This window comes from Panthera tigris, chromosome A3 (assembly GCF_018350195.1).
Source record: "Panthera tigris isolate Pti1 chromosome A3, P.tigris_Pti1_mat1.1, whole genome shotgun sequence".
NCBI classification, from domain to species: domain Eukaryota; kingdom Metazoa; phylum Chordata; class Mammalia; order Carnivora; family Felidae; genus Panthera; species Panthera tigris.
The window spans coordinates 117,992,803-118,122,793 of NC_056662.1; the positions used below are offsets into that span (position 1 = coordinate 117,992,803).

Here is a 129,991-nt window from a genome sequence, read left to right on the forward strand (position 1 = left end):
CGTGTGTATAAATGTCTAAATTTTGACACAGGAGTCAGAAGTTCAGATGAAACCTCAAGAGCCTGTGTTTAATGTGCATATTTCTTGTTGATCAGGTGCTGTTCTAAGATACCAGAATCTTCTTGTTCTCCCATGGTCAAAGTAAAGACTTTACAATTGATACTGAATAAAAAAAGAGTCATAGCTAGGAGAACCATTTAGCAAACGCCTGTAAAATTTAGCGCAGCACATAGTATGATATATTTAGTGGCTTAAGAAGGTTACATTTTGTAAAAAGAGGAGCTGGTGGGGTCTTAAAAGGGAATAATGTAAATTTAAAAAGTGATGCCAGGGGTGCCTGGATGGCTCAGTACGTGAAATGTCTGACTTCGGCACAGAACATGATCTCACGGCTGGTGGGTTCAAGCCCCACATTGGGCTTTCTGCTGACAGCTCAGAGCCTGGAGCCTGCTTCGGATTCTGTGCCTCCCTCTCTCTCTGCCCCTCCCCTGCTCACGCTCTGTCTCTTTCTCTCAAAAATAATAAACATTAAAAAAAATTTTTAAAAACAGTGATGCCAGACTTTATCTGGGTGATCAAGGTCAATATCAATAGTGATAAATCATGTACTCAGTATTATCCTTAATATGATGTGATTAAAAGCACACTTCATTTCTGTGGCCTTCCTCCTAAAAATTCATAACCCCAGTCTAACCATTCATTTGAGAAAAACAGTGGACCAATTCTAATAGAGAAGCCTTCTGTAAAACACCTGATCAGTACTCCTCAAAACTATCGAGGTTATCGAAAACAAGGAAAAGTCTGACAACGGTCACAGCCAAATGAAGCCCAAGGGGACATGACAAACAAATGTACTGTGGCGTTCTCGATGGGATTCTGAAAGAGAATAAGGACGGTAGGTAAAAACTAAGGACATATGAATAAAGTATGGGTTTTAGTTAATGAGAATGCCTCAATATTGGTGCTTTAATTGTAACAAAAGTGCCATATTAATGTGAGATGTTGATAATAGGGGAAGCTGGGTGTGGGGTATGTAGCATCTCTCTGTACTATCTTTTCAGTTTTTCTGTAAATCAAAACTGTTCTAAAAAAAAATAAAGCCTATTTTTAAAAGAAAGCTATACAGGAACAGAATTTGTTCAGTTAAAATTTAAGGAAACCTTAAAATACAAAGCATCTAATGTATTCAGGAAAAATTTTAAAGGAGGCAGAATTCATCTGGCTAGAACTTAACGTAGGAGTCTTGCACTAATAATTATGCGGTTGGTGTAGAGGGACCGAATAGTGGTAAAGTGAGAATCTGGTACCTAACTTTGGAAATTTGAGCCACTGGAGTGGAGCTAGGAAGCAGGCCTTCCTCACATCCTCTTAGATGCCCAGGCTCCCAGCCAAAGATTTAGGACTTCGAGGTGAAATCTAAGTTTATGTGTGGCAGTGAAACATCTCATGAACCTCTAAGCTCACTATAGTTGTGGGTTTAATTGATTAGATTGGCGATAATTATTTAGCTTTTAGGAAAGGTGCTTAAGAAGGAGATGGAATTTCGAATGTAGTTAGAAATGTTGTAAAGTGTTCAATGAAGCTGTTAAATGGGATCATAGTCCCCTTAACAGTAAATGATGAAAAGTGGTAGACTTATAATTTTTAATGGAATAATAAGTCTATACACTAAACTGAAAAGCTTAGGGAAGCGCCCCCAGACCTTCCCCATTCTGCTGTACCCATGGCAGAGCTGTGAAGACTCAGGGCTTGTCACAGGACACCCTTGTCCCCACTCACAGCAGAAGGACCCATTTTCCCCACCTCCCACGATGCCCTGCCCTTCACCTTTCAGTGATGGAATGAATTTTAACTCCCGATCAGGCATCTTCATAGCCTAATGAATATATAGGGATGCATGAGGTGGCCAAATAAGTTAGTGCCCAAAGCATGACATATATGAAAGGTGGCACCACTAATTACCCTGGAGCGGCAGACTTAACCCGGAACTGTCCCGGGAAAAACAGGACAAGATTCCCCATAGGTATAAATGTGTACTTTGTAAATATACCAGGGGAAGAAAGTGAAGAAATCAGCTTTCATTGTAAGACAGCATCAAGTACCAACCAAATGTTAGATCCTTTACAGTTTTAGTGAGAAAGCACTAAAACCCTTATCTTACTAGATGGCTTTAAAGTCTGTGGTCTTTTATTTTCCCGCAACTACATACACACAAAGGCATGCCGTGTCTTCCCGGGTAGCTTTTATTTTTTTCTCCATAAACCATCCAATACCATGCACATGGCCTGCTGAACATGTGGCATGCTTTTCATCCAAACACAAAAGATTTTTGGCCGCTAGTCAAATTCTGGTATGCTCCCACGTGATGGGAAATCAGGGTAACAGACACTTTGGCCCAGTACCATCCCAGGAACTCGGCATCCTTTGCAAGCCAGGTAACAGTGTTTCCATCTGGCTCAGAAACCCCACCAGAGTTTGGGCATACAGCTCACTTCATTACAGCCGAGTGCTTGGTCCCAACGCAGCACCCCGGGGATTTCTTTCGGTTCTGGCCTTGTTGGCAGGGTTGTTTATTTGGCGAGAAGTGGGAAAGTTCCTTTGCCACTAGGGTTTTGTCTTTGGGGGCTAAGAAAAAACTACAAGTGACCCCGTAGTACTGGAAACAATTCCACCCTGTAGTGTGGACGAGTTTGATCTGGTAATCCCTTCCAACATCTGGCTGAGATCTAGAGAGACGGTGGAGGTGATGCAGGTGGCAGGGGTTAGAGGGTATAGTAGACCAACCCAAAAGGTGGGGTTCTGGAGAACCAGGGAGCAGCCTGAAGTTCCTTCCAAGACACACTGGCCGGGGCGCCTGAGTCAGTTAAGCATCTGACTTTCGCTCAGGTCACGATCTCACGGTCTGTGAGTTTGAGCCCTGCATCGGGCTCTGTGCTGACAGCTCAGAGCCTGGAGCCTGCTTCAGATTCTGTGTCTCCCTCTCTCTCTGCCTCTCCCCTGCTCACGCTCCGTCTCTCTCTTCCTCAAAAATAAATAAACATTAAAAAAAAAAAGAAAGACACACTGGCCTTCGGACAGCTCTGTCATGTGATTTTATGAGGTCACAGCTCCATTAGCCAAGAGTTCCATTGTGTAAAGGGGGGGGGTCTATGGGTCTATGGGTTTCCAAAATGGTAGCCAAGGCAACAAGGGATAAGCGGGGGAAGCCTAGTTTCCCCCACCTCCTTTTGTATGTAATGCTTTCTCCCAATTACGGCTGTTTCAGTTAACTCAGCAACCTTGTCCTGGGAATCTGGCATCCAAAGCCTTGCTTTTGTCCCCACCAGGAAGGGGACAGAGCCCCGAGTGCCGGGCACTGAGGCTCCCACCTCTCAGCGAGCTGCTACCTGCCACCCGACACTAGTGAAAAACCAGAGCTGAATTTTCTTAGCAACCGAAGCCTCGCCCCTGCCACTGTGGAAGAGGTCCCCTGTCAAAGTCCCTCTTCTTTGAAGAAACACAACTGAGACCAAGTGAGAAGTAGCTACAGTTTAATACAAACCTGCACCAGAACACAATGTGTCGGGCTGTTTTGTTTTTGCCTCAAACAGGTGGCCAAAGCACAGGACCATGTGTCATCTTGGGGTTGACACGATCTTAGCACCATGACGTTTACAGAGGAGTGAGAAGTCACTTGGGTGCTGGAGGCTCCATCCTGACCCCAGGCTGTGCCTGCCGCCCGGGCAGCTGGAGAGGGTGGTTTGGGTTTTCGCGTGGTTCTGTGGTTTCTGGGTCAGTATCGGAAAAGCCCTCATCGCGGCATCGGCTTGACAGAGACCTACTGTGGACTCCTAGCACTACACACACGCACACGCACACGCACACACAGTAGCACAATTTTCTGGTAACTTATTCCCACAAACCTAGAGAGCAGCTAAGGCAAGAACAACAGTATTTATTCAGCAAGTACAAGACCAGTTTGAGAGCTGCATTCAGTGCAACCAGAGACCCTTTTCATTCCAACCAGGGGCAGTGGGGCTGCCGATGGAGCCGGCTGGAGCTCTGCACAGGGGCAAGGAGCGGGTGGCGGAAGCGGACCGTTCATGTGGTCCCCTGAGCCTCCTTCTGATCTTCATCTAGAAGCTCCCGGGCGAGGGTGGGGTCTATGAAAGATCGGGGGTGCGAGGGTGGGGTCTATGAAAGATCGGGGGTGGGGGTGGGGAGGGTAGATGAAGCGGAAGGCCTGCGGTGGACCACTCCAAGACGTGGTCTCCTAGAGCCACAGACCATGCATCTCTCAGGCAGAGGCACTCAGAGAAGGTAAAGCTTTCCTGGCCCAAGCAGGGACACTCTGCCCGCCGGCCACCACCACTGCTCGGCTCTTTGGCATCTTCCCAAGGCCCGCGACCCAGCAAAGGGCTGGAAGGGATAAAGATGGTGATGTGCACCGTACCGAGGGATCAGGGTCACAGTTTCCCAGGCCCAGATCCCTACTTCCTGTCCCCGTGGGTGCCTTTGCTCCCTCTGCTCCCTGGGGTACCGTCTCTGTCCTCTCAGCCCCTGAGTGAGTGAGGAAGATGAGCTTGAAGGGAGAAGTGAGGGTGTGGGGGCAGCGCAAACCACACGGCAAGCCGCCAACACGGATCTAGTTCTGGCTCGAGCAGTGACCACGCGTTAGTTTGTCTACAAGGAAAATCTAGCTATCTGTGCAAAACAAAGCAGAACGCCTACCAAGGGAGTCAGTCTTCCGGGTGGTGGAATTCTCGGGTGGCATCTACAAGAGACGTCACCCCTCCTCCTTTCCACAGCGGGGGGAGGCAGCCACGCCCTTAGGGGTGGTCCTGGACACTTCTGAGGTCAGAAGGCCTAAACCTTCTGGGTCTCATCTGCGAAATGGGGACCACAATACACGCTCTGCCGTTGCAAGGAGCAAGCGAGCGCTCGTAGATGCAAGCGCTTTGACGACACGTAAAGCACGAAAGAAACGTGCAGGGTACGACCGCTGGCCCGAGTCCTGGAACAAGCCTGGGGTGCGCAAAGCGATGTGCGACATGAAATCACTTCCCCGAGGGGAAGGCAGAGCTTAAGAAGGGCAGGTGGCTGGGCTGCTTCCCAGCTCGCTCAGGGTGGATGGAGATCACCCGGCCTCTAGCGTCTCCATGGAGACCTCCCGGTGCTTCCGAGGCAGGGAGGGCTGGGCTGGAGATGGGAGGAGAGGGAGGCCACGGGCAGGTGAAGGTGAGGTGCTGACCACGGGGCTCCACGGCACCTGTGCAGCAATGTGGGTTCTCCAGCCCCGTCCCGCTGGCCTGGCCTCCAGCCCACTCCCTCCCTGGTCCCGCTCCCCCTCTCTTAGCAGGCACGAGGCCTCTCGCCAATCACACAGGAAGAGCGGCCGGGCCTCCGTCCAGCAGGGGGAGGTTACAGGAAGCTGGCTGGGGGTGTGGGGGTGTCAGGGCTGGGAGTGACCAGAGCCAGAGATGGGAAAGGTGACTCCGCTCCCCGACGGTCCCCGGGGCACCCTCTCAGGCTGTAGGGAACTATACCAAGAGGGGAGGGGACAGGAGGAGGGCCTGGGACAAGGCCTCGGCAGCCTGGAAGGCCCCAGGTTGGGAGAAGAAGGGCCTGTGAGTCCAACCCCTCACCGCCCCCTCCTCGTCTGTGCCCTAGGCTGTCTGGTTGGTGTCGAGTGCAGCATCTCTTAAGGTCCACATCTACTCCTGTTTCTATGCTATGCTAGTGACACGAAGCACCGTTATTTTTCACAGGATGCACAAACAAGTCAAACCAAACCACTGCGCAAACCAAACGTGCAAAACAAAATCATGTACACGCGCCTGGCACCAGCCCCGTGCCCCACCCAGCTAGCCCCTCTGGGCCTGTGACTCCCAGAGGGTGGGGTGGGGGGGGGAGGAAGAAGCTGGCGGAGGGTGCGGAGCGCCCCAACCACACCCACACAGGGGCCAGCGTGGAGTCAGGAAAAACGGGACCCCCTGGGCACGGCCGGGAAGCCAACACCTGTCTGACTTGGGAAAAGCGACCGCGGGGCCTCCTTAGGGGGAGGGGGTCCTTTTCCTCTAACACACATCTGCTAAAGTGCTCCGGACAGCTGGCGGGTCAGCCAGGGGGCAGGGCACTAAAGTCTGGGCTTTCCCAAAGCCAGCGCATGGAGGCGGGTGTGAGAGGAGGGGCTGGGCCGGGCTCTATGCATTGGGCTCTGTGCATAGTGTGGGTTTCCCGGGCCCCCCAAAGCCTGCCGAGGCCAAGGCAGGAAAGGACTGCAGCGGGAGGGACACATCTCAAAGTGCCTGTTAGGGTTGGCTCGAAGCACAGTGAATCGCGTGTCAGACATGGGGAGGGCTCCCCAGGTCCCGTGGCCCCCTCAGGTGGTGTGTACTGCCCAGCCCAGCCTCTCCCGCCCCCTGCAGCTGCGGCCGGAGGGTGTGCGGGCTGGTGGCAGTGGTGCGTCCTCACGCGGGGGGCTGGTCAGTGCCTTTACCAAATGCCGCTTGACCTGCCTCCGGGGGGAGCGAGGATCCGAGCCGAAGCTCGCTTTGGAACATGGTCATCGATTTGAGAACCTGCAGAGAAGGAAGCAGGGGGTGAGCTCGGCTGCACAGCCACCATTCCCCGGCGGAGGCGTTCAGCCCTCTGTGGGGACGATCTGTCTGAACCCTCACAACCCCATCCGGTTTTACAGGTGAGGAAAACGAGGCTCAGGGAAGTTAAGTGACTTGCCCAGTGTTACACAGCGTGTAGGTAGGTGGCAGAGCCTGGATTTGAACCCAGGTCTTTCTGATTGAGGGCCTCTCCGATGAACTGCTACTCTGCTACCTTCGCTGCTCCCAAACCTGGACATGTGGTCTCTAGTCAGGCACACGGACCGTCAGTCAGCCCGTTAGCACGCGGGCCTTTGTATACACGCCTCAGTGAGTAAGACAGGGAGACGGCTGGGCCCTCCGTTGTTCCGGAAAAATCAAAGAACCACACCCCAAAGGCCCAGCATCTTGAAATCCCAAGACTCAGAAAGTGGCTTGGTGCCCCAGGGAGTGAGCGGGACATTCTTCCGCCCAGCCTGCCCAGGAGAGAGGAGACTGGGGTGGAGGGATATTTGCCGAGTTGGAGAGAGGCCTGCCCGGAGACCTGGGAGCCGAAGCCACTGGCCGCTCCGAGGGCCTTGTGGCTTCTCGTGGGCCTGGCTGCTGCAGGAAGGGCCGTGCCCAGGCAGCCGTGGGAGCCTACACCTCCTGGGATGGCAAGGCCTGATCACGACACTCGGCACCACGGACTCCCTCCCGACTCCCAGCACACGTGTCTTGTCCCTGGTGGGACTGGAAGTGGCCTTCAGGGCGGGGGCAGGGGGATAGTTATCTTGGCACTGAGATCACCTCTGAGGATGGAGAGTGGTGGAGAGGACCCCTCCCCACAGACCACAAAGTCCTCAAAACCTCTAAACAGGAACCACGTGTCTTCTGCCCCCAGCACATAGGGGGACACACAGGAAGCTCGGCGGGGAGCCCCCTCCCTCGGCCTTTCCTATCATAAGAGTAAATGCCACACCCTGTGTGGAAGGATCTGGATCTTGCTCCTCTCACTGTTTGGGTCCCGGTGTGGCCCTTGCAGAGTGATGCCAGGTCTCTACCCGGTCCGACTCTGAAGGCCGCTCAGCGTGTTCAAGGAGACCCCGTCCTGCCCCTTTCAAGCTGGGGTCGGGGGTGGGGTCCCAGTGTCCATCAAAGCGGCCTGGAGGACCAGGCCACCTTACTGTGCTCATTCTCCACGGAGGGCTACCATTTTTGTGGCAACGACCCCCACCTTTCGCTACTGCAGAGCACCTGGCATGTGAGTTATTGACAGGAAAGTCCCAGAACAACCCCGCCCCCCATATATTATATGTGGTATTACATATACTACAATTGCTGACAAAAAAGAAGGTGCCAGAGGGACAAACACGGGGCTGAGGCGGGGGAGGAAAGGGAATAGGGAAATACCTCTTGTAGAGGCTGGCAAGGAGCAGGGATGGGGACAGGGAGACTGCATTGGGATACAGTCCCATGTAGCAGAGAGGGTTAACCCTTCAGAGCTCTGATCACCCCTGGGGCACCCACTGTGTGCAGGGCCCCGAAGATGTTTCAAGGGAAAAATTTTCTGAACTTAGAAACTGCGGGGCGAGCAGCAGACAAGCCATGGCCTCTTGGAATGACTGGTGCCCAGGGACCCGAAGAGCCCTCCCGCCCCTCCTGATATTTGTGTCTCTATGTGGGACCCAACACCCATCTGCAGACGTGGGATGGGGTGGTGGGGGGAGGGAGAAGACAAAGAGAAAAAGCCACAGAAAAAGCTGCCAGGGTGGGCCTGTCCTCCGGCCACCCTGTTGTGGTAGAGCCACGCATCCCAGCCGGAGCGGCCCTTGCTCTTACCAGAGAGGCTGAAGCTGGACTCGTGAAGGTCTCTCATGCCCCCGTGTCGGGTAACGGGCCGAGTAGGAGTGTCTGCGAGTGGCGTTCCCATCTCTTTTTTCCCGGGATGCACAACGATAGCTACGTCCCCCAGGTAGGGAGTACGGTCCACTCCTCTAACCTTTAAGGTCTAGCGAAGGATGGAGAAGGAGGAAATGGGAAAAGAGCACACCATCAGAGCCCAGACACCATCAGAGCCCAGACGCCATCAGAGCCCAGACACCATCTCCACCAGAGCCTCCCCGATGGCCGGCAGGAGGTTGGATGCTGCCACTCTTCTCAGGACCCAAATGACTGCCCGCGACAAAAGTTTCTTATGTCTTGAGCTCAGGAGTGGAGTCTTTTACCTCCCAGTGTGTGCACGTGTGTACGTGTGTGCGGGCGTCCTTGCATAGAGGGGCCCCCGCTGGCTCCCCCTCAACATTGGTGGAATCCCTTCCAAGGCGGCAGGTGGATTTCTGGGGTATTCCCCTCCCACGGAGCAATGTTATCCCCTCACACGCCAGGCTTCCAAGAGGCCATGCCTTTTACTGTGATCTGACAACTTTGTGGGGAGAGACACCAAATACAGCCGATTTGGAGAGGAGAACCCCCAGTGGCAATGTTAGTCACTTTTGTACTCACAAAGGCAGCAAAGTTAAGAGCCTATGTTCGGTATCTAGACAGCCTGGGTTCCAATCGCAGCTCTGCGACCTTATGCAAGTTACCTAACCTCTCTGTGCCTGTTTCCTTATTTGTAAAAATAGGCTGACCGTAGTGCCTATTGGTACTGCATATAGAATTGTTAGGGGATCAAATGAATTAATACACATACAGCTCTTCGAACTGCTCTGGCACATGGCAAGTGATGTGAAAGCACCGGGAGCTGTAATTAGGGCAGAGGTCATTTACGTGTGCTTATTCATGCTGCTGTGAGGACAAAGTGAGTTGGGGTGTGCTCAGAAAGTCTGAAGGAGCAGCGTGGATGATCTACATGCCAGGCACTCGTCCGGGGCATAACCTCCACCTCCTTGCTGCTTCCTGAAAATCTTGTTGCAACAATAGACAATGGGGGATTTCTTGAAGGATCTTCAGCCTCCGTATTCCTTTATATTCTCCAACAACAGACCTAGGGTTTAGCTCAGCCCTCAGAATGTCAAGCCTGGTCTGAACTGTTTTGGCCTCTACCAGGCTGGCTGCACGTTAGCATCCTAGCTTGGGAAGCTGGGGCCCCAGTGGTGAAAGGTGGAAACACCAGCTGAGTGAAAACGGAGTTTGTGACCTTGGCAGGTGACAGCCGCTGCCAGCCCCTTCGTTACTGGCTGTATACCACACCCTCCCAGAGAGGATTTCTTCCCTGAGCCCCATGCTCTTTAGGGACTGATCACTGACAATTTTTGGAAAATGAGACTTTTTGATAGTTTTCTTTTTCTGCATGCAAGTGCTCCTTTACTTTAATAGAACTGGCTTTTTCTTGGGACCCTTACGTTGTCGTTGTAATAAATGCTTTAGATAAAGAGACTCTGGGTTGAATTGATACCAATCCTGGAAACTGGGGCTCCTCCATGGTGGCTGACCCGAGGGGAGCGGTGTGTTGTGAATTGGGATCTATCTCACTTTTTTATGAGGCTGCCTTTTAGAAGGGCTTGAAATACTCTCTCCGCTCTCTTTTGACCCAATTTCCTGAATACCAAATGCCTTTTTTTTTTTTTGGAAAGACCGCAGAACCGTCATTCTTTTTGTTTCATACTGAAATATAATTCACATGCCATAAAACTTGCCATTCGAAAGTGCACAATTCAGTGGCGTTGAGCGCATTCCCAACTTTGGGCCACCGCTGTCTAATTCCCAAACATCTTCATCGCCCCCAAAAAGCAATCCCACACCCGTCTGCAGTCACTCCTGTTCCCCACCCCCCGGCCTTAACTAACCACTAATGGATCTTCTGTCTATGGACATTACGGACACTTCACATAAATGGAATCTTAAGCTATGTGGTATTTTGTGACGAGATTCTTTCACTTGGCATAATGCTCTTAAGGTTCACGTGTGTTGAATGCAGCATATATGAGGACTCCATTTCCTTCTCGGGCCAAATAATATTTTACTGAATGGCTATACTTCATTATGTTTATCCATTCAACAGTTGATGGACATTGGAGGTGTTTCCACTTCTCGGCCTCTATGAGTGACGCTGTTATGGACGTGTACGAGCTTTTGTGTAGACACCTATTTTTACTTCGTTGAGGATTTTCGCAAGAGGAGAAATGCTGGCTCCTCTGGTAACTCTAATATCTAACTTTTGGGGACGTGCCAAACTGTTTTCCAGAGCGGCTGCACCATTTGACATTCCTTCCAGCAACGAACAAGGGTTCCCCTTTCTCCACATCCCAACCGACACTTGTTTTCCAGTTTCCTTCTTAAAATGACAGCCACCCTCGGTCAGACATTGTGCTGTATGAACAAATCACTCTCACTGCTCTTGCCAGCGCTCCCTCCAGAGGCTGGCTGAGGCCTTGTGCTGCGGGTTCACATCTGAGGAGCTTTCTGGAGATAGATGGCACCATTCGCCTCCCGAGAGACCCTGAGTTTGCTTTTGGATTGAACGCGGTGATAAGTGAAATCATGGTGTTTTCTTTTTTTTTCAGGGAACCCAAGTCTGTTCCCTCTCAGCAGATCTGGCTTTGGATTTCTTCCTTTGTTATCCTTTGGGAGAGAAGGATGTTTAGTCATTCTGAGAACTCTGGGCCCTCACGTGTGGAAAGCCGGCAGAATTGATCTTCTGGTGTTAACATGGCCTGCTTACTTTTAGGCTTTAGATGACTGCTTTTCTTTTCTTTTTTTTTTTTTTTTTTAATTTTTTTTTTTAATGTTTATTTATTTTTGAGACAGAGAGAGACAGAGCATGAACAGGGGAGGGGCAGGGAGAGAGAGAGACACAGAATCTGAAACAGGCTCCAGGCTCTGAGCTGTCAGCACAGAGCCCAAAGCGGGGCTCAAACTCACGGACTGTGAGATCATGACCTGAGCCGAAGTTGGACGCTTAACCGACCAAGCCACCCAGGCGCCCCAGATGACTGCTTTTCAAGTATCAGTTTTACATGCCGTTACTTCAAGACTGGGAAGCAACTGAGCAACGGCAGTACCTCAAAGGCCCCTGAGCCTGCGAATCGAGAGGAACTCAGGGGTCATAGACATGCTCATGTTTCGCTCTTGTGCCTTCGGGAGCCCAGAACTCCCCGTTTGCCTGATCACTTAAAATGCTATGTGATAGTCAAAGATGGGGAATGGAAAGCAGCACTATCCGACTCTGGCGTTCCCTCTGTCCCGTCACACCACACCCCTCTCAGCCCAGGAGAGCTGGACCACAGTTTGGGAAAGAATACTGTAGTTTTTGTGAATGAACTTGTACAGAGGGGCTCTACTAAGGACCACACTCAGGGTGAAGCGAAGTCTTGGTTAGAGGCCCGGAGAGTGAAGGAAAGCCTACCTGCCCCCCGCTTCTCCTCCCACCCCACCCCCCGTCCTGGTAGAGCCTTCCTTCTAGGGCTGGGGCCTCATAGGCCACCTGAGCAGTGGACAGAGAACAGCTGGAAGGACACAGGCAGAAGCGGCTGCTCCCGAAAGCCTTTGGGCGGTTCAAGGAAGGAACAAGAATGGGAACAAGGAGGGGAGGTCCGAGGCACTGGGCAAAGAAGCTTGGCTTTTGCATAAAGGACTTGAGAATCGCGATGCTAAGAAAGTTTGGCTGAAGAGGAGAGGTCATGCGACCGTCTCGTGGCAAAGTGCACTAAGCCACAGGCAGCTCTTAAAAGGCCTATTCCGAAGATATTATTGAGCAGATTTCTAGAGCTCAGTAATAATGGCAGCTGAGTCTGTTTTCAGTCAAGGTGCTTTATAGCTCTGGTCCCTGCTACAGGCCAGAGCTGATGATGAGAGGAGAGCATGGGGCCTGGGAGTGGGAAGAAGTTGATGCTGGTCTGGGACAGGAACCACAATATGGGTGGGGGGTGGAGAGGTCACCTGGAAGGGGCCAGAAAAGGCCTCCCCACCAGCTGCTACTTAGGGCCTCCAGCTAAAAAACACACAGACCGTTTTCCTGGGTCTCACCTCTGGCACAGACAAGCAGCTGACCGACAAGGCCAGACTGGGCAGTTTACAAGAAAATTTCTCTGCTACTACCTTCAGAACATACAGCAGGCACCTGCTGTGTACAGAGGACTAGAATGGCAAAAGGAATAGAACAAGAGAACAAGAGAAGCTGGGTAAGGAAATTAAAAAAAAAAAAAAAAAAAAAAAAAAAGGATCAACGTTTCTTAAGTGTGCCATGATTATAACCATGAGCCTAGGCAGGAGTGCAGCTGGACCAGTGAGGCTGGGGCTCCTGGGCCCTCAGGCGTGACAGAAGAACACCCACCCTTTCTGCACAGGAGCCTTCTGAAGTCACAATAATATTGCTTTATGCCCGAGGAAGGGGAGGAGAAACCACGATGAGAACCATGTGCTTTCAGCTGTCAATGTGTTAGATCTGTTCTTTTCCGATGCTCTGGGACCCCCTCCTGCCCTGGCAGAGGCCACGGCTGCAGTCCCCAGCACCCGGAGTTGTCAGCAAGAACTCAGGTCAGGTTCTCCAGGGCAGCTCTCGAAGATAAGTCTGGGCAGTCAATCCCTAAGCAACGAGGCAACAGCCAGTCTTTTTTTGGGTGAATGTGTCTACTTAGAGGACAGGAACCCCTGGGGATGAGGTGAAGCCCAAAGATTTAGGGAACATCCAGTGTGCTTGTGGAACCCAAGGACTGGGTAGGACCCCTGGGATATGAAGTATTCTAGACTCGGCCTGATCACATCAGGGTTGGGGGGCGTCCAGACCCAGAAAATCCTACCAACCTCACTCCGGTCACAAGGGAGGGGGAGGCTTCAGGAAAAGAACAACTCCAGGGCAAATATGGTAACCCAGGCCGAGCCGGGAGTCCCATCTGAGGGTTGGTGACAATCCTCCCAGAGACTAGATGTTGGGGACATCTGCGAGCATCCTGTAGTATTTCCTTAGCTCTAGGGGGATTTAGGGACTGTTCCCAATACATTTTTACTCTGTTATAGGTACTCCCTTTCTGCTATTTTGGTTGTCCCCAAAGTGACCATTCTAGGCAATAAGGTTCAGTGGGAAAATGGAATGAGAACATCTTTGAGGTTTAAAACAGTCATTATAGAATTTCCCCAACGGGGGGCTGTAACCTCTTCGTATACACCTTCTTCTCCTTCCCTCCTCTTACCTTTTCTCTCTGGACCAGCTTCTTGTAGACAGTGTCTGGGAAGGACCTCAGGGGATAGAACTTGCCAGTGCCCTCAGCGCACATGAAGACACCGTTCTCATACACGACTCGTCCCCGGCTGATGGTGACCAGCGGTACGCCGTGGCAGCGCATGTTCTCGTACAGGTTGAAGTCTCCTCCCTGCACCTGGGTGCTGGCTGAGATGGTCCTGGTGGAGAGGCAGGGGTGGGAGAGAAACCTCTGAGAAGAGGTGACGATGTCACAGCTCAGCAGGACGAATCGATGGTCAGTGGGAGGGGGTGACGCTCAGTGACAAGGAATAAGAGTAGTCCCCAAAAGCTGTCTGCTGCAGACCGAATCCCATCACCTCCCCAAATGTATATACTGAAGTCCTCACCCCCAGCCTCTGAATTTAGAGACAGGGCTTTTAGAGAGCTAATTAAAGTAAAATGAGATCATACGAGTGGATGATCCACTAATCCAATCTGACTGGTGTCTTTATAAGAGGAGGAAATTCGGACCCCAGACATGCACACTCATAGAGGAGAGACCAGGTGAGGACGGAGGCGTAAGACAGCCATTTACAACCCACGGAGAGAGGCCTCAGATGACACCAAACCCGCTGACACCTTGATCTTGGACTCCCAGCCTCCAGAACTGTGGGAACATACGTTTCTGGTGCGTCTAAGCCACCAGTCTGTGGTAGGGCCGGAGCAGCCCTAGGAAATGGATCAACTGAGCCAAACTCTAGCGGGTTTTCTGCCAACAGTGATCATGAACACCCACACCTCTGCAGCAACAGGGACCAGCCCCAGGCTTCAGGAGGCAGAACATGGCTTCTCGAATGCTCTAATGGAGAAGACAGCGTGGGTATCCCGGCCTTGGGGTGGGTGGCGGTGCACCAAAGAAGGCGAACCTTCTTTCCGATTCAACTTTTTATTTTCAAAATTCCATTAAATTTTTGCTTATCTTCTTTACTTCTAGCCTGTACACCGAGAAAAGTACCTGGCCACCAGTTAGCACTTAACAAAAATCTGCTGAGCGATTAATGAAATTTAATCGGAAAGAGTGGTTTCCATCTCCCCTGCCCAAATCTCTTAGTAAAAACCAGGCTCTGTAGCCCGTGGCCTGGTAACCCCCTTCATTCATTCACTCAACTCGCGTGCGCTAATGCTGTGGCTGTCAAGCTCTGTGCACTCCAGAGTACCCAACACCCTCAGTGAGGGGAGCAGGGGGCTGGCGGAGGAGCCCGGAGCGTCAGGACATCTGTCTGGTTCAAGTGCGTGTTAGCTATGTGATGCGGGGAGCCCCTCTACTCTCTGGGTCTTCGTTTCTTCGATAGAAAAATGGATATAAGAACGCCAGCATGAGTGCTTCCTGGGGCCGCGTGAAAACCAAACGAGATCACTGACGTGAAGCCGCTCCGCATCACTGTAAGGGGCTATGCGCGCGGTGATACCCTGCAGCCTGTCTGAGCCTGTCTTGTTCACAGCCGCATTCCTGGTGCCCAGACTACGGCAGGCCCTCAAATACTTGTCGAACCGAACACACCACAGGGTCACACTTCGCTATGCTAGATGCAGCGCAGAGACGATAAGCTGGTGGAGTTTTGCACTGCGAGCGCCTTAAAATCCCAAGTCCCTCTAGCCCCGGCGACTAGCAGCAGGTTTTACTTTGTGGCTTCTGGATCCCACACCACCACGTCGGCATCGGCCCCAGGGATGATGCGGCCCTTGCGGGGATACAGGTTGAGAATCTTCGCCGCGTTGGAACTGGTAACGGCCACAAAACGGTTCTCGTCCATCTTTCCTCCAACCTGAAACATTGCAACAGTGCCACGTCACCCAAACCCTGCGCGTGCCTCAAAGCCACGGCCTCCCTTGACTCTGGCCTGCGGTCTTTTAGTTGGTCACGACAACAGTGCCGAGAAGGACGATGACGTGAGCACCGTCTCAGCTGAGCCAACCTGCTGGCCGGGTTCCCGGCCATCGCCTCAATCCTTCCTCCGGCAACAGTGGTGAGTGGGCTCTTCGCCAAAGGCCGCCTACCTGGTGGAAATCTACCTCCTGTTTGTACAACCGGCTCTACCCATGTGTCTACTAGGGATGGGTCGGGAGCCTTCCTTCGTCCACAAAGGGACACAGATTTCTGGGCTCTTGAAAAACATCTTACTGCCTCACCCACCAGCGAGAGCACCGTGGACTCCCTTCAAGGGGGATTCCACAGCCACTCGTGGGCCTCTCTGAGCGGCTGGCTTCCCCTTGAGGACTTCAAATCTCCTTAGGCTCGGATTTGCTGCAGCTAATCTGTGATAGGGCAGGACCAAAAATACTTATTCTTCGTGGGGAGAACAGGTGGTATTCAAATGAAGTCCTAGTCCCTGTTTTTCTCAAAAAGCAACTGGCCAAAACATGTAAAGAGCTTTAAAAAAGGTTCATTCCCTTTGGCCCAGAAATCTGCTTCTAGGAATCTGTCCTAAGGAAATAATTAGAAACGTTCACACGTATATACTCCTGAACAAAGAAGCTCTCTGCAGCATTATTTGTAAGTGCAAAACTCCGGAACAGCTAAAAGCTCCAAACTCAGGGAAGGATTAACTGAAATGTGCTACTTCCACCGGAGGAAATACTATTTAGCTACTAAAAAGATGCTATCGGGGCGCCTGGGTGGCTCGGTCGGTTAAGCGTCCAACTTCGGCTCAGGTCATGATCTCACGGTCTGTGAGTTCGAGCCCCGCGTCAGGCTCTGTGCTGACAGCTCAGAGCCTGGAGCCTGTTCCAGATTCTGTGTCTCCCTCTCTCTCTGCCCCTCCCCTGTTCACGCTCTGTCTCTCTCTGTCTCAAAAATAAATAAACGTTAAAAAAAATTAAAAAAAAAAAAAAAGACGCTATCGGGGCACCTGGGTGGCTCAGCGGGTTGAACGTCCGACTTCGGTTCAGGTCATGATCTCACAGTTGAGTTTGAGCCCCTTGTCAGGCTCTGTGCTGTGAGTGCAGAGCCCGCTTTGGATCCTCTCTCTCCTTCTCTCTCTGCCCCTCCCCTGCTCATGCTCTCTCTCAAAAATAAATAAACATTAAAAAAAAAGAGAGAGATGCTTTTAAAGAATTTTTACTGGTATAGAAAGACACTCAAGGTATGCTGTTATGTGAAAAAAAGAGATGAACCCCGTTATTACAATAACATCCAGAACATACACAGAACTAGAAAGAAAGAGACCAAAATATTAATACTTTCACTTCTCGGTATGGAATTAGGGGGATCTTTTTTCCTCACACTTTTCTGCATTTTCCAAATTTCTATAGGAGGCTGTACTACCTTTCTGGTTGGGTGAAAATACAAACTTTCTGGTTTTGTTTTTAAGTGAAACAAGGAGCCATGGCTATAGCTCTCCTAAGAGTGAAAACCCTTGCGAGGACTTGAGCAGAGGGGGGTCCCCAGAACATACCACTCCTCTCTCCCAGATGACACTCATGCGGTCCTGGACACCACTCACTCCATGCGGGATCTTGGTGAAGTCCTCCTTGCCCATAGCTTTCTGCTTCGTGGTGAAAGGCCGGTGATCTGATGCCACAATGTTCAGAGTATCACTGGATAAAGAGAAAGATGGGCCAGTGAGGGAGGGAGGCCAGGGTCCCGGAAGGTAGGGACAGGTGCAGGGAAAAAGCCTTCCCTTCGGATCCAGGCAAAGCTGACCTTCGGATCCAGGCAAAGTAACCCAAGTTACTTCATTTGTGTGAACCTCAGTTTACTCATCTGTAGAATGGGTTTGTGGGCTGAGGGTTGACACTAGCTGTCAGTGTCACAGGAGACACTGATGGGAGCCTTTGGGGCATCAACTTTTATTAAGAGTTAAGGCAGCAGGCAGAGAAAAATTCAACCCCTAGTTTTGCTAACCTGAGGTGGTTTTACTGCCAGAGGCTCAGATGCCAAGCTCTTATCGTCTTCTCCCTCAACCCCTACCGGTCCCTGCTGGTGACAAGCATGTGCTTGGTAAAACATTTACAAGTTCAATGTTAAGCATTGCTAAATAACTTGCGGCCATAGCCTTTCTTGGATGTGGGGACTCTGACGGCACAGAAGAGGAAAGGAGGGACAAGACAGAAGAGATGTTTGCCTTAATAAACCAGCGATGCTATGCAAGCCAACCGGTTCATCACCCCCGCCCTCTATGACCATTGTCCTCGGAAGGTTACTGAGGCCACCTCCGTGCAAGGCTGTGGGTGGCTAAGGCATGGTGGGGCTCTCCGGGGGTTCCGGCCTCGCTAGGATTCAGGGCAGAGACTTAGTAGGACGGTGCGACAGTACACGAGGCAGCAGATCCTCGACCAAATGAGGGCGGCAGATAGCTGGCCCATGTGCAGAGATCTCTGTAGGCCGAGGGCTCAGAGGTGGTGAGGGGCAGAGGGGGAAGGATGCCCACATCGCCCAGGCCAGGGCAACCTCATGAGGAAACACCATTGGAGGGCAGGGAGGGTCCTGGCTGGAGCATGGGGGTTGTGTGGGAGAGGGGGACAACTGCTGGGACCACACAGCGGGGGCCCTGAGAATCTAATTTCTTTGTAGGAGGCACCAAAGCCTGTGAATGCCTGTGGGCCATCTAAGCTGCCCATGTCAGACTTGGTGATGAGACATCTCCTTTTTTAAAATTTTTTTTAAGTTTATTTATTTAGAGAGAGAGAGAGAGATTGAGAGAGACAGAGAATCCCAAGCAGGCTCCACACTGTTAGCACAGAGCCTGACGCAGGGTTCAAACTCAGGAACCATGAGATCATGATCTGAGCCAAAACCGAGAACCAGATATCCAACCTACTGAGGCACCCAGGCGCCCCAGTGACGAGGCATATTCTTAAGGCTCTCAGACAATTCAGGGTCAGGCTGCATATTGGGCTGTCTCCACTGGGGGCCTGGCAGGGTTCATCAGTCACAACTGTTGCCAAATGACTGACTTCCTTGGCCAAATCCACAGTGAGATGACTTAGCCCTTCCTGTGGCATGGGCTGGTGTCTCCCTTAGCCAAACACGCTGCTCTGGGCCTTCTCAGAGATTGCAGGGGACACTCTCCACAGAGCAGAGGGTTTGTTCTAGGGCGCCCCAGTGCTGCCCACATTCCCCGGGCCTGCAGAACCCATCAGAGTTTCACCTTCTCCTCAGGGGTCCTCCAGACCCCCAGGCAGGGCTCAGATCAGAAGAGGTGCCTGTCAGAATCATTGGCTCAGGGTCAGGAACCTCAACTCCCATTCTTGAACCAAGTCCTACTGAGCAACCACCTTTCAAAAAAGGCTCCTACACAAGTAGGTGCCCCTCGGGGAGTGTGGTCACATTCCAGAAGGGCTTCTGAGGTCTCCTAGTGCTGCCCTGAATCTAGGAAATTAGACACCCACATCCATACCCTTTAAAGTTTAGAACATGACTGTCTTTAAGTAGTTGAAGAAATTTTTTTTAATGTTTATTTATTTTGAGAGAGAGAGAGACAGGGCGCAAGTGGGGGAGGGGCAAGAGAGAGGGAGACACAGAATCCAAAGCAGGCTCCAGGCTCTGAGCTGTCTGCGCAGAGCGCAACGTGGGGCTCGAACTCACGAACCGGGAAATCATAACCTGAGCCGAAGTCAGACACTCAACCGACTAAGCCACCCAGGCACCCCTCAAGTCCTTTAAAATTTTACATATTCAAATGAAGAGAACTTCTGGCCCCTTTCAGAAATGAAATTTTACACAGAGAACAACCTGGTGGTTGCCAGAGGCGGGGGGTGGCTGGGAGACTGGGCAAAATGGGTGAAGGAAAGGGGGAGGTACAGGCTTTCAGTTATGGAACGAGTAAGTCACAGCCACGAAAGGCACAACGTGGGGCATACAGTCCATGGTATTGTGACAGCGTCGCACGGTGACAGAAGGTAGCCACACTTGTGAGCACAGCATAACACAGAGAGTGCCAAGTCGTTGCTGTACTCGCGTGTAGCACGTCACATCGTGTGTCAACCACATGTCAGTAAAAGAAGAATAAAACAAGGAGAAAGAAATTAGATTTGATTTTAGGGATTTTATTTTTAAGTCATCTCTACCCTCAACACGGGGCTGGAACTCACACCCCCAAGGTCAAGAGTTGCGTGCTCTCCCGACAGAGCCAGCCCGGCGCCCCAAGAAATTGGATTTATTATTTATTTATTTATCTATTTATTTATTTGTTTGTTTATTTATGTCAACACCAAAATTTTAATTAATTAATTAATTTTTAATTGAAATTTTAGTTAGTGACATTCGATTTTTTTTTTAAAGTTTAAAAAAAATTTTTTTTTTTTAACGTTTATTTATTTTTGAGACAGAGAGAGACAGAGCATGAATGGGAGAGGGTCAGAGAGAGGGAGGCACAGAATCCGAAGCAGGCTCCAGGCTCCGAGCTGTCAGCACAGAGCCTGATGCGGGGCTCGAACTCACGGACCATGAGATCGTGACCTGAGCCGAAGTCGGCCGCTCAACCGACTGAGCCACCCAGGTGCCCCAGTGACATTAGATTTTAAATAAAGGATAAATCCTTACACCCATAGATGGTGCTTTCCCCCTGATACAGAAGAAGTCACATGCTAACGTGGGTCGTAACAAAGCAGTGCATGTTTTCTTATAAGAATATGGTAATTGGTGCCTGGGTTTTCTGTCAAGCATTTTGTATGATATCAATTATCACCAACAAGGTGTCCTAAAAACGAAACGACAGTACCACAAATTCCTATACACAACAAAAATGTTCAAACGCTGCTCCAAATTCCGTAAAATTACACACTTGTACAATATGCACCGATCTTCAAAAGGGATTCAAACTACTCTCAGGACAGTTAGCATGAAACTACAATTTGACTTAAGTGAATAAATGTATTTAAGTTACATTAAAAATAGACTAGTTTAATATAAAACCTTAAATGATTCCATTAACAGCACTATTTTCCCCTGCCTATTTGAATGTGTTGGGGCCGCTGTCATCTGGGTAGGTTGGGGCAGTTGCCACCTATTTGTTCTTCCAGCAAATATGCCTGTGGCAAGCAGAGGTACTTCAAAAGATTTTTTTGACCTTGGCACTGAGCCCAAATTACTACAGTGGGCTCCTGGTTCTTGTCTGTTTTGTTTGTGTTGATAAAGATGGAAAAGAGGCTGGCTGGCATTTCCCTGTGAAAAGCATTTTTAAAAATTATTTCCTTATTTATTTTTAATATATATATTTAAAGTTTATTTATTTATCTTAGAGAACAAGCCAGGGAGGGGCAGAGAGAAGATCCTAAGCAGGCTCCTGCAGGTCAGCGCAGAGCCTGGGGGGGGGGGGGGACCTCAGAAACTATGAGATCATGACATGAGCTGAAATCAAGAGTCGGACGCTTAACCAGCTGAGCCACCCAGGTGCCCCCTGCAGTGAAAAGCATTTTTAAGTCAGAGCTGATCTGGCATTTCTCCTCTCTCGTACTCCCTAATTTAAAAAAAAAAAATTTTTTTTAATGTTTTATTTATTTTTGAGACAGGGAAGACAGAGCATGAACAGGGGAGGGTCAGAGAGAGGGAGACACAGAATCTGAAACAGGTTCCAGGCTCTGAGCTGTCAGCACAGAGCCCAACGTGGGGCTTGAACTCACGGACCGAGAGATCATGACCTGAGCCGAAGTCGGCCGCTTAACCGACTGAGCCACCCAGGTGCCCCATCGTACACCCTAATTTATCTAAATGTGTAAGGGGTGCTGCTGCTCAGGATCACAGCAATATTGTGGGACAGAAAGCAGGTGCTGCACTGGGCCACGCATATACTGGCCCTCTGGGGCCACCTGCGCCCCGAGACCTTACTGACTGCACCCTATACTCCTCTTTCAGGTGTTAACACAGCAGGATGCTGAGTGGGAATTTGCCAATTGTCGGCGACCAGGAGGGAACATTAAGGACCTGGATGAAATAAGTGCCCCTTTTTCTCAAGACAGCCATCTTCAGTCGGGGCTGGCTATTTCCCTCAATCATCCTCACCATCACCCTCGAAGTGAAGAGGGCTGTCACCTCCCCCCAGGTATATAAAAGCCTACGACAGGGAGGGAGACTGAGGTATCACAGGATGGAGAGTCCTGTAGTCTTTTCCTCTTCCTTCTTTTCGTGTTCGAGTGCGGTTTCCCTACCCTCTCTCCTAGCAGTCTCCTCCATAGTCAAGGAGGGGACATTGCAACAGGTTCACCCACGGAAAACAGAGGTGATGGCTGTGGGCTTCTTGCTTGGGAGGGGGCCGGTGGACCCGCCCTGAACCTCTAGGTGAGGAGAGCCAGTGGGATGGGGACAGAATGCCCTCCCACCGTCGAGAGTGGCAAAGCTGTGTGAGCTTTCTCTGGGCCTCAGACACTGTAGAAGGTGGTCAGGCTGGAGCTGCCTTCCAGGGTCCTTGTTCACAGGGACACCACTAGTTCTAGAAGCAAGGAAGGTGTAGGTGGAAGAGGTTGGGCTGGAATCCATCTTCCATACCAGGGGATTGTATGAGGGCTGCACAAGAGAGCCCACAAGGGCATGTGTCCTACATAAGGAGGGCCCCAAAGGCCAGTCACGTTGAGTCTGAGAAGCAGGAGTATAGACTGGTGCTTGGGTATGGAGAAGAATCCCCCTACTCAGGGACTGGGCACGGGGAAGGGAGGAGACTGACATTTAAACTAGACTAGACTTGGGGCGTCTGGGTGGCTTAGCTGGTTAAGTGTCTGACTTTAGCTCAGGTCATGATCTTATGGTTTGTGAGTTCCAGCCCCGTATCGGGCTCTTTGCTGTCAGTGTGGAGCCGGCCTTGGATCCTCTGTCCCTCTCTCTCTATCTGCCCTTCCCCAGCTCTCTCTTTCTCTCAAACATAAATAAACATTTTAAGAAAAAAAATAAACTAGACTTTAATAACCAAGAGGGAGAGAAAACAATGGATTCTATGCAAAATGTCACTAAAGGAAAGAAAGAAGCTGCAAGCAGTTTGGGACAAAACAAAATCTTTTCATCTCTGTGTCCCACTGAATTCAGACTATTCGTTAAAACTTTTCCTTTAGATTTGGATCATACGGGAAAAAATCGTGTTAGAACAAGAGGAGCTGGAGAAAAGGAGATCTGGAGGGGAAGAATGAGGGGGAAAGAGGAAGAGAGGGCAGAAGGAAAGGAAAAAGGGGAAAGAAAGGGGAAACCACATGCGAAACAACGAGGAGGGGGAGGTAAAGAAAAAAGAGACAGAAAGGCCCACATATATTCTAGAATAAGTCAGCAGCCACATCCTACAGCCCTGAAGTGGTCCTCAGTGTAAAAGCAATGTCCTTGGAAATTCTGAACAACCACCATTCACCGTTTCATATATGCTCTTGACTCTTACACTGCAGAAGCTCTCGCTCCAAATCAAGTGGTCGGAGAAGCCGACAGGTAATTGGGATGGCAATTAGCTGATGGGCTCTGGAGAAGGTAACAAAAGCAGAGTCATCCTACGGGCACAATGGAACCAGACCTAGGTCAGATTTGGGGCCTCTGCGACATCACCTCGAAGACGTGTACGTTCCCAGGACGGCATATATTATGATTAAGGACGTGCTACGGGGCCCACAGAGGTTCTGCCAAAATGCCTTACTTGGCCAGCAGGCTCATGAGGTAGGTGGAGGTGTTCGTGTCCAGTCTCAGCGGAGGCACCGTGACGTAGGCGGCCGCGTGGGACCAGTCCTGGTGGTAGTAGTGTAAGCCTGTCAGAGTGGCATGGGCGGTGGTGGTCTCGGCCAGCACAACCTTCCCTAGAAGAAGAAAGGTCAAACCATGACTAGGAAGCCAGTGACCTGAGAGATCACTGGTCTGAGCTTCTCATTTCATAGGCGGAGGAGCTGAAGTCAGAGAGAGGAAGGGACTTGACTGAGCTTACACGGGGGTTTGAGGGCACAGCTGGGTTCAAGGCCGGAGGGCTCCATATTGCCATGCTGGCTCCAGGCAAGGAGAACAGAAGGGCAAGGGTGCCGAAGAGGGGCAGCACCGCCATTTCGGGGGACCACGGGTGCTTCAGGGCACTGATGGGAGGAAGGAGGGCCAGCGGTGCGGGTGAGACACCCAAGGGCTCTCACTGGGGGAGAGGCGGGAAGCAGGATCTCGCGGGCAGTTCTACCAGAAGGCCGAAAGCCCTTGCTCTGATTTATCTCCCCAGGTCTGTGACCATGACTTTGTTTCTCCCGTTTCCAGGACCTCACTGGCACCCTGAACCGGGCCAAGACTATAAGTATAAAAACCTTCAGGTGCTGCCCAGCGCTCAGCAGCAGCCGACACACAGGTATCGGGGCTCGCACACAGGGTGTGGGGTGGCTGGAAGGGAAGCTGGGTCCATACACTGTTACTCCTCCGGGGACTTCCCTGGCATCCCCTTGAAATGTCCACTGGAACCGGTCCAGGATTTTATGTTAGTTGCCAAGGCAACGACCAGTAAAACCCAAGAGGCCAAAAAGATACCAATTAAGGAGCTGACTGAAAACGTGGAAAACTTTCCCAGACCCGGGAGAGGTGACAGACACTTCTGCAGAGCTGTTATGCATGCAAATGCACAGAGGAAAACACTGCTTCTAGCGCACCGAACCCAGGCTAGCGCAGTGCTTCTGCGGGCGGCGGGAGAGAAAAGGGAGTACTCCGGGGGACCCCACAGGGCTGCAACCCCACCACACGTGCGCACGGTCCACTCCAGCCCAAGGACTCGCCTTGCATCTTAGCAGCTGCGATAACGTCACCGGCCGAGATGCTGGACACGTTGACCAGGTATATTGGACAGTGAGTCTAAACAAGGAAACCGGCAGAAAGGAGAGCGCGTCAGCCCCATGAACCTAACAAGCACTAGCACAGCCCCAGCCAAACCAGTCCGGGCCCCGGCACCTCCCTCTGCATGTCTTAGCCCCACTCGCAGGGAGAGAGGGTCTTCTACCGGGAAGGCAGGCGGGCGGCCAGAGCACAGACGAGGGGAAGCACGGAGGAGGCAAGCACCAGGGCCCAAGGGGAATGTTGGGGCCGAGCCTCAAATATTTCACCAGCCGGAGTCAAGATGATTTATAACTTAACACCAGGGACTTTTTAAATTTCCTGCTCATGAACGTGACGACCTAGAGACAGTCGTGGATCATACTTCGTATCTAAAATTAAAACGAGGGCTGCCTTATCAGTAGACAGAATGTACCCTCAGAAGAAACAAAATGGAAGAGGTTCAGGGTTCAAAGTCTATGTCAGGCAGGACTGGTCTTGCAAATGGACACCTGGGTTGTAATATCAATGAGCTTTTCCTCTGCTGAGCGGTGCGACAATGGTCCCTGGCTTCACCTGCCTGGGCATATGTTTGAGCTAAAAAACAGGAAGCTGGCTTTTTGTTGTTGACATCTTTCCTTATCCTGGGGTCGGTCTCCGTCAGGAAATCATTGGTATCATAGCCACTGGTGTGCCAGTAAATCAATGTCCTCGACCGGCACCCAGACTTGTAAACTGTTCATGGGAAACTTTTCCCAAATGTTACTCTGATGCCTTCTCTGCTCATCAAAATGAGAGGACAGAGAGCTTAGGAACTGGCCTGACATTTGACGTGCTTGGTGCAACTTTACTAATTCTGAGATCCGCTGGACCTCCAACCTCTGCCTCGTCCCCGGCGTTCCTAACACCACGCCGTCGTGCTTACTTACATCCTTCGGGATCGCCCATGTCTTTTCAGAGAAGAGGTTCTCGAGCATTAGTGCCCGCTAAAACCATGGGTGGGCTTCTTAAAACAGACTGCTGGGCATCGTCCCCAGTTTCTGATTCAATGGGTATGGGCCCGAGAATCTGCAATTCTAAGTTTCTATTTCTAACAAACACGGGTGCTGCTGGTCCAGGCGCCACACTTTAGAAAACTGGTATTCTCGAGGTGACAGCACAGATTATCTGAGCAAATCGAACTCTTTAATGACGGTTTAGGAGAAACAACCTTGGTATATTTCTTGGTATATATCTACTGTTTATAAAATGCCTTTCTTTCTCTGCCCCCCTTTGACCCTCACAATCCTCCTGTGAGAAGTGATATTATCATTCCAACATTAGATAACAAAATAGTGTATCAGAGTGGTTGAGTGATGCGCATACACTGAGAGCTTCGTGTTTGGTAAAGGTCTCACGTCTTGTTCATTTCCTACACCGTGTCAGCACCCCCTCGCCCTGAGCGATACCAAGGAAAACTTCTAAGTGGTCTAGAGGCAGAGGGTTCGATCACGGTTCTCTAAGCAAGCCATCTACCGAATTCCTCTACAGGAAACAGAGTTCATTTGCAGTGAGGCTCTGTGGACACCCAACTCACCCTGCCTCCCATGGGAGCCATTTCCACTTGAGCAATGAAGCCAGACTCAGCAAGCTCACGGCGGTGGGGGGGAGGACAGAGAGCTGGCAGCTAGGAGGACTTCTGCCAGGTCTGTGGGAACAACAACACCCAGGAAACGGTTTTGGGGTCCTGTGAACCAGGCATGGTGGTGGCACCCAGGGCAGAATGGGACTCCACTGTGTAGACTGAAGATGCTGGTTTCTGATCCCAGAGTCAAGAATGGGTTTAGGGCGAGCCGGGGTCTACTTACCCTGTTTGCAATGGTGATAACTCGGTGAGTGGCTTCAGCCTCCAGCTGTAAGAAACAAAGGACAGGAAGAAAACAAGCTTCAGCCTCTCTCCCAAGCAAGCCCACCTCTGCTCAAGAGCCCACTTTGTAGAAAGTGCTGGAATATCCAACATTGGGCTGGAGGGGCCAAATGCACCCACAGGGGCTGGCTCGGGGGGTAAGCCCTGGGCAGGGGCACCAAGCTCCAACCACCTCTTCTCACCCTAAGAGAATCCGAGGATTTACTACACCAGGCATATCCTCGCTGGATGCTACTCAGGCCTTAAATAAAAGGCAACGAGGGGCATCTGGGTGGCTCAGTCAGTTAAAGCATCTAACCCTTGGCTTCAGCTTAGGTCATGATCTCATGGTTCGTGGGATTGAGCCCTGCATGGGGCTCTGTGCTGTCTGCTTGGGATTCTCTGCCCCCCCCCTCTTAAAAATAAAGAAATAAACTTTAAAAAATTTGGGGGGGGGGGCGCCTAGGTGACTCAATCAGTTAAGCATATGACTCTGGCTCAGGTCATGATCTCATGGTTCTCGAGTTTGAGCCCCACCTCAGGCTCTCTGCTGTCAGCCCGGAGCCCGCTTTAGATCCTGCTTTGGATCCTCTGCTGCTACCCGCCCCCCTCTTCTTCTTTCTGCCCCTACCCCACTCATGGGAGCTCTGACACTCTCTCTGTCAAACTGAAACATTAAAACAAATTTTTAAAAATTCTTCCCTATCTGGGGCACCTGGGTGGCTCAGTCGGTTAAGTGTCTGACTCTTGATTTCAGCTCAGGTCATGATCTCACGGTTCATGAGTTCTAGCCCTGCATCAGGCTCTGCGCTGGCAGTGTGCAGCCTGCTCGAGATCCTCTCCCTCCCTCTCTCTCTGCCTCTCCTTAGCTCATGCTCTCTCTCTCTCTCAAAAAAAGAAAAAGGCAACAAAAGGAAACAGAACCTAGAAACCCCTCTGTGTTTTCTGGGGTATTCTTTCCACAGCCACCTCAGCGCAGTAGCAAGGAATGATACTCACTAATATCAAGCTGGAAATTAACCTAGATCCGAGTTTCTGAACTTCGGCACCATGGATATTTTGAGTCGGGTAACTCCTTGTGGCGGGGGGCTATCTGGGCACTGTAGGATCGATCGTCAAGCAGCATCCCTAACCTCTCTCCACTGGATGCCAGCAGTACTACACCCTCCCCCTGCCCCCCCACCCCCCAAGGTGGGACAACCAAAAATACCTCTGGACATTGTCAGATGTCTGCTGGAGGGCAAAATCTCTCCTGGCGTAGAGCCTTTAACCAGTAGATGATAACAGTGGTGACTCTCGCTATTAATACCCTACAGTCAGAGCTTGGCTTTTTCCCTCATACAACTGAACAAAGCCCAGTCCTGTGCCCACCCGCCCACTCCTGTCCTTACAGGTCCTCGCAGGGCCTTGCATGTCTGATGGCAGTGCCATGACATCTGGTCTCTGGCTCCTCGTCCCTCAGGGCCTCCCATCGATCCCTCATGGACATCCAGCCACCACTCTGCATTGGATGCTTGGAAGAAATGGGAAATAGCTTTCTCTTCACAAACGGCAGGTGTCGGAATGGGGTCGCAGGACGAGAAGGCACGATTTGTCCAGTGAGGTCCCCTCCAGAACAGACATCTTTAGCGGGGGGACCGCTGGGGATTTGTGTGGGCACCTTGCCAAACTGTGCCAGGATTAAACCAGAGGGCAGAGGAGAGCAGGGCTTTTCATGATCACCGCGGTGGTTAATATGGTAACAAGGGGGCAAGAGTATAGACACGTATGTGCTTCTGGTTTCTGGCGGGAAGGGTCCAAAGTTTTCCTCAGATGCTCTCATTCCTACAACACTAAATCACTGGCTTATAATCTGGAATTTCTTCTTACACCCGAAAGCGCTTTCACTCTGTCTTTTCTTTCCCCATCAATTTTTGGGCAACGCAGCCCCCAATGTGCTCACATGGTCTCCCTCAGATCCCTGAAATCAGAATCAAATTAGGTGGGTCTGGTTTCCTCCAAACAGTCTTTCCCAAGGAAGCTCAAGGCCAAGGCAGCCTCCGCTGGGCGATGGCTGTTCCCTGAAAAGCTTCCAGATGCAAATTTCACCCATGGAGAAAGCGATAATATGCAACTTCTATTTACTGATGCCTCTTCTATCCTAAAGGTTCTGTGAATCCACAGGAAAGAAGCTGAGAAGAGGCAGAGTCAGTTTTCCTCACCTCCTCTGGGCGGCTGATCTCGATTCCTTCTGGGCCCGTGATTCCCAAATCTAGCGCCTCCTTAGCACCCTGAATAACAGCAAAAGAAAGAAAATTGAGAGAACCATACAGATACGAGAAAATCACGAACCCCAGGGACACGAAAGCATGCCGGACACCGTGCATTCCAATAGGCTGCCGCTTTGCTCACTTCTGCAGTATCCGCCTTCCAAAGAGGGCAGAGTAAGTATGGGGTTCCCTGGCAGCCAGGCTCTCCTGCACCTCACTTCCTAAGGACTGAACGTATTTTTTTTTCCTCTTAAAATTCCAGTTCTAGAACTAGCCAATAGGCTTGGGACATCAAAGACCATCGGTCTGAAAAATCAGAATTTCCCCACCGGAAATCTAGTCAAATCTCTAGTTTCCAGCAACACCTAGAATAACCCTTACCAAGCATCCTATTTAAGATCCAGGAGGTACAAAGGGATTCATCTACCAGTGAGCAGATTGCTATAATATCTCAGTTCCTCGGGGGTGGTGGGGGAGAGGTAATAGGAAAGCGGAGGAAAGAGGAGAGCTGACTGTCATTTATTCTGATGTCAAATCTCATTAAAAATATTTCTTAGAGGTGCTCCAAGTTCTTTTGCTATCATGGAATTTAAATATCATATCACTAGAACTAAGACATTATCATCTAAGACTTAGAAACCCTTCTGGACTATGAAGAGATTTTTTTTTTTTTTTTTTTTTTTTTTACAGACAGACGGTAGACAAGTTTGGATTTTCTGACGAAGATTTGTCAGCTGGGGTGTTAACATCTCACACTGCCTTTTATGACTCATTTTGTGTGGACAAAATTGTGGGATGGGCGATGGGTGGTCAGGAATCCCCCTGAGAACAGTCTCTATTGGTGCCCCAGCCCCCCTTCCCCAATATTCTCTATGGCCTTGCCTCAGCCACGAGCTCCCCATTCTCAGCGTGGACTCGGGGGATCGCTCCAATGTCCTTGCAAGCGTGCAACACTTGATAGAGCTCACTGTCCCGAAGCATATACAAGTCTTTGTAGGTCATGAACATCTGGAAGGAGTTGACACCCTTCTCCCTTACCAGTGTCTCCATTTCTGCTTTCACCTGGAGAGCAAAATGCAAAGGCAATGCCACGTGAGTACAGATGTTCAAGAGGCTGACGGGCCCAGGATGGAGGAGATGGGGGCCAGTGGGAGGAATGACCATGCGGCCACCTGCAACCTTGCAGTATCTCACTTTCTGCCCACCCCCCGGGCCTCTGTGAGGTCAGGTGAGCAAATGGATGCAGAAGGACTTTGAAAATTGCCAAGCATGGGGCTCCTGGGTGGCTCAGTCGGTTAAGAGTCCGACTTCGGCTCGGGGTATGATCTCGCGGTTTGTGAGTTCGGGCCCCGCGTCAGGCTCTGTGCTGACAGCTCGGAGCCTGGCTCCTGCTTCGGATTCTGTGTCTCCCTCTGCCCCTTCCCTGCTCGTTCTCTGTCTTTCTCTCTCTCAAAAATAAACAAACATTAGGACAATTTAAAAAAAAAAAAAAAAAAAAGAAAATTGTCAAGCATGACACAAACGTAGGAACCATATTGTGACCATCTAGGCATGTTTCTGCTGTCGTATAGGCTTGTCTTGTGTTTCTAACTCCAAGTCAGCCTTATTGGTGAATGCATTAACAGCGTTTACCCCCAAGGCCTGTGCTCCCCACTCCCATAATGGAAGTGGTGTTACAAAGAAGGCACAATAGGGGCGCCTGGGTGGCTCAGTCGGTTGAGCGTCCGACTTCGGCTCAGGTCATGATCTCACGGTCTGTGAGTTCGAGCCCCGCGTCGGGCTCTGTGCTGACAGCTCAGAGCCTGGAGCCTGTTTCGGATTCTGTGTCTCCCTCCTCTCTCTGACCCTCCCCCGTTCATGCTCTATCTCTCCCTGTCTCAAAAATAAATAAACGTTAAAAAAAAAAAATTTCAAAGAAGGCACAATAATGCTGAAACTCCTGAGACCCAGGGCGCCTGGCTGGCCCGCCTGGCTATATGAATATGGAGATTCATCCTAATGTTGTTCACAATGGGGAAAAATGGAAGCAACGTTGGTCTGACAGCAGGAAAACAAATTGAGGTTTATCTCCTTGATAGGACATGAAGCGGCCACTGCACCAATGGTCATGAAGACCATGAAGCCACACAGAAAATGCTCACACTTAAGTGAAGGAGTTACTATGTAAAAAGCACGCATGGAAAAAAAAAAAAAGACTGGAGGGAAATAAGCCAAAGTAACAAGAGTGGTTGTGTTGGGATAACCAGAAGGATGGGCTTCTTTTCTCTTTCTAAAATCGATAGTTAGGAAAAGAATTATTTGATAATAACAAAAAGAATTTAAAATTCTAGATGCATGGAAGTCCCCACAACCTCTGGGGACTTAGGGAGGGCTGGCCTGGCCTCAGTGTTGCTGAGAATCTGAATGGACGCCCTATTCCAGGCCAGCTCCGGGGGGAGGGAATACAGAAGCTCGGGGTAAGGTCGTCCCCCCAGGAGGGTGTCGAGAATAAACAAAACCCCCTCCTCCGATAAGGGCCGGCTGCCATTCAGGGTGGGTCTGCACTTTTACCCAATGCCAGCAGGGAAGTCTTCATGGTGTGAAGGTTGGAGGGCTCCAAGGCCTTTCATAAGGACCATGTCTGACATAACAGAGGAGAGTGGGGGAGCTCCACGCTCAAAGCTAAAACCCAAGGGCAGAAGGACACAAGGCTTTTAATTACCATCTCAGAAGGGACGCAGGCCCTTTAGACCAGCCTCCCTAGCTGAAGAACTTTGTAAAACGTCAATGCTTGTTTCGTTGTTGTTGTTTGTTTTTTTTGTTTGTTTGTTTGAAGTAAACTCCATGCCCAATGTGGGGCTAGAACTCACCACCCTGAGATTAAGAGCCTCATACTCGACTGACTGAGCCAGCCAGGCGCCCCAGTGCTTGCTTAGGATGCCCACACAGGTCCTGGCACCTGTACCAGTACAGAATTGGTGGTGGAACGGGCATCCAGGCTGCTTCTCTGGGGTAATAAGTGGTAAAACTCCAGAAATGAAGCAAAATCTAAATGTCTGTTTTTAGGAAGTGGGAATCTGGGTGGAGGGGACTAGACTCTGCCCCTGGGGCCTGGGGCAGCGGGGGGACGGGAAAGCCAGAAGCAAGGGGCACAGGGGCTGAAGTGAGAAAGGGCTCAGTGGGAGCCAGCCTCCAGGAGGAAAAAAGTGGCCCAGTCCCATTTATCCAGGTGGCACGGAGCCAGGACAGGGCTCTTGTTCTGTTCGGAGACCTCAGGTCCATGCCGTCACTTCCGGCATGAAAACAATACGTCCCCGGGAGCCTGACTCTTGCCAAGCCCGCTGCTCAGCAGAAGTGGCACCCGATGAAGAGTATCAAGACACGTTGAGAGCTTTGTGGTCTGAGCAAGGAGTCAGCCGGCGTTCCCCAGGCCTCTGGTCTCAGGCCCTCTGGGTCTGCTGGAACACTGGCTCTTGAAATTAAGCAGAACAAGCCTTGTCACCCCCTTGTGGAATCATGCGTTCTTTTCTTTTGGCATCTGGGGGAGTTAGGATGGTGGGGGGCGTCCCCTACCTGTGGGAGAGCACCCCACCCCAGCTGACTCCACCCAAATGGCCCCTCTCCCTAAAAAACGCACTTATTCTTTCGGGATTCTACCCAGCACTGTTACCTTGGGTGCCCACCAGGTGATCCCCACATGCAGGGCGTAGTCACAGCAGACCTTGGGGTCGGCCAGACCCCGACACTTCTCGTAGGCTTCCACGAGGGAGGTCTCCTTGTCAGGCAGGACGTGGCCGATGACCATGGTGGTGCCTCCGACTAGTGCCGCCTGTGGGGGACGGGAAAAGCAGTCTCGTCACATCCCTTCCCACATCCGAGTCACTGACGCAGGGAGACACCTGAGGTCCTTGGGTGGACATTCAGGACAACCACAGACCCTATTAAGCGAGAGGCTGTGAGGCCCCAGTGCAGCCACGCTTGGGAAATTTTGAGGAGCTAGACACACACTGGAGGCCGTGTGTCAACCTTCATCACCCCATTGGATCCAGTACACAAACCTGCCTCTTCCTCATCTTGGGTTGTGGCTCAGTGCTTTGGAAAAACCACTTAGTGTGTCACTGGAGCCTCAAAGCCAGCCTCTATTTCCCAAAAAGAAGAGTCCCTCCACTCCCAACAATTTTGACCAACTTGAATATATACATGACATAACCAAATGTTTAGTGCAATATAATGCGTCCATTTATAATGTTTATTTAGTGATACACACAGATTTTTTAAATTTCTAAATTTTTTTTTGAGAGAGAGGGAGAGATAGCATGAGCAGGGGAGGGGCAGAGAGAGAGGGAGACACAGAATCCGAAGCGGGCTCCAGGCTCTGAGCTGTCAGCACAGAGCCCGACGCGGGGCTCGAACTCACGAGCTGTGAGATCGTGACCTGAGCCGAAGTTGGATGCGTAACCCACTGAGCCACCCAGGCGCCCTATTACACATGCATATTTAAATCCTAATGAATAAAATGTTAGTTTGGATACATTGTTTTGTCTTATTCTCTCATATTCCATGAAACAATTTTATTCAAAGTTTTCATATGCATTTTCAACATCGAGGCCTTTGTGTTCAGTTTCTCCAAGCATGCTAAGTTCATTTCCATTTATCTTGTTTGAGATGGAGCAGTTTTTAGGTCCCTGTATGATTTATCAATGAAAAATTATCCTATTCACAATCTCCACATGACATCACTTAACAAGAAATCTTTAAAAAGCCTCCCTTGTAATTCCAGGAATAATGGCTAAATCTGTATTAAAGCTCCACCTCCCCCGCCCACACATACGCTTTTTTTTAAGCCAATTTTGTCAGGTGACCTGCACAAACCTCCAGAACTAGCATTGACCAAAGGTTGTTCCACGTTAATGTGTTGTTCCCCAACAAAACTTCATCAAAATAGAATAATTAAGAGAGAGCTCCACCCCTTGGAGAGCTCCGATAGAAGGTGACTCTCTTTTTCCAATGAGTAAGTCTGGACAAACCCTGTCTTTCTTTTTGGGTCCTTGCAATAACTTAGATGAGCCCAAGCTTGAGTCCCCGCTCGCCACCTCCCAGCTGGATAACTTCAGCCACATTACTTAACCTCTCTGAGATGCTTTACCTATAATAGCTACTATAATAGCTACTTAACCTCTCTAAGCTTTACCTAAATTAGCTTCCTTCCTGGATCGTTGGGAAAGTCAACTGCACCGTTCTCTAATAAAATGGACTGAGTGAAGTCTGTCGTAATGTGTGTTTAATCATCCAGATTTGGACTGTTTATCTCTGACAATGAAATTGTCTTAATGATTCCTGCTTCTCTAGTCAGTCAAATCCTTGATCACAAATCAGATCAGAAATATTGCTGGGGAATGGGGAACTGAAAAAAAAAAAAAGTTCAGCGGCCAAACAATTAAAACTCTCAAAACACAGATTCTCCTTGTTGTCCCTGGCTGGGAGACCACTTCCCCTGTTGCCGGGAGTTCAGAGGTCCAACTTCTTGCATGGCTTAAAGCAACCAACAGAGGGCGGTAGTTCTGTGGCAGAGATGGGTAACCAGAATGGCGGAGGGCGGGGGCGGGGGCGGGGAGGGGGGGAATGAGAGAAGGGAAAGAGCCGCTGATTGTAGCTTTACTAGCTGGCTTCTATTTGTGATCCCGATCTTGTCAGGCTGATTCATCCTCATAGCAGGTGGTTGTACTCTATTCTGCCCCGAAATGCATTTTTGGCCTTTATATGCAGAGATGGGGGTGCGGGTGGGGTTATCTATTGGGATTTTATACACTAAATTGTTTTATTTTTCTGTGGTTCTAGATTCTTTTTTTTTTTTTTTAACGTTTATTCACTTTTTTTTTTTTTTTTTTTTTTTTTTTTTGAGAGACAGAGCATGAGTGGGAGAGGGGCAGAGAGCGAGGGAGCCACAGAATCCGAAGCAGGCTCCGGGCTCTGAGCGGCCAGCACAGAGCCCAGCACAGAGCCCTACGCTGAGCTGGAACTCAGGAACCGTGAGATCATGATCTCAGCGGAAGTTGGATGCTTAACCGACTGAGCCACGCAGGTGCCCCTCGATGGCTTTCTTTCTTCTGCACTCCCCTCAGTATGTCTGTAGCCTTGGGTAGAAAAAAGGAGACCTGGAAACAGCACGGTATAGGATGATAAGAGAAGCAAGACTTCTTAAGATCTGTGGGTCCCAGAGCGAGAGTAGAAAAGGAGGTCCGTGTGCTGAATCTCTAAATAGTTAAAAGTCACAGATCAAGCTAAGAGTTAAAAGTCACAGAACACCTCCTATCCTCCTACTCTGACAAATACGTGACCAAGAAGACCAGGCCTGGATTTGGAGTTCTTGGGGTCCTTGCAGCTCTGAGCTACACCGTAGGGGATATTGGCCTTCAGCCTTTGCACTGCCCCCAGCCCACACCCCTGCTTTGGGTTCATCCTGCAGCCCGCAGGCCTCTCATCTGCTCACTCCCTGCAAAATGCTGCCCGTGGACCTAGGCGAACAGGCACTGGTGGTCTGGCCCCCAAGGAGGTCAGATGCAAGCATACATAGGTCCTAGAAGTGCTCAGGGTCATCTGTTAGGGGATTCCAGGGACCCAGAGTGTGGTCTGGAAGAGGACAGGGGGCTCTGGGCAGACATGGCTCCTCTTGCCTGAGTCTAAGGACAGTCACTGAAGAGTTCAGGTAGGTGTCACTGGGCAGTGGTCCTGACTTTCCCACTTTCTGGCTGTAATCCAGCGCCAGCTGTATACCCACTCGGACCTCCCCTCCCAGAGGAGATCAGGTGGCCATGGATGTGAGAGCCTTTATAAGCTGGGAAGGAGCACATAAATATCTGCAATAATTATTTCTACTATTAACCTCAGGCCTCAAAACAAGAGTTTAACAGGATCAGCAAATACTCCCCCAGCTGCGGGTTCAGGAGCCCAGACCAGATGCTGGATGTACAAGGGTGTATGAGCACTTGTTTCCTCTCAGGCAAGAGACACACATAGCTGGCTTTTAAAATATGTACAGTTCCAACCCACGGGATGAATGCCGACAAGCTCTGTCTTCCTGGGAATGTGATATCACAGATGTGACAGACCTTTTTACTGTCATCCCACATAAAACATCCTTGTAGAAATCAACAGAGAGCATGACCCAATCCTGTTCCCGAGGATTTCAAAAGGATTATGTTTATGAATATGTGACCGTGTGACTACTGAATGTTCCTGTTTTTCTGCAAAAAATGGTGTGGGTTAAGCAAGCTGTGGACAATGTTTAATGGAAGTCAATAGAAATGATGTTCATGGAGGCTAAGTCATAACATGGAAAAAGGGTGATACTGTAATGAGCGAAAAAGACAGAATTCAATATGTGTACCCAAGATGCTTAGAAGGATGTTTAAACACACAGGCACCCACACAAGGAAAAACATGGAAGGAAATATACCAAAACATTAACAAGGACTGTTTTCAGTGATGAGAGTCTGAGTTATTTTTTTCTAGTTTTCTGAAATTTACTTAATAGAATCAATTACTTTATTTATAATATCTATTTTAAACATAAATTTGGAAGAAGCTAAAAATTACTTAAAGTTTAGTTAACCATGCTTGTGTGTTTAAAATATTTTCTTTTAAAGTTATGTAACATTTCAACCATACGGTAAAAGTATAGAAAATAACACACAGGCATGAACCCACTAGTCAAACATAACAGATGTTAACATTTTGCTGTTGTTTAAAACACATTAAAAAAAAAATGAAATACAGGGGCGCCTGGGTGGCTCAGTTGGTTAAGCAACCGACTTCCGCTCAGGTCAGGATCTCATGGTTCATGAGTTCGAGCCCCGTGTCAGGCTCGGTGCTGACACCTCAGAGCCTGGAGCCTGCTTTGGATTCTGTGTCTCCCTCTCTCTCTGCTCCTCCCCTGTTCATGCTCTGTCTCTCTGTCTCTCAAAAATAAATAAATGTTAAAAAATTTTTTTTAATGAATAAATGTTAAAAAAAATGAAAAAAAAAAAAATAAAACCAATACAACCAAAACCCTCCATCCTGTTCCCTATCCCTCTCCCCTGAGGTGGATCATCCCATCTCTGTTTTCATGCTTTTACTATGTTTGTTTCGTGAATTTTAAAAATTTACACCAAGTACTATCCGTACCTTTTTGCAACATGCTTTTTAAAAATTCAACATCTTTAAGATTTATTTCTTCCATTCTAATTAATTAATTGTATGAATACTCCTCCATGTACATATTCAGTTCTAATTCGTGGGCATTTACCGCTACACATGGCGCTTGAGGATTCTTGCACACACATGAACGGTCCCCACTTTCAGGGTATACGTCGCCCGGAAGTGGAGTTGTAGCTTCGTGCACATGCGCACCCCCAATTATACCACGCCGGACCACGGACCGGCTAACTCACCAGGGCCTCCTGGAGCCTGGTGGCTGACGAAGTCTGCCCATTTACCAACGCAAGCCCTTAATTTTTTACATACACTGCTGCCCAGCCAAGCATCCCCATTGAGAACGTGGCATTTGTTTTAATCGTGAATGTGGGACTTCACATCTCTCACTATTAAGTTAACACGGACACTGGGACTATTTGTTTAACCAACAGACACAGCATCATGATGCACATTTGGCAGAGATGAAACATAATTTTAGTGTTTCAAAGGGTTACCATGATTTGTCTCTGACATATTTGATATTCTGCTGGATAAGTCTGGGTTTATCTGATGCCCAGTAATGTCACCTCCATTTGTTTCCTAATAAAACCCAACGTGCTTAATGGGGATCCATTTTCTGACCGACTTTCCAGGCATACACTTGGCAAGAGCTTGTACTGAAACTAAACCTAAACCGGATATAAATGTCATATTTATGCGTCAGAAGTCATCGGACGGACCCCTGTGGGGCACGCAGGGTCTCTGTATTGACCAGGGCCATGCTCAGCAAGTTGGAAAGAAACTTCAGAAAAATAGGACTTATTTGCTGCCGTCACAGTATTGGAGAGAAGAGTGTACTGGCCCTCCTTGCCTTTGTCAGGACAGAGCTCTTTGGAGAATCACTCACTTATCTTCTGCATTGCTGCAGCTCGAATCACGTTTTGCTGGTTTCCCAGTAGCAATGGTTTTTTTAATCTTCCAATTTCACCCTCCTGCCCCTGCCCTGCAACCCTTCTGTCAAAGAAGCAGCTTGTTCCAAGGCTGAACCAGTAAGTCAAGGCACAAACTTTGTGCTCCGCTGTTGAGAAGGCACTTGAGCCACAGATAATTCGTGGGGTTTTTCACGGGGGAAGAGGGAGAGGCTTCCTGGAGTGTATTTTCATATAGCACATAGAAAAGGGGTGTGTTTGGGGGGGAGGTGATTGGAATCGGAAAAGCAGGATCTGCCGCTACCTAGACCTATCGATCAAGGGCAACTTAATCTTTAAAGGGGGGACGCTACAGCACTGAGAACCAAATAACAAGTATTTGGATGTGTTTTGTAGGCTGAGCGTCAAGTAAACATTTCTACATTTCCTAATGCAGCTGGGAAAGCCATCGTAGGTTCAGCTAGATCTGCTTCTCTTGGAATCACTGAACCAGTTCTTTTTCTTTGCACATGAAAATTCTCTTCTTTTATTCACAATCTCCCAAAGTACAAGAGAAATAAAATCACCAGCTCGGTGATTCCTCTCTTGTTCGGAGTAACTTCCTGCACCATCAGGGATCTGTTGGTTGCTTACTGGCCCTTTGGAAAGCCTTCCCCCCGCCCCCCCCAATATTTACCTCTGAGAGAGAGAGAGAGAGAGAGAGAGAGAGAGAGAGAGAGAGACAGCATGAGCAGGGGAGGGGCAGAGAGACAGGGAGACACAGAATCTGAAGCAGGCTCCAGGCTCCAAGCTGTCAGCACAGAGCTCAATGCGGGGCTCGAACTCACGAACCGTGAGATCATGACCTGAGCCAAAGTCAGACACCCAACCAACTGACTGAGCCGCCCAGGCGCCCCTGGAAAGCCAGTTCTTAAATACCACTCAAGTCCTGGAACTTGAGAAGCTTTCCAAAAGGAGGACCTGAGCACTTCATCAAGTGAGATGATACATCTATGGTACTTAGAACCATGCCTGGCACTCAGTAAATATCTTTCTCATCCTGAAACACAAGCCCACCAGCCAGGGCCAGCTTTGTGGGCTGTGCAGCCCACAGTGCCCTGCATTTAGAAGGGCTCTGTGCTTGGATTGTTTAATGTTTTGCTGTCATCATCTTAAGTTTCTTAATGATCTTTTAAGAAGGAGTCCCACCTCTTTATTCATGACACTTGCCTGATGTAGGGTGATGAGGCTCTTACACTTGCCTGATGTAGGGTGATGAGACTCTTAACTTTACTTAGCTTTACTGCCAACTCAAGCCAGCTCTCTGACAATTCCCTTCCAGGCCGCTTGAGTGCTGACCTCTGCTCTGACCACTGCCCCATCCATTCTCCTTCGGAGTCACCCCAACCTCTTTCTATCAAATGCCTCTTTTCTGTGAAAACAAAACAAAACAAAAACAAAAACAACCCTAGCTTTTCTGCAGAGCATCCATTTGATGTGTGATCAGTTCCCTGGGGCTACCCTTTCTGTCCCTCCCGCTACATACAGCTCTCAAGTCTTTTCTCCACCCATGATTTACAGCCTGTTGAGCAGCTTGCAGCTGACTGGTTTTCTCCAAACTGTGCGTTCGCAATTAATCGCACTCCCAAACTTCCTTTTACTTTCCACGCCTACCTTCTGGGTCCATGGCCTCTCCCACACCATCTGGGGCCTGGTCCCACCTCTGATTTTGCAGTGCTCTTACCCTAAATATTACCATATCTAAAACTCGCACTTCATTCTTTGATTTTTCTGCAGAGAAAACAGGCAACCTTCAGTTACAACGCATTTCGAGAAAAGGACATTTTCCCACATTTAATCCGCCTGTCACGTAAAGGCATATTAATGTCATACTTAGAGGCAAAACAGTATAGTGACAAGAATCAGCCTTTAAGGCAGGCAGATCCAGGTTTAAATCCTAGTTGTAAGACACTTACACTTAGTTGTAAGACCTTGGACAAGCTGTTTAATCTCTGAGCTCCATTTCCTCATTTTTTAAATGTTTATTTATATTTGAGAGAGAGAGAGGGAGAGAAAAAGACAAGAGCGTGAGTGGGGGAGGGGCAGAGAGAGAGAGAGAGAGAGAGAGAGAGAGAGACAGAGAGACAGAGAATCAGAAGCAGGCTCCAGGCTGTCAGCACACAGACTGATGCAGGGCTCAAACCCACCAACCATAAGATCATGACCTGAGCCGAAGTTGGATGCTTAACCGACTGAGCCACCCCGGTGCCCCTCCATTTCCTTATTTGTAAAATGAGGATAATAATATATACCCATGGGGTCACAATAGTTAAATGAGATAATGCATGTAAAGTACCTAGTGCAGTGCCTGCACATAGTCGGAGCCCAATAAATGGTAGCGATTATCACCAGTAAGCGTCACTTGTAGGTAGCACTAATGTGCACACCGTGTGCCCTCTATCACGTGTATCAGATGGTCCAGAAAGGCGAGAAATGTTAAGCACCTGAGGCACTTAGAGTGTGGCTGGCAAACAGGACAAGAAAAAGCTTCATTTGTAATAGAAACGACTGCTAAGTACTGTAAGAGTACAGGGCAAAGATAGCATTCCTCCTGATGACACCATCAAGTGCAAATAGGCGGCCGAGAGCCGGAAGGCGGGCGTGATGGTGTGGGCAAAGGCGGGGCGGGGGGCGGGGGGGGGGGCGCGGCCGGAGGACAGACAGCACACCTGTCTGGTTTGGGCCAAGGCAGGTCTGATTAGGACCAAACATGTGAGGACCTTGCCGAACCTGGATTCTGTCCGGTCAGCAAAGTTCAGCAGCTCGTGTGCTGTGCCGGCGGTGGTCCTGAGGGAGCTTGGGAGGGGGCGGTTAGGAGCACATTTACAGAAGGGACGCTGGCTACACCCCCAGCCCTGGACGCGTCTGTGGTCACAGCAGGCTTCCGGGCAGGGGAAGAACATGACGTATGGCTTCGGAACATGACCCTGGCTGTGGGGTGCCGGCTGCATTGTCACGGCCCTGAATTTGGGGGTGGGGACGGAAGAGACAGGTGGAAGCTGTTTCTCAGAAGACAAAGAAGAAGAAAGGGAGCTTTCGTTTGCCTTAAGATAGAGCTGAGTGTCAACCCAGTGGAGGCGAACATCACTAACGGTAACCGACGCCCACTGAGCCTGTGCTCTGTGCCCCGTGAATTCTCACAACGACCCTGCGAAAGAGGTGCGTTATTGTGCCCATTACTCCGATGAGGAAACCTGAGGGCTGATCTTCATATCTGTTAGGCTGGGAGGCACCCCTCTTTCCATCCATTCAAGAGGGGCGGGTAACAGAGAAAGGAGGAGATGATCAGAAGGGGTCCCAGACCCCTTAGCAAAACGGGAAGTAGAATCAAATTCCCGGAGGCAAGGGGTGGGAAAATTAGGAGTGTGGCACTGAGCCAATGCTCCTATGGGAGTTACACGCAGAATCAACTAGAGAGGGCTGGAATCAACATGCTGCTCTGAGGGACTGGTGAGGCCGGCAGCGGGTGCAGGGGAAGCAGCCTGGGAGAACTGAGGGAGCGGGGAGCCCAGGGAACAGGGCTGGCTCGAGGCAGAGGTCCAGCGCAGCATCAGGAGGGAGGCATCTCAGGGCTGGCCCAGAGTTTGGTTGGGGCTTAGAGTGACATTTGCATTTTTACGTTCGTAAGCAGTGCGTGGAGGCAGGATCTCAACAGGTAGACTCTAGACTCGGGGCACACACGCTACCACCGCGAGCAGCACTGCTGAGGAGTGAGCGAAGGGTCTGGGATGCGGTGTGAGATCCCCATCTCCCCTCCTCCCGCCAGCCTCAGCAATAAAGAACAGGCCTGACAGCCTGCTGCAGGGAGCAGCTGGGTCGCACGCAGGTCAGGAGGCTGGCAAGAGCCCTCCTCCTCCTCCCCTTCTGTCTCAAATTCCTGAGTACAAAGGGGCTCTGACTCTCTTGGGGGCTGCAGCCGCCCGGTGGCCTGGAAGGGCTACCCCGCAGGAAAGACAGTTCCTGAGCTCTGGGATTCCCACCCCTGGAGGCGCCCAAGGCAGTGGAGAGTCACCCCTACTATAGGGACTTTGGATGAAACTTGACCCAGGGAGGATCTCCTGGACAGCTGCCCCCCCAGCCCAAGGACCTGGTCCCTTTCTCCCCCAGGGCACGGGCTGCTCCAGGAGCGGGTCACACAGCAAAGTACTTCCCTCATCTAATCTTCACAACCACCACGGGCGACAGATGTTTTCCTCACCTCAGTGTTTGAGAGGTGGGCCAGAACTGGGGTCTAGGTATCTTCCCTCCAAATCCCATACTCTTCTGTAATGCTCAGAACAGATCTGACGCCTGTGAAACAGTTACGAAGCACAGAATCTCACAGCCTGGGGTGATCTCACCCCTGCATCAGGGTCTCCCAGAGGGAAGACTTAAAATAGACAACCGATAAGGAAGTATATACATCAGCCCTAACATCTTGTCGTTTCTGGAAGCAGGGATACATGCATACCAACTGGTGGGAGAATGTAAAAGCATGCATGAGACGATGCCCGTTTTCATGGTTAAGACATTTCCTTTAAACCACGGAACGAACTGTGTTAATCCCCAGACACGGCAGATGAGCATGTTGCGGGGACACAGAAGCAGCTTGCTCAGTAGAAAGTGACATCATTCTCACCGAAGCCAGCAGACCACTGTGGCAGTTAACGCCGCCTGAACTCACACTCAGGAAAGAAATTAACATTTACTGATGGCCTACTGTGTGCAGTGTTCTTAATATTTATTATTTTTTTAAACGTTTATTTATTTTGAGAGAGAGAGAGAGAGAGAGAGAGAGAGGGAGAACGCACGCAGGGCGTAGGGTATGGGCAGAGAATCCCAAACAGGCTCTGCACTGTCAGCGCAGAGCCCGATGTGGAGCTCAGACTCACGAAGAGTGCGATCATGCCCTGAGCCGAAACCGAGAGTCGGATGCTTAACCTACTGAGCCACCCAGGTGCCCCTTAACATTGTATTTGCTCCTCAAAATGAGTCTCCAGTTGAAAGCAAGGACTCAGACAGATATATGTGGTCACAGCATTATTCATGACAGCCAGAAGCTGGAACGAACCCAAGTGTCCAATGATGGACAGACTGATAAATAAAGTGTGGTATATATGAATGTTATCCAGCCTTAAAAAGGAAGGAAATTCTGACGTGTGCTACAACACAGTTGAAGCTTGAGGGCATTACGCTAAGAGAGATAAGCCCATCACAAATGAACAAAGACTGTATGAACCTACATATATGAGGGACCCAGGGTGGTCAAACTCACAGTGACAAAAGTAGAATGGTAGTTGCCAGAGGCTGGGGGCGGGGAGAGGAGAATGGGGAGTTATATTTATGATGGGTACAAAGTTCAGCCAGGGAGGATGAAAAAATTATAGAGATAGATAAGAAAACAGGTAGGGGCTCCTGGGTGGCTCAGCTGGTTAAGCATGCGACTTCAGCTCAGGTCATGATCTCACAGTTCGTGAGTTTGAGCCCCGTGTCGGGCTCGGTACTGACAGCTCAGACCTTGGACCCTGCTTCAGATTCTAGGTCTCCTTCTCTCTCTGCCCCTCCCCTGCTCACACTCTGTCTGTGTCTCTCTCTCAAAAATAAACACTAAAAATTTTCTTTTAATTAAAAAGAAAACGGGCTCAGAGGAAGTCACACAGCCAGACTGAATGAGGGTCCATCCGATTCTAGAGCCCCCAAGTTTCTTTTACATTATGCTGCCCCTTCTAGAGCTCAGGATAGCCCTGACCTGACTGAGGGGCTCCCTGGCTCCAAGACTCCTCTGTGAAAAGCTGGAGAAAAGCCCAAGTGAAATTGGACCTAACTGCAGTTTAGAAACAGAGGGGTAGGTGGGGCTTGGGCTTGAATTACAGGGCTCAATCTGAGAATTGTGCCAACATCCAAAATTATGAAATGAGGAGCTCCAGGCTTCTCTCTGATCCAGAATGATTATCTTCACTGCCGAGCATCCAATTTAAATTCATTGTGTTTAATACAAAGCCACAGTACAGAGCAGGCTGTCTCCTGACATGCAGTTACCATGGAGACTGGAGATGATCCTCAAACGGAGTTATGTGGTGGAGAGAATGTGCTGCCAGTTTCTAAGAAGCCAAGGGGCCTGGGGAAACCATTCTAAAATAGAGCCGCACAGAGAGGCCCTTTGTCATCCTCCTCTTTAGCAGAGCCCCTTCTAATCCCAAAGCGGGAACGTTTACAGGCATCAGGGCACGACCATCTTTACTGTAAGTCCAGGCTGCCCATGGATGCCAGAGAGGAGGGATTTATCAACAATCCAGAAATAAGCCGCATGTCACCCACCTTGCTCTCCTTTCCTCGTCTACTCGGATGTGGGTGAGTTCTCATTTTGGTTCCAAAGCTAATTGATAACAATACCATCAAACTGCCGAGGGAGGCTGCCTTGGGCTTCCCTGGATACATGGCATCCAGGAATGGGGCCGGAGTCAAAGTTGGGAGGCAGGCAGACCTGTCCCTGCACCGATTAGCATGGATAGCAAGAATTTCACTCTTCTGAGACTCAGCATTCCCCCCTGGAGAGGAAGGATAATAAGATAATATTAAGTGGGGGGGGGGGGGGGGGCTTTAAAGATCAAAATAAGTGGATGATGGATAGAGAAGTGCTCTGACAAATGGGCCTGAGTCCAGGCCTGACAGCTCAGCACACCCCTCTTGTAGGAAGCAGGGGACAGAAGCTCATCTGTGGGTCCCGGTGGAGAGCCATGCACCGCCAGGAGCCACCTGGGGGCCTGGGACCCCAGAGCCCGTCAGAGGCTCAATGTGCTCCATTGTGAACTCTGTATTTTCCACACAGCAGGAAAAAAAATGCTCTTTGATGGTCCAGTAAGTCTAGGGCATAGAGATTCGGAGCTAGAGTACTCTCCCAAACATGAGTTCTAGAGTATCTTAAGCCTGGCAAGTGACTCAGGCCAGTCCACCAGGCTTGGTGGTAAGGAGGGACACCAAAAAGAATGGAAACCTGACGGGGGCAAGGATGGGGTGGCAATGGCTCAGTGGTTGCAATTCCAGTCCATAAAAGTTTTATACTCCTCCAGTTCGCTCGGTACTCCCCAGGCTACCCCTATTTGCCATTGACCAACTATAAGGCAGAGAGGGAACTGAATGGCTCTTCCCCATGACGTCATAGCCCAGGATCATGGAGGACAACATCCTCCATGGACCTGGACCCCCAACACCCAATAAAGTTTCTTTTAACACACACACACACACACACACACACACACACACACACTCATAGCTTCCTCCCCCCGCCCCACCTCCAAACAACTTAGGAAAATTGTATGGTTTTTTTTTAAAGTTTATTTATTTTGAGAGAGACAGCACAACTAGGGGAGGGGCAGAGAGGGACAGAGAGAATCCCTAGCAGGCTCCATGCTGTCATCACGGAGCCCATCGTGGGGCTCAATCCTATGAACCATGAGATCATGACCTGAACCGAAATCAAGAGTCGGATGCTTAATTGACTGAGGCACCCAGAAGCCCCAACTTGAGAAAATTAAAACAATTTTCTTAATGTTTATTTATTTTTGAGAGAGAGAGTGTGTGAGCAGGGGAGGGGCAGAGGAAGATGGAGACACAGAATCGGAAGCAGGCTCCAGGCTCTGAGCGGTCAGCACAGAGCCCGACGTGGGGCTTGAACTCACAGACCATGAGATCATGACCTGAGCCGAAGTCAGACACTTAACCAACTGAACTGCCCAGGCACCCCCCAACTTGAGACAATTTTAAAGAAAGGTCTTAACTTTTAGCTGACAGAAAGGGACCACGCTAAGGGCAGAGGATATTTACCAAGTATGTGATTAATGCACTCGGTGTACAGTCCTCTTCAGTTTTTGGTTTACTGCCTGCACTGAAAAAGTTTGCTCCCAAAGATGAAGTAGCCAAAACAACTTTGAAAACGAAGAAAAAGCTGGAGGACTTACACTCCCTGCTCTCAATTCTTACTGTAACGAGCATCAAGACAGGGAGGTATTGGTGTAAAGATAGACAAATAGATCAAAAGAATAGAAAAGAGAGTCCAGAAATAAACCCACACATAGATGGTCAACTGCTTTTTTGACAAGGGATAATAATCTTGTCAACAAATGGCACGGAACAATTGGACAGCCATACACAAAAATCCCTCCATCCTTACCATATACCATATACAAAAACCAACTTAAAATGGATTACAGACCTAAATGTAGGGGCTAGGATTTTCTAATGGAAAATTTGGTAAATCTTAGTGACCTTGAATTTCACAAATATTCCTTGATCACAGTGCAAAAAAGAAATTATGAACAAAAAATCGATAAATTGGGACTTCAAAATTTTAAACTTTTGGGGTGTCTCGGTGGCTCTGTTGGTTAAGCATCCAACTCTTGATTTCGGCTCAGGTCATGATCCCAAGGTTGTGAGATGGAGTCCCACGTCAGGCTCTGTGCTGGGCGTGGAGCCTGCTTGGGACTCTCTCTCTCTGTCTCTCTGTCTCTCTGTCTCTCTCTCTCTCTCTCTGTCTTTCTCTCTCTCTCTCCCCCCTCTCTCCCTCTGCCCCTCTCACCCACTTGCGTGTTCTCTCTCTCTAAAACAATTTTTTTTTAAACTTTTGCTCTTCAAAAGACACTGTTCAGAAAATAAAGAGGTAAGTCACAGCCCGGGGAGAAAACATTTGCAAAACATATACCCAATAAATGACTTGTAACTAGAAAATATAAACAACTTCAATAACCTAATAAAAAGACTAACAACTCAATTAAGACACGGACAAAAGTTGTGAACGCTTCACCAAAGACATACGGAATCTATACATGTAAAGACATTCAACATTAGCCACTAGAGAAATTCAAATTAAAACCACAAAGGAGAGCTTCTGGGTTGGTGAACACATGGAGGTGTAGGGACAATGGTGCATGCGGAGAGGGCATGGAAGCTCCACATCTCTTCCCCCAACCTCGCCCCGTGCACCTTTTCCATCTGGTTGTTCCTGAGTTATATCCTTTTGTAACAAACTGGTGATCTCGTAAAACAAAACAAAAACAAAAGACAAAAAACTCACAATGAGATATCACTACACACCTGTTAGAATGGTTAAAATTAAAAAGACCGATCATAGGGGTGCCTGGGTGGCTTTCGGCTCAGGTCATGATCCCAGGGCCATGGGATCGAGCCCTGCATGGGGCTCAGTGCTGAACGTGGAGCCTGCTTAAGATTCTCTCTCTCCCTCCCTCTGACTCACTCTCAAAAACAAAACAAAACAAAACAAAAAACTGATCATAACAAGACGGCAAAGATGTAGAGCCTGTAAGGAATATAAAAGTTACAATCACTTTGGAAACTAGTTTGGCAATTTGTTAAAAAGCTAAATATACACCTACCATATGACCTAGACACTCCATTGCTAGGTAATCACGTCAGGGAAATATACATACGTCTGCATAAACACTTGTACACAAATGTTCATGGTAGCTTTATCTGCAATAACCAAAAACTTAACAATGTTGAGTGAAAGAAATCAGTCCAAAAAAAGGAATACATACTGTATTATTCCATTTATATGAAAACATGAGAAAATGCAAACTAATCTATTGTGACAGAGAACAGATCAGTGGTTATCTGGGAGACAGAAGGATTACAAGGGCCACAAAAAACTTTTGGGGATGATGAATAGGTTTATTATATCAACGGTGATGGCTTCACATATGTTAAAATGTGTCAAACTATAGACTTTAAAAATGTGTGGCTTATTGTATGTCTTAATTTGTTGAAGAAAAAAACCCACAGATTAAAATAAAAAAAAGATGGTTTCCTAGGTTACCTAATCATGAACTTCTTTATTCTATTCATACTCCTCCTCAAAAGAGTTCACCCACAGATATTGTTTAATTTTCATTTAATTTAATTTTTATTTTTTTCAAGTTTTATTTAAGTAATCTCTACACCCAATGTGGGGCTTGAACTCATAACCCTGGGATCAAGAGTGACATATTCCTCTGACTGAGCCAACCAGGTGCCCCTAATTTTATTTTTAAATATTGAGAATGCTGTGGAGAGTTTAAATCTAAACACGAAAATTATTTATGGATTAGGGGATGGATTCCTTAATCTTTAATGGCACTTCTAGCTCTAAAATTGCGTGTGTGTGATTGAGCGTGTGTGTGAGAATGTGAAAGTGTGTGAACGTGTGTATGAAAGAGAAAAACTGATCAGTGAGAAAGTTCTTACTATGGTTGACCCATAGTTTTGTCTGGGCGTAGTCACTAATTAAGGATCACTATAGCTCCTAGTTTTTAATTAATGAGAAATAAAGGAGATCAGAAGGAGAAAAAATGTGCTTGGCTGCAGTGATAACTTGAGGGAACGGTGAGGCAGAAACCACCGGGGGAAGAGATGTGGCATCTCAACACATTTCTACCTGTCAGTCAGTGTGGGATTTGAAGACACACTTTACATTCAACACAACAACAGGACAACTTCAGACCCGAGGCAACCACAGCAAGGTTTGGGAAAAGAGATATTTTCAGTGAAGATTTTTGAAGTTTTCGGGGTGTCTGGGAGGCTCAGCGGGTTAAGTGTCCCACTCTTGATTTGGGCTCAGGTCATGATTTCACAGTCTGTGAATCTCACAGCACAGAGCCTGCTTGGGATTCTCTCTTTCTCCCCTTCTCTGTCCCTACCCAGCTCGTGCTCTCTCTCTCTCTCAATAAATAAACAAAGAAAACAAGATTTTTGAAGCTTTCCGTGGGCTGTGTTCAACTATTTCTTGAACCACTAAAAAATATGCAGGTTTTAAGAAAAGAAAAAGAAGAAAGGAAAAAAAACATCATTCATGTACTACGTGTCACTGAAATATACATACAGTAGATGATGTATTTTTCGTCTCTTTTTTTTAACATTTATTTATTTTTGAAAGAGTGAGACAGAGTACGAGTGGAAGAGGGGCAGAGAGAAGGAGACACAGAATCTGAAGCAGGCTCCAGGTTCTAAGCAAGCGTTCAGCAGAGTCCGACGCAGGGCTCGAACCCACGAACCGTGAGATCATGATCTGAGCCAAAGTTGGACACTTAACCGACTGAGACACTTAGGTGCCCCTTTATTTTCTTTTTTTAAACCTCAAAGGATGAGAATATAAAAGCAGAACTTCTTGTACGAGGTATGAGAGGTTTCCAGTACATCTAGGATCACAGAGGGGGCGTTTATTTCTATTCTATTAAGATTCAATAATCTCTGTATAGATAAATTCTTTGCAAACACTATTCTAGAAATTGAGGAGTTGCCCGGTCACCACAGGAGATTTTTTTCCAATACGAGATATAAAATTTATAAGAAACGATAGATCTCCTCTTACATTTGTTCTAAGAAGGGTCAACCTGGCCTACATTTTGCCTCCCAATTAATGTGGACATAGAAAGAAGTTGCCGGCAAGGTTTTGTTAAACAAGACAACTGATCTGAAGCAGGGCATCTTTAAATAGCTCCTGAGTGCCTGCAGAGTTTGGCTGGCTATTTCTGCTTTTAAGAGAAAGAGAGAAGAGAGAAAATTATCTAGAATTCATCACCATTACTATTAGACTCCATTTGAAATCGAAAACACACATCATTAACCTAACAGTAGAAACGGAATCCAATGTTTCAGTTCCTGTGTGATGCCTAACGGTTGAATATGTAGTAGGCTCAGGAGGAAATTGTACAAATCGTTTTCCAAGGGTTGGTCCTTGATTAGCACAACTGGGTGACTGATGGATTGATTTAATGGACCCTCATAGAGTCCTTAGTAAGCACTGAGTATTATTTTAAGTTCTTTACAAATAGGAACTCAATTAACACGCATAAAATACTATTATAATCTTCCATTTTCCAGAGAAGGACACCGAGAGACAGAGAGAGATGAATTTGTCCAAATCACACGTCTAGTAAACATGCGCTGAAATGCAGATTCCAGTGGTCTCCCCCCGTCTTTGCTCATTACTACCACACTGCTGACATTCACCTATTTCTGAGAACAACTACTCTATGTTTCAAGCCATGTGGGTCTGTGGTGGGTCATGAGCTAAAGATAAATGGTGGTCTCTGCCCCTGGAATATTCTTCAATCTAGCTGGAAGACAAACTTTCCACACAAAACAGTTCGAAAGCCCCAGATGACAAATTATTTCGGCTGGGGAGGAGATAGTGGGATCCAGGATCTGAATTAGCTGGAGGAAGAACATGACAGGAGTTTGGTAGGCCTGGAAGGTTTCCATGGATGGTGGGAAGGGACAGTAGTGGGGAGCATGGGATGGTCACAGGGAGAGAAAACCACCTTGCTGATGCACGGGCACGTGTTGGGAATGCGGACTGCATGGACAGGTAAGGTCAGATGGGAGCTGCCCAGGGTGAAGACCCAGACACCCAAACTTGACATCTGAGACCACAAGGAGTCACAGCAGGGTCTCAAGCAGGAACGTGACATGAGGCACAGAGAGCTGTGAAGTGAAGGGTGGCCAAGGTGATTTTTGATTTTTTTTTTTTAAAGTAAATGTGGAGTCTTAAGTACTTTAAGCAAAATCGGTGAGGTGGGGGTAGACGAGGGTAACAGTCTATAGGATGGCCATGGTTTTGCATGTGTTCCCCTTCACCAACCGTAGGCAGGGGACTCCCAGGGAACCACACTCTGTACATCCCTCCCATTAAGTGTGGAAGGGGCCCTGTGAATCAGATGGGACGCCATTACCCACGGGTTATGTCATATGGGACAGTTGAGGATCTCCGTGCGCCGAGGCTAACCAGGCGAGCTCTTTCTGGCAAAAGAGATTCTAAGTCAGAACGATTTGAAACAGGAGAGGGATTCAAAGTGCCAGTCTCCTTCTGGCTTTGAAGATGGAGGTGGGCACGTGGTAAGGAAATGGTGACAGCCTCGAGGAGCTGAGAAGGGCCCCCAGCAGGTGGCCAGCAAGGAGTCAGGGACCTCAGCCCTCAAGCTGCTAGTGACCGAATTCTGCCACAGGCAGGTGAGCTTGGCAGAGGACTCTGAACTCCAGATGAGCAAGCAGCCCAGCAGACACCTTGACTGTACCTTTGTGAGGCCCTGCGCAGAGGACCCAGTCACACTGTGCCCGGACTTCGGACCTACAGAACTGGGCGCTGGTAAATAGGTATTGTTTTAATTTGTCGTGAAGTAGAAAACCAATACGACGCCTGCCAGGGTGCCAGGTTCCATTGGAAGAGGCAGGAGAAGGGATGACCTCCAGGTGGCTTAGAAGGGGAAGCCACTTCATGAGGCACTCATGGAGATCTTTAGTGTGACTGTAAGTGATTCAGAGGAGGGAGGGGAGCCCAGCTGTGCTGATCCTGACCAGCACAGCCGTGCCAGAAGGGTGGCAGGTCGGTGGGAAGAACAGGCATGGTGTGGCAGCATCTGGCCCAGGATGGGAGGAGGGTGGCTTTTGAGAGATGGGAGGAGGGTGGCTTTTGAGAGAAGGCTCGTCAGGATGTCCTGCTGGCAAAGCTAGGGACCCAGGCAGCACAGGGACTAGACAGGCAGTGGAACAGTTTCATCGCAAAGCTAAAATGGGTGGGTCTAAGAGACGGAAGACAGAGCCAAGGCCAGGCCTAGGGTGGACACAGGCAGTGACACCCTAGGGACCAACATTTATCATTTATCGTATGCACACTCTGTGCCAGGCACTGTGGGAAGTGTCTTTCATGCATCCTCCTTTAAGCCCCACGACACCCGTTTGTAAATGGCAGAAACTGTCAACATCTAAGGAGGATGTTTGTTACTCCTCCAGTGATGGGTGGGGTTTTATAAAGCCACCGTTTCAGGATGGCAAAGAGCTCACTCCGCGGTCTGCAATGCACGTCAATTCTGTGATGATTTCGTCGGGTCCAGGCCATAGTGTCAAGGAAACTATCTGTATGCAGCCCGCTGAGAGGTAGCTGTCGGTCCGAAAGGGGTGACTATCCAACTCTGGGGTTTCAGGAGAGCCCGAGTGGCCTGGTGAAAATGGTGAAAAGGCCCTCAGACTGAGAAACTTGCGTTCTGGCCCAGTTATCTCTGAGACTTGGGGCAACTCATGCATTTTCCATCGATGGGAGGGTGGAGCTAGACTTCTAAGGTCCCTTCCAGCTTTTTACAGGAATGAAGACATAAGTGAATTCGGGAGCATTAATTAATAAGCCAGACCATAGGAACCTGGGTCCTGATAAACAGAGTTATTGCAGAGCTAAAAGACTGGAAAAACATTTTGGCCCGAATTAAACAGAAATGGATAGAGTACTGGAGTCAAGAGAAAAAAAAAAAAAGAAAGAAATGGTGAACACCATTGAAAGGTTTAATTCCAAAAGAGCAAATTTCAAAAGCAAAGTAGAAAAACCGCCTGCCCAGTGGATAAATGGGCTCCTTGGTAAGGATGCCGGCAGGCTGGACACCAAAGGGAATTTATTTATGTACTAGCCTGTCCCATTTCATGACTCTACCAGATAGGGCCCGGTCCTCTGCAGTGACAGAAGGGGAGGGAGGGTCAGGACCCTCCACTGGGGGGTGGGATGTGGCAGGCTCTCCAAACCTATGCCATCGAACAGCGCCTTGGCTGATCTCATGCTGGCCCAAGCACTCTTCTCGGATTTGGCTTCTCTTGTAGAAAAGAATAGATGTCCTGCTGATGCTGATTTTGAGTTAATGGGAGGCTGTCTCTATGACCAGATGGTCCTGGCACAGGCGAGAGGGAGTCTCTGGGACCACAAAGAGGAACAGACCCGGCCGGACTTCCGTTTAATGACACGTCTATCATGGCCAACTTCTCACTCACTGATGATGTCAACGGGATACGGACAGGAGGGGAGAACACAGGGCCAGCGAATTCTAGCAAGTACAGGCATTCTAAGACCCAGGCTGGGATTTGGGAGCCCACTGACGACCCTGGAATGTGAATGGAAGGAGAGAAGCAAATAAATAAGACCGGCAAGGGCAGGCAAAGCAGGCCCCAGCTTTCGAAGAGGACGTGAGGGCCAGCTCGGCAGCAGTAACAGCCAGGACAATACACTATTCAAAACAGCGGAGAAAGTTCCTTATTAATTCACCTGCCAGTGTCAGAATCATCAGGGATGCTTTAAAAAAAATACTGATGGAGGGGCACCTGGGTGGCTCGGCTCAGTCAGTTGAGCGTCCAACTTGGCTCAGGTCATGATCTCACGGTCTGTGAGTTCGAGCCCCACGTTGGGCTCTGTGCTGACAGCTCAGGGCCTGGGGCCTGTTTTGGATTCTCTGTCCCCCTCTCTCTCTCTCTGCTCCTCCCCTGCTCATACTCTCTCTCTCAAAAATAATAAAATAAAAGATTAAAAAAAAAATACTGATGGAGGAAGAGGCAGACCTAGAGGCACGGATTTCACGGTCTGGCATGGGCCCTGGGTACCGGTGTCGTAAAAAATTCCCCAAGTCGTTCTACTGTAATTTGTTTCTAAGGGTTGAAAACCACTGGCCTAGATGGTGGTGCTTAATATATTTCTGGAGAAGCGGGAAAGCAGAAAAGGCATCTAGGAAGCTTTTTCCGATTGCCCATGCCTGCCCCCTCTATCAACATCTTAGTGAAGGGGCTGTGCCTATAGCTTAAAAAGCCCGATTCTGATATTCCCACCTCGCTGCGGAGAGCCATTGGTGGGGTGGATCTCAAGACCCTGCGTTAACATTCTTCATTATGTAGCATTAGCTACACACAAGAGAATAAATATAACTTATAAGTAAGTTAAGGAGAATAACAATAAAAGACCTCATGACCCATCTGAAATCCTGGCCTTGCCTCCCCGCAGGAGACAAGCTCTTTCTTCAATGGGGTCTGCATTATTAACAAGCAGGTGGTCTTGGCGCTCCGCTTCCGGGAAACCTAGGTTCTGGGCCGGGGAGGGCAGGGCCCGCAGGTCGGGAGGGTGTGAGGAGGCGGGGAGGAGGATCAAGGGCCCGCTGTGCGCGTGGGATGCAGAGCCAGGGGTGCCAGGCAGCGCCTGCCACAGCGTCTGAAAGCAGGCGAAGCATTTGTTAAAGTGCTAGAGAAATCCCTTTAGACCCAGTACAATGGAGACCCAGATGCTCTCGGAAGAGCCAGGCTTTCAACGGTTTTGTTTTCCCAGCCCTGGCTGCTGCCGCCAAATTGACAGGCACGCAATAGCTTAGGGGGCGCAGAGTTCAAGGCCCCGCGGATTTGTCGCACAAGAACAAAAAGATGCAACTTGATCTCTCTTTCTCTCTAGGCTAATCACTCGGGTGAGCTTTTCCTTAGGATTATTATTCTATTATAAATCCAGATGCTTCAAGCCAATCAACTACTACCTTTCTTAGAATGTACAAAGTAGGTCAGCGTTGGTCTATCAGGGTGCACGGCCTCTGAACGAGCGCCACAGGCCGTGTGAATAATTAAATCGACATGTCCCTGGAGCAGCACTGCAACAGGAGAGCATTTTCTCTCCCTGGGAGATGGTCAGCGACTAGAAGAAAGAGGAAGCCCAAGTGTCCCCCTGTAGGAGCACCAAGGTGAAGGGGAAATCCAGGAATGGAGGGGTGGGAGTACTGGGGCAGGAAACCGGCTCTTGGGAGGCTGGGAGACTGTGGCAGAATTTTGGGCAGGGTCTATAGATGGGATCCAGGGAAGGCTGAGTCAGGGGCTACGTTAGGAAACAGATGTTCAATATAAGGGCTCGAGCACAAGGGCGTCAAGATCCAATCTTGCTTAGTACGGACATAACAAAGGGTTGGTTTGGGGGATGCCGGTAGCCAGCGTGGCGTAGGATCTTTGGGCCTTTAAACACTGCACAACTAGGGCCTGACATGCACTGGGGGGCCTTAAATCACAGAGGGGCTTTTACGTGTTTTGCAGAGGCAGCTGCTCCCATGGATGAGAAGCCTGGAAAAGATCAGGAGTTACCCACCACCTTGCACAAAGATGCGTGTGCTGGGGTTTTCATCGGCTATAAAGAGCTAAAGGCTCTCAGGGGAAAACCTGCCACTCCCGGCTAATGAGGTCCCGGCTGATGACAATGTGAAAAATAAGACAAAGAAGACCAGCCTGCCCTCTGAGAGGCTGGTAGACAGCGTGGTGACAGCATGGCATCTGACCTTAGACTGAAGGTCTCCCAAGTGGAGACAGGAGCCAGAAAGCTACAATTTTGGGTGCGACGCTCGACCACACTACAGAATTGACCCCAGCAGGGACCCCGGTGGTAATCAGAGTCCTGTTGGTGGTAAATACTATAGTCTCTCTTATATTACAGCTGGGAGTATTCATTGTTACAATCAGTTGGGAAGATAATTTGGTGGCCTATCCTAAAGCTGAGCGCATGTACCCCTATGACCCAGCAATTCTACTCCTAGGAATGTGCTCAACAGATATGTGATCATACATTTGCTGAAAGATGTACAAGAACATTCACAGCAACGGTATTATTGGCATTGATAATGCCAATATGTGGTACATCAAACAATAAAGCAGTGAAAGCGAATAAGTTCAACATCAATGAATTTCACAAAAATAATACTGAGCAAAGGAAGCTAATGCAAAGGTACAAACCACTTAATTTTATTTATATAAACAGCCAGGACCAATCTATGGTGAATATACCTAAAATCATGGACTTCTATACTTTAGTTACCTACTTACTTTCTTAACTGTATGATGTCTGAATTATATCTCAATTATGCTGTTGGGTTTTTTTTTTTTTTTTTTTTTTGGTTTCTATGATCTTTTTGTAAAAATTTATTTATTTTCAATTTACATCCAAGTTAGTTAACATATAGTGTAACAGTGATTTCAGGAATAGAATTTAGTGATTCATCACTTACATATAATACCCAGTGCTCATCCCAACAAGAGTCCTCCTTCAATGCCCCTTGCCCATTTAGCCCATCCACCCACCAACACCCCTCCAGCAACCTTCAGTTTGTTCTCTGTATTTAAAAATCTCTCATGATTTGTCTCTCTCTCTGTTTTTAATCTTATTTTTGCTTCCTTTCCCTTTTGTTCATCTGTTTTGTATCTTAAATTCCACATATGAGTGAAGTCACATGACATTTGTCTTTTTCTGACTAATTTCTCTTAGCATAATACCCTCTAGTTCCATCCATGTTGCTGCAAATGGCAAGGTTTCATTCTTTTTGGTTGCTGAGTAATACTCCATTACACACACACACACACACACACACACACACACACACACACGCCACATCCACCACATCTTCTTTATCCCTTCATCAGTCGATGGACATTTGGGTTCTTTCCACACTTTGCCTATTTTGATAGTGCTGCTATAAACATTGGGGTGCATGTGTCCCTTCGAAACAGCATACCTGTATCCCTTGGATACAGTAGTAGTGCAATTGCTGGGTCGTAGGGTAGCTCTATTTTTAACTTTTGAGGAACTTCCATACTGTTTCCAGGGTGGCTGCACCAGTTTGCATTCTCACCAGCAATGCAAAAGGATCCTCTTTCTCCGCATCCTCGCCAGCATCTGTTGTTGCCTGAGTTGTTTATTTTAGCTATTCTGACAGGTGTGAGGTGGTATCTCGTGGTTTTGATTTGTATTTCCCTGATGATGAGTGATGTTGAGCATTTTTTCATGTGTCTGTTAGCCATCTGGATGTCTTCTTTGGAAAAGTGTCTATTCATGTCTTTTGCCCATTTCTTCACTAGATTGTTTTTTGGGTGTTGTGTTTGGTGAGTTCTTTATAGATTTTGGATACTAACCCTTGATTTGCTATGTCATTTCAAACTCTTCTCCCATTCCGTCAGTTGCTTTTTAGTTTTGCTGATTGTTTCCTTCACTGTACAGAAGCTTTTTATCTTGAGGTCCCAGTAGTTCATTTTTGCTTTTGTTTCCCTTGCCTCCAGAGACACGTTCCGTAAGAAGTTGCTGTGGCTGAGGTCAAAGAGGTTGTTGCCTGTTTTCTCCTCTAAGATTTTGAGGCTTCCTGTCTTATGTTCAGGTGTTTTGTCCATTTTAAGTTTACTTTTGTGTATGGTGTAAGAAAGTGGTCCAGGCTCATTCTCCATGTCGCTGTCCAGTTTTCCCAACACCTTTTGCTGAAGAGATTGTCTTTTTTCCATTGGATATTCTTTCCTGCTTTGTCAAAGATTGATTGGCCGTGTTTGTGGGTCTATTTCTGGGTTCTCTATTCTGTTCCACTGATCTTTGTGTCTGTTTTTGTGCCAGTACCATACTGTTTTGATGATTACGTCTTTGTAATAGGTCTTGAAGCCTGGAATTGTGATGCCTGCTTTGGTTTTCTTTTTCAGGATTGCTTTGGCTATTCGGGGTCTTTTCTGATTCCATACCAATTTTAGGACTGTTTGTTCTAGCTCTGTGAAGAATGCTGGTGTTACTTTGATAGGGACTGCTAAGCTATTTTTTTGGGTTTTTTTTTTTTCAAACAATGGTATAAAAAGTCAGGATAGTGGTTATCCTTGGTAAGAAGTAGTGACTGGGAGGGGGCATAAGGAGGGGCACTTTGGTGCTGGTAAAGTCTGGTTTCTCAATGTGGGTGCTGATTACAAGGGTGTGTTCAGTTGTGACAATTCTGTATACTTACAATTTGCATACTTTTCTGTACATATGCTCTGCTTCAACAAAAATAACAGTACGATGACCATAAACCAAACAGGCCTGGCCTGGCTCCAGTACTTGGGGACAGTGAAGTGGATGTGCTCGCTCCCTTCAAAGAAGTCCTGCCACTCGTGTACCCTGCAGAAGTTGATGGGGCTGGGGCTCCCCATTTCCTCAGTGAAGCCTTACTCACAGGCCCTGGGGGAATTCTCAGAAGAGAAAGTAGGAAGGGTCTGCCTACTGCCTCTCTTCTCTGGGCTCTGCTAGAATAGGCAGATTTGGCCCTGGATTCTAGAGTATTAGTCCTGAGCCCATCCTTGCCTTAGAACCGGCTGGGCTACGGCGACTGTGACTCCTCACAGCTCAGCCGCCCGGGGGTCTGGTCTGCTACTCCTGCAGCAGGATGGGAACGTATCTTCAGGGAGACCTTAGAGGCCAACTGCCCTGTGACCCCAAGGCCAGCCTCTGCCTGCCCGAGCCAGACCTCTCAGGGGTGGGTTTGCAGAGCCTCATCGGTCACTGCCTAGCAGGAGCCTCTGAACCCCCAGGAAAATGGATCCTAAGGGGAGACACCTAAGCATGGGAGAAGGGCTCCCTGAGAAGCCCCGGTAGAGCAGAGGCGGCATTTTAGGGTGGAGGGCCGTGGGGATTTGAGGCTGTGGGCCAAAGTAGGACAGAGGGCTGACTACAGCCCCTGGACTGGTAGCTAGTGGATCCCTTTTGCCCGGAGAGTGTTAGAGGCCAAGTCCTTTATTAGGTCAGACAGTAGAAGGGGCTGCCTCCAGGGTCAGGGACTTGTGGTCCTTGAAATTGATTTAATTCTACATTTAAAAAAATCTTCAGGGGCACCTGGGTGGCTCAGTCAGTTGAGTGTCCGATTCTTGATTTTGGCTCAGATCATGATCTCCTGGTTCATGAGTGTGAACCCCACATTGTGCTCTGTGCTGGTAGCACAGAGCCTTCTTGAAATTCTGTCTCTCTCTCTCTCTCTCTCTCTGCTCCTCCCCTTCTCTCTCTTTCTCTTTCTCAAAAATAAATAAACATTTTTTTTTTTTAAAAAGGTAAAAAACCTTCATAGGTAACTTTGATGCATAAGCACTCTTCACTTATTCAGTCAACAAACATTTACTGGGTAGTTATTCCGGTTCTGGTCAGTGCCAGGATCTGGGAAAGCAGAGGAATATCATCAAGGCCATAAGGAGCCCATACTCTGGTGTTCAGGGAGAGGCTGGCATGTGACAATGCAGAGGAGTGACAGCAATAACAGAGGTTCGGGAGCACAGAAGGGTAAAAGAATCCACACGTGACTTTTTTTGCAAAATGTTAATTTCCTCCTAATTCATTTGGTTTTCGTATTCTGCATTCAGCAACATACCACAGCTCTGGCTCAGCTCAATAACAGTAAATATTGCCCACGAAAACTCCCTCTAAAAGAGGCTCCACTACCAGGTTTTTTGTTTTTTTTTCCAGCTGTTTTTAAAAATAATGAACAAGCTAGGAGAGATAATCCAAGATCGCTAGCCATGTTTGTTTCATAATTACTGCCATTAAAATCATCTAGAAGAAGCATATCTATTTTTCACAATCTTTGGGGAATTAATTTAGCTGATCATCCATAAAGGAGTTCTTCAGATCAATACCACACTCCCCGTCACATACATGCATAGCAACAAACACCAGCTATAATTCTCTTCTTCTTCTAGGTCTGCATTACATGATGTAACCATATAAAAATAAAATCAGTTCCCGGCCTCGGCACACGGGTAAGTGATGTGATCGGTAAAACAGGCCTACATACCTCCTTTTCGGTAGCCATGGAGATCTATGACATCTAGCCTGGAATTTCCTACGTCAGCTGCCACAGTGGCCCCATGAGAGCACCCTCGTCCTTTTAGCAATACAGCAGGGGCATCCTGTTCACATGGGTCTAGTCTGGAGCAACCCCACAAACAGAAGAAACCGAAAGGGAAGGAAGGCACCTTCAGCGAACAGGAACATTACCTTGGTCCCGTGGTAGAAGTCGTCCACGCATGTAGCGTTCATGAAGGTCTGATGGAAGTGGGTGCTGGTGTCAATGCCTCCAGGGATCACCAACTTCCCAGTGGCATCGATCACCTTGGCCCCTCCGGGGATCATGAGCTCACGGCCCACCTGCTGGATGATGCCATTCTCAATGTAGACGTCAGCCTCGTGGGTGCAGTCATCGTTCACCACCTTGCCTCCCTTGATGAGAATCCTCACGCTGCCTGAATTGGCAAGCATGTTCCTATGGAGGGTGAAAGGGAGGCACCAGTCAAGGTCAAAGTCCCTTTTCACTGTAACCAAGGTCCCACTTCTTCCTATCAGAGTCCAAACCCCATGGGCAGAGTAAGTGAGCAGGGAGGGGGAGGAAGTTTCCCCATGGCCTGAGAACACTGGTCCTACAACCAGCTGGGGTCACAAGCTTCCCACTGACCTCATAGTGAGACTTATTGGGAATCACGACACAGTGGCAGTAAGGGTGCATCCGGGGTCCAAAGAAACATCAGTGTCTACCTTCCCAAAATGATGTGTAGGTTCTAAAGCATTTTCCTATCTACTGTGTTGTTTTAGTCCCAGAACAACCCAAGGAGTGGCATTTTACCAATCAGAAAGCTGAAACTGCTGAGTAAGGGATTTATGGCTTCTCAGTAGCCAAGTCAAACCACAGGTCTTGTGTGAACAGTGTCCCCACTGTACCATATGGTCCCAAAGGTATCAGGGGCTCCCGGGGCGTGTCTCACAGAGCCAAATTCTCCAAGCCTCACAGTTGTTGAATCCTTGTCATTCTTCAGGTGGATTCGGCTCCAGCTGGCTCTCCCATGTCTGCCTCAAGGCCACTACTACCACATTAAGCTCCACAGCTGGCTGCACACGAATAAGCTCATTGGCAGAGCCTTTGCAAAGCACCTGCACTAAAGCTCCACCCCCAGATTCAGCTTTATGTGGTCCAGACTGGGTCCCCCAGAACCACTATTTGAAAAAAGGTTTGTGTGGGGGGGGACGCCTGGGTGGCTCACTTGGTTACGTGTCTGACTCTTGGTTTTGGCTCAGGTCATTATCTCACGGTTCTCAAGTTCGAGCCCTGCATCGGCCTGTGCATTGACAGTGCAGAGCCTGAATGGGATTCTCTCTCTCCCTCTGCCCCTCCCCTGCTCGCTCTCTCTCTCTCTCTTTCTCTCTCTCTAAATAAATAAACTTATAAAAAAATTTTAGGGACGCCTGGGTGGCTCAGTTGGTGAAGCGTTGGACTTTGCTTCAGGTCATGATCTCCTGGTTTGTGGATTTGAGCCCCACGTCGGGCCCTCTGCAGTCAGCAGAGCCGGCTTCAGATTCTCTGTCCCCCTCTCTCTCTGCCTCTCCCCCACTCGCGCTGTCTCGGTCTCTCTCAAAATAATGTTTATTTATTTATTTTGAGAGAGAGAGAGAGAGTGAGTGAGCAGGGGAGGGAAGGGCAGAGAGAGAGGGAATCCCAAGCAGGCTCCGCACTGTCAGCGCAGAGACCAATGTGGGGCTCGAACTCATGAACCCTGAGATCATGACCTGAGCCGAAACCAAGAGTCAGATGCTCAACTGACTGAGCCACCCAGGCACCCCTGGAACCACTATTTTTAAAAGCTAGAGAACTTTACCATATGCTTAAAGAAGAATTAATGCCAATCTCTTCCAGAAAACAGAAGAGAAGGAAATGTTCCCAACTCATTTTATGAAACCAGTATTCCTCAGATACCAAAGCCAGACAAAGACAGTGCCAAAAAAAAGAAAACTATAGGGTAATATCCCTCATGAATATACATTAAAAAGTTCTTAACAAGGGGCACCTGGGTGGCTCAGTCGGTCGAGCATCAGACTTTGGCCCAGGTCATGATCTTGCAGCGCGTGAGTTAGAGCCCTGCATTGGGCTGTCAGTTCTGAACCTGCTTCAGATCCTCTCTCCCCCTTTCTCTGCCCCACCCCTGCTCACACTCTTGTCTCTCAAAAATTTAAAAAAAAAAAAAAGTTCTTAACAAAATATTAGCAAGTAGAATTCAGCAACGTGTAAATAGAATTCTACACCATGTAAATGGGATTTATTCCAGGGATGCAATGTTGGCTCAATATTTGAAAATTCAATCAATGTAATCCACCATATTAACAGGCTAAAGAAGAAAAACCACATAATCGTATCATTTGATGCAGAAAAAAACATATGACAAAATTCAACATCCATTCGTGATAAAAACTCTCATAAAAGTAGGAATAAAAGTTAACTTCCTAGTATATGTGCTGCCGAAGCGAGCACTAAAAGTTAACTTCCTAAATTTAATAAAGAACACCTCTGAAAAACCTATAGCTAACATAAGACTTAATGATTAAAAACTGAATGCTTCGGGTGCCTGAGTGGCTCAGTCGGTTGAGCATCCAGCTCTTGATTTTGGCTCAGGTCATGATCTCACAGTTCCTGGGTTTGGGCCCTACGTTGGGCTCTGTACTGACAAGCTCAGAGCCTGCTTGGGGTTCTCTCTCTCCCCCTTTATCTGCCCCTCCTTGCTCGTGCTCTCTCTCTCAAAAATAAATAAGCATTAAAAAGAAAAAAAAAAAAGGTTGAGTGCTTTCCGCCTATAATTGGAAATAAGGCGAGGGTGTCCACTGGAAATAAGGCGAGCATTCCACTATCACTGCTAGTCAATAAAGGGAATTCTAGCCAGCACTATAAACGAATGAAATGAAATAGAAATAGAAATATATTTCATATAGATCAAAAAAGAAAAAAATAAAACGGTCTCTATATGTAGATGACATGATGGTCTATGTAAAAAATACCAAAGAATCTACAAAAAAAAAAAAAATCTCCTAGGGGGTGCCTGGGTGGCTCAGTCGGTTGAGCATCTGACTCTTGGTTTCTGCTCAGGTAGTTAGTGATCCTGGGGTTGTGGGATCAAGCCCCACATCAGGCTCCATGCTCAGCATAGAGGTTCTCTTTCTTAAGGTTCTCTTTCTCTCTCCCTTTGCCCCTTTTGCCTGTTCGTGCTTTCTCTCTTAAAAAAAAACAAAAAACAAAAAAAAACACTCCTAGTACAAGTGAGTTCAGCAAGAATGCAAGATAAAAGACCAACATAAGAAGTTAGTTTTTCTATATACTAGCAATGAACACATATACATGATGCAAAAAACTTTAAATGCATAGGCATAAATCTAAGAAAACATATACAGGATTTGTATGCTGATAACCACAAAATGCTGATGAAAGAAATCAAAGATCTAAGTGAGTGGAGAGACATACCACGTTCATGGATTGGAACACCCAACATAGTAATATATCAATTTTCCCCTAATGGATATACATGTTTAATGTAGTTTGTATCTCAGCAAAAATATTTTGTAGATAGAGGCAAGCTTATTGTTAAAGTTTATGTGAAATGACAAAGCTAAAATAATTTTGACAAAGATGAATAAAGTGGGAGGGATCGGTCTACCTGATTTCAAGACTTACTACATTGCTACAGTAATCAAGACTTTGTGATATGAATGGAGGGATAGACACAAAGATCAGTGGAACAGAATAAAGACCCAGAAATATCCCCATGCAAGTATGGTCAACTGATTTCTGACAAAGTTACAAAAAAGCAATTTGATAGTGGTGGGGGGGAAAGATAGTCTTTTTAACAAATGGTATTGGAGCAATTGGATATCCATAGACAAAAAATAAACCTTGGCTTAAATCTCAAATTTTATAAAAAATCAACTCAAAATGGAACATACAATGAGTGGCCACGTTTGACCACTAACCATTCTCTTCCTCTTGGAACTCCCTTCCATTAGCATTAAATGTGGCCATGCAGTGGAGGGGAATAGGGACCACAAGGAGATCTTGACCAGTTTTGGAGATGAACAAGTCTTTGATAAATGGTGGTTGAAGGCAAGTTTGTGGGAATTTGTCAATTCTTTGTGAATAAAAGAAGCCATAAAATGGGCTGAGGAATATGGCTGAGGTAAGGTACCAATTTAGGACAGAGAAGACCCAAGATTTTTCAAGCAGCTAGGAAAGAATCAAAGGAAAGACTGAAGTTCTAGGAGAATAAGAGATTATTTGTGATGTAAGGTCTTGCAGCATGGGAAGAATGACAGCCATCATCAATGGAAGCCAGGTCCCTGTCAACTTACATAGTTTATTTTATTTGATCCTTCCAACAAATCTTTGAGGAAGCTATTATCATGCCCATCCACAGAAGAGGAAACAGACTCAAGAAAGGCTAAGTTCAAGGCTCATAGGAAGAAGATATGTGAAGATGCAGAAGAGGTAAGAATATACAGCTGTTCTCTCTGTACATCTGGAGGCAGGAGCTCCTGGGAGCATCGAGGAGCAAGAGGCTGTGAGCAGAATGGGGGATGTATGGGGGAGCCACTGTGGGGCTGGAGGTGTGAAGGGGGAGGTACACAGGGGAAGGGGTCAGTGCTCAGACAGCTGCGGTCACGGTGAGCAAATCAGAATTCCGTCCAGGGAGCCCACTTTGGTTGGATCTACAACTCTCCTGACCCTTAGGTATCTGAACAGAAATGATTTTCATTTAGGCCTAGAAAATATAGGACAAAGTTTGGCCAGGGGGACGGAGACCTCGCCATTGCAGGGTCTCCCCAAGGCTCAGATGAAGCCCACCTTTCTACTTGGTAAACTTCTCATTCCTCGGGACCCAATTCAATTGTCCCCCTTTCTGAGAAGGCTTCCTGACTCCCTGCCCCTTCATAGACTTCATGGCCCTGGAGTCTATCTGCATCTGTGAACTGAGGTCCTCCAAGTCAACAGTATAATCAATGATCATTGTTTCTGTTCCCTCCTCATCCCCAGCCTCCTGTATACGATACTCAAAACCAGTGAACAAGTGAATGAATGGCCTTGCTGCACTTGTTGCACCCCCAACATGATCAGGTGGTTTAAAGCAGTGAATGGTAGGCTGTTCCATATTTGTTTCCTGGGATATCTGGCAACTTTACGTTCAGGATAATGCTCAGCTTTCGTCACTTTTCCAATACAGCAAAAACCTGTGGACAGAGCCGAGGCACCAACAGATGTCCTCTTCTTCTTGCCATTTCATTTGCCTGCCACCAGATAAGCTGTGGGGAGGCTGTGTCCCAGGATGAAAAGGCTTTAGAACCTGTTGAAGGAATACCTCTTGAAAGGAGGTAAGTCAGCTATCTGGAGATCTTAGCCTGCTCTCCTAGATACACTTGATTAAGCAGTTTGTTTTTGTCAAGATGACCAGTCTGGAGTGCCTGGAATCTCAACACCAAGAAAGTTTACCGTGCCTATTCGCAGCGTCAACCACCAGGCTCTCCTGCTGTTAGGAGGGGCTGGCCCTTTGGGGGGCTGCTGCTGGGGCGGTGCTGGGGAACAACACAGGTGTTGGGAGTGGACCGCAACAGCTGTTTCCCAGGAACATCTGCTCCCCACCAGGTATCATTCCAAGCTCTGGGGAGAAGGGGCCCCTCTCCTAGTGAGGAAGGTACGGGGCAGAGAGGCGGCAGTGAGATGGGAAAATGGGACTGGAGAGATGGGAAAATGGGACCGTCGCGGCCACAAGCTTATTGCCTGAAGCTGGGAGGAAGCTGAACATTATTTCAGATCTTTTGTCCTAAAACCTGAAAGCTGGAGTTTTAATTTAATATGCAACTAGGAAATGAGTTTGTTCTCAGGTGATGGACATAAGCACTCTGGCCAAAAGAAACCCGGAGAGCCTAAGAGATGCAATCTCCCTCTCTCTCATTACGAAGTCAAGGCCAAGTGTGACCACGAAAGAAGAGACGCACCTTCTCAGTTTGCACTAGAAGAGGGAAGTGATGGTGGTGGTAGGGGCAGCCAAAAGAAGACACCCCCCCGCCCCAGCCCTCTGTGCAAATATATAATCCTCACCTTTTAAAGCTACTTTAGGGCAAGAGGAAAAGTAGGAATATTTATGCTGGCAAATTGTTTATGTCAGTGTTGTAAATGAGAATATTGACTTGCTTATTAATCTAGAACACATACTTCAGAGTATACACCTGGAGGGTCGGGACTTTGAAGGGCGATGCGATAATAAATTACTGGGGATTCTTGTCCTAGCTTTGATGCTGCCGTCAAAAGCCAAGGGTATCTTCTTTAAGAGAAACGAGAGCCATAGCTCTTGGTAAGCTAACACCCCGTGTCTGGCATTTTCCATGCATTCAACCACGGGGCAACCCTGAGAAGTGGGAACGAGGCAGGAACATTAGCCCCATCTTAAGAGGAGGAAACACAAGTTTTGGAAATTAAAGGCCACACCACTCCAGGAGAAGGATCGGGTTCACAGTCAGGTCTATCTGAGTTTAAAGAAAGGTCATTAGAGTTAGCTCTGGATGGAAGAGTTACAGGTGATTCTTATGTTATTTATAGTTTTCTGTACTTTCAAACTATATACAATAAACTTGGGTTACCTTTCATAACCTGAGAAGTTATGTTGAGAAGCTTTTTTGTTTTTTTAAAGCTAAAAAGAAGCCAGAGGCATCCAATGTGACCCTTCGTTCAGGTGGAGGGCTCAGTTCCTCCCGATGCCTCCTTTATGGGAGGAGCGGGTAGAGCTACTATCGACTGTAACACTCAATCCTTTCTCTAGAACCCTTGGGTTGGGTCCCTGACCCAACCTGTCTTTTCGTCTTCCTTGTAGAAATCCATGAAGGTTAACCCAGCTCTGAAGGGACTGGATTCCCAGGATACCTTTAGAGGGAACTCATTCTCAGAACGTAGAGGACCCTGTTAATAATGTTAACAATTAGTGCACACCTCCTGTACACTGGGCCCTCACCAACCCTGTCACACGCATGATCTCATCTGATCCTTACAACGCTCTGACGTGGATACCATTATTGCCCCATTACTGCCACAGAGATGGCTGAGGTTTAGAAAGTTAAAGAAACGTCCTCAAGGTCACATAGCTAGCTTGTAACAAAGCAGGGGTTGAAAGCCAGACACTTGTCTAGAGCTGTTGTGGACCGAAAGTTTGTGTCCTTCCAAAATTCATACGCTAAAGCCCTAACCTCCAGTGTGGCTACGCTTGGAGATGAGCCCCTAAGCAAAATTTTAAGGCTAAAGGAGGTCATAAGGTGCCGTCCTGATCCCACAAGGTTAGTAGAAGAGACACCAGAGGGCTGAGTCCCCAACCCACCACCCCCATGTGCTTTGCATAAGCGCTGAAAAAAGGCCCTGTAAGAAAGGAGCTGTCCACCAGCGAGGAAGAGAGTTCTCACCAGAAACCTACCACACTGACACCCTCATCTTAGACTTCCAGCCTCAGAACTGTGAGAAAATAAATTTCATTGTATAAGCCCTGCAGTCTGTGGTATTTTGTTGTGGCAGCCTGAGCAGACTAACACAAGAGCCGACATCCCTGGCCATGAGCCATATGCCAACATGGAGGCCGTGCGACCCAGAGCCTGGATCTCAAGCCACCTGGTGGAGCCACTTCGGTGGATGCTCTGAGCTCCTTCCCCCACCCTCTGGCAGACTTTCGGCTTCAGACTAGGGACTGCTGTCAGCAGAACTGCCTGCGGGCGGGCCTTCAGCCTTTTGGGGCGACTGAGGCCTCAGAACACTCTAGGGCTGTGCTGTCGTGTTTGGATAATATCATAGCACGGTTCCTCAGTATACTCACTCCCTGTCCGTGATGCTTTCGGAGACTGTCTTTTTAAAATGAACATTTGTGTGCACTAAAATACTCTAATTGGGGCACCTAGGTGGCTCAGTTGGTTAAGGTCTGACTCTTGGTTTCGGCTCAGGCCAGGATCTCACGGTTCCATGAGTTCGAGCCCCATGTTGGGCTCCACACTGACGGTGCAGAGCCTGCTTAGGATTCTCTCTCTGCCTCTCTCTTTCTCTCTCAAAATAAATAAACTTTAAAAAAATACCCTAATTTCATTCTCTCTAGTGGGTGACAGAGACACAAATTGTGTTACAGAGCAACTAAAGTGTAAAGGATATACTTCTTGTCTAAAAACCTGAAAACAAAGTTAACACATATTGGTTTAGGGGCACCTGGGTGGCTCAGTCAGTCATTCAAACGTCTGACTTCGGCTCAGGTCATGATCTTGAAGTTCATGGGTTCGAGCCAAGCGTCGGGCTCTGTGCTGCCAGCTCAGAGCCTGGAGCCTGCTTTGGATTCTGTGTCTCCCTCTCTCTCTGCCCCTCCCTGCTCACACTCTGTCTCTCTTTCTCTCAAAAATAAATAAACATTAAAAAAAAATTAGCAGGTATTGATTTAAAAAAATTTTTTTTAATGTTTTTATTTATTTTTGAGACAGAGAGAGACAGAGCGTGAGCGGGCGAGGGGCAGAGAGAGAGGGAGACTCAGAATCCGAAGCAGGCTCCAGGCCCTGAGCTGGCAGCACAAGCCCGACGCGGGGCTCGAACTCACGGATCGTGAGATCATGACCCGAGCTGAAGTCGGATGCTCAACCGACTGAGCCACCCAGGCACCCCCACAGGTATTGATTTAAACTGGGTGTCTCTGACCCGTGTACCAGAGACCAGAGCTGTGAGTGAGTGAGCTGGCTGTGTGATGATTGATGGTGAGACTATCTTGCTACACCAGTATCCTCCCCCCCAATTTTAGATTTCCAAATTGTCTACGTGGCCAAGATGCCTCATCCCACCTAGTCTCCCTCACCATTGACGGTTGACACTCATTATGCTTCTCACCTCCCCCAGTAACCTCATTAGCGCCACCTTCCCACAGATTTCCCTGCTAGTCTTTGCTAAACTAAACGGAAGAAAAGATGTTCTGGTGTCTTTTTCTGCAGCAAGCCTTCTGTCTGTGTACAGACGAGTTGGTGAACATAATGGGGTAAGGGGGTGGGTGAGTGGGGAATATACCTTGGCTCCCTTAGGAGAGTCCCTCAGAAGGGAAAAGCTTTGAGCACAATTGTGCCACGGGCTATGGCGGTCTTTCCCTCTGTTCTGGCGGGGGCAGTATATTCAGAAAACATTCTTATCCATGGTCATGGTCAGTATCAGATTTACTTACTTGTGATGCTTCAAATCACTCATTTATTCCAAACACAGTTACTGCGTAGACAGAGCCCATGTCTGGCCCACTGGCTTGCCATATAGGCTGTGGACTGAATGTTTGTAACACCCCCAAAATTCATATGTTGAAGTCCCAATCCCAAACATGATAGTATCTGGAGCTGGGGCCTGTGGGAGGGAATTAGGTCATGAGGTTGGGGCCCTCATCAGAAGAGACAGGAGATCTCTCTCTCTCCCCCACCCCTCTCTCTCTCTCTCCATCTCCTGCCTGGGCCCCCACCCCGTGCAAGGACACAGAGAGAAAGGTATTCATCCGCAAGCCGGGAGGAGAGTCCTCACCAGGAAACAAATTGGCCAGCACCTTGATCTTGGACTTCTTAGTCTTCAGAACCGTGGGGAATAATTTGTTGTTGTTTAAGCCAGTCTGTGGTATTTTTATTATAGCGGCCTAAGCTAAGATACTACATTAGAAATGAACATTATCATCAAATCATCATTAAATGACAACTGTGCCTTAAAATAGATGTCACCTCCTTTAAGGACTTCTGGCGGTATTCCACATTCCCATTTGTCTAACCAACAACTCTGATCACCCAGCTATGTTGTCTATGCAAATGAAAGAATTCAAACCACATGGCTGTCCTCCCAGGCAGAAATGGAAAAATGCCAGATAGTCAAACGGTATTAGAAGGAATAAATCAGAACTATGGAATTCTAGAGCTGCATAGATTCATCAAGTCTACCCTGACTTTCCCTTCAGTCCCCGGACTTCACCAACGGTGACCTTGAATAGAAGGGAAGCAGTCCAGCACCAACAGGGGGGCCGGTAAACTGCAAATGTGGAGATCTGAGGAATTCTACAACATATCTGGGGAAGCAACGATGCCTTCCACGGCAAGATGGTGGATATCTTTGATATGCCAAGATTCATCCAACTGTATGCAGCTTGTATTCCCCAATTTCCTAATTCCATGGCATGGATTCCTCATGCTCCTGAGCCAGTGCTGGGGCAGAGACAAGGTGATGTGCAAGCTGGGGAAACAGCCCTGTCTAACCTGGGAGTGCAGTCTTTCCTGAGAAAGCCTCTTTACGTTTAAAACAGTGACAATAATTGCTATTTGCTATCTAATAACTGTCTCGTTGGATAAAGGAAAATTTCCTGCACTGCCCACCCTTCTGCCCCGCTTAGTGCTGTAAGCTGTTCCAGGGCAGAACTGCACAGCGGGGGGATCCTGCCGGGTGGACAGTCAAGGTTATGGCAGCTGCTGCTTCTCGCTCATGAAATGCACACAAGCCCATGCTCCTAAAAGGCGCACAGGGTTAGCCCTGCCAAGGAAATGCCAACCCCAACACTGTGTCTTGAAATTGCCTGTGTCTGTCATCACCTTTTCCAGCTCCCCTGTGCCTGCAGGGAGGTGCGAGACAAGGAGAGTCTGCAAGGTCTGTCCTGCACAGCTGCCTCCTGCCAGCAGCTCAGCTGGAGGATGCCGGGGGACTCTGGGGCTCGACAAAGACACATGGGGCCAGAAGGGTGCCAAGGGGATCCTTCTTGCATAAAGACCCTAAAACTAACTTGTTAAAGTGGTGCCTGGGTGGCTCAGTCCGTTAAGTGTCCAACTCTTAATTTTGGCTCAGGTCATGTTCTCTTGGCTTTTTTTTTTTTTTTTTTAAGTTTATTTATTCATGTTGAGAGAGGGACAGAGAGAGAGGGGGACAGAGAGAGAGTCCCAAGCAGGCTTTGCGCTGTCAGCACAGAGCCCGACGCGGGGCTCGATCTCACAAACCTCGAGATCATGACCTGAGTCGACATCAACAGCCGGACGCTTAACCAACTAAGCCATCCAGGTGCCCCATATGTATTTTCTTTTTAATAGGCCTTGGTTTAAGACTCACATGTCCTCTTTTGGTCAAATCCAAAGAAGAATGTGTGATTTTACAGACGCTCGGTCACTGTGATATGAAGGGACGTGCAAAGCAAGAGCTACACATCCACCTTGTGACATGAAGGACCTACTAAGCCAACCCTAATGGTAAATGGAGTGCTAACTGGAGGGGAAGGAGAAGCCAGTTCTGGTCACTGGGGCTACACTGAATGATGTGGCTTTTCCTTTGCTCCAAGCAGGTAACATTTGCCAAAGGATCAAAAGGCAATATGTGGCAGTGGTTAGAAGACAAAAAAAAAAATACACAGCTGCTTTTCTTCTTCTGATCAGCATACAGGAAAGAGAAACAGAGCAGGGGGAAAGCCGACCCTAAAGGGGGGTTGGGGACAGGTGTGTGGGGGCGGGGCATTGCCCTTATAGCATTCTGGGATGGTACTGGAAGGGGATTCTCTTTGAGATGATAAATGAGAACAAATGAAAGATTCAGCAGAACACAAAAGCCACAAAGGGAAGTTTAAGGTGAGTGGGAAACAGCCAAGGCTGTAAGTTAAATACATTTCAGTGTTTAGTAAACTGCCTTTCTAAATAATACAGCACTAAATAATTCTTAACTAATATGAAAGCCGTATAATTTTATCATTGTTAATTGGCTTTATCGACTCTTGAGTAGATTTAAAATAGTAGTTCTAACATACGTGTCAGGTATAAAGAAAAGTGACAAACACCTGTGAATTCACCATTGTCACTACTGTTGAAGTCCCCACACCTCTTTCGTCCTACCCACCCCCACCCTCAGACATAACCACTTCCCCAGTTAATCTGTATGGACTAATGATAGATAACAATTAGGTGACAAGGAAAAATAAAAAAGACAAGATCACAGTTGTTCCCACCCCATGACCTCCTCTCCCCAACATCTCAGGATCACACTTCACCTGCCTTATGACGACTGACTTCTTCATCACTTAGTACCGTGCTTTCTAAGGTAAGCAGGAATCTGGAACCTATTCCATGCTAATAATGAGGATGTGAGTGCGTTTTAACATCTAAATGCCCACTGACCATTCCACTAGCATGTTCCACAGGCACATGCACTCAACCTTTCCAAAACCAGCTGCATCATTCCCAATGGCCCACCCAGAAATCTGAGACTCTTCCTGAATTCCTCTCCCAACTAGGCCACTGTCAGCATCGAGGGCTGGTCTGAGTGGTGGGCCTGGTTTGGGTCACCTAGGAGTTTCGTGCAAAATGTCTTGAGGGATTCTGGAGGCGGAACCCAGCCACGGGGAAGGAGAACTGGGTAAAAGGAAGGTAAAAGGGGGATCTGGGGCTTAGGCATCTCCAGGGACTAGGGGGGGACCTGGAGGCAGGAAGAAGGGCCAGTCAGGCTGAAGGGTAGCACACAGAGGGCAGAGGCTGGACAGGCTGTGGCCGATGTTATGCCCACCCCGAGTCACGCCGGACCCTTCAACCGGTAGCCGTCAGCCATAAGAGTCCAGCACCCGGGCCACACTGGGAGGGCAGGCAGGCAAAGAGGACCCATCTGTCCATAAGATGGGTGAGAGTGTGGTGAACAAAGGCTTCTTCTTAAGAAGGGTTAAAAACAAACACACAAGCAAACAAAGACAAAGGAGCTGCTGTAGCGAAGCCCAAGAGGTGGGCCTGGCTTCTGGGGAAGGTGTACGCGGACCCACTTGGGGGGAGTCCTTAGGCTAAGATCCAGCAAGAAGTCTTAATCCCGTGGCTTCATCCGACCTGGCCTGGCACAACGTGGCCACGCGCATTAGGGCAGAGAGGGCAAAAGTGAAATTCCAAAGGATTAGCCCAAGAGGGTGGTAAGCAATGGAGCCGCAGACCGCCTGTTCCAGGTTAGCTGTGCGAGAAACCGGGCAGTTGTGGGAAGGGGAAGCTGAGTGCTTGCGAGCGGGCATGGCGCCGCGACAGAACAGGCCGGCCGTGTGGCACCAGGTGCACGCGGCCCATGCCCTTGCTCCTTTCAAGTGCTCGCCTGCTCACTGAGGTCAGGGGGCTTTCGTTTGAGGCTGGGGGAGACCGAGTACCAGCAAATACCGGTAAATATGAGTCAATCCCCACCTGTGAGCCCAGCTAGCTGCTCCAGGGCCCCGGAAGAAAGTCAGGGAGGTGTAAACACGCTGGAGACAAGGGTCCCAACCTCCGGACTGAGGCTTCAGCCAGAAAACACCAGGCTCTTGTGACTGCTAGTCACCATCACCAGCATAGCCCTTCCCCAGGCGGGCCTTCTGGCAGATTCCTCAGCCCTGCTGTGCTTTCCAGGCTCTCACCAGCTGTCTCCAGGCCCCAGAAATAATTCCATCAGCTCTCTTGGAAGGAGACCAGCTGCAGCTCAAGGGCCTCCAGAGTGGCTGCTTCCTAGAACGCCAGCCAAAGGACGGAGAGGCCAGCGGCCACTGCCAGAAAGGGGGGTGGGGAACGACTCTTCTCTGTCCGAGACCCCCATTCTCAGGTGGGGGGTGTAAAAGCAGGAGAAAAGAATGCGTTTTCCTAACTAAAAGTATCCCAGGAGCACCTGGCTGACTCAGTCAGTGGAGCACGCAACTCTTGGTCTCAGGGTTGTGAGTTCGAGCCCCACACTGGGTGTAGAGATTACTTAGAAATAAAATCTTAAAACATAAAATCAAATCAAAGAAAAGTTGGGGCACCTGAGTGGCTCAGTGGGTTAAGCATCCAACTCTTGATCTCAGCTCAGGTCTTGATCTCAGGGTCGCCAGTTCACGCCCACCTTGGGCTCCACGCTGGGTATGAAGCCTACTTCAAAAAACTAAAATAAAAAAAAAATAATAGTAAAATAAAATAAGAAGTGTCCCAAACCTGGGCTACCTGATAAACTCTAGATTTGGGATAGATACTAAGTGAAAATACACAAAAATTCTACCTTTTCTTATTTATTTATTTATTTATTTATTTATCCCTTTTAAACTAAAACTTGATATGAACTAACTACCGCCATATATAACATCTCCCCAACAACAATTGAAGGAAAAAGCAAGAGACAAAATAGTAAATACAGTGTAAGTTCCTTAAGAACTTTCAAAACCAGGCAAAAGTGAGCTACAGTGTTTAGGCATAAAGTTGAAGAAGAGAAACCAAAGAAAGGATTATTATAAAAGTCAGGGTGGGTGGTTATCTCTGGAGGGTAGGGAGGGGCTGTGTTTGGGCAGAGGCACCTGGTGGGGAAAGCTTCTGGAGAGCTGCAAATGTTCTAGTCTTTCAGTTGAAAAGGGTGGGAGTTACACAGGTGTTTGCTTTAAATGACTCTTTAAATTAGACATTTTCTGCGTTCTTCTGTTATGTATCTCATAAAACTCTTAAAAATTAAAAAAAAAAAAAAGAACTCCATGTCAATATACGGAATGATATGCAGTGTGTTACTACAATTATGTAAAAATATCACACACACAAAACAGACCAGGTGAGGGGTGCCTGGGTGACTCAGTCGGTTAAGTGACTTTGGCTCAGGTCATGATCCCGCGGTTTGTGAGTTCAAGGCCCACGTCAGGCTCTGTGCTGACAGCTCAGAGCCTGGAGCCTGCTTCAGGTTCTGTGTCTCCCTCTCTCTCTCTCTGCCCCTCCCCCACTCACACTGTCTCTCTCTCTCTCAAAAATAAACATTAAAAAAATAATTAAAAAAAACAGACAAGGTGAGAATAAATAACGAGGTTTGTGTTTATGAGATTATAGGTGATCTTACTCCTCTAATTTTTCAAACTTCCTATATAATATTATATAGATTTTATAATGAAAAATAATAATGGTAACTTAAAACTACATAAATTGTTTTATACTGTTAGGAAAAAAATTGAAATAAGACGCAAAAAATGTTTCCTTTTCTTTTCAGGAAATCTTGCCATCATCCTGCCACCTCCAGGGAAATTTCCTAAAAGGACTGGGCTTTAGGACAAACCAATCTCCTTCCTTACTTTGACTCCAACAGATTTTAGAACGCCACAGACTTTTTTCTCTGTGATGTGAGACTCCTTCAAAGAGGTGCCGCACATTTCATCTTGTGCCGCAGATGTGTTTCCAGCTCTCTCCCCCAAATGAAGTGCTTTCACCTGCCATTGACTTTTCACCAATAACGCTTCCGCCCCGGCAATGACATCCTCCTTCCTGCGCCTGTGGCTGCCAGCTGCCTTCTTATGGACCTGATTCACCTCCATCACTAATGTGAAGAGGTACTTTTACCTTAACCCAGAATCCCTGGAGCCTGAAGAGCAAATCTCCCCAGTGCTTGTAGCAATACATGGTTAATGGAGCCAAACCTTGGGGAGATGGGCAGAAGGCAGGGAACCACTGTGAGCTCCATCATCTCCCATGGTGATCCCCATCTCCCAAATTCTCATGGGTGATGTCCCCAGGCTTGTGTGGGAAGCACCATGACTGCCTGGAGTGGCAGGCTGGGCGGGCACTCCCAGGAGGCTTGAAGGCAGGCCTGGGGTGAATATAATCAGCTTCCTTCAACTGGGGCAGTGAGGCCACTAGCCTGTGTCTGCATTTCAGTGGCCTGTTTTACAGCAGCCAACAGGAGCAAATGGGGAAGCAAAGGGTGCGAGGGGGGCAGGAAGAGGAAATGGAGGGGGGGATGGGTAGAGCAGTGCCAGGAGCCCTGAACTTGCCTTTGCGCCTCTAGCCACGTGACTAACTGCTCAACACCCATCTTCTCAGATGTAAAGTGGATGTCAGCACCATCAGCCCATCGTTACCACTGAGCTCTTTGTGTGTCAGGCTCCCACATAATTTCATAGAAATCTTACAACCGCCTGTGAGGTAGTTAGGCATTATTATCCCCATTTTATAGCTGGGGAGACTGTGGGTTGGAATTCATCCGTACTAGACTGCAGCTCCTTGACAGCAGAGCCCAGGCATCACTTTATCCTTCTAAGGGCTCGGCATGCAGAGGCGCTCATTAAATGCTAGCTGAAGGAAGCGAGGGTTGGCAGAGAGAGCGGGGTAGAAGCAGTCTCTGTGCACAAAGGGTTAGCCACAGTAAGGGGCTGTTAGCAACAGGAAGGAAGGCTTCTCCAAAGAAGAGTTCCATGCTGGTTGTGAGGGCGTTTGGTACAAAGCTTAGGGCAGAGGAACAAAGCTGGCGTTGGCCGGGCTGAAAAAAAGACAGGAGGCAGAATAAGCAGGTATGGGCTCGGCACAGCCAGCAGACGAACTGCCTTGGGGCCAAGAGGCCAGCCTGGGCTGAGCAAGCAGCTTGGGGAGCCAGGGTATGAGGTCAAGGAGCACAGAGCAAGAGGCCCAGCCTTCTGAATGAGACCCGTGTGGCCCAGGATGACTTGGAGCACGGAGAGCAGGATCCTGAGTCTGGCCAGGGGATGAGCACGTGGTTTGGGGGCTGATCTCCCCACTTGTTTGCCTGGCACAGGTTGAGTGGAGGCCGAGAGAACGGGGACTATGGTAATCCGGGCAAGAGGATATGGTGGGCTGAACTGGTGGTGCCTATGGAATAGAAAAGGAGCAGGGCCGAGAAAGGACTGAATGCTGGTGGGTTCTCCGGAGGAAAGGGAGAACAGACTGGGGAAGACAGTAAGAATGGAAGCACGGGCGAACAGAGCAGAGCAGAGAGCTGGTGTGGACAGATGGAGACCAGCTGTCGGGGCATGCCTGTGCTTTATGGACGCCCAGGAACGAAAGCCGATTTCAGCTTCCCTCTCTAGGAACCCTTTAGATCAGTCAGAAGATGGCAACTGACCCAATCAAGGTAAGGAGATGGCAGGAGCAGGAAACTAACACCTACTAAATGCTACTCAGTGTGCTAAGGCTCTTAACACATGGCATTTAATGGAAACAACCTCACAATTGCTCTTGGAGATGAGGGGCTGTCTCCACTTGACAGCCAGTGACTGGAGGTAATGACTAGTCAAGGTCACACAGCTTCATGGAAAGGAAAAGGAGTAGAGGTAATTCTAAACACCAAATAATACAAGGATCAAAAGGTCTGACTGTGCTAATGGGCTAACCTTCTGATTTATTCGTGCGTTGAACACTTAGGAGACACTTGAGACAAAACACTCTACTCAGGCATTGCCAGTTCTACCTACTAAATCTGCTCCTTATCCATCCTCTCTCTCTTTTTTAAGTTTATTTATTTATTTCGAGAGTGAGAGTGTGAGCGAGAGAGGGGCAGACAGAGGATCCCAAGCAAGGCTCCGCAACGTCAGCAGGGCCTGACGTGGGGCTCGAGCCCGCGAGCTCATGACCTGAGCAGAAATCAAGTCAGCCGCTTAACCGACTGAGCCACCCAGGCGCCCCACTTACGTTTTCTTTTTTCTCCGAACCAACTGCCTCGGTTCGGGCCCTATCATCTACCTGCATTAAGATGATATCACTATGATCTGGATACTTCTAACTGGTCTCCCGGCCTCCACCCTGTCAGCATACTGAGCTTGTAAGTTGCCAATAGGATCACAGAGACACTCGTAGCACCTACGCAGTACTATACTAAGTGCCAGATACTGCACTGACCCCCGACGAGCTCCCAAGTTTGAAGTGCAAAGAAATGCATGAACAAAAAGTTCAATATGAGTTAAGAGAAGGGCTGTGTCAGTACCAGGAAAGGGGGGGGGGGCGGGCGGGAGAAGCACTTCACCCTGAGTGGGATAGAGGACTGCTCCTCAGAGGAGGTGCCTTGGACATCAGTCTGACGGCTGCTTAGGAGTGCACCATGGGGGGCTGGGGGAGCCAAACCTGAGCATTCCAGACAGAAGCAGGGCGGTGTGATCTAGCTGGGTGCCTTCAGGATGGCTGGTGTATTTGAGGCGCCCCAGGAGCCCCAGCCACTCAATGCCTGATGGGACACACTCAGAGTGTGGACTCTAAGGCTTGCTGGGAGGGCAAGCAAAGAAGTGACATGATTAGATTTGGATTTTACATAAAAACTCAAAGGACAGAGTATTAGAAGGAAACACAGAAAGATACGTTTATAAATTTTGGATGGGTTAAGGTTTTTTAAGCATAATCCAAAGCCAGAAACCGGAAAAGAAGAGATCGATGCAGGTGTGACTATAGAACAACAACAAACTGTAATACAACAGAAGATGCCACAAAATACTTTTAATAAAGACAAAAACTGGGGCACGTGGGTGGCTCAGTCGGTTAAGCGTCCGACTTCAGCTCAGGGCATGATCTCACAGCTTGTGAGTTCGAGCCCCGCGTCGGGCTCTGTGCTGACAGCTCGGAGCCTGGAGCCTGCTTCGGATTCTGTGACTGCCTCGCTCACTGCCCCACCCCTGCTTGTGCTCTCTCAAAAATAAATAAAAAGATTAAAAAAAAAAAAAAAGACAAAAAACTGGTTAAGACATGTTTGCATGGTTTAAGAGAAAGATAAGTACTCCAGTAGAAAAAATAGGCACAGGAGGGGTGTTTAGGTGGCTCAGTCAGTTAAGCATTCGACTCTTGATTTCGGCTCAGGTCATGATCTCAGTTCGTGGGTTCGAGCCCCGCATCAGGAACTGCACTGACCGCGCGGGACCTGCTTGGATTCTCTCCTTCTCCCGATCTCTCTCTGCCCCTCCCCACCTCATATGCTCTCTCACTCAAAAAAAATAAACTTAAAAAAAAAAGAAAGAAAAAGTAAGCAAAAAATATAAACAGGAAATCCGTGGGGATGGGGAGGGCGTAAATAGCTCATAAGCAAATGAAAAGACGTTTGTCTTATTAAGAATCCAAGAAATGTGAGTGAAAACAAGAAAATTACATTTTTCACCTGTCGTAATGGCACAGAAAAAAGAGAATAATGCCCACGGGGAGAGGAGGATGCACTCTCATACGCTGATACAACCTTACCAGAAGGAAATCTAAAAATCTACATGAAAACTTAAAATGGGCGTTCCACATCTAAGAATTTCTTCTAGGAAATAATCGGACCATTGCACAAAAATGGATTATGAGGGTGTTTCGTTATCATAACATTATATATAATTATATAATTATTCTGCTGTTATAACAGCAAATGATTTGAGAACGAGGTTAGGGTGTGTCAATGTAAGGACTGTTTCAATAAATAATGGTACATTCACACACTAGAAGGCGATGCAGCCATTGAAAAGGATCATGTAGATCTTTAAGTACTGACATGGGATGTTATATACGATACAGTACTAGGTGGAGAAAACAGATTACAGAACCAGACCCCATGGTATGTGCCTCTGGTTTTGTGTATATAGGTGACATCTCATATATATTTGAATATATATGAACATGACCTCTCACTTATACATAAACTTCACTTACATACGTATGTGAAAACTCACATATATAAACAAGCTTTCTGCATAAAACACTGGGAAGGTTATTCACTAAATTAGTGACTGCAGCTGTCTCAGAGAAAGGGACTGCAGCAGGACTCAATCTCTCTGCACTACTTGATTGTGAAAATGTCTGTATCATAAACCAGCTGTGGAATCGACAACAGCCCCGGTCAAGGGGGCAGTAGTACAGAACACACTAGAGTAGCCTCTGAGGAAGTCTGTGCCAGGACGGGCAATTCACTAGCAAGTTAACGTCTCTCGTGCATTTATTCAACCACCATTAATAGGTACGTCTAACGGCCTATTGGATCCTTCTAATTTAACGTCTCACTGGGCCTCCCAACGGATCACATCTAAAACCGAGCTCGTTACACTCGGTCTCCACTCGGCTCCTCTTCCAGTGTCTCCCATCCCAGGGAAAGACACCCCAGCTCCCACCGCAGGACCGAGCCAGCAGCAAGGGCGAGGAGAGCAAGTGATAGTTCCGCAGGCCATAGCACGCAGCCCCCTTCCTCCTTTTTGTTCACTGGCGCCCCAGACGAGGCAGTGTCTTCTCAGATGGCTGCTTAAAGGAGCAGAACACCCTCTCAGTCCCGGCCCATCTGGCTGCTGCCTTCCACAAATGAATGGGGGGAGACAGGGACCAACTGACTGACTGGGTTCAAAGGGCTTTTCCTGGTGGTTGAGTCTGAAAATGTGGAGATGCCCTCATTTACTTAAACAAAAAGAGGTAATGAGCCTTCAGAGGCAGGGAGGACCTGCTGAGTAACTGTCAACAGAAGGGATGAAGTCTCCATCTTGAAACAAGTAAATGGGAGCACATGGTTGTCCTCCCACCTAATTCATCCTGAATGCTGGCATTTCCTCGTTTTCTGGTTCACCTGCTTCTGCCAGAAGAGAGCTGGGGTTGGAACTGATGACAGATACCCAATTACTTGTATAAATACTTACAGTTTATTCCCTTCTACTCTTCGGAAGAGCTGGCCAGATTCCCTTGGTTCCCAGTCCCTGCCAGCCTCCTCCCCACCCCCAGCCCAGGCCGAGGACCTATTCCTGAAGGCAAATCTGAAGGCTGGACGGCTCAATCGGTTAAGCATCTGACTTTGGCTCAGGTCATGATCTCATGGCGCATGGGTTCGAGCCCTGTGTCGGGCTCTGTGCTGGCAGCTCAGAGCCTGGAGCCTGCTTTGGATTCTGTGTCTCCCTCTCTCTCTGCCCCTCCCTTGCTCATGCTCTGTCTCTCTCAAAAACAAACATTAAAAATCTGTTTTAAAAATAAAGACTGGATCCAGAGGCAAGGGAAACAAAAGCAAAAATGAACTACTGGAACGTCATCAAAATAAAAAGCTTCTGCACAGCAAAGGAAACAATCAGCAAAACTAAAAGGCAACCGACGGAATGGGAGAAGGTATTTGCAAACGACATATCAGATAAAGGGTTAGTATCCAAAATCTATAAAGAACTTATCAAACTCAACACCCAAAAAACAATCCAGTTTAGAAATGGGCAAAGAAGACATCCAGATGGCCAACCGACACATGAAAAAAATGCTCAACATCAGGGAAATACAAATCAAAACCACAACGAGATACCACCTCACACCTGTCAGAATGGCTAATAACATTAACAACTCAGGCAACAACAGATGTTGGCGAGGATGCGGAGAAAGAGGATCTCTTTTGCATTGTTGGTGGCAATGCAAGCTGGCGCAGCCACTCTGGAAAACAGTATGGAGGTTCCTCAAAAAATTGAAAATCGAACTACCCTATGACCCAGCAATTTCACTACTAGGTATTTATCCAAGGGATGCAGGTATGCTATTTCGAAGGGGCACGTGTACCCCGATGTTTATAGCAGCACTATCGACGATAGCCAAAGTATGGAAACAGCCCAAATGTCCATCCATGGATGAATGGATAAAGAAGGTGTGGTATATACACAACGGAGTATTACTCGGCAATCAAAAGGAATGAAATCTTGTCATTTGCAACTACGTGGATGGAACTAGAGGGTATTATGCTATGCAAAATTAGTCAGAGAAAGACAAATATCGTATGACTTCACTCATCTGAGGACTTTAAGGCACAGAACAGATGAACACAAGGGAAGGGAAGCAAAAATAATATAAAAACAGGGAGGGGACAAAACAGAAGAGACTCTTAAATATGGAGAACAAAGAGAGGGTTACTGAAGGGGTGGTGGGATGGGGAATGGGTTAAATGGGTAAGGGGCATTAAAGAATCTACCCCTGAAATCACTGTTGCACTATAAGCTAACTTGGATGTAAACTGAATAAATAAAAATAATAATAATAATAAAATAAAAAAATAAAGACTGGAGCCCAACATGCTCAAGATTAGGACACCTGGTGCTTGCTTGACAAGCCCTGACTGAGCATCAACTTTTGTATATATCAGTGAGATTTTGTATACATAAGTGTCCTGCTGAGGACTGGACCCCAGACTGCACATCAGGTACCTGATTCCCTGTTTGGTAATGACCTACTATCTCGTGGCCAATAGGCTGGCACACGCTTCCTGTTTGTTGCCTGTCCCCTTCTCCAGGGAATGGAAGCCTGCCCATCCACATCTGAGGCCTCTCCACCTGCTGCCATGCTCTCCTGACACCAACGCTCTCCTGGTGACACGACCTGGAGTGTGGACTCCTGTCCCTATGACTCAGGTATGTAAGTATATCCAAACCCTTTGAAATGTATACTGTAAGAGGCTGTCTACCATATGTAAATTGCACCCCAACAAAGCTGACTGAAAAACAAACGAAAGGGGTAACTGGATGGCTTAGTCGGTACAGCATGCAACTCTCGATCTTGGGAAGTGAGTTCAAGCCCCACGCTGGGCATAGAGCTGACTTAAAACAAAACCAAAACCAAAACACATTTAACAGAGAATTGCTAAAGGGGGATCAGAAAAAAACAAGATAGAACTTAATAGGAATTACATTTAGTGCTAAGCTTCCTGGCAGTCGAAGCAGAAGTGGAAATGGTTTGGGAAGGAAAAACTTTCTATTACTGGATAAAAGGGAGGCCCTGATTTACCCACCAGGAAGAGCCTTTTGAATCCCAAATAATTCATTGCTCCCCTCCATCCAACTGAACATTTAAGAGAATGCTTTAGAGAAAGCAGATCTGCTCTCTATGTAGATAATTCTAGAAGGGATTCATTGGATTCCTCTCTAAGGAAAGTAAGAAACGTGACGGATATATTTAACTGCAATTTTGCAGAAGGTGCAGAAATATTTTTCCAAGCCATTTTTAATATAGAGCAAACATCAATAAAAGGTTGAAGAAATACCACTATATTTTTACTTAGAGATGACATTTCTGTGTTAAAGTGTTAAAGAGTCCAAAGGTGTTAAAGTAAAAGAGTCCAATTATCGGCTTTTATCTGGTGCTCCAACCTGTGTTATAAAGAGAATGCAAACATGTCCTTTCCATCCTTTAACTGGTAATGGTAAGGAAGGTGTCTAAATAGTACTCCTCTAGGGGTGCCTTCCTGGCTCAACCAGAAGAGCAGGTGACTCTTGATCTCGGGGCTGTGAGTTTGAGCCCCACGTTGGGTATAGAGATTACTTAAAATTAAATCTTTTTTTTTTTTAATGTTTTTATTTATTTTTGAAGCAGAGAGAGACAGAGCACGAGTGGGGGAGGGACAGAGAGAGAGGGAGATACAGAATCTGAAGCAGGCTCCAGGCTCTGAGCTGTCAGCACAGAGCCCAATTCGGGGCTCGAACTCAAGAGTGTGAGATCATGACCTGAGCTAAAGTCGGACGCTTAACCGACTGAGCCACCTAGGCGCCCCCAAAATTAAATCTTTAAAAAAATATTACCCCTCTAGTGGGGCCGCTGCAACCCCAGCCGTCACCTAAGCCAAATTCGTGGTCCTTTATTTCCTCTCCCCTCAGCCTGGTGTTTCACAATTGAGGAAAGTGTGCACAGATGGCTTTAGAAGGTATACATATTTGGACATAAAATGGTGTTGGATCATGAGCTCTCTTTCTTCAAAATTCTATTTATTTAGAGGCGCCTGGGTGGCTCAGTCGGTTAAGCGTCCGACTTCGGCTCAGGTCATGATCTCGCAGTGTGAGCTCAAGCCCAGTGTCGAGCTCTGTGTTGACCTCTCAGAGCCTGGAGCCTGTTTCCGATTCTGTGTCTCCCTCTCTCTCTGCCCCTCCCCGACTTGTGCTCTGTCTTTCTCTATCAAAAATAAACGTAAAAAAAATTTTTTTAATTTTATTTATTTACTTATTTATTTATTTTTATTAAAAAAATTTTTTTTGAAGTTTATTTATTTTGAGAGAGAGAGAGAGCATGAGCATGGGAGGGGTAGCGATAGAAGGAGAGAGAGGATCTCAAGCAGGCTCCACGCTGTCAGCGCCCTGAGATCATAACCTGAGCCGAAATCAAGAGACGCTTAACTGACTGAGTACCCAGGTGCCCCCATTAGAATTCTTAATGCGTTTATTTTGAAATGGAAAATAATGGAATTGAGAAGAGTCAACAAAATTATGAAAAGGAATACTACGGGGTAGGTGAAGGACTGTCCTAGGAATATTAAAAGATGCTATAAGAAATTACTGTCATTAAAACTGTGTGGTGTCAGCATATGATTACACAAAAGATGAAAGGAGAAGAAGAAGGTGCCTGGTAACAGATTTCAATTAAATTTAACAAAAGTGGTATTTCAATTCGGAGGAGATAAATGATTTACTTAATAGATGGGGGCCGGCATTTCTGGCTCTTTGTCTGGAAGAAAATTAAGTCGGCTCCCTACCTATAGCCCAATCTGTAATCCATCTGGAATTTATTTAAATGTAAAACATAAAGCAATAAAAGTATTAAAAGCAAGCCCAGGAAACTACTTGTATAATTGAGGAGTGGGGGAGCCCTTTTAACTCAGTCTGGAAACCCAGAAGCCATAAAAGAAAAGTCCCATTTCTGACTTTATATGAGTTTAAAAAATTGGTAAAGTAAATGATATCATAGAAACAAAAAAAAAAGCCGGGGGTGCCTGGGTGGCTCAGTCAGTTAAGCATCCGACTTGGGCTCAGGTCATGATCTCAAGGTTCATGGGTTCGAGCCCCACATCGGGCTCTGTGCTGACAGCTCAGAGCCTGGAGCCTGCTTCGGATTCTGTCTCCCACTCTGCCCACCCTCCCCCGCCCCCAGCTTGCATTCTGTCTCTCTCTCTCAAAAACAAATAAACATGAAAAAGAAGAAGAAGAAATAGAAAAATATCCTGAGAGAACATATGCAGTGCATATGACAGCTATGAGGCCTTACAAACCGATAGGAAAAATACAACCAAGAGAAAGATGGGCTCATCCATAAGCGTGACACAGAAGAGCAAATTGAAATAACCAACAACATATGAAAAGATGTCCAATCTCTCTAGCAATCAAGAAGATGCAAATGAAAGTCACAGTGAGGTGTCATTCCACATCCATCAGACTGGCAACAATTCTAGGGTGATACCTGACCTTGACAGGACTTGGGGGAGGGAGTGGGTTGGGGGTAGTTGTGAGGGTGCCGCTGCTGCTGAAAATATGGATGATCGTGCTTTTAGAGAACAGTCTGAGAAGCCCTTTACTAAAATTTGAAAAGCTCTGTGACTTGGCAAGCCCACTCCCAGGTCTCTATCCATAGAAACAGAAGCAAGAGAACATAAGGAGATGGAAGGTAAGGGAGGCCCATTGCAGCAACGTGGGGAGGACAATAAGCCAACAAAAACCTGGAAACAAAATGAATGCCCATCAATGGGGAACAGTACCATCTAAAGGAAAACTGTTTGGGGCGCCTGGGTGGCTCAGTCGGTTAAGCAGCCAACTCTCGATTTAAGACTCACATCATGATCTCACAGTAGGTAAGTTTGAGCCCCATGTCGGGCTCCAAGGTCACAGCTCAGAGCCTGCTCAGGTTTCTCTCTGCCCCTCACTCTCTGGCTCTCTCTCAAAATAAACACATAAACATTTAAAAAAATAAAGGAATAGTGTTCCTCTAGCCACTTCTGATGCTAAGCACCAGGCGTTAGTGTAAACCCCCCAGGCTGAGGGCTCACTCCCAAAAGACTGACCCCACTGCAGACGTCAGCCACCTGGCCCAGGTTGTCGCCTCTACCCCTGACGACCTGACTACAAATCAGGGGTTCCCATGAACCCCTCCTCAAGTTTGATAATTTGCTAGAACGGCTCACAAAGAAACGCTTTATTTACTATTACAAGTCAGGATCATCCACGTGGAAGAGACACAGGAAGACCCATGGAACAGGGCAAGACACGCGGAAGAGGGGCCACGTAAGGGCAAGAGACGTGGAGCTGCCGCGCCTTCACCCTCCCCGCACCTCGAGGTGTTCACTGACCTGGAAGCCTCTCCCAACACCTCTCTTCGGGGGTTTTTCTGGTGGTTCCATTACCAAGAGTGATTCGATCACTGGCCATGGGTGATTTACTCAATCTCCAGCCCCTTTCCCTCCCAGGAGGAAGGGTGGGAGGTTGGGGCTGAAAGTGCAACCCTCTAATCACCTGGCTGGTTCCCGTGGCAACCAGCACCCGTCAGGAGAGTCACCTCATTAGCATAACTCAGGTTTGGTGCTAGAGGCTTATTATGAATAACAAAAGACGCTCTCCGCACCCCGGACAATCTGGAAGTTACAAGGGTTGTAGGAGCTCTGTGCCAGAACTGGGGAAGAAGACCAAATACAGATTTATTATTATATCACAATATTGCATTATCCATGCCATAGAATAGCATGCAATTTTTTATTTCTTTTTAATGTTGATTTATTTTTGAGAGACAGACCACGAGAGGGCAGAGAGGGAGGGAGACAGAATCCAAAGCAGGCTCCTGGCTCTGAGCTGTGCCCCATGCGGGGCTCAAACCCACAATCCATGAGATCATGACGCTTAACCGACTGAGCCACCCAGGTGCCCCTAGCATGCAATTTTTAAAAAGTTAAGTCTATACTAATTGCTTTCAAGCTTCTCCAGGGGCACCTGGCTGTCTCAGTCGGTAAAGCATGAGACGCTTGATCTCAGGGCTGTAAATTTGAGCCCCACGTTGGGTATAGAGATTAAGAATAAAATCTTAAAAAAAAAAAAATTAAAAAAAGCTTCTTCCAAGATGTAATGATAAGACAGACAAGTTGTAGAGATAATGTATTTTACCAAAATGGAACTCCAATACATGTAATCCATGACATCCACACACAGACACAGACATAATAGGATCCCATTCTGATAAAAAGTGCAAAGACAAAAAATATCTTTGTATCTTATTTATACACGATAATGTGTAGAGAGCAAAATATGGGTGAAAACATCTGTTTGTTTACACTGATTGCCAGAGGGTGAGGAGGGAGCATTTAGTTGCAGAGGAGTGGAAGAGAGGGGAAAAGTCTTTTCCTTTTTTTTTTTTTAAAGAAAGAAAAACGTTAACAAGTAAAACAGGATGGACATGTGTGTGAGAGTGTGTGTGTGTGTGTGTGTACGAGTGTGTGTATCATAAAGATGATCACCCAAAAGCTAACGGTAGCTGCCTGAGGGTGCTGGGATTTCAGGTGACTTTTACTTTATTTCATTGACATTTAAATATTGTTTAAGTTTTTCACAGTGAAGATGTATTATTCATAAAACCGGGGGAAGGGGAAAGCAACAAAATCACTTTCACTGAAGCAAAACGTACCCATCTGACCTTGAAGGCCAGTCACATCTACGGAGCCCCTGTTTCGTGCCCTGCACTGTACCAGATGTGTTCCATTTCGAATCCTCGAAGCAAAACTGCAAGGAATCGGGATAATGGTGCTCAGGAAGGGGTAGACAGCTTGCTTGGCATCACACAGATTATTAGCAAGTCTGGAAGACAAGATCTGCACCCAGATTTAACTCCTACGCATTCTCTTTCCTGCCTCTGCACTGCACTCTCTCAGTATGGGCTGTACCGGTCACAGGACGTGTACCTTCAGGCTGGCTAACCCATGTGTCCTTCCCCCACAGGAGTCCCTCACTGTCCTTGACGGCAGTCTTCAAAATGAGCTCCACAAGAATCTCAAGTTTACCTCCCTATTAGCATTTCAGCCCCGTGTGGCCGGAGGGGTGAGGACTCTGCATTACAGATCTCTAATGTTCATTCAGGTCGTTGACTGCTACTTAAGAGTTGAAAAACACAGAGGCACCCAGGGTGACTCAGTCAAGTTAAGCTTCCCACTTCGGCTCAGGTCATGATTTTGCAGTTCATGAGTTCAAGCCCCGCATGGGGCTCTGTGCTGACAGCTCAGAGCCTGGAACCAGCTTCGGATTCTGTATCTCCCTCTCTCTCTGTGCCCCTCCCCCGCTTGTGATCTGTCTCTCTCTGTCTCTCTCTCTCAAAAATAAAAATAAAGACATTAAAAAAAAAAAGTTGAAAAACACAAAAGAAAAGACGCGAGCTGTGTTTTCCAGGCTCTTGATGTTCTCTTCACACACAGGATCTTTCTCATGAGCCGCGTTCGTTACTTTAAATTCTTTTTTTTTCTTTTTTTAAAGTAGGCTCCACGCCCACGGTGGGGCTTGAACTCATGACCCTGGGATCAAGACTCGCATGCTCTACCAGCTGAGCCAGCGAGGCGCCCCTGCCTTAAATTCTTCCACAAGATAATCCGCTGCTTACTCCAAGCTCACCATAAACTTAAACAAGAAAAACATACACCTATTTACACAGCTGAGAACAGAGGATTCTACAATTCGGAGCAAAGACCACATTTTCCGTGCTATTTATTGGCTATTTGGAGCATGAAGGATGTGAACAAAAGGCTGTAAAATAAAAGAGGAACAAAAGAGGGTATTTTAACACAACCCGAGGAGGAGAAAAGGCATTGCGTTTATGCACACGAATTTCTTACTTTAAACACACACACTAAACATAATATATTTTAAAACTTGTCATTGTACTGTCCTTGATTTTCAGTAGGAAAGAAAAATCGCTGCGGGTGGTCTGGGGGCCCAGGGAACTGGTCAGTCTGTGTAAACTCATGCAGATAAAGACAAGGCCTCATTTGACACCCTCTGGGCCCCCTCTTTGTCACAACACTGAGCACACAGACCCGCAGAGGGGGAGAGCCAGGAAGGGACAGAAGCGCGGGGGTGGGGGGTGGGGGTGGGGGGATGTGCTCAGTCGCCCCTAACGACCTTCAGTCTTCCCCCTCCCCCTGCTGTCCGAGCCTCCCGCTCTGACACCAACCAGCACAGCCCCTTACCTCCTTGGCCCCTTGGCCTCCTTGGCCTCCTTGGCCCCATCCTGCAGCTTCTACACCAAACCCTCTGCCCTAATGTCCTCTTCCCCAAATCCTGCCCTAACACCTTGTCAGAAAAGGCTTTTGATGTATCCTAAGGGCGAGGACCATTCTCTCAGCCCAAGGGAGACATTAGCTCTCCTCTGCCACTGCTCGGAGGGCACAGAGTCTGCAAGGCCCGGGCCTCCCTCCACCTTTCTCTTCCCGCAGTACTTAGCATGGTGCCTGGCTACAGGCAGATGCACACAGAACGTTAATCACCTTCCCCTTAAAGCATCCACTCAAATAATCCAACTTTTGGATTTTTATCTGCTCTGGATAGAAAGATCTAGATGCTGTCAGAATTATCTAGGCCCGCTTTTTCAGACCCGAGCCCAAAGAGAGTGGCATGAATGAGGCTTGGGGGCTCATTCCTGGAGCGCCACTTCCTGGAGCACTTTGGTGGGGTTAAACGTTTTAACGGTGGGTAATTCCCAAAATTCGTCTTTTTTCTAAATTTTTATTTTTATTAATTTTGGGATTCAGTGTTTTTTTGTTTTTTGTTTTTGTTTGGAGAGAAAGAGAGAGAAAACACGTGCATGCGTGTGTGTTGGGAGAGGGACAGAGAGAGAGAGGAAAGAGAATCCCAAGCCAACAGCGAGGAGCCCCACTCAGGGCTCGATCTCACCAACTGTGAGATCGTGACCTGAACTGAAATCAAGAGCTGGACACTCAACCTACTGAGCCACGAGGCACCGCACCCCCCCCCCCCAAATTCTTTACAATTTCATGTGAACACACAAAAAATTGGTATTTTGTGAACTAGAGTGTAGACCTTGCATTCATTTTTTTAAGATTAAAAAATGAGAACAGCTGGGGTGGAGCTTGCTTGGGATTTTCCTTCTTTCCCTCACTCTCTGCCCTTCCCCTGCTCACACTCTCTTTCTCTGTAAATAAATAACTTAAAAAAAAAAAAAAAATGAGAACAGGGGCCCTGAGTGGCTCAGTTGGTTAGGTGTCCGACTTTAGCTCAGGTCACGATCTCGCAGTTCGTGAGTTTGAGCACTAGTTGGGCCCTGTGCTGACAGCTCAGAGCCTGGAGCCTGCTTCCAATTCTGTGTCTCCCTCTCTCTCTGCCCCTCCCTTGCTCGCACTCTCTCTCTCTTTCTCTCTCTCTCTAAAATAAGTAAACATTAAAAAAATGAGAACAGTTATGAAACACCATACATGATTCCATTTACACGAAATGTCTGGAACAGGCAAATCGATAGAAAGTGGATTAGTGGTTGCCAGGAGCTGGGGGTGGGGTGGCGGGAACGGGAAGTGACTGCTAATGGGTAAGGGGTTTCTTTCTGGGGTGATGACAATGTTCTGAGATAAGAGTACGGTGATGGTTACACAATTATGAATACAGTAGAAACCATTGCATTGTATCCTTTCCATGCGTGAACTTTATGGTACGTAAATTATACCTCCATAAAGTTGTCAGCAAGGCCTCAAAGATTTCAGACTTGCATCAGGGTGCTTCTAAGTTTCGAGAAGCAGTAACAGGAAAGAATGGAAACTCCAGGCAGGTCTACAAGTCAAGAAACAGGTCCCCAGGAGGGCATCTGGGGTACAGGTCTGAGGGGAAGTGTCAAGTAATGTCCCCACGGCTCCGGGTCAGCAACTGAAACTGAACCAGTGTAAAGCAAGGAGGGCACCAAAAGCATGGAGCCAGTTTCTGGAGTAGATCTGCGGCCCCTATCGGAGCTGTGCCAAAGGGTGTAAAGAGAGTACTGCTTGCCAGAGCTGAGCACGGAGGGGTGGGATGGGCCAAGGGCAATGCAGGTGGCTGGCTTGGTATGAAAGTAAAAAGACGTGGGGCGCCTGGGTGGCTCAGTCAGTTAAGTGGCCGACCTCGGCTCAGGTCGTGATCTCGCGGTCTGTGAGTTCGAGCCCCACGTCGGGCTCTGTGCTGACAGCTTGGAGCCTGGAGCCTGCTTCTGTTTCTGTGTCTCCTTCTCTCTCTGCCATTCGTGCTCTGTCTCTCTCTGCCTTTCAAAAATGAATAAATGTTAAAAAAAAAAAGTAAAAAGACGAGAAAAAAAGTAAAAAGAGCGAGAACCTGCCTTAAGCTTCCCCAGGTTGTTGACAGAATTCATTTCCTTACGGTTGTAGGCTTTCAGCTAAGGGCCACTCTCAGCTCCAAGAGGCCACCCAATTTCTTGCCAAGTGGGCTTCCCCAACATAACCACTTACTTCTCAAGGGAGCAAGGAGAGTCTTTACAGCAAGTCTGCTAGCCAGACGAGGTCGTGTATCATATAGTCAGGGGAATGACATTGTCACCTCTGCCATCTTCTATTGATTAAAAACAAGTCACAGGGGTGCCTGGGTGGCTCATTCGGGTAAGCGTCCGACTCTTCATTTCGGCTCAAGTTATGATCTGAGTTCGAGCCCCGTGTAGGGCTCTGAGCCGACCATGCGGAGCCTGCTTGAGATTCTCTCTCCCCATCCCCCTCTGCCCCTCCCCAGCTCGCACGTGCACACTCTCTCTCAAAAATAAATAAACATTAAAGAAAAAAACAAAAAAACAAAAAAAAGTCCCAGGAAAGCATTACACAGAGGTGTGAACGTCAGGAGCTGGGGATCATGGCACGGGACACACCAAGAGACCCTCTTCACAATCCTTGCAGAGAAAACATGCCCACAAGTAACCAAACCATAAAGCAGAATGGAACTAATTCTACAGGATGATCTGGAGGCTTCTTAACCTGTTGTCATTTGAGACCAAAGAGGGCAAAAATCACCAGATGCTTTCTCTGCACTGATCTAGCTCGTTGGAAGTTAAATTGCCCTGGAGGTTCCTCCTCTGTGAAATGATGAGATGTTGTCTAAGGTTCTTCCGATGTCCTACGATGACACCTGGCCCACAGTAGGTGTTCAATAGCACCTCTTCCGTAAAGGAAGGGATAAAGGAATGAGCACCTGTACATATTAGAATGCAGACATTTTTTAAGATTAAAAAATGATCGTGATGTCCGGGTAGTGTTTCTCATCTTCTATCCTAAGATTTACACCAAATTTTCCTGAATAAAAATGATCAGAAGGGAAAATACTAGATGCTATTTGTTAATTGTCGTAATGGCTCATCCTTAGTCTACCTGGTCCCAGCACCTTTCTTTTTTGAAGGAGTTACACATTCTGTCTCTTCAGCGGCTCGAAAGCCCTACTCTGCATGCTTGTGTCTTATTTTTAGGGGTCCTCCATGTGGGAGACCATCTGAGAACAGAAGCCATGAGCATGGGGCCAAGAACTCAACTCTTCTCAAGTTTTCTGGAATCCCTTCCAAGGTGAGCCAGAGCCAGGAAAAGCTGCCAAATTATTGTTATTACTGTTTGAACAGGTAAAATATACACATGATAAACATTTAAGACCATATAAATAGTCCCCTCCTCTGAAGATAAGCACCATCACAGGTTTTGCCGTGTTTCTTTGCATGGACAACCTATGCATATTTAAGCATATACTTATCTATTTTGTATTGCACAAAATAGCAGCATGCATGAAATATCACTCTGCCTGCTTTCTTTCTGTTGTGATATAAATTGGCCCCTTGTTCTATATTAGAACATAGGGGCGCCTGGGTGGTTCAGTCGGTTAAGTGTCCGACTTGAACTCAGGTCATGATCTCACAGCTCACGGGTTCAAGCGCCGCATGGGACTCTGTGCTGACAGCTCAGAGCCTGGAGCCTGCTTTGGATTCTGTGTCTCCCTCTCTCTCTGCTCCCTCTCTCTGTCCCTCTCTCAAAATAAAAATAAAAACATTTAAAAAAACAAGTGTCTGCCTCGTCTTTTTTTTTTTTTTTTTAAATTTTTTTTTTCAATGTTTTTTATTTATTTTTGGGACAGAGAGAGACAGAGCATGAACGGGGGAGGGGCAGAGAGAGAGGGAGACACAGAATCGGAAACAGGCTCCAGGCTCCGAGCCATCAGCCCAGAGCCTGACGCGGGGCTCGAACTCACGGACCGCGAGATCGTGACCTGGCTGAAGTCGGACGCTTAACCGACTGCGCCACCCAGGCGCCCCTGCCTCGTCTTTTTAATGGTTGCATAATAATTCTTTGTAAGGATGTATCAGAATGTATTTAATTAGCTCTCCAATGATGGGAATTTAGGTTGGGTCTGATTTTTGGCTAGTATAAATCATGCCGCAATAATAGCCCTTGGTATTTTTCATTGTGCACTTGTTTGCATACCTTTAGGGTACACTCCTAGAGGTGGTACTGCTGGGCGAAAGGTTATGTGCGGTTTTAATGTCGACAGATAGTGCAGTCTGCAGGTTTCAGCTGGTAAGGCATCGCGACACGACACTCCCAGCAGTGACACAGCATGGCTGTCACAGAACATCAAAGCTGTCAGATAGCATCTAGTCTCCACTTCCTCATGGTACAGAGGGAACGAAACCGTTTTGACCGAATTTCTCATGTGCTCTCTATTATCTCTGCACCAATGACCATATAGTCCAGCCTATTCATTTGACAATCATGCGCCTTGGAGCATACTTTTATATACCGTTACATATCCACCAAACTCAGCCCCTAGAGAATACCATTAGCTCCGCTTACTGAGTATCTCCCACACACCCGCCAGGCTCCGTGCGTGAATGCCATTAGTCCTCCCTACAAACCTGTGAGGAAGATATTAACATTCCTCCAGATCACAAAACCAAGGCTTGGGGAGACGGACTTTGCCTGAGATCTCTGACACCTAGAAAGCAGCAGAGTCTGGATTCAAACCCACCTCTCTCCCATGAGCAAGCTCGTTCCTGGAAATTGCTTGGCCCCCTGCAGACACTGAGGAAATACGTGAGTGGAGGCTCATGGCCATCTCAAATGACAGCTCAATGCAAGCCAAGTCCAGCCATTGGATGGTTAGTAAACCCTCGCTCACTTGCCACGCTGCTCCAACCCTCATTTCCAGTTCCTGGCTATTTGCATTCCACCCAGGTATTTAGAATTTAACTAAATACTGAGTGTTCCGCACAACTGTGTGATCCCTACACAACTCGGAGACCACAGAATGTCTTTCACAGTGGCCAACTTTGGGTGCTATTTGCTATTAAGAAACAGCAGACTTTTACAGAACTTATTGATGAAAGTTGGCTTTACTTACAGTCCTTTGCCTTCCAAGTTATTATGGCAGTCCTGTTTTTAATTTATCTTTTATTTTTATTTTATTGTATTAAAAATATTTTTTAATGCTTTTTTATTTTTGAAGGAGAGAGAGACAGAGCATGAGCAGGGGAAGAGCAGACAGAGAGGGAGACACAGAATCCGAAGCAGGCTCCAGGCTCTGAGTTGTCTGCACAAAGCCCGACACAGGGCTTGAACTCACAAACCATGAGATCACGACCTGAGCCGAAGTCAGATGCTTAACCGACTGAGCCACCCAGGCGCCCCTATTTTTCATTTTTAATTAAAAAAAATTTATATATAGAGAGAGAGTGCAAGAGCGTGAGAGAGGGGTGGAGGCGGAGGGTGAGAGAGAGAGAGAGAGAGAGAGAGAGAGAGAGAGAGAGAGAGACTCTCAAGCAGGCTCCACACTCAGCATGGAGCTTGACATGGGGCTCCATCCCATGACCCTGGGATCATGACCCGAGCCCAAATCAAGAGTAGGACATTCAACTGACTGAGACACACAGGCATCCATCCCACTGCAGCCCTGTTTTTAATGACTATTTCAGACAATTTTATTCCTACATTTACACAAATTCTTTGATGATCAACTTGCTGACGAAGACGGATGAGAAAGCAATCAGGGAACTTTGTGAAGTTGGTCCTTAAGTCAAGGAATTAACATACATTCATGCATGTGTCTTTATGTGCAAACTATATCAGGTATTATGATTAAAACTGCATCCCCCACAGCAAAAATTCCTTTTAAGGGAATTCCAATTCTCAAAAATATTTTCAGCTCGGTGATAAAATCATGTATGTGATGTTCATTCATGAAGATGTGAACAATATTTAAGATAATAGAAAAAATTGGACATAATCTAAATGTTCACCAATAAGTAAATGTTTAAAATATTTTTAATGCTTGTTTATTTTTGAGAGTGACAGGGAGACAGAATCTGAAGCACGCTCCAGGCTCTGAGCTGTCAGCACAGAGCCCGATGTGGGGCTCAAACTCACAGACCACGAGATCATGACCTGAGCTGAAGTTAGACCCTTAACCGACTGAGCCACACTGGCACCCCAATAAGTAAATGTTTAAATGCAACAGTGTTTCTTCCAATGGAATGGTAGATAGCCATTTAAAAGTTCACATTTCTAAATTAGGTAGAGACATAAAAAAACTTTTTTTTTTTACATTTTTAAAATGTTTATTTATTTTTGATATCAAGAGACAGAGCATGAGCAGGGAGGAGCAGAGAGAGAGGGAGACACAGAATCTGAAGCAGGCTCCAGGCTCTGAGCTGTCGGCACAGAGCCCGAGGCGGGGCTCAAACCCATGAACCATGAGATCATGACCTGCGCCAAAGTCGGACGTTCAACTGACAGAGCCACCCAGGCGCCCCAAAGAGCTTTTTTTTTTTTAATGTTAAACAACAGAATACCAATAGTATCCATGTTGTGGTCATAATTCTGTAAAAATTCACCCGTTGGGATGAGCACTGGGTGTTGTATGGAAACCAATTTGACAATAAATTATATTTAATAATAAAAAAAATTATGCGAGCATATGGACAAAGCTTTGATGAAACAAGCAGTCATTACGTTAGCTGTATTAGCAAAATGGTCTATGGGTGGTTTATAATTGATTAGGTATCAGAATATTATATTATACATTTTATTTATTTTTATAATTTCATTAAAAAAATTTTTTTAATGTTTATTTTATTTTCGAGAGAGAGAGAGAGTGAGCACAGGCAGGGGAGGGGCAGAGAGAGAAGGGTACAGAGGATCCGAAGTGGGCTCTATGCTGACAGCAAAGGAGCCTGATGCGGGGCTCAAACTCACAAACCGTGAGATCATGACCTGATCTGAAGTTGAGGGCTTAACCGACTGAGCCACCCAGGCACCCCTATACATTTTAAAGTACAAATTATCTCAAAATACATAAACACTTAAAAAAATAAAGTACAAATTAAATCTTACAGTATTGCCTAAGCGCTTAAGGGACTCAGAGTCTAGGCAGTAAACCTAGGTGCTTAGGCAAGGATAAATCTTGTCTCCCTCGCTTGCTTGTACTTGGATGGATACAGACGTGGCAAGCCACGTGACAGGAAAAAAGTCTTTCTCTCTGTGAATGGGTCTCCTAAAGAAAAACCTGAGGGTTAGGAATTCGTGACGACCTTGTCATGCTCCCTTGGTAGCATAGGCTTCATTACCACCATCCTGTAATCACACCTAAACTGCCGCCCTTGATCTATACTGGCCATGGTATCACTGCCACCTCTCCTAGACCAAGGGTGAAGATCAGCCATGGCGATGAAATGGGTTTGCCTTATATCCGCAATCTGAAGGCTGTTGCTCTATCTCTGTGCCTCATCTTTATTGGGTTTCAGTAGTTGCAGAGGCTTTGTCCCATTATAATCCAGTTGTAAGAATCATGTCCGTTTTAAGTCTTTTTTAGAAACCCACAAAAAAAGGGGGGTTGGGGGAATCTATGCTAGAATTCTAATTCCCAAGTAAGAAATCTGAACTCTGTGATTCCAAGCTGCCCCCTTTTGAGGAATTTTTTAAGCCAGAGAAATGACACAACTCAAAATCGCTATTTGATGTAAGAAACGCAAAATAGTTAACAGAAGAAAAAAATCACTTGTTAATCTTGTTCAAGGCTGATAGGACATCTCTGGAATGATTTGGGGACCCATGTTGCAATTATACTCTGTTCTCATCTTTTCCTTAAGAAACAGGAGTAAGGAAATCGCTGTAGCAAGACTAAGGCTGAAACACAACCCTTAGTTTAAAAATGTTCATTTCAGGGGCACCTGGAGGCTCAGTTGGTTGAGTGTCTGACTCTTGATTCTTGTTTTCAGCTGAGGTCATGATCCCAGGGTCGTGGGATCAAGCCTGAGCATGGAGACTGCTTAAGATTTTCTCTCTCTCTTCCTGCCTCTGCCCCTCTCCCTTGCTTGTGCTTTCTCTCTCTCTCAAATTAAAAAAAAAAAAAAAGAAAAAAAAAAGAAGTTCATTTCAGCTACTGTGGAATCAGGCACAGCTTGAAGTTCTATTTTTTCCTGAAGAATGAGAGTTGGAAACCAACCTCTGATCAAGCCACGACATTATACCAGCCTCTAGGATTTCTAAAAATGGTTTAATCACAGCAGTACATCCCTCAGAATGTCTTTTAAAAAACTCTTCTTAACAATGTTTTTAATCACCATTAATCTTACTATTTGGCACAGTCTACTAAAAAATAACATATGCAAACCCTCGACCCAGCAGTTCTACTCCTAAGGTTATACCCAACAGAAACACACATATGTTCACGAACAAAACGCGTACTAGAATATTCACAGCAGCACTATTCATGATAGTCTCAAACTGGAAACTACCCAAATACCCATTAACAACACAATGGATACTACGGTACATTTACACAATGGGACAATATATAGCAATGAAAATGAGCAAATGAAATGCAACAAACATAACATTGAGCAAAAGAAGCCACCCATGAAAAAGTTTCCACTGTAAGGATTCCATTTGTAAAATAGTTCAAAAACAGGCAAAGTTGATCTGTGCTGTAAGGAGTCAGGAGGGTGGTTATTAACCCTGGAGGAAGGACAGTGACTGGGAGGCGACTTAAGAAGGAGACTTTGGGGGGATGACCGGCTGGCTTAGTTGGTGGAGCACATGACGCTTGATCTCAGGGTTGTAGATTTAAGCCCCACACTGGGCGTAGAGATTACTTAAAAAGGGAGGGGGAGGCGAAGGGCTTTGGGGTACTGGTAATCTATTTCTTGGCCTGGTATGTTCAGTTTGCAAAAATTCATTATGCTATATGCTTATGATTCATATATTTTCTAGGTATCTGTTATAATTCACCAAAGAGTTTAAAAAACAAGAGTATTTTCAAAATACACCCTCACCCCACCCTCCCAAAGTCACCATCTTAAGCCTATGTATTGCCCACACCCTTGGCAATAGGGCGGACTTAGAATAATCCAAGTTGAGTTTCACATGTATTGCAAACACGGCTAAAAAAACCATTGCATGAAAAAAATTTGGAGGCTATGTTTGAATTTTATAACAGAATGAACCTATCAATCCACAAAGACAAATCTGGATGAAGTGGTAAAAATGAGAAAGGAGGGGACCTCTCCATCAATAGTGGACCATGCCCCGCAGAGGGACAAAGGGAAGGGCAGGACCAGACAAAAGCAGGGAGAATAAAGACCCAAAGCCTGAGAAATTAGAGTGAGCCCATGGCGGATTTGAAATCAACAAAGGGGCTGCCTGTCAATGGACACTGAAGTGACACAAAGATGGTGTGACTGAGTACTGGGCACTGCTGGTGTGTGGGAGACACATTCACAGGGAGTTGAGGCAGCGACAGACCCCGAAAAACTTTGCTGCCAATGAAAACGGACAGATGTTGGGGGTGGGGAATGACACAACACTCAGTTCAGAACGAAGATACTCTTCTTTTCTCAGGAGAATCTCCTCATTCATAAAACCTCAGCTTCACTTGAGCCCAAGGATTTTCAATTTAAATGGGGAGCCAGAGGTCTCAATGGCTGGAAAATCCTGTAACACATCATCTAGATCATTCACTCGGCCGTTCTTTCAACGTTACTGAATGCTCACTCTGAGCAGTATTTCGTGCTGGAAGCTACGTGGATGAAAAAGAGGTCCAGATATTATTTTAAACAAGAGGAGGGAGAACCATTTTGTCACGGAACAGCTCATTGCTAAATTCTTTCGTTGACTGTAAACCTTACACCCACCAGGTAAGGTTCTTGGTTGGAGTGGTGTTTCAAAAGCCTGGACTCTGTGGGCGCGCCTGCGTGGCTCAGTCGGTTAAGCGTCCTACTCTTGATTTCATCTCGGTTCATGATCTCACGATTTGTGAGATGGAGCCCAGCCCCGGGCTCTGCGTTGACTGTGCGGAACCTGCTTGGGATTCTTCCTCTCCCTCTCTCTCTCTCTCTCTCTCTCTGCCCCTACCCTGCTCACACACTCTTTCTCTCTCTAAGTAAGTAAGTAAGTAAGTAAATAAATAAATAAATATTAAAAAAAAAAAAAAAAGCATGGACTCTGTCATGGTTGGTTTCTTATGTCAACTTGGCTAAGCTATAGTACAGTATAGTATAGTATGGTGTAGTATAGTATAGTTATTCAGTCAAACACCATCTATATATTGTTGCTGTCGAGATATTTTGTAGATGTGGTTAACATCTACAATCAGTTGACTTTAAGGAAAGGAGGTTTTCTTCAGTAATATGGGTGGGCCGCATACAATCAGTTGAGAGGCCTTAAGAGAAAAACCGAGGTTCCCTTGGAGGAAGAAGAAATTCTGTCTTCAGACCTCAACATCAGTTCCTGGCTGAGAGTTTCCACCCTGCTGGCCTGCCCTAGGCATGTCAGACTTGCCAGACCCCACAATCATGTAAGATAACCATTACTGGTTCTGTTTCTCTGGAGAACCGCAAGTTATACAGACTCTAAGCAGACCCCTGGGGTTTGAAGGTTGGCTCTGCGACTCCTCTAGCTGGGTGATTTCTGTACTGTAAGCTGGGGATAATAATAGTACTTAATTCATAGGCACTAGAACAACCCCAGCACAGAGTAAGTGCTTGGAAAGTGTTTGTTAAATAAGTAATTCTGTGATGCTGAGTTTATTTCTTAGCTGGAAAACTGCAGATATTTTTATTCCCAACAATTACCATCAACCAAACATGAACGCTCTTTCCCACACCAAAACCAGAACAGCCTTGGAACAACAGCCCCTCACCAGTACCTGATCTTCTAGATGATGAAGGGGCAGGTGAAATGCCAGGCCAACACCACACATTGTGATGATTTGGCAAAGCTGGAATCAGAGCACTTCTGGAACATTCTTAACTACAAGTTCTCAGCTGCTGACAACAGCTGTGCTTAAAGAAGCTCAGACTCAGCACAGAGCTATTCCTACTATTTGCAAGGGTGGGGGTTCATGAAGTGGTCCTCATCATTCTTTCTGTTCCCACTGGTGATACCCCACTGCAGCCTGCCCCAGCCCCTTGCAATGAAAGATTAGATGGGGGGAAACGTGGGGTGCCTGGGTGGCTCAGTCAGTTAAGCATCCGACTTCGGCTTAAGTCACAATCTCAGGGTTCTTGGGTTCGAGCCCCACGTAGGGTTCTGTGCCGACAGCACAGAGCCTGGAGCCTGCTTCAGATTCTATATCTCCCTCTTTCTCTCTTCCTCCCCTGCTTGTGCTCTCTCTCTCTCTGTCTCTCAAAACTAAATAAATGTTAAAAAATAAATAAATAAAAATTTAAAAAATAAAATAAAAAATAAAAAAAAATTAAGGCAAAGTGATCCTAAAATTATTTCTCATTTATTCGCTAGAAGTGCAATAAAATCAAACACCTGACTTGTTATTCTCATTTGATTTCACATTATGCCAACTTCTTCCTACAGGTTTTCATGCCGACAAAGATTTTCAGTATTATTGTTCTCCTATAGGTTCCTGTGTACTAAGTCTTACAAGGTGTTTCTGAAATTATTTTCTTATAGCTCGGAAAACAAAAATGAACAGGATCAGATTCTATCAGAATTTGGTTAATTTTTACACCAGCAAGATAGACAGGTTTTTAGATTTTTTTTAAGTAATTTCTACACCCAAAGTGGAGCTTGAACTCACCACCCCAAGATCAAGAGTCGCATGCTCTACTGACTGAGCCGGCCAGGCACCCTGGGTCTTAGATACCAAGCGTCCAGCTCTTGGTTTTGGCTCAGGTCGTGATCTCACAGTTTGTGAGTTCGAGCCCCAAGTTGGGCTCTGCGCTGACAGCGGGGAGCCTGCTTGGGATTCTTTCTCTTCCTCTCTCTCTCTCTGCCCCTCTCCAGTTCATGCTCTCTCAAAATAAATAAATAAACTTAAAAAAATAAGAATACCGACTTCTCTGGCTCTGTATAATTATCTAAATCCTCATTTACTCCAGAGATGTGGCCAGTTGTGATGGCCCTTGGCCTACAGTTCCCTGGAGCTTTCTTTATGTAGGATCATGCTGAATCCTGGGTCAGAGGAGCAGTTATTATTATTTTTTTAATGTTTATTTATTTTGAGAGAGAGAGAGAGAGAGACTAGTGCGAGTGGGGGAGGGGCAGAGAGAGAGGGAGACACAGAATCCAAAGCAGGCTCCAGGCTCCGAGCTGTCAGCACAGAGACCGATGCGGGGCTCAAACCCATTAACCACAAGATCGTGACCTGAGCTGGAGTTGGACACTTAACTGACTGAGCTACCCAGGCGCCCCCGAGGAGTGGTTATTAAGGAGGGAAAACTCCCAGGTATCCATGGTAGAAGGACAGAGAGGTGTGGAGGTACCACAGAGGAAGTCAACACCAAGTCCCCAAACTTAACTTCTGCCAATTGTGTATGCTCGCCTTGCTGCGTAACCATTCCCATAGGAGGAAACGCACAGTGCATAAAGCATATTGAAAGTATCCTGGCTTACAACTCCATCTTGGACGGGCTATGCTGGAAACAGGTTCATGTCCTATGAACATCTTGTATATACCTAGCCAAGGTCCCCGAGGTCAGGGAGATGGAAGTTAACAATGGCACCCCGGAATTCTGGGGTCGCCTGATTCTTCCCTCTGGGCCCTGTCTCCCAGACATTTTCACAGGAGGTAGGAGAAGGATGCTGCTTTCTCTCCATCTTCCCTATACAAATGGGCTGGTCATACGGATGCTGGCCTTCCTCATCTGTGGACTCTCCAGGAGGAAACTATTGGGATGGATGTTCACACAGGGCTCAACAGGATTACACCTTTAAATAAACCCGTAAAATTCTTTCAAAAAGAATAAACCAACAAAACATTCCCTTCTGAAACCTTCCCCCTTGGGTACGACATGAAGACACATTTCCCCCTGGAGCTCTTTCATAAGAAAACCTCTGTGTCAGATTGTAGGTTTTCCAATATTAAGATTCCTGGTTTTCATCTACTCTAGAGATAGACAGGTCTATTAACTTAGTTTAAATCATTCAGTGAACAGCATTCCAATTAATCCTTTCAGACCAGTTTTGTAAATTCTGAGAGGCACCTCTTAAAAACACCATCCTTGAAAACCAGCAAGATACAGCCGACTGCTGCTTTCCTGTGTCCACTCGGTATTGCCCAAATAGGAGGCTTTCGGGTTGGCAACTATTGAATATTCTGGGCAAGAGCCAACAGTGATATCACAGCCTTATGCACCAACCTTATGCATCAACCTGGTTAGGAAAGAAAATCCTGGGGTTTCAAGGGTAGAGAGAGCCAAAGGCTCATCAGTTAACTTAAGGGCAAATACAAGTCACAATGATTGAGTCCTATGATGCTCTGTCTTTTATCCAAGCTTCCTTCACTCTAAATAAAATAAAATATGAATAAAAGAAAATAATCCTTCTGCCTTGCCCTCCCTACACATCTTTTTTGCTAAATGAATGACAATTTAAAAGTAGAAGCCTGATGCCAAAGAGTCACCTCTAATATAAGCTAAACAATGATTAAAGAAAACCTATAAAATGAAATTTTAGGATTGGGTAATCCTTTCACATGTCAAGATGCTGCAGTCTGGCATGAAAGACGCTTACACAGCCAGCAAGACTATGAGCGCATGGAAAGGTCTGCTGAGCCCTGGTTTGTGCTTCCATTTCTGTTCATCCGCTTTCCCATGGGCAAGCAGCCACCTCCTATCACAGAGCCGTCCCTGTCTTAGGTCAGCAGACAATACAGGCAAAATCTGCAAAGGATGGACACACTGGCTTGGGTGTGGTCACTGGCAATGGGAAGCTTTGGTGCCCAGGCTGCAGGCTGTAAAAGCCAAGAGCCGCACCCTTGGCGGGTAATCTCCAAAAGCCACTTGTCCGGTTTTTGGTTTGTTGTTTGTTGTTTTTGTTTTTAACCACAATCCGCAACAATCCTGACTGCTCCTTCCATGAACACACAGCAGACCTTAGACGTGAGCCCGCAGACAAAGCCGACTGCTCAAGGGGGCTCGCTGTGCACGGAGGCAACCTCCAGGTCGCCGCCGGGCCGCCACGCCACGTCTGGGCTCCTGGTCAATAGCAAGGGGCAGGCGGCGGCGCGGAGGCACCTAAAGCCGGTGGCGGCGGCTTTCAGCCCGCCTCACAGTCTGGGGGACGCGCGACTCACACCAGGGAATTAACAGCGGGGCTTGGTCCCCAACACAAACCCCAAAAGACGAGCGCACGCCCTGAGATTTCTACCAGAGCATTTTCTGCACCAGAAAACTGAACACTTGCAATTCTGGGGATGGGGGGGGGGGGGGGGCCTGGTACGGAGCCGCGTGGATACCAGTGCCGGCTATTGTTCTCCGGGTCTCTCCGGCGGGAGACTTCCCCCATCCCGCCTCCCTGCCAGCATCTGCCACTGGACCAAGCCTTTCAGCTCCGCGAAGAAAAGGGTGTGCCTGCGGCGCTGCGGATTATCGCAAAACCTTAAGCTAGTCCCTACGGGCTGTGTCAGGCCGGGAGACAAAGCTCCTAGTGGGGACAGCTCAGCCCAGTCTCGGATCCGCCATCCTAGGTCGGTTGCCATTCCAACGGCCACGCCCAGCTGGCCACCTGGATCTGGCCGCCAGGATCTCCAAGGCTCCACGCCTGGAGCCGAGGGTCTTCAGGCCCGAGACCCGCCTCCCAGCCGCCCACCCCCTCCCTTCCCCGGAGACCTTCCTCCACTGGGAGACCTCCCTCCCCAGAGAGACCCTCCCCCGGCCGGCGCGGGTCTCCTCCTCCCCGGCGTCTACCCTCTTCAACCCCGGCGGTCTCCACCCTCCAGCGTCTGCCCTCCCATCCTCATTCTTCCTCAGTCCCAGACTCGCCCCGCCTCGCGCCACCTGCACCGCACTCTTCCCTCCCGCCTCAGACCCGCCCCCCGCCCCCTCTCTCTTTCCTCCTCCAACTCTGGTCTCTACTTCCCCCTCCACCCAGACCCAGTCACCTGTCCCCACCCAGCTTCCCCATCTCCCCGTCTTTGCCCAGACGGAGGCCCCGCGTCTGCCTCTCCCCATTCCAGCTTCTCTCAGGCTCGGGCTCTTGCCCCTCCCCAGGCCTGGGGCGTCGGTGTCTGTCGCCCACCAAGATCGATGCTGCGGGGAGAGATCCCGCAATGGGCTCCAGCGAAGGGACCCAGCTCGGCGCCCGCTCTGGGGCGGGCAGCCACAGGCGGCCTTTGTAGTTCAGGCAGGTGCCTCGGAGGCGGCAGGCGAACCGTCCTTAGGCGACCGCTGCGTTAGCCAGTCGAGTGGAACAAGCCGTCGGGTCTGGTACAGGCTGGGCAAATCCCAACCCGGAGGCGAGATGGACGCAGGGTGTGTGTGCCGGTGGTGGTGGGGGGCCAGAGATAGCGTCGATCTAGGGACTCGCGCAGGACGGGCCGGTAGCCAGAGAAGCCCCCGCCCAGCCTCCAGTCATTCACTGCACCTCGACGAGAGAGGCTGGGCACCTACTATGTGCTAAGAGTGAAATCCCTTCAACCGAGCCGTATCCTCACCTCAATTCTTTGCAATCCCACAAGCACACATGAAACGCCTACTATGAGCCAGGCACTGCACGGCGCTCCGTGGGCGTACAAAGAGGACCCCATTCCGGCCTCAGTGTAGCCCCGATGGCCGTCCCAATCCCAAACCACACCTCCCGCCGCGTCCCCTGCAGCGGGGCCCCTGGGCGCACCCCGAACCCTGCCCTTTTGTGCGCCTCCCAGAAAAACAGAGGCCATGAGATGGATGTCCCAGCCCAGGGAGAATAAGCCCACCGCCCGCCCCGCCATCACGCACTCCTCAGGGATGCTGCGGCTGCGAGGGTCCGTCGGTCGGTCCGTCTCTCCTCGGTCTTGACGCGGCGCAGGAGCTGCGGGTGCTCGGGGCGGCGGCGGCAGCACGCGCGCTCGCTCGATCGCCGCCTTGGCGCGCGGGGCGCTGGAGTCGGAAGCCGCGGGCTGGGGAGGGGACGTGGGTGGGGGCTGGAGGCGGTCTGGGCCAATCACCGACCCGACGTCTCCTCCCCAGTGCTCCCCCACCTCGCGCTAGCAGGTTAGGGGGAGGCGGGGACAGGCGGCGCCCCGCATCTTCGCCGCCGCGCGCGGCCGCAGCCTTGGGACTACAACTCCCGACAGGCCCTGCTGCAGGGCCGGGGTCCGAGAGGGGAAGGAGAGTGAGGCCGGAGAACCCGCCGACACCCCGCGCGCCCTTCTCCGCGTTCCTTTGGGTTTCCATGGTGACTCACTACACTTCACAAAGCCCCAGCGCTCACACGCGCTGATGCACGAGTCCCCTGGGAGGGCTACGGGGCGGGTCCCTAGGATACACCGCCTTCCCTCCCCTCCCCCTCCCTGCAGGATCCCACCCGAGGGGTTGAAACAATGCCCCGGCCGCTGCCGGGCCAGCCCTTTGCCGCCTAGTTCCCTCCAAGACCCAGTGTGAGGCCTCTAAAGTGGGCGCTCGGCGGGACTGCACGATGGAGAGGACCGGGTGGTCGTTATAGCGAAATGTTTTGACGTACGGTACACAGTGGACGGACCCTCGGGGCCAACTAAGTTCGCGTCTGCCCGCTCTGGGGGCTCGAACCTGGAGTTCATTCTCTCAGCTGCGCTGAGCTAGGGCTTCTCCATCCGGAGCTCTCAGGTCCAGCTGCCTGTCCTATTTCTGGACACCTCCTTTCAGGACACGGTGAAGCCTTTGGAGATGTTTTATAACTCAATTCACATTTACTCACCTTTTTTTCCTTCACGTTTTAAACACACGCATAATTGAACTAAATCAACAAATCTGAAAAAGGAGAGGGCGGATCATCAGGCCTTTCTTTGTACCACTTCCCTAAACCTCTCTCAAGCCTTTGCTGTAATCTGTTATTTTATGTCGTTGTAGTAATAATAGCTTAGATACTGTTTAGCAATTTGCCTCTTTTCACTTAATGCCACTTCAAAGGTGTTGCTGTTGATTAAAATGCACCATTGAGTCCTCCCCTCCCACCCCATCCCACGGTCCCTGGAGGGGGGGAGGGGAACCCCAATGGAATACTGCAGAAACCCCTCTCCTCCCAGCTTTGGAGAGGGGGGGAAGGCAAGGGAGCTCCCAGGGGAGCGGGCTGTACAGTCGCAGCCAGAGAGGTACTTCACGCCTCTCTGCAAGTTATTTTCAACCAATATAGCGCTTCATTATCCCCGAGGGTGCTCCCCTCCTCCTCTCAGCAAAACCTACAGGTGCATCCCGCCTGCAGAGCCTGCCGAAGTGGGGTGTCCATGGACCACTTACCCTGCAGTCCTTTGCCGTGGGTTCGGGGCCTGGAGCAGGCCAGGCTGGCTTTGGGCGGGATGCATGCTGATTACTCACATTGCGTCTCTGCTTCTCCAGGGAGGAAGGTTTACTATTCTGCCCTCTGCCTCACACGTCCTGAGCTATGCAAGGAGCCCCCAAATGAGCCTAGGGCCTACACCAAGGCATCCCCAATCCAGGGGGCTCAGGAATGACTTGTCCTCCCACTGCTCCAGCTTGGGGCACTGCCCTATGGATTCACAGGCTGGCCAGGTTCTGCAGGGACCCAGGGCTTTAGGCAAAATGGATTGAGCCTCAGGGAGGCGAAGCGAAGCCCCCAGCAGGCCAGCAACAGCAGGATCGCCCGAGTACCATCTTCCCCGGAAGCTGCGCTTTTTGCCTAAGGGGAAGGGAGTCCTCTAGTGGCAGGAAATGTTTTCTGCAGCATTTTGTGGACCTCAAATTTGGAATCCTGTTTCTTTGCTTTCTGGGGCCTACCTCCCCTGGTAAGAGAAAGAGTGGCCATCTCTCTGCCTGGAGCATTGAAAAGTCACACACCTTAGACCTGCGGTTGTAAATGTCCCCAGTACTTGAGTTTAGTTTTATTCATATGCTTTTAATCTAGGCTATCTCTCCTGGGAAGTAGAAAGGACATAGGGCATGGAGTCAGACACCCCTAGGTTGGAATCATTGCTCTACTTTTTGGATAATTGACTTTGGGAAAGTTACTTATGCCATATGAGCCTTAGCTCCCCACAGAACGTGGGGATCACGGTATTTTTTTTTTTAATTTTTAAAAAAATTTTGCTGTGATAATTACATAAGGAAACACATGTAAAGGGCATAGCACACTGCCTGGCCTATAGCATGCACTCAACAAATGTAGCTATTATCATTAATTTATTCAACAACAAATGGTCATGGAACAGTGTGAGGGGAAACAAGAATATGCCAAGATTTCCATTATAACAGCTACGAAAAGCAATATGCTGTGACTTTTATTGTAAAGCTCACACGACCAGCTTAGATGAAATAGAATAGGAATTCCCATGCAAGAGAAATCTGGTCTGAACAGATCATCAGGGAATGGAGGAGCTGGATTTGGATTTCACCTGGATATTTATTTGCTAGATGATTCTAAGCAAAGGTCTGGGATTCCAGGAGGAAGGAGTATAAATTTGTGGGTGGGGAAGCTGAAAAGTGTTTGGAAGGCACCTGAGGAACCCATCACGACTTGAAAGTCAAGTCCGTGAATGCGGATGGTGGGAAGAGAAAGAGGATAGGAAGGTAGGCTGGTGTTGGGGCCAGACTTCATGAAGCTCAGGGCTACTGGCTTTTATGAGTAAATGTGTTTGGGGTTCCAAATCGCTGTAACGACAAGCTTCTGAATAAGGGGCAAGTGAAGGACTATCATAAGAGGGGGAGAGGGGAAAGGCTAGTAGGTGTTTTGGAAACACATTGGATCCTTACAACTCCACATGTCTTACGGATGAGGAGGTCAGGTGATGTGCCCAGAAAGTCACCCTGCTGTAAATATCATTATCAGGGCTCCAAACCACATCTACCTGACGCAGAGCAGAGCCCTTCTACACCGGCATGCTCTCCCCTACAAGTCTTTCAGAAGGCTGACTCTCCAGTGCAGGGACTGTGGCGACCATGAGTGACTCTCTAGGAATTATGTCCCTTCTTCTGCAGTTTCAACCTGTTCCTCCTGAAGGCATCCTCTGAGAAGGGGTGTTCTCCAGCATTCCTGAGTCGTGTATTAGATTTCTTCCTTGGTATTCTCTTTTCACCATTCTCCCCCCAAACCTCCCCATAAGTCAATGACAACCCTAGCGTGGAGAACACATTGTGACATCTTCTTAGCCATTAAAACAATTGTGAGCCAGCAGTCAAACTTCTATATTCAGGTCAGTGCCACGGAGCAGGAACCAAAAAAGGAGTCAGGAGGATGGACAAATGGACATTGGGGGAAAGACTGAACAGAGGAAGCCTCTAGAAGAATTAAGGCATAGAGCTAAGGGTGCCTGGCTGGCTGAGGCGGCAGGGTGTGGGACTTTTCATCTCAGGGTTGTGGGTTTGAGCCTCATGTTGGGTATAGAGATTACTTAAAATCTTAAAAAAAAAAAAAAAGCATAGAGCTAATCAGATACACAAACAAGGGCAGTGGGGAATGAGAGTAAGAGAGTTTCAGGTCCCCGTGTGCTGTGGTCACCCAGCCAACACTGAGACACAGGGGAGGGGACCCAGGGAGGCTGGGGTGGCTGTGCTGGAGCCGAAAACATCAAAGTAAATTCCAGTGGCTTATCACTGCTCTTGAAATGCTGATGAGCTCTCCAAAAATTTAAATCATTTCTTTTGGCCTAGGAATCCTTTTTTTTTTTCCCTGCTTTTATTTTTAAGTCTCAAAGTTTAATTTTATTTATTTATTATTTAAGTTTATTTACTTATTTTGAGAAAGAGAGAATAATGTGTGTGCAAGAGAGAGGGGGAGGGGCAGAGAGAATCCCAAGCAGCTCCCCTGAGACTCCAGGGCCTGATCTCATGAATTGGGAGACCATGACCTGAGCCTAGAGCAAGAGTCAGATGGTTAACTGACTGGGCTACTCAGGGGGCCCCTCAAAGTGTAATTTTAAAATAAAAGTTTGTCTTCTCTTGGAACTAGAATGGCCACAAACCAACCTAAAGAATCACTGGATGACTCCAGCTGCTCTAGCCCCTTGGCAGAAATCTACAATTTGAAATTTGCATTTCTTTCACACACACACACACACACACACACACACGCGCGCGCGCGCGCACACACACACACACACACACATTCTCCAAGTTAACGGAACCTATAAACTGCATAGTCTCACAATGTCAACATTTTATAGATAAGGATAAGGAGGTTTTGTTTTAAGACATTTTTCTCCCTTAACAAATACACTTCATCTGGGCATTAGCAAGAATAATAGTGACAGCAAGAAACACAACTTAAATATATACAACCACCTTCAGAGAACAAAACAGGTACTCTAAGAGCCACATCTTTAATCATCTTTTTGTTCCCCACCTGTCACACTCCACAGCACAATGCTTTATTAAACCCTGGATGAGTGGGCCGGGAAGCTGAGAATATTGGAAAGAGTCCCCTTACCCTGCCACCAAGTTGGGTTTTCATTTATAAAAGGAGTCTAAAGAAAACAACACTAAAAAATCCCATTACTGCCTTTACTTGAATTTTTCTGATATTATTTTATAAAGCCTTTCTTTTAAAAAAATGTTTATTTATTTTGAGAAAGAAAGCAGGAGGGGCAGAGAGAGGGAGACACAGGGTTCAATTTCATGAACTTGAGACCAAGACCTGAGCTGAAATCAAGAGTCAGGTGCTTAACTGACTGAGCCACCTAGGTGCCCCTGAAGCCAGCCCTTGTTCAGCTAATTTGTCCTCTTCAGTTGCATTTAATCAGAACTTATCTCAATAAGAATTAAAGTGAATATTTATTGAGCATTTCCTGCATTTCCTGAATACTCTAAATTAAAAAAAAATTTTTTTTTACATTTATTTATTTTTGAGAGACAGAGACAGAGCACAAGTGGGGGAGGGGCAGAGAGAGAAGGAGACACAGAATCCGAAGCAGGCTCCAGGCTCTGAGCTGTCAGCACAGAGCCCGACACAGGGCTCGAACCCACAAACCGTGAGATCATGACCTGAGCCGAAGTTGGACGCTCGACCGACTGGGCCACTCAGGCGCCCCAATTTCCTGCATACTTTATTCATAGGATTCATTTAATCCTCACAGCAGACTTGTGAGAAAGGTATGACGCCCACTTTATGAAAGGGGGAAACAGGATCTCAAAGGCAAGTAACGTGCCAAGGTCAAACAGTTCAAAGGGGCAGAGAGAGATCAAAACCTAGGTCTGACTCCAGGATCCATATTTGTTCATTTAGACCACACTGTGTGTTATTCGCAAATCTAGTTTTTTGGGGGGATTCATACTGTAATTTTCAGAGTGGTGGCCATCCCATCCACCTTGGCGATTCTGTTGACTTTGATTAGCTTGCCTCCTGACTTTCACAATGAAAAGTCCCATGTGGGTGCTCTGTGAGGTACCCAGAGAGCCTGTATCCTGCTGTTCAAAGTTACAGTATCTCAGAGCACTTGGAATTGTCCTACATGCTTGCATATTCTGGGGGGGGGGGGGTTCATTTTTTTTCTGTTTGTAGTTCGAGAAATTTCTATTGACATATTTTCAAGTGCACTGATTTTTCCTCAGCTGTGTTCAGTCTACTGATGAGCCCATCAAAGTTATTCTTCATTTGTGTTACAGTGTTTCTTCCTTCTTTATTATTATTTTTTTTATTCTTTGTTAGAGTTTCCATCTTTCTGCTTGAAGTCCCCATCTATTCTTGCATGTTGCCTACTTTTTCCATCAGAGTCTTAACATAATAATCATTGTTATTTTAAATTCCCTATCTCATCATTCCAAGTCTATGTCATAGCTGAGGGTGGTTCTGATGCTTGCTTTGTCTCCTCAGATGGTATTCTTTTGTGCTTTTTTTAAAATCAAGTTTTATTTAAGTAATCTCGACATCAAATGTGGGGCTCAAACTCATGACCCTAAAATCAAGAGTTGCATGCTCCACCAACTGAGCCAGCCAGGCGCTTCTCTTTCATGCTTTTTTCTTTAATGTTTATTTATTTATTTTGAGAGAGAGAAAGAGAGAGAGAGAACGCATACATGAGCAGAGGAGGGACAGAGAGAGAGAGGGAGAGAGAGAATCCCAAGCAGACTCCTCAAGACTCGAACACACACACTGTGAGATCATGACCTGAGTCGAAATCAAGAGTCAGATGCTTAACCAGTGGAGCGACCCAAGTGCCCCTCTTTCATGCTTTTTTTAACATGCCTTGTAAGTTTTTGTTGAAAGCTAGACATGACAAACTGGGTAAGAGAAACTGAGGTAAGTAGGTTTTTAGTGTAATGCTTTGTGTTATTCTAGGCAGGAGCTGGGCTGTGTTTAAGAATTGCTGTGGCTCTGAGTGCCACAGGCTTGTTTCCTCTAATTTCCTTGTTTTTTCTTCCTCTGTAATTCTTGGGTTTCCCTAAGAACTCCTTCTTAGATAGACTCTGTGATATGCAGCTTTCCCAGTTAATCCACTGTTAGTATCCTGAAGTTGATGTAGTGGAAAGATGTTGGAAAGAGAAGTGTTCCATAATCTTACGATTAAATCTCATTATTTTGGGCAGGCCTGAGTCCCTGGGCTCTGACCTTCAGAAGCATTTCTCAGCCTTTTTTCTCCCTTCTCTTACATGAGACAGGGAGGCTAGACATGGTCATAGCTGGCTAATTGTTCTTCCTTCAGATAAGAGAAGGTTCTGGTAAGGTTTCCCTTGGAGGTCCCTATTAGGGAGAACCTTCTGGGTTTATTTCAAAATGGTTACCATGCCAGAAACATTAAAGGGATCTTCTCTACTCTTTATCATGAGAAACTGGTGGGGTTCTTGGAGGTAAAACCCATGAGAGTGTGAGGGCCCCTCTACGACTGGGCTCTGCTACAGGCTGAATGTTTGTGTTTCCCCCAAATTCATATATTGAAATCGTAATGCCCAATATGATGGTATTAGGAAGTATGGCCTTTGGGAGATGATTAGGTCATAAGGTCAGAGCTTTCATGAATGAGATTAATGTCTTATAAAAGGGGCCCAGGAGAGCTGGAAGAGGTTCCTTACCAGACCATGTGCCCTGTTGACACACTGATCTTGGACTTTCAATCTCCAGAACTGTGAGAAATAGAAGTGTTTAGATTTAATCAAATTAAGATGAAGTCATTAGGGTGGGCCTTAATCCAATACGACTGCTGTTCTCATAAGAAGGGAGAAATTTAGGGGTACCTGGGTGACTCAGTCGGTTAAGTGTCTGACTTTGGCTCAGATCATGATCACATGGTTTGTGAGTTCGAACCCCTCATCAGGCTTTCTGCTGTCAGTGCAGAGCATGCTTCAGATCCTCTGTTTCCTTCTCTGCCCTCCCCAGCTAGTGCTCATGATCTTTCTCTCTGTCCCTCAAAAGTAAATAAACATTTAAAAAAAAAAAGAAGGGAGAAATTTAGACACAGATACACAGGGAAAATGCCATGTAACAATGGAGGCTGAGTGATGTCTACAAGCCAAGGACCACCAAGGATTGCCAGGAACCACAAGTAGCTGGAAGAGGCAAGGAAGGATTCTTTCCTAGCCCCTTTGGAGAGAGCATAGCCCTGTAGACAACTTGATCCTGGACTGCTAGTTTCCCAAGCTGGGAAAATATACATTTCCATTGTTCTATAATACCCATTTAGGGTTGTGGTACTCAACCCTAGGAAATTAGTAGAGTTCCCTTTCTATGGAAGGCCAGGCTTGGACCTTTCTGGGCTCACCCAATTCTATCATGTCTGTGCCTTTCATCTTTGATCATTCTGTAACTCTCTAGAATAAAATGTAATGTAAAGAATTGATGGTAGTTGTAAATGATTCCTGTTTACAGACATGCAAATACATTTTCTCCAGTAAAGATGCAATCAATTTCATCCAGTGAAAGAGAACAGTCTTGCCTCTATTATTAGCAAATTCATATCAGCAACCTGTCTATAGATGTCTTTGTTATTTGGATTGTCCTTGTTAATAATTGTTATAGCTTGCTGATTCTCTCAGTAATAAGTGAGTTAAAAAAAATTTGAACATATCTTCATTTTATATTTGTTTGTGTCATGATTTTACCTCTTTTTTTTTATTTTTTATTTAAAAAAATTTTTTTTAACGTTTATTTATTTTTGAGACAGAGAGAGGCAGAGCATGAACAGGGGAGGGGCAGAGAGAGGGAGACACAGAATCCGAAACAGGCTCCAGGCTCTGAGCTGTCAGCACAGAGCCCGACGCGGGGCTCGAACTCACGGACTGTGAGATCATGACCTGAGCCGAAGTTGGACGCTTAACCGACCGAGCCACCCAGGCGCCCCTACCTCTTTTTTTTATCATATTTTCATTACTTAGATTATTTCTGTTTTTAAATTTTATTTATTTTAAATATTTGGTTTTAATATTTATTTATTTAAATTAATTAATTAACTAATGAGTTTTAAAGACCCAATGTGGGCCTTAAACTTACAACCCCAAGATCAAGAGTCACATGCTTTGCCAACTGAGCCAGTCAGGCATCCCTGATTTTACCTTTCTGAAAAAGATATCAGTAAGTACAGAGTGTGAAGGGGGACTGTTTTGAAATGTCTACTGAGGGATATTTCTACATATTTCCTTGGTTCTTTCTCCATTCAGTCAGCTAGGGGACTCAACACTCACTGCTTCAGGAAAAGCAGAAAGCGGAAAAAAGGAGTTAATTCCTGCCTTTAGTGTTTCCAAAGCCTAGCCCTCAGGCTAGGAAGGAACTGAGGCATCATCAATAGATTTTGAAGAATCTAGGAGTATGAGTAAGTCTTTTTTTTTTATTTTTTTAAAGTTTATTTATTTTTGAGAGAGAGAGAGAGAGAGCAGAAGAGGGGCAGAGAGAGAGGGAGACACAGAATCCGAAGCAGGCTCCAGGCTCTGAGCTGTCAGCACAGAGCCCGACGTGGGGCTCGAGCTCACGAACTGTGAGATTATGACCTGAGCTGAAGTCAGATGCTTAACTGACTGAGCCACCCAGGAGCCCCAGAAGTCTGAGTAAGTCTTATTCATGCTCTGGAGGTTGGATTAATATTTCCAGACTTGGGCTGAGTAGAGCGACAGAGAAGGTGACAAGGGCTGAGCACAGCCTCTGTGGACACCAAAGAGAGGGTGTCTATTCCCTCTACCCCGCGCCACTGGGGGGGATGGGAGATTGTCCAAATGACATGGAGAATCTAGAGCAGAGGGTGTTTGCTGTTACTCTGTGTAAGCCTCCAGAATTTAGACACACTCCACAGGAGAGGAGCCATAAATTCTCTGAGATTAATTTACTATTGCTTCTCTCACCCCCACCGAATGGGCACTTGTGATAAGAATCAACTTCAGCTAGGAAACTAAAGTTTGTAGATTTAGATTCAGCCCCCTCACCATAGTATCCCACTTCTTCTATTCAGGCATCATCATTTATTTTACCCATTTCCTAATCTGCTGCACATGTGTCAATCTTTTTGGTCTCTCAGCATCCAAATTCCCTTCCAGCATGAGGAGAAACAGAGCCAGACTACCTCTATAGAAACCAAAAGTCCCAAACTGGTTCCCAGGTTCCCTTGCCAGTGGGGCACAAGCATGGGATCCAGATTCTGCCCATCAGGCACATCCACCCCATGTTTGAACTAGGAACTGGTGGCATAAAAGCAGAGAGGCTCTGGAGGAACTCTTCAGCAAGACGGCGCATTGCTTGGGCAGCCCACAGCAGTGGAGCTGGTGGTAATGACTAGAGCTTGGCACCGCTCTAGTTGGAAATGTAGTGGTAAGCCCACTGTACCAGTTCTGCCCATGACCCAGGTACCCACTGATGCTGTTTGAAGCGTTGGGATTCGGAGCCAATGGCCAAGAAAGAATTCTTGAGCAGCCTTCAGTGCAAAAAGGTGGTTTACCAAAGCATGGGAACAGGACCCATGGGCGGAAAGAGCTGCACTTGGGTTGTGAATGGTGACTGATTATATAGCTTCAAGATGGGAGGGGGTTAAGGAGTTAGGGAGAGCATAAGTTTCTAAGGAATTTTGGAAGCAAGGTATCCAGGACCTTGAGGGGGTTAGTTATTGTTAAGAAAAGGTCACTTATCACTGTCTAGTAAAACCGTAGCCATGAGACCCTTCAGCTGTATATGTATATCTAAGCATATGGGCCATATGCTTAGAGTATGGTTGCCAATGTATATCTTGCGGGGGTAGAGATAAAGAAAGTTTCCAAAGGGATTTTTATATGTTAAAGTAGCCTTACAGGATCCTGAGGGGTCAGGAGAATGTTAAGCTAGGATTCCTTTTTGTTTGTCCTTAGCAAAGTGTCATCATCGAGGCAGCTGAGCTCCTAGAGGAAGGTCACTCTGGCTGTCTCAAGGATGTGTCAATGGGCTGTAGGCAGTAAGGAAATTTAATTTTTCATTTGCCTTTGCTTTCCCACATCATCCACCACTCCCAGCTACATACCTAGAGCTATGTGATATCCTTTTAATAAATCCCTTTTCCACCCAGATCAGCCAGAAATGGTTTCTTTTGCTTGCAGTTAGGAACTCTACCTATAGACTAGACTATTTTTGGACCAGGTTGTTGCATTTTTTTACTATTATAAACAGCCCAGAACAAACATTTGTGAACAGCTATCTTGGTATCCTTGTCTAATTGTTTCCATTTTTTAAAAATGCTTATTTATTTTTGAGAGAGAGAGAGAGAGAGTGAGCATGAGCAGGGGAACGGCAGAGAGAGAGGGAGACACAGAATCCGAAGCAGGCTCCAGGCTCTGAGCTGTCAGCACAGAGCCTGATGCGGGGCTCAAACCCGCAAACTGTGAGATCATGACCTGAGCCGAAGTTGGATGCTTAACCAACTGAGCCACCCAGGTGCCCCTCTTGTCTAATTTCATTAAGGAAAACCAAATGGCAGGATTGTTGGGGATTCATACTTCTAAGCGTTTTTTTTTAGCTTTATTATTTTTTTTAAGAATGGGTTTCCAGCCCTTTTCCCCCCTAAGTTTATTTATTCATCGAGAGAGAGAGAGAGAGAGAGAGACCCAAGCAGACTCTGCACTGACAGCACGGAGCCTTACTTGGGAAATTCTCTCTCCCTCTCTGCCCCTCCCTCGTGCATGCTCTCTCCCTCTCTCTCTCTCAAAATAAACTTAAAAAAAAAAAGAATAAAGCTTTTTTTTTTTAAAGAGTTTTGATAAGGGGGTGCCTGGGTGGCTCAGTGAGTTAAGCACTCTACTCCTGATTTCAGCTCAGGTCATGATCTTGCAGTTTGTGAGTTCAAGCCCGGCATCAGGCTCTGCTCTGACAGTGCAGAGTCTGCTTGGGATTCTCTCTCTCTCCCTCTCTGCCCCTGCCCCCTCTCAAAATAAATAAACGTAAACAAAATAATCAAGGTGTTTTCTGTCACATGCTCTCCCCTTGCTGATGACTCCTGAGGAGCCATGTCTGCCCTTCCTGCACTGGGGGAAGTCTCCAAGGCTGAGGCATAGAGTGTAGAAGGGGGGCTGGGGGTGCGCCTGGGGTATATCTTGGTCTCCAGTAAAGACAGAGGCCACTACTTCCTGAGTGAGGTGCCAGGAAGTATGCTTTATACATATTACCCAGTTTAAGTTTAATCCTTTCAACAACTCGATTAAATTTTCAGATGAGAGCATTGAAGCTCAGAGAAGTTAAGTTACCAACTTACTGGTCATACAGCAAGTGGGTGGGCAGGTAGGTTTCAGGCTGAGGTCTGCCTGACTTTGAATCCTGTGCCTCCCTGGAGAAGTCAGTTCAGGAAGCGGTTTAAGTTCTATAACACTGTCAGAGTGTTTGGATTTGGGAGAAGGTTAAAGTCTGAGCAGGTGTGAGGCCAACATTTTGCCTTTTTTTTTTTTTTTTTTTAACATTTATCTGGGGGGCCTGGGTGCCTCAGTAGGTTAAGCAACTGACTTCAGCTCAGGTCATGATCTCACAGTTTGTGAGTTTGAGCCCCACATTGGGCTCTGTGCTGACAGCTCAGTGCCTGAAGCCTGCTTCAGATTCTGTGTCTCCCTCTCTCTGCCTCTACCCAGCTTGCATTCTGCCTCTCTCTCTCTCTCTCTCTCAAAGAATAAAAAAAATTTTTTTAATTAAAAAAAATAAATGAGTCTTTAAAAAAAAAAAAAAAGATGTTTATTTATTTATTTTTGACAGAGAGAGAATCCCAAGCAGACTCCACGTTCAGTGCAGAGCCCAATGTGGGACTCCATCCCACCACTGTGAGATCATGACCTGAGCTGAAGTCAAGAGTCGGAAGCTTAACCGAGTAAGCCACCCAGGTGCCCCCAACATTTTGCTTTTTAGCTTGTGCTGGGAAATGTGGATCTCCTGAGACACCACAGCTTCTGGGTTTTCCCTGGCCCTTTCCTGGGTTGACCTCATTATGTATACTAGAATGATTTTAAAAAACCAGGCATGTGCAGGAGACTTGGGGGGCTCAGGGCTGGGAGTCTCCCAGGCGTAGGCAAGGCCAGTGGGAAGGTGACCATAGATCAGCTGTAAGTAAGTCAAGTGAATAAAGAAGCAGTGGTTTGAGGAGCTACAGGGAGAAGGAATATGTGACTGGCCAGGCCTGTGGAAAGGCCCGGCTTGTACAAAAGCCCCAAATGACTGAGAATTCCAGCATCCCTGGCAGAAGTGGAGAAGTGGCAAGGTGGAGACGGCTTTGAGGGGAAGAGGAGGAGTCTAGGTTTGGAGACCTTATATTGCACGATCTCAGGAAGTTGAGCAGCCAAGGAGCTGTAACCTCAAGGATTTGGAACTAGGAGGTGCTGGGAGGCCAACGGAGCATTCAGAGGCCATCTGCAGAGAGCCCTCAGCTGAAGCCTGGGAGAGTGTAGGAGAGTGTAGGAGTGAGTGCAGAGGGACAAAGGAGGAACGTTGGGACACTTGCAGCAGGCCAGGTAGGCAGGAGACAGGAAGCTGCTGAGGGTGGGGTGTGAGAAGGGAGATGATTCATTCTCAGAAATACCAAATCAAAGCTGTGCTAATTAACAATAGGTTTACAACCTATTGGAAATGTGTACACCCCCCACCCCCCACAATGGAGTCCCAAAGCCTTAGACACCGCACTTCCTGATTCTGTTTCCCCTCTCTGGTTAGTGGGCTTATTTTCACAGGCTTTGCAATGAGCATGTGCCAAAGAACAAAGGGAAGAGGGACTGAAAGTCTCATTCCTCAGGGAATGTACATTTGTTCCAATCAGACTACTTTTTGCCTTACACGGGCATAGGCCACATCTGGGTGAGGCTGTAACCTCTGTAACACTCAGCCAATGAGGAACCAGGGGAGGGACTTGCATGCTAGGAGATAAATTGTCTGCTGTAACTGCCCGGGAGAGTGCCTGTCCATCACCTGCTCTTCCAAGAATGTTGATTAAAGCCTCTCTTCACTGTGCTCCCAGTCTCCGCATCCCTCCTTTGACTGGGTCAGTGGGCTTTTTTTCTAACATGGGGGAGGCCTCCCCTGGGCCAAGCACACACACGGCCCAACCAGAGGGGCTGTGGCGGAGCAGGAGCCACAGTGGTTGTGAGTTCCAGCCCCGAGCTGAGTGAGCCTGTGCTGCCTCCCCTGGACCCTTCTCTCAAGGTCAGATTAAGGGTGGCTGGCACAGCACCCGCAGTGGGAGACCCCCTAGTAGAAGGCCGTCGTGACGGTGTGTGGTGAGCAGTCGCAGTACAGGGAGAGGGTGGAGGTCCCTCGAAGGCTCAGGGGTAGGTGGGGAGACAATGGATGCAAGCACTGTCTTGGGGCCAGGGGAAAGTTGGCAGGGAGAGGAAATGGCCCTGGTGGTGTAGACAGCAGCTGAGGGGAGGGCCAGCAGGGTCGGGGAAGGTTCTTTCCAGCTTCAGGATGTGGCCCTGGCCAAGTCCACAGACCAGGAGAAATGTCCCGTGAAGAGCAAGAAACGAAAAGCAGAGGGGAGATGGAGGGGTAGGATTGGAGAAGGTGAGTCCTGCGGGGAGGGGAGAGAGGGCTGGGTTGACAACATGGGAGGGATTTGGGGGCACCCTGGGAAGGAGAAAATAGCAAACATGGCCATGCCTGGAGGATACCTCCCAGTGTGGGACTGGCTGGGGTCCCAGGGTCCTGCAGCCAGGATGGCTCTGGCCCTCCACCCCCATCAGGCACTGCAGATGGCTGCTTCCACTGTATCCAGCACTGGCTTCTCGGGATTCGGAGAGTGGGTGCTTCCGGCACTGTTACCAGCTGCTAGATTCAAAGGCCTTCCAGGAACCGCGCCCTGCTTGGGATCTGCGTGGAACTCAATACCAACGTGCTGCCCTCACTTTGGAGATGCGCTCAAGCTCCCTGGGCTTCCAGTTACCCACCTGTAAAGTGGGGTCAATCTCACCCGTCTGTCTACTTCCCAGGGTGCCACTGGGGATTATATACAAAGGCATTTTGTAAATCATGAAGAATTATAAAACTTCAGAGGCTATGACTGATGTCAAGCACAGCTCATAGGTGAAATGTTTTTTTTCCCACTGGCTTCTTTCTCAGAGAAGTTTAGTGGAAATTATTTTGAAGTACTTTGATCTCCTTGGCGGAAAAGCACTGAATAAATTCAAGATGTCATGGCAGATTAGTCTCTTTGCTGTGGAGCTGAGGGTGACCAATTTTACTCAATAGCTGGTGACAACCTTTCAGAATTGCTTAAAACCCCTGAGCCCCACCGAGTCCTAGCCCCTGAGACTGCTCTCCTCTGAGCCAGCCTTGCATAGCCATCCTGAAATAGGGCCCGGGGCTACCCTTGAAGGACTTTCAAAGGCCAGCACCCCCGTTTGTGTGGCTGTGCTCCTTGCTTGGTGATGTGGAGAACAAAGGCAAAAGGAAGTGTAGATAAAATTAAATTTTCTTCCAGCCTGCAGCCCATTGACAAACACTTGAGGCCACCAGTGTATGACATTCCTCCAGACTCCCAAGTGTCTTCATGTTGATGCTTCGCTAGAGGCAAAAAAAAAACAAAAAAAAAACAAAAAAAAACAACCCTTAGCTTGACAACAGCCAGGCCTCCAGGATCTCGTAAGTCTTCTTTAACATATGAAAATCCTTTGGGATTTGGAAACTTCCTTCCGTCTCTACCCACCCCTCCCCCCACTTTACAAGTATATCCTTCACAATCCCAATGCAGCTCTTTCTGCCCACGGGTCCCATCCCTGTGCTTTAATAACACCGCTTCCCCCCCGCCCCCCAAACTGAAAACATCTCAAGAATCCGTTCTTGGTTATTCACTCCCAGACCTCACATCATACCGCTAGGTACCAGGGGGTCTGGTCCTGGTGGTCGTTCCTGGGACTTGGGTCTGCCGACTGTTCCAGCCCCACTCCTGCCGCGGCCCCTCAGCCTCGCGAAACGCGTCCGTGTGGGACTGCGGTAGGGCAGAATCCCAAGAATAGTAGCAGCTACCCTTTTTTGGGGGCAGACGCTTCCCCCACATCAATGTGTTCAACCCTCACAGTACCCCAGCGAGAAGGATCTCTCATCCCCGTGGCTTAAGAGGGAATGAGCTACTTGCCTGGGTCACGGAGCTGCAGCCAGAGTCGGGGTCCAAACCTGGGGCTGTCCCGTGCCAGGCTTCGGTTCCCTTCTCCTGGTTATTTGCTACCTCGGATGGAAGATGGAGATCACGACGCTCACCTCTCAGACCTGTCAGGAGGAATGGGTGCATATCCGCTCACGTGAAAGCCCTCGGAACATAGAAAGTTCTTTATCGATGTGGTCTGCCTCTCCTTTTTATAATCACGTTCTAATTTCAATGTCTGCACAGGTGTCGCCAGTGGGATGGTCTAATGAGGCTTATTTTCCTTCAGATTTCTCCCTGGACCTGTGGCCTGCTGTTCTTGCCACCTGAGAAGGTGGACCTGAGCTGAGGGGTGGCAGGCTTCTCTTCCTACCATGAGCTAGCTCTACAGTTCTTCCTACTCAAGGGTCTCTGCCTGGGGGTTCCGGTGGAAAAGGCCCCAGATGAGTCTGGGACTCCCTCCCAAGCACGCAGGGACCCATTCCTTTCACTCAGGACACACTCTTCTGTGCACCCCCACTTTGCTGCCCTGAACAGACCACGCCACATGTCTGCCATGGTGACGTTTCACCTTCTCACCCCACAGCCTCCATACTCATTCTCTGTAGTGAGCCCCCGGTCCCTTCCTGTTGTCATACCTGGATTGTCTTCTTGTGGATGCCCCTAGAACAGTGAGATCCGGGTGGTAGATGAGGGCTGTTTTCGTTTGCCAGGGCTGACTGACTTACAACGTACCACAGACTCGGTGGCGCCGGCCTGGCTGGCTCAGTCGGTGGAGCGTGTGACTCCTGATCTTGGGGTTGTGAGTTCAAGCCCCATGTTGGGTGTAGAGATTGATGAAGTTTTGGGGTGACGGTGGGGGTCCAGAGCCAACGGCCAAGAAAGAATTCTTGAAGACCTCTTTGGTGCAAAAAAAGGTGATTTTGTTCAAGCACGGGGACAAGGCTGGTGGGCAGAAAATGGTGCCCAGGGGGTTGTGAAGAGTGATTGGTTATAGACTATGGAATTGGGAGGTAAAGACAAAAGGGAGGCCTCCAGAGGGACTTTGATATGCTAAAGAGGATTCTTTAAGATACTTGAGGCCTTGCTACTTCAAGCTAAGGTTGTTTTTCCTCTTAGTAAGGCATTAACATTATGAAGGCAGGGGGTTCCTGGAGAAATGTTATACACTCTGTATTTGCCTCAAGTATTTGTCAATGGGCTGCAGGTTATTAGGAAATTTAACTTTACCGTGCCATTTCCTTCTTGCCTATGGAGGGGTGATGTTGGGGCTCCAGGAAACTGAGTCTATACATTTCTGGAGATGAGGCTATTGATAAGATTGCCTTTTTCTTGTAATTTACTAAGATATTTGTAAACTGATGGAGACTCCTGTCCTGCATGACTGTGATTTCTATCAGTTACTCATTTGTTTCCTTTCCTTCCCTTTGTTTTTGGGCAGCCAGGAGTGCCTGAGGAATATCACCCATATCCCACCTGGGTGGGGGGTGGTGGTGGTGGGGTTTTAGCCTGTACTTTGCCCTCAGCTTGCCTTATGGTCCCTCATCAGAGATGGCTTAAAATTTTTTTACTTAAAACCACAAGAAAAAGTACCACAGATTGGGGGTACAACAGAAACATATTCTCTCACAGTTTGGAGGTGGAAAGTCCAAGATCAAGGTGCCAACATGGCTGTTTCTTCTGTGGCCTCTCTCTTTGGCTTGTGGATGGCCGCCTTCTCCCTGTACCTCCGCCTGATCTTTCCTCTATACCCATCTGTGTCCGTTTGTCCTCTTCTTATAAGGAGACCAATCACATTGCCTTGGGGCCCATCCTAATGACCTCATTTTATCTTAATGACCTCTAAAGACCCTGTCTCCCAGGTACCGGGGTTAGGACTTGAAAAAATGAATTGGGGGGATGACACATAATTCAGTCCATAGCAAGGGCCAAAGGGATATTTTAGAGGGATCTCCAAAGTCAGAATCTTGCACAAGTGAGGACAGTGCAGCAGGGAGGGGACTGGGAAGGTCCCCTGACTCCTGCCTTGTTCTGCAGTACCTGGTGGTTGCTACGGCTTCAGCTCTTTCTCTCCTCACAGAGGGGCAGGGGCTAGAGTGCTCCCTGGGGCCCCAGGAGGGTTGGACTCTGTTTTTGGTGGGAATCGGTTTGGGGAACACAAGATCCCCTAGGATCTTGGCGGGGTGATTGGGGGCTGACTCATGTCATAGTCTAATGCTGTCTTTCTTTTCTCTGTCACTTCTCTCCCCTCCCTGTCTCCCTGGTGGGTCATCCCCATTGCTGCAGCAGGACTGAGAATCCCTCCCTTGTCCCACCTCATGCCTGCAAAGTCCCCTTGACCTCAGGCAGGAGAAACTCTTTGCCCAAGAATTCACTTACCGTCCCTGGGCTTCTGTTTCCTTGGCTGTGGAATGGGGAGGCTGGGAGAGGCCCCAGGAGGAGAGCCCAGTGAGGCCCCAGGCCTATGTGACCCCTGGAAATCTCTTGTGGGTTCTTGCAGGACTGGCTTCTCCTGGTCGGTCTAGGTTCTGGGAGAGAGAATGAGACGCACTGGTTACCGCCAACAGCCCCTGGGGCTGGGTGTGCCGACCCATCCATCTAGCTGCTCCTTCTTCCCCAGTAAGCCTTCTGGGGTTGGTGACCTTGGGTTTGGTGTGTCATAATCCTGGTCCAGCAGTTAGCATGGGGGTCACCCACATGCGGCCTGCTCATCAGCACACCAAATTACCAGGCCATCTCTTCACTGTCGTACGTATTACTAATATGCCTGGGACACCTCTGTGTAAGTTTTACTTGGATTGTGCTTCTTTTTTCTTTTTAATTTGAGAGAGAGGGAGAGAGAGAGCCCAGGAGCGGGGGAGAGGGGCAGAGAGAGAGGGGAGAGAGAGAGAGAATCTTAAACGGGCTCCACACTCAGCAAGCAAGTGCACACACACACACACACACACACAGGGTGTGCCCCGTGTGCATATACCTGTACACTGAGGAAACTGAGGAAGCTTGAAAGATTGAAGAGGCTTGGAGAGACACTTGTTACATGCAGGGATGGTTTCATCTTACAGTGGACTGAATTACAGTTCTCTCTCCACAGCCTTGGCTGGCATCTCAGTATATGGCCCTTTGCCTTCTGCTCTGATGAGCCCTGCCTCCACGCAAGCTGACGGTAAGACTAGAGAGGGTGTCCACGTGGACCTCTGGGTCTGGAGTGGTGCGGGGTCTGTCTAGAACTTAGTGAATGTACAGTGAGAGCCATCTTGTGAGTTCTCTTCAGCTCAGCTGGGGACTCTGAAAGTTTCTTGTTTCTCTGCTGGATTGAACTGCATTTGGTTCTTTCTGGATGCCTCTAGAGGCTGGGCATTTGGAACCGGTTGTACATTCTCATCAGTTTAGCCAATAAGAACAACAGCTGTTATCAGCAGGGATTCAAACATATAAACATTGAGGCCCGAGTCTTTTTTTTTTTTTTTCTCCCATTGGAAAGATGTAATAGTACAAAATTTGGAAAGCTATTTTATTGAAAGTTTAAAATGACAAAACTAACATTCTCTGTGCAAAATATTCAATAATACAGACGTGTATAAAGGAAAGTTAATTATCCCCTCTTCCTTTCCTGATCCCAACCCCATATGGACAGCTTGGGGTGGATCTTCCTACCCTTTTCTCTATACCCTTGCAAACATGCACAAACACAAATTTAAAGTTATTAAGGAGGGGCACCTGGGTGGCTCACCTGGTTGTGTCCAACTCTTGATTTTGGCTCAGGTCATGATCCCAGGGCTGTGGGATTGAGCCCCAAGCTCTTGCTTGGGATTCTCTCTCTTTTTCCCTCTGCCCCTCTACCCCGTTTGTGCACTCTCTCTCTCTCTAAAAAAAAAAAAATAAATAAAAAATAAACTTACTAAAGAAAATAGCAGCTTTGGGGCACCTGAGTGGCTCAGTCGGTTGGGCGTCTGACTTCGGCTCAGGTCATGTTCTCACGGTTCCTGGTTCGAGCCCCACATCGGGCTCTGTGCTGACAGCTCAGAGCCTGGAGCCTGCTTCGGATTCTGTGTCTCCCTCTCTCTGGCCCTCCCCCACTCATGCTCTGTCTCACTCTCTCAAAAATAAATAAACATTAAAAAAAAAAAAAGAAAACAGCTTTATTGAGATATAATTCACATGCTGTGCAATTCACCCTTTTAAAGTGCAGAATTCTATGGTTTTTAGTACATTCACAGAGTTGTATACCCACACACGATAGTTTTATTACCTCTTAAAATAAATACCATGTTTCACATGTCTATCCATAATACTTAGTAATTTTCCTTTTTTACTTATTATATCACGAAAATCCCTCCTGACCAATAGATATAGGTTTTATTTATTACTTTTAATAGCTACATAGGTAATATGTATATGGGTAAATGGGCATACCATATTTCATTGTATGGATATACGATGGTCTATTTGAACATTCAGGTAATTTCCCATTTTTTGTTATAACTAACAGAAGAATAAAGAGTGAGCAGAAATAAATGGAAGTATCTATGGGAGCTTAATATATAGTAAAGGAGGCCTTTTCATCCTATAGAGGAAAATTCAATAGGCACTTTACTTAATAAATCATGCAGGCATATTTTGCTGGCCATCTGGAAGAAGATAAAATTAGACACCTATCTCATACCATGTATATACAAATAAATTCTTCCCAGAAGTCAAAAAATATTTGCAATGTATTTGATTTAGTAAAGATTAGTATCTCTAATATATATAAGTTTCTATAAATTGATAAAGGAAAGTAGGTAAAGAATACATAGGGTTTATAAGGAGGGAATGTAAATGGCCCATAAACCTGCGTTCAGCTTTTCTGCTGGTTAGGAAAATATGAATAACAGACAATAAAATACCACTTTTTTCATACTTGCATCTATGGCTCAGGTGGCTTCCCCTCCCGGTTGGGAACCTGAGGGTTTACCACTCAGGGCCACAGAGCCACAGTCTACAGGGGACTCTCCACAAGCTGGTTTATGGCCCAGCCAGGCAGCAACGGTGGCTAATTGGACTCTTGGAGGCAGGTCATGAATGAAGGGGTACCTGAGTGAGAGGAGAGTACTAATGTGATGAAGATGATGACAGCTCTCATACTACCCAAAGAACAGTAGCAAAGTAGATCTGTAAGTCCCGGCAAACTCACGGAACTGCGTGGGATGCACCTGGGGGTGGTGTGGAGACGGGTGGTGATGGAGAAACTTCATGGAGGCAGTGAGTGGGGAGTGAGTGGGGAGAGGAAGATGATCTGGCACTCTGCTTATGGGTCTTCTGTAATGGATAACTTGCTTGACCATAGAAGCAAGTACGTATTGTTGTCCACACCCACCTCTTCAGTGCTCTCTTGGTTACTTTGGGTTCCAGGCATAATTTTCATAATTTAGAAACAAATTTGCCTAGTTTATTTTTTAATATATATATTTCATAATGTCCATTTATTTTGAGAGAGAGAGAGCAAAAGCTGGGGAGCAGACAGAGGGAGAGAGAGAATCCTAAGCAGGTGCTACACAGCCAGTGAAGAGCCCAACTCAGGGCACAAACTGTGAGATCATGACCTGAGCCGAAATCCAGAGTCAGAGGCTTAACTGACTGAGCCACTTAGATGCCCCTGCCTAGTTTATTTTTATTCTTCTAAAGATTTTATTTTTTAATGTAATCACTACATCCGACATTGCACTCGAACTCACAACCCTGAGATCAAGAGTTGTATGCTCTACCAACTGAGCCAGCCAGGCACCCAAAAATCTGCCTCTTTTAGACCTCTTGGACTTTGGAGAAATTTCCAGAGGCTGATAGATGCCCAGACATGTAGTCTCAAAATCTCTAACATCTGTAATATAATATGGGTTCTAGCCACAACTCATTCCTTCACCCACTCCCTCATTCATTTGTTCGCTCAGTAAGTAGTTATTCTAAGCTGAGAACTGGGCTAAGAAGTTGGGACACGGAGACAGGGATGACAGAGATTCTGTTTTCCAGGAGCTCAGAGGCCAGCAGGGTTGCTCACCAGCCAGCTCTGTGAGTGAAGAAAAGCTCTTTCCTCTCTCTGTGGCTGAGTTTCTAATTTTTTAAAAATGTTATTTACTTATTCTGAGAGAGAGAGGAGTGCAAGTGTTCATGTGCACGAGTCAGGGAGGGGCAGAGAGAGAGGGAGAGAGAGAATCCCAAGCAGGCCCCATGCTACCAGTGCAGAGTCCAATGTGGGGCTTGATCTCAAGAAACCAGGAGATCGTGACCTGAGCCGAAATCAACAGTTGGATGCCCAACCCACTGAGCCACCCAGGTGCCTCTCAGTTTCTAATTTTTATTTATTTATTTTTGGGAAAGTGCAATGGGGGAGGGGCAGAAAGAGGGGAACAGAGGATCCCAGTGGGCTCCACACTGACAGGCTGATAGCAGTAAGCCCGATGTGGGACTCGAACTCATGAACCGTGAGATCGTGACCTGGATCGAAGTTGGATGCTCAACCAACCGACTGAGCCACCCAGGCGCCCATCAGTTTCTGATTTAGAATAGAGAGGCTGTGCAGGATGGCTTCTAAGCTCCGATTATGAAGATTCTAAAATTCTGCATTTACTGAATGCAGAATGCATTTAAGACTTCCCAGGGCACAGGTGTTACCCAACTCTTTTGGTGAAGAGAGTGGCAAATATGGTCTCTTTGTCACGTAACTGTGACTGTCTCCATCTCAGGACCATGAAAAAGGGGTGGTGTTCCACTGGCATCCGGAGCCATTATTCCACCGCTGCAGACAGCTGACAATGGGTGTTTGCCCAGTGGAACCACAGACGCACCCTATCTGCCAGCAGCGGGCAGGTTCCATTGTTAGGTCTCTTCAGGTGCCTGGCGCCTTCTGCTGGATGGAGGCTCAATTTATGTTTATAATATAAACTGGCTCATGGATACTATTTAAAAAACCTTTTTTTAAATTGTGGTATAATACGCATAACATAAAAGTTAACCATTTTTAGGTGTACGTTTGGATTGTTGTGCAATTATCACCATCATCCATCTCCAGAACTCTTTCCATCTTACAAAACTTAAACTCTGTACCCATTAAGTACTAACTCCCCTTTCTTTCCCCCCCACCCACCCCCGAGCCCTAGGCTCTGCCAAGCACCATTTTACTTTTGTTCCTATGATTTTGAGTGTTCTAGTACCTCATATAAGTGGAATCATACAGTATGTCTCATTGTGACTGGCTTATTTCATGTAGCATGGTATCCTCAAGGTTCATCCACATTGTAGTGTCGGAATTTCCTTCCCCTTTAAGGCCGAATGATGTTACATTGTATGTGTATATCACATTTTACTTATCCATTCGTCTGTTGATTGACACAAGTTGCTTCCACGTTGTAGCTACTATGGATAGTACTGCACTGAACATGGGTATACAAATCTTTGAGATCTTGCTTTCAATTCTTTTGGGTATTGCTGGATCATATGGTCAGTCTATTTTAAACTTTTTTTAGGAGCCTCTATACTTACTGCTTTCCATGGCAGTTGTACCATTTTGCATTCCCACCAGAGGTGCACAAGAGTTCCAATTTCTCCACGTCCAACCAACACTTGTTATTTTGTTTTTGTTTTGTTTTACTAGTAGCCATCTTAATGGTCATGAGGTGGTATTTCATTGTGGTTTTTGTTGGTAATTCTCTAATGGTTAGTGATATAGAGCATCTTTTCATGGGCTTATTGGCCATTAATAATATCGCTGTTGGAGAAATGTCTATTCAAGTCTTTTGCCCATTTTTGAATCAAGGTATTTTTTTTTGTTTGTGTTTGAGTTTTGGTTCCCTGTATGTTCTATTAGTCCATTAGTCCATTATCAGATATGATTTGCAAATATTTTCTCTTTCTGGGGGTTGCCTTCTAACCCTGTTGATAGTGCCCTTTGATGCACAAAATTCTGAATTTTCATGAAGCCCAATTTGTCTATTTTTCTTTTCTGTTGACTGTGCCTTTGGTGTCATATGCAAGAAATCACAAATCCAATGTCATGAAGATTTTATCCTACATTTTCTTCTAAGAATTTTATAATTGTTGCTCTTACTGTTAGGTCTTTGGTCCATTTTGATTTTTCTAGATGGTGTTAGGTGAGGGTCCACCTTCATTCATTTGCAGGGGAATATCCAGTTTTCCCGGCAACATTTGTTGAAGAGACTGTCTTTTCCCCACTGTTGGAAATCATTTGGCCATATATGGAAGGGTTTATTCCTGGGCTATCTATTGTATCTTATTTTATTGGTTTGTCTGTCTTTATGCCAGTGGTCATTTGAACCACTCTCCTACTGAAGATAACTGAAAAAAAAATGGACAAATGTATTTTTTTCTTAAAAGCATTAAACTGCTAACAAGATAGTGATTGTTAGTCATTACTGATCCAAGATCAAAGAGAGGTTGGAAATCTAGAGATGAGTTTAACAGCAGCTTTGGCCTAACTGTTTCTCGTGGGGATGTTTGCCAGTCCTAAAAAAAGTAGCCAAGAAATGAGCCATGCTTTTGACAGCCTTGGGGGGTTAGGGAGGCAAAAGGTGAAGTACAAGCTTACCAAGGTAAGCAGGATAAGCGGACTGGTTGTACCTTGGGAATAAGGTGAATGAGAAGAAATTCAGATGTGAGATAGACCTTGGCTTTGAATCACCTGGGTGCTTCAGAAAATCTCAAGCTCTGAAATGGAATTATGTTGGTTCTAAATGTTTAGTGCCTCTTGGCACCTGGTAGGAAACAAAACAAAACAAAAAACAAATGCTCTCTAGAGAAAGATCTTCTAAGTTTCAAATTATTTCCTCATATAGATGTGTCAGTCATAGTATCAAATGTAATCAAGCACCAAAGAGAAAAAAGCAATGAGTGAGCATCAACAGAAAACACAAATAGAAACAGATCCACAGGGACCCGTTATCAGACACAGTCTGCAAGGCACTGTGCTTACTATGCTAAAAGATATAAAAACCAAGCTCGACATTTTCAGCAGGGAACCGGGAACCATTATGAAAAGTGACATGACAGCCTGGCTGGCTCAGCTGGTAGGGCATGTGATTCTTGACCTCGGGGTTGGAGTTTGAGCCCCATGTTTGGTGTAGAGACTACTTAAAAATAAAATACAATGTGACATCACAATTTTAAAAACAACCAAATAGAAATTCTAGAACAGAAAAATACAGTAACTGAAATTAAGATATCGGTCAGCTTTAAAAGTGGATTAGACATAACTGAAAGGAAATCAATTAATTCCAAGTTAGGGCAGAAGGAACAATGAGGTGTGCAGCACTGATAGACAAAAGGACAAAACGCAGAGGCGGGAAGGAAACTTGGAGGATGTGGTGGTAAAGTCTGGCAGGCAGAAAACCTGTGACCCAGAAAGTGAAGAGAGAGAATGGTGAGAGAGGCATTATTTGAAGAGTAACGGTTGAGAATTTTCCAAAATTGATGAAAAGACATCATTCCCTATCCAGGAAGCCCAATGAATGCCAAGCTAGATAAATAAAAGGAAGTCCACACAGAAGACAGGTCATAATGACATTGCAGAATACCAAAAGCGCAGAAATCTTTTAAGGAGAGATAAGTCAGAAAAATAACACCAGCTTCAAAGGGGCAACTGTTGGACTGACGGCTGACTTCTCAACAGCAGAAACAGAACCCAGAAAACAGCGGAATCGGCCTTCTCATGCGAAGAGAGAAAATAGGTGTTGACCTACAATTCTCTACAGTCAGAACCTCAACATGAACTCAAGGGATGGGGAGATGAGGAGAGAGGAAAACTAACACAATCCTAAAAGCCAGAAGGCAGATGGACAACAGAAATTGCCCCCACAAGCCCACGAGAGGGGGATCCCCAAGCCAGCAGTGGGGAAAGTCAGGACCATCACAACCCACACAGCAAAATCTTCTTAAGGCTCGACAACCGGGGGCACCGGGTCCCTCTGCGTCGGGGTGTGCACGGGGTGGGCTAGCAGAGAGGACTGGTTGCGCTGTTCAGGAGGCAGCTCCCTTGGTGCTCCTCTCCTAGCACTGTCACTGGGTGACTCTCTCCCCCCATCCCAACACCAGCCTGGAGACTCATTCTCAAGAGAAGAAAGAAATGAGGGTCTCTGGACCCCAGGGGAATCGGAGGCAAGGCCAGGGAGAATAAGGAAGTGTATGCAGAGTGGATTTTAAATATGGATTTCCTCACCTCTTGCAGCCAGCAGCTAGACCCAGCTAGGCCTGCCTCCTCCCCGCAGGCTGGAGGACGCTCCGGGGGGCCGCTGGTGAGCCTGAGAGAACAGGGCTGCTCAAAAAGGGCCCGGCCGACCGCCCCCCTGCCGCACGGCTGCCGGGCCAGTCGGTCTGCACACTCAGACTCCCCTGTAGCTTCCTCGTGTGCCATTCTTCATTGCAAGGGTTGTTAAACATTAAAGGAAAACCTCGCGCGAGAGACGAGAACAAAGAGGAGGGAAAAAAAAAATCAACTTTGAAAGAATCAGAGACCATGTGGCAAAACAAAAACCAGTAACAAAAATATTGCATCTTGAACGTGGGCATCACACCCACAAAACCAGACTGGGACGTTGTGCAGATGAGGTCTCTGTAGGCTCCAAGCTCCCTTCTTGCCCTTTTGAGTTCT

At 47.5% G+C, this 129,991-nt stretch overlaps 1 protein-coding gene across 2 annotated transcripts; it reads right to left on the bottom strand.

Annotated features, from left to right (window-relative positions):
- Window positions 1–3,513: 3,513 nt before the first annotated feature.
- DPYSL5 (dihydropyrimidinase like 5) lies at window positions 3,514–104,069 on the bottom strand. 2 transcript variants are annotated; one of them, XM_042982323.1, is made up of 14 exons: window positions 103,679–104,069; window positions 59,231–59,495; window positions 32,202–32,360; window positions 29,435–29,614; window positions 28,505–28,573; window positions 26,266–26,310; window positions 24,385–24,460; window positions 23,286–23,442; window positions 17,136–17,277; window positions 15,364–15,506; window positions 13,691–13,898; window positions 8,400–8,568; window positions 6,479–6,560; window positions 3,514–4,142 (listed from the first exon to the last, which is right to left on the bottom strand). In XM_042982323.1, coding segments are annotated over exons 2-14 (1,692 nt in total). In that variant the 5' UTR covers window positions 59,492–59,495; window positions 103,679–104,069; the 3' UTR covers window positions 3,514–4,141. The 2 variants fall into 2 exon arrangements, with proteins under 2 accessions (XP_042838257.1, XP_007088983.1); XM_007088921.3 differs by lacking the exon at window positions 3,514–4,142 and having other exon boundaries at window positions 6,267–6,560.
- Between the last annotated feature and the right edge of the window lie 25,922 nt (window positions 104,070–129,991).

Coding starts and splice junctions, on each gene's coding strand:
- DPYSL5 (XM_007088921.3), bottom strand. CDS start 59,491: ATGCTTGCCAATTCAGGCAGCGTGAGGATTCTCATCAAGGGAGGCAAG. Junction 15,507..17,135: donor TCATCTGGGAGAGAGGAGTG/GTATGTTCTGGG, acceptor GCAATGTTTCAG/GTTGGAGGAAAGATGGACGA. Junction 13,899..15,363: donor TGGGATCCAGAAGCCACAAA/GTAAAACCTGCT, acceptor CCTCTCCACCAG/GACCATCTCAGCCAGCACCC.